This window comes from Gopherus evgoodei, chromosome 2 (assembly GCF_007399415.2).
Source record: "Gopherus evgoodei ecotype Sinaloan lineage chromosome 2, rGopEvg1_v1.p, whole genome shotgun sequence".
NCBI lineage: Eukaryota > Metazoa > Chordata > Testudines > Testudinidae > Gopherus > Gopherus evgoodei.
Genome location: NC_044323.1, coordinates 4570879 through 4692774, shown reverse-complemented (window position 1 = coordinate 4692774; position 121896 = coordinate 4570879). Strand labels below are relative to the sequence as shown.

General features: G+C 47.6%; 1 protein-coding gene across 1 annotated transcript; it reads left to right on the top strand.

The window, feature by feature from the left end:
• The first annotated feature begins 1201 nt into the window (after nucleotides 1–1201).
• On the top strand, nucleotides 1202–74273 carry TMIE (transmembrane inner ear). Its single transcript, XM_030554180.1, has 4 exons — nucleotides 1202–1392; nucleotides 31376–31493; nucleotides 68735–68884; nucleotides 73954–74273. Exons 1-4 carry the CDS (start codon nucleotides 1303–1305, stop codon nucleotides 74271–74273), a joined length of 678 nt encoding a protein of 225 aa, XP_030410040.1. The 5' UTR covers nucleotides 1202–1302.
• Nucleotides 74274–121896: the final 47623 nt, after the last annotated feature.

The following is a 121896-nucleotide window of genomic DNA, read 5'->3' as shown; positions in this document are numbered from 1 at the left end:
CAGGCCAAGGGCTCCTCTCCACTCTCAGCCCCCTGGCCGGACTCCAGTGCACCTCTGGCTCTGGGCAGTCTATTTCCCCACCACCTATGGTGCCCTGCCTGTCAGCTGAGTGGCCCAGACTGGTGCAGAAGCCTGGCCAGTCTCAGCCAGGTGTGTGTGTGGGGGGGAGACAGTGTGGCCGGCTTGGCTGGGCCCCTCCAGGCAAGTGCATCTTGAGGGACCCCAGTCAGGGCAGGTCCTGGCCTAGCTGATTGCCCTACTCCTGAGGGGCCGGAGCAATTCCCGGCCCTGGGACCGGCACTGGTTGCGCTGCCTGCTCAGCCTGGCGGACAGTCACCTCCCAGCAGGGCCAGTCAGTGCAGCCTGGAGGCAGGGCTTCGGGGATTGGGTCTGTGGGGCGTATGGTGTGTGTGGAGGGGGATCTGGGCTGTGAAGGGACAGGGAGGATGTGTGTGTTGGGACATTAGGAACTGGGGGTTCTGTGGGGGGTGCCGGGCACTTGTGGTGGGGCTGTGGGCAGGGGTGGTATTGTGCAAGGTGCTGTGCATTTGTGGGTGGGTCCGGGGGAGTCTCTGGCCATAGGGAGTCAGGGGGCATTGGGTGGTGTGGGGCTGTGTGGTGTGGCATAGGCCCACCCCTGAAGGAAAGGGGCAGGCTGGCAGCACAGGGCCAGGCAGGCCACTATGTGTCTGGCAACGGCCAGTTTGTAAATAGCGCCCTCACATTGGGCGGACGGGGACGCCCCTGCCATGCCCCATTTCCCCTGGCTGGCTCCTCACTCCAGGGACCGACTCCCTCATGCCATGCTCCATTGCCTCCATGGGGGCCCACAAAGATGTTTGGCACTGAGCCCACAAAAGGTTAATCCGGCCCCGCTTGCCGCCCTTCTGGTTAGGGAAGAGATATTGCTATCGACCAGCCAGGAGAAAACAAGGGAGGAGAGCTGGAATCAGTCATCAGCTGCACAGATGCAGGGCTGTAATAAGTAAATAGCTTCCATTTCCGGGGAGTGAGGTCTGGTCTCCAGTCGCCACCTTGCTGGCAATGTTAGAGCTCAGAGCACTGCCACCCCTCGGCCCAGAGCATTCTGTAAGCGACACCGATCTAATTAATTAATGACTCCCCAAGGCTGGCGCTGTGACTGCCAGACTGGAAAGCAAGGAGTGGAAAGGACCGTACGGGGTAGCTTCTGGCAGATGCCGAGCACGCTGCTGGAAGCTAGCTGGCTATCAATCACCCTTCCTGCTTGGGCTCCAGTACAGACAGCAAGCGAGAGAGAGAGACACAGACAGAGGAAATAAGATGGCGCGGGATCAGCATCCTCTCTGCTGGCAAAGGTGCTCTGCCCTCCTGCTGTCTTACTCCAGAGCGGCCATGAGCCAGTTAATAGAGGTAAGAGACCTCCCCTACTTGGACTGGGAGAAGGGGGCTACTGGTGGTGCAGAGGGCAGGTGGCATGTAGCTTGTTTTCTTTGCATGTTACCCAGGGAGGACCAATGTGGAAAGTGGCGAATTTAAGGTAGCTTGGAGGAGTTAGAGGTTTGCTTAGTTGAAGCTTGTTGCTCGCAGCAGGCCTGTGCTCGAGGGATGCACCTGGATACTATTGTACTTTAAGGTGGTTAACAGTCAAGTAAAGGCAGCCAATAGTTAGGAGTCATTTTACAGTGGCTAATGGCTATGACAGACTGTACCTCTGACTTCCCTTATTCCCTCTCATGCATCCAAAGTGGTGCTACCAAGAGCATCTTTCCACACCCCTCCTCCTCACTCCCTCCACTGGCTTCCTCTCCTGCATCACACGCTAGCGCCTTCTCCTTCCCTTCAGCCCCCTGCACAATTTCACCCTGCCTGCATCTCATCAGCCCTAGCCACACCGCCCTCTAACCCATCTCCTTGGCACCATTCCTTCTCCTCTGAGGCGTCACACCTTCCTCCACGTGGCCCTCTTCTCCGAGCCCTTCACAATTCACCCGGCCAGCTCCTTCGCCTCTCAGCACCCGTGGGCAAGTCCCCCACCCTGAACCCTTCCAAGCTCTGTCAGCAGCCCTCTGCTAGGCCCTTGGGCTCCCTGATAGGCCTCCCTTCTGCATTCAGCCATCAGGCTGTTCACAGCACCTTCTACTGGGCAGGTATTCACCTGGGCAAACAGCTCTCTGAGCTCCCTGTGGAAAATGCCATGTCCTCTAGGTCACCCTCAGCCCAGCTGAGGGGGGAGGAGAACACACCGAGGAAACTTCATGGCTCATTACTACAAACTGGCAGGCAGTGGCCATAACTTCTTAGTTCAGAACAGAATCCTGCACTAAAGCAATAGCAAAAAACCAACAACTACTGCCATAATCACTGTATCTAGCCCAGCAGTTCCCAGTTGCCTCTGGCCAGACTAAGGTCTGGGAGGGATCAGTCTATGCTTACTGCCTCCCATTCGCAAAGGATGCTGGGATGCAGAGCACGCCAATTTCCCCAGTGGGTCAGGTGATACGCTACCACCTCCACAGCGACTAACATACCAGGGACCTCTAAAGCTTTAAGGCTTGAGCTACAAGATCTAGGGTCCAGACTGGGGGGGCTGTTACAGAGGGACACCTCGACCAGTGGATGACACCTCACTGAGTGGGAGATTAGCAACACCAGCACAGCAGAGGGAAGAGAAACCCGAGTGCTGTATCAGCATGACATGGGAGCCAGCGATTAACAGTCTGTTTCTATCCTCCAGGTCACCTTGGCTAGGAACTTCACAGCATGTGGGCCGCAGGTTTTAGTAGTTAGCAACTAGGTGACAGCTAGCTTGAGCTTTAGGTCACAATAGGGACTCCCAGACTGTGACCTGAGCTTTGCCACTGACTCACTATGTACCCTTGGTCAAGTCACTTAGACCAGTGTATTCAAATGGGTCCACTAAACTTCACATGTCAAGCTGGACATGCCTAGGGCTATTGCACCTGCAGCCTCCATTGAAACCAATGGGAGCAACAACCCCATCTGAACACCAGGCCACAAGGCTCAGACTCTCCAGAGTGCTTCGCGCTCAAAGCTGACACGTTTCACAGAGATGCAGCAATTTCCAAGGGAAGGTTTTAATGCTTCCATGTCACTTCCCCAGACAGACACCCCAACTGAAAGCCAGACATCTCCAAACCAAAAACCAGCCATATCTGGCCACGCCGATTTCTAAAGGTTTTGTCTCCATGTCAGTGTGGAGCAGAGACATGTTTTGAAATATTGAAATTTGCCCCAAGACCGAACTGTCATCCTCCAGCCAGCCAGTTCTCATGGCAACACGTGCAGCCGGATGTTCAGAGGCCTCAGCAAGCAACAGGCTGAGCCCTCTGGAAAAATCTGACTGCATATGGTGCCTCGAGAAGAGCAGAAGCCTTTTGAAAGCGCAACCTCAGTTGTGGGTGCTGGGTTCTTAAAACTCTGGTACCATCCCCCCAAGTCGGGCACCCAGAAGGCAAAGCACCCAAGTTCCGTGAGCACATTTCAGCTATTGGCCTTAGCATGAGCAGGTGGAGTCTCCCTTTGGGGAGGCTAGCCCCCAGCTCTTTCCCTTCCACCCATGCCCCATGGCCAGCGCCCCAAGAACCCCCTGCCCCTGGGCTGGAGAAGCACTGAGCACCCCTTCCCCACCACCAACGGCCAGACAGGCATCATGCCTCCCTTCCCCTCCCCAGACCCAACACGCCCAGGGGAAAGCGTCTATTAGAAGACGTTTTTGATATGTCCCATGCAGTTTCCAGGGCAGCTGAGGAGGGGATATATACCTCAGCCACCCCAGAACCTGCATGGGGCATAATAAAGCAAAATCTTTGCTGACAAACCCTGCAACCAGGGCTCCCGTGGCCACGGCACAGCCTCCCCTGGCCTATTATACCCACCACCCATGGGCCTTAGTCTCAGTCTCCATTTATAAAGGCTGTGTAATTACAGGCCGTTCCAAACCCCCGCAACCGCTAAGTGGTGTTACCTCAAATGACTCACTGGGCCTCAACGGTGCGATCGAGAGATGGAAAACTGAGAGACCCAGCACCTTCAATTCATGCTAAGCCAAGCTGTTTGAATGAACCCTGCAAGGACGAAAAGGATTAAGCAGCAAAATGTTTCACTGAGCACGAGAGCCCCTTATGCAGGGGCGGCAAGTTGTACGGGCCCATGTAACACCGACAGATCCTGGGACCTCTGGCGCTTCCTGCATGAGCTAAAAGCCACCTGGCTGCTAGCGAAGGCTGCAGAGCAAACTCATTAATCTCTTTTCAGAGCCGTAGCCCTGTTAGTCTGTATCAGCAAAAAGAACAAGGAGTACTTGTAGCACTTTAGAAACTAGCAAATGCACATGTCCCATGAAGTGGGTTTTGGGCATAAGCTTTCCTGGGCTACAGCCCACTTCATTGGCTGCATGCATTTGTTAGTCTCTAAAGCGCCACAAGTACTCCTCATTCTTTTTTCATTTATCTCTCTCAAGACAGAACCCCCATACCCAGAACGCGTGTGGGTTACACCAGGGCTCCAGCAAACTCAAGGCCCGGGGGGGACCCAGCTCACCAATATTTGGGGCCAGGTCTCTCCCCTAGCCCCACCCCCATGCGCCTCTCCTGAGCATCTGCCCCCTGCAGCTCCCCACTGTGCTCCCTCACCGGCCGCTGCTGCAGTCGGCTACAAGGGAGCGATGCCGGGGGCAAGTGGAGGTGGTGCCTGCGGAGGAAGGAGGTGCACGGCACACCCCCACACCCTCCGGCAGACAACTGAGTCATCTCCAGGGGTCTTATCCTGGCTGGACCTCCTGAGCAGCAACTGGTGGGGGGTTGGGTGAGTATCGTGCCAGGGGGGCAGGGAGGCCCCCGTTTGCTACTGCCAGCAGAGAGAGGGCTGGGAGTCATCATCCTCTCTGGCCCCAAGCCCTGGGACAGCCTGCCGGCCACACCCCAAACCCCCTCCTGCACCCCAGCCCTATCCCAGCCCAGAGCCCACACCCAGCACCCAAACTCCCTCCCAGAGCCCAAAGCCCTACCGCACCTAAACTCACTTTCTCTCTCTCAGAACCTGCACCCCAAACCCCCTCCTGCACCCCAACCCTCTGCCCCATCCCAGAGCCTGCACCCAGCACCCGAACTCTGTCTCGGGGTCTCGCATCCCTCCACCTCACACCCCTCTGGCATGCAAACTTCCTCCCAGAGCCTCAGGTAGGTGGGGGGAGGAGGGGAAGAGACTTGGACCCGATCTGGGCACCACCAAAAATTATATGAACCTGCGGCCCCTGCCCTTATGGAAGGGCAGAAGGATGGTCTGGGTGTTAGTGAGGCTTCCCGAGGCTTTGGAGATCTCAGTTCAAGTCCCTACACTTGTTAAATTCCCCATTTGCCTTGGGCAAGTCACTTAGCCGCTATACTCCCACATGCAGGGATAATAGCACTGCCCAGCCTCCCAGGGCTGTTGGGAGGATAAATATATTCCTGGTTGTGAATCACTCTGATGCTATGAGAACGGGGGGGACAGATGGAGACCTCAGCTCGATGGAAAGGCTGTCTTCAGAACACAAGTCAGGGGTCCAGAAAGAAAGTCAAGACCAAGGCCTACGGGGACACTGGCAATTGAACAACAAAATATGTTGTCGCTCAGAGCTACTTATTCCCCCAAAAGACAAAAATTTTGGGTCAGCATGATGCCATCAGGAGTGCTCTTCTGTCAAGAGCACGAACGCTGGTCGTTGGGGGTGGAAGTAGGGTGACCAGATAGCAAATGTGAAAAATTGGGACCGGGGGGGGGGTGGTAATAGGAGCCTATATAAGAAAAAGACCCAAAAATCGGGACATCTGGTCACCCTGGCTGGAAGTATTTTGTCAGCAAAATAGCAACTACACTGCCCGATTATTAGCAACACAGCTGTCTCTCTAAAAGCTGCATAGCGTAGACAAAGCCTGAAGGATTGTCAGGATCATATAGATACTTTCCTACAGCCAGGAGAGGAGCTCAGATAGCTACAGTGAGTCAGCTTCCATGCGAATATCAGGGTTGGAAGGGACCTCAGGAGGTCATCTAGTCCAACCCCCTGCTCAAAGCAGGGCCAACCCTCAGACAGACTTTTCCCTCAGATCCCTATATGGCCCCCTCAAGGATTGAACTCACAACCCTGGGTTTAGCAGGCCAGTGCTCAAACCACTGAGCTATCCATTACACTGCACCCATTTAAAGTCACTTTGTGTCTGCATCATTTCTCCATCCCCCTGGTCCACACTTACAAGGGGCAAGCTGGTAACAGCCTGCCCCATGGTGCGTTGCTTACCAACATGAGAGGCTGAGAGCACTGAAGAGACCCTAGGGCGGGGTGGGGCAGGCATGCCTTACATCACTGCCTAGAACCACCTCAGGGGTCTGAATCACCTCTCAGACATCAGCATTAACATCAAGGGAGTCAGTCCACATTTATACTAGCACAGAGTGTCATCCCCTTTGTGTTTCAGGGCCACCCACGGCTAGACTATGAAAACATAGCTAGTTGTAGAACAAGAGACTCAAAGCTTTGCTTCAGAAAAAGTATAGAGAAGTCTCTGTCCTAGGGTGACCAGATATCCCAATTTTATAGGGACAGTCCTGATATTTGGGTGTTTTTTTTTAAATATGGGCTCCTATTACCCCCCACCCCATCCCCATTTTTCATGCTTGCTATCTAGTCACCCTACTATCCTTACCTGATCCTCTTGCTGCTACAAGCTTAGCCTACTCAAATGCTAGTGGATCAGTCTGTGTGTTTCCCTGATCACTCCCATATTATCCTGCTGTTACATAAAGGATTTGCACATTCACCTTTTTATTCCCCTTCCAGGGCTTTTTCCACCCCCTTATTCTTTTTACCTGGACTTTGTCTTCTGCTAAAACGCTTCCGTCCTGTGCTCTGGGCCTGTGTTCTTACACTTTGAAGAGGCAAAGCAGCTCAGATGAAAACAAGAACTGGCCTGAGAAACAGAGCCCTCAGCTCTTCTCCCTTTTATTGAAGCGCCCTCCCCCACCATTTTAGGGTGGAGTTTATAGCCATCAAATCAATGGTTGAAGAGTTTCAACAGCAGGTTTAACTCCACCCTAATGAGAAGAAGCAGTAAGAAAGACGTCCTTAAAAAGGCCTGGGTTGGGTGGAGGTGTCAGAGGGCTAGAAGGTTCACCAGGTGTTTTGCATTCAGTGGATGGTTCAGTCAGTTCAAACCCTCTTAAAGTGTTGGTCCTATTGGCATCCAGCGGGGGTGGGCGGGCAAAGCCCGCCCACTTCTAAAGGGCCTCCCCCAGCCTAAGGGGAGGACCCACAGGTCTGGGACACCAAATAATTACGGGGGACAACTAATGAAAAAAACAGGACCGGGAGTGAGGTCATAGGGCTAAACGAAGGGAACCTGATGGGGACACCGAGCAGAGAACCCCGGACAACGCCCACTGCTCCTCGAAGGCGTCAAGGGAGCCAGTGGACGCCGCCCAGAGGAACTCAGCCCGGATGCGTGAGCAGACGGAGGAACGGAAATAGGCCCTACAGTCGCAGGAAATCCCGTCGGCCAACCTCCTCTCCCTGGTGTTGTAGATGGCCAGTTTGGCCAGGGCCAAGAGGAGGTTGAGAAGGAGATCCCGCGACTTCGTGGGGCCACGGATGGGGAGCGTGTAGATAAAAAGGTGAGGGGAAAAGTGCAACCAAAAACGCAGGAAAATATTCAGGAGGAGCCGTTCACCCAAGGGGTGGGTGGGGGGTTCTCTATCCAAATCCTGTCCCCTCAGCAGGTTGAGGGGAATTGCACCAGAGTCTCCTACAGTCTAACTAGCTATTCTAACCACAAGGCTAATGGTGAGACACTAGGGCAGGGGTGGTCAATTATGTTTTGTCAAGGTCCAAATTTCTTGGTCCAGGTATAGGCAGGGTGCTGACCCCAGAGACAATTTGAAAAAAAAAAAAACACACCACCACCAGTAATGGTAATGGGTAAATAAAAAGATTCAGGGTCCATTCAAAAGCATCTGGCAGTCCAGATTTGGCCCCCAGTCTGCCTAGTCACTAACCCTGAGCTAGAGCTCTGCTTCTTTCTTTTCCCATCCCCTGCTCCCAGCAGGAGCCTAACTCATTCTCACAAGAAGCAACTTAGGAGCCCAAGTCACCTGCCTCCAGGGGAGGGGTTCCCAGCTAGAGATTACAAGAAGAACAAGGCACCTTGCTGCAGTCCGGGCTTAGACATCAAACCAGGGGAGCTGGAGCCCTCCCAAAAGTGGGGGGAGGGTGGCTCACCCTCTGAGGCCCTGGCCAAGCTAGAAGCCAGAGCAGGGCCGGGAGCCCACCCCATGGTGGGCAAAAGCAGCCCCCTGCTCATGTCTCAGGCCCACCATCCAAGGCAGGAGGAGGGACCTAAGCTTCCCACAGCTGCCAGTGCGGCTCTCCCAGACCCAGTTCCGGCCAGGTGCAGGGATGCCTCAGCGCCACAGTCCAGGCTAGGTGGAGGGTCCGTGACTCCCCAGCTCCTCACAGCTGCCTGTGCAGCTCTTCCATGACCGGGGTGCAGCTCCGAGTCCCACCACCTGCCGGAGCCAGGTCAGGGATCGCTGTGCAGGCAGCTGTGGGGAGCCGGCATGGAGTCATGGACCCTCCACCTGCCCTGGGCCAGGTGGGGACACGGGCCAGGGGCTGCTCTCAGTCCCCCCTGCACTGCGGGCAGGTGGAGGGTCTGCCATGGCTCTCCACAGCAGGGGTCCACTCTGGCCTGGCCGGGGTGTGGGGCCTCGGGGAGAAGAGGAGGGGAAGGGGTCCACCCTGGGGAAAAGTGGACGGGCCAGTCTACTTTCAAAAAGTGCATGGGTCCTGCCCCACCCCAGTTCTGTCACCATATACCCAGGAAAGGGGCAGGATTAGAACACAGCCCTCTCAGCAGCATTTCCCATTGGCTGCCCTAGTCAACCCTCTACCTAGCATGCTGCCTGTTGGGGATCCCATTGTTAGGCACCTCTCTCTCCCCATTCATCGCCCAGATGCCTGACTCGGGTGTTAGAGATCCCAATGTTGCTCCAGTGATTTTTCCAGGCTCCTAAAAATTAGGAATGCTCAGAGTTGCAACACCAAGGTCCCTTCATGGATCCGGGTCTTCCCGTCTGTTGCTTTTTGCTGTTACACTCTGTTTAGACCAGGCATTTGGAGCCGTCCAATGGGCAAAAAAAAAGTCTTCACCAGGAAATGATGCCCCAGACCGTGACCCCTCCTTACAACAAATAAACAAGACTCCCCTCCCCGGAAGCCATAAAGTAATAGACTCCTTGAAAGCTGTTTGTGAGCCCTAGGTCATGAACACTGGTCCTACCCCCAGAAAAGCATCCTGCTTCTGGCCCACCAGCCTGCAGTGTCATTAATGTGTGAGCAGCCTGCACCTGAGAATGAAGGGAGCCCTCTTGTCTGCCAATTCGAAAAGCAGCACAGTTACCCACTCAGTTTAAGGCACACAGCCTATACCCTACCGAGGGTTCCCAGGCCTGGTCAATTTAGGTCCCTGCCTTTTCCAGGGGGCTCAGGGCTCTACGGGACTGCGGAACCTTTTCCCAGTGAAAGAGCCTTACACAGCTGTGCTCTAAACATCTATTTATTAGCAACACACAGAACACAAATACCTAGCAAATCTCTTATCCTCACCACTCCCAATATACAGACAGAATTCACCCGATGGCCAGTCAGGATCCTCTTGTCTGGGGGTTTCCGGCGATGCCTCCGCACGTCATGGTCATGCAGAGGGGTCAGAGTTCTAGCAGCTTGCTGTTAAATTCCAGTCCGGAGATGGTTCCCAAAGAGCATTATTTTTTTGTTACATTATATAGGTAAAACTCGCTACCTCCTTTAACTTCACTAAACCGATCACATTATTCAGTACCCCAGATAACAAAATTTAACCAATCACACACTGGCACCTATGTTTTCTCCTTCCTGCTCAACCCTTTTTACATTTTATCTTTCATGCCCTAATTGTCACTTATTTATGACACTTCTTTCTTTGTGCAATGGTCAGCATAAATCCACTGGTCAGAATTTATCTTATCTATTTTACCAATTCTTGGGGACTTTCTGTTTCCTCCCTAAACTTCCCAGCACCTGGGTGTCTCTACTTTACAACCCTTGGTGTTTTAACTCCTGTTAGGGGCATTCATGAGGTGGGAGCACCTTAGCAGCAGTGGAGCATTTTTTCTTAATTTTGGTGGTGAAATCCTTGGGTTTCACCCAAGGCTGGTTGAGTAAAGGGGGAGTTAAATGTCAGACCTACAGCACCGTCCCAGTGATGTGAAGCAAACCTGATCAGTCTTCAGAGAAAGGGGGCAGAAAGCTGAGGACTCTTTAAAAGGCCTTTCCTGGGTGAGATAAGGAAACAGCTTCAGATGTCACTTACTCTTCCAGAATCTTCCTTGTTCGAATCAAAGCTTGATAGACCTCTGTGATCTCTGCTTGATCTGTATGGGATATGCTTAGCAGGAAGTGCACATTACTCTTGGATGTATGTATTGAGAAGCGTTTGTAACCTTCACGGGCTGCATGTTCCCGTGGATGTCCATTATATGAAGGTGCAGGAGATCTCTTTGCATCCCTTGTAACTTTCATAGATGAAGCCCCTGTGTACTTCAGCAGTTTACCATTCTCGGGTCTTCTTATGCTAACCATAGTCTAGACTGGAGGTCTGTCATGCAGCAAGCAGCAGTTTATGAACAAATTAACAGTGAGAGTAAGGATCCCTGCACAACACTTCACCCCATGTGCAAAGACTCCCCTTTCCAGAGAACAGGGGAGTCTGTGTTGCATAATATTGTGATCCATTTAATTTATTATTACAGTCAGTAAACTGAGAGGCCATCTGATTGGCTAGTTAGTCTTGGCTGCATTACAATAGTCAGGAAGGGTCTTTAATGAGTGCAAGGTCCAATGAGCTAAACTTGACACTTGCAGCTTCTGGTCCTGATCCTTCAGTTCTCATTAAAGATGCTTCACAGCTGAGGCTCTCTTTCAGGTTAACATTGTCTGAAGGCTGTATAACCCTGCAAGATCAGTCTTAAGGTGAGTGTCTCTTGTTGGAGCTCACCTCCATTAAAGCTCGTAAGGTAGAATCATTGGTAAGCTTGGAGAATAGCAGAGAACAGGGAAGAGGTTTCTCCTTAAACATAGGAGCTTATCAAGGTAGAGTTTTCCTTTTGATTTTTTTGAATTAGAGGTTGGGCCAAGGCCTGACAGTCTGGATTTCAGGTGATTCAAATTATTTGGCTCTGGACTGGAAGGGAAGAAGAATTTGTGATTATAAACACCAGAGGAAAATCTAGTTTCAGTCCTAACACTGCTAAAAACTTCCTGTTTGATCTTGGACAAGTCATGTAATGTCTCTGTGCCTCAGTTTCCTTACTGGCAAACTGGGTATAATACTTCTTTTCCTGCGATCTTTGTTTGCCTTCTCTGTTTAGGTTGTGAGGCCTTTAGGGAAGGGCCTGTCTCTCACTATGTGAATGTACAATGGAGCTTTTGGTGCTAGTGTAAGACTCTCACAGTATATTAGCCGGTTATGATGACAGCAAGGGGGAAGCAGCTACATAGAAGCAAGGTAATATTTTTAAATGTTGGCTCCAGAGTGGGGTTTGGATGCCAGATGCCCTCCAGTCACAGATGGTGCTCCAATTTGGGAGCATAGTCTGGACTCAACCCTGGTTTTAAAATACATTTGCACTGAGACCTCGATAGATTTAGTCATGGAACCACTTTGGAGAAATCAGCTCCCCCTGTTCTAAACAACCAATATGCTCATAGTAAGTTTTTGAACAGGATTGTAAGACAGGGATGGCTGGGACCGGATTCAGTGACCCAGGATGTCTCTTTTAACTCATCTTCGAGCCAGTCTAAGCACAATAGCAGGGCCCTCCTGCACAGAAAGCAGGAATTTCCACAGCTCGTGCTACAAAGCTGGGTCTGTGCCAGACTCGTGTGCTCTGTGGATTGAGCACAGAGAGGGACACAACATACAGTGGCTAGTGGGTTACACATGCAGAAGGCGGTGGAGGACAATGTAGGGGCTGTGTGAGAAGAACATTGTTCTCTCCAGTCTTTCATCTCCTTAGCCATTCGGGGGGCTACCCATGAAGTCACTGAAACCCACTGAATGCTTTGGACCTCATCCTGCAATCAGCCCAGGCTGGTGGATCCCCTATACCCATACAAAGCCTCATAGGTCTCTGTAGGAGTCTGCCTTCTTGGAGTTCATTTGATCTGCCTGTTGCCCTCCTGTTACTTATAGGCTGGCAACATGTATGTGTGTGTGTTTAAAGCCCAGTCTCCCAGAACAGCCTGTGACTTATAGAATATCAGGATTGGAAGGGACCTCAGGAGGTCATCTAGTCCAGGGGTTCTCAAACTGGGGATTGGGACCCCTCAAGGGGTCGTAAGGTTATTATATGAGGGGTCATAAGCTGTCAGCCTCCACCCCAAACCCCGCTTTGCCACCAGCATCTATAATGGTGTTAAATATATAAAAAGGTGTTTTTAATTTATGAAGCGGGGTTGCACTCAGAGGCTTGCTGGGTGAAAGGGGTCACCAGTACAATAGTTTGAGAACCACTGATCTAGTCCAACCCGCTGCTCAAAGCAGGGCCGAGATATGCCTAATCCCATGCAATTAGTAATAAATGTTGTTTGTTCTCCAAAGCAGGTGAGTTGTAAGCAGAGCATCCATCTGGGCTAATTACATGAGACATTTTAAAAGGACATAGAGGAGTGATGTCTTCTAAGTTTTCTTTCTGCTCCGTTGTGTAATGCTGCAAATAAAGCTTCTGTCCCTTCTAGCTATCTCCTTTTCTATTTGGACGAATATGATCTCGCCACCCTGCCCTTTGTCCGTTTCTGATAAATCACAAAAGAAACACCCTTGTTAATTTCTGGTTTGTTGTGTGTGGGGTTTTTTTTCGGTTTTTTCTTTTTTTTCTTTTTTTACTTAGAAGGAGCAGCATCAAATAGTTCTGACCTAAAACATGAACTGCTCGCAAATGATGTAATGCTCTAGACTCTGGTCAGCACTTTACAGTCCAGATCGTTATATTCTAATTGAAGTTCCACTTCAAACCCTGAGGGATAGGTTCTGCACCCCAATTCCTGCAGTTTATAGGTGCCATAAAGACCCCACAAGGGGCTGGGGGACTGAAAGGTCACTATGTTTCCCCTTCCCTGTCCCTCCAAGACCCTGCATAGAGGGAGGGAAGGGGGTGGATCAGGACAGGCCCATAACCCATGATGCTATGGGGAGTCTAGCTTATACTTCAGCCCGAGAGAGGCTGTTGAAAATTACAGTAGCCAGACACTGCTGAAACTTACACCCGAGGCCATTCCAGACCCTAGAGCAGCCCAGAATCCAGAAGCAAACTTTGCCCCATGCCCTGTGCACCAGCTTTCCTGCTGCGCTCCCTAGACTGCAGCATAGAATTGGACTCTCAGGTTACAGCTTCACAGCCAACCCCCCCCCCCAAACAACCCTTAAACACCCCATGATATGGAGTCTGAGAGCCCGGGTCAACTAACTTTTTACAACTCTTTTTGCATTTGATCTTTCGTGCCCAAATTGTCACTTATTTATAACCTTCTTTGTTTGTGCAGAAGCTCTGACCAGTGAATTTATGTTGACCATATCTTATCTGTTTTACCAATTCTTGAGGGCTTTCATAGAATATCAGGATTGGAAGGGACCTCAGGAGGTCATCTAGTCCAACCCCCTGCTCAAAGCAGGACCAATCCCCAACTAAATCATCCCAGCCAGGGCTTTGTCAAGCTTGACCTTAAAAACCTCTAAGGAAGGAGATTCCACCACCTCCCTAGATAATCCATTCCCATAACCCCTTACTGTTTCCTCCTTAAACTTCTCAGCACCTGGGTGTCTCTGCTTTACAACCCTTGGTGTTATAACTCTTGTTAGGGGCATTCCCGAGGTGGGGGCACCTTAGCAGCAGTGGAGCATTTCCCCCCCACCTTAATTTTAGTGTTGGAAATCCTTAAGATTCACCCAAGACTGATTTGGTATGGGGTGAGTTAAATCTCAGGCCTACACCTAGGAGTCAGAGGTCGCAAAAAGAAATACTATCCACCCCAAATGGAGGCTAATGGAACCCTGCATGAAAGGAAGCATGCCAGTGTGATGGGAATTGCTCTGAATCAGTCATCTTCATTAGGAAAGGACTGAAATATCTGTCGCCCAAAGAGAGGTGTAATTTGAGAGCGGCTCCGAGCTGAGTTCTCCTCTCTGGTGTTTGTTGCAGCTGTGTTAGAGCTGCAGTTTCATGTGTGGAGAAGGAAGGAGCAGTACTGAGCATCAAACATTGTGCACGTAAGAATTCCCAAGCCCCTTCGGCATGTCTTTAAAGGACGGTGCCAATTCAAACCTGGCCTTAAATTGAAATTTAAGCCAACAAAAATGTTTCTTTAACAACCATTCCAAACTTTCCAGCAAGTTTGAACCTATGACTTACTGCATCACAGAGCAGAGTTAATCAGCCTGAGGGCTGATCTGCACTGAATGCTTATGTCAGCGTAGCTACATCACTCCAGGCTGTGAAAAATCCACACCCCTCAGTGTTGTAGTTATACCGACCAACCCCCCCATGTAAACAGCACTATGTTGGCAGGAGAGTTTCTCCCACTGACATAGCGACTGCTTCTCTGGGCGGTGGATGAACTGCACCGACGGGAGAGAGCGTCTTCATTAAAGCGCTAGAGCAGCTCATCTGCACTACTTAAGTGTAGATGGTCAGGGAGGTGGATTAACTACAGAGACAGGAGACACCCCGGCTCCCGTCACTGCAATGAGTGTCTACGCTGCAGATACGCTGCAGCTGCAGGGTTTTAAGTTCAGGCATAGACTGAGTAAAAGATCAACTCTGTTAGCAGTAGTAGAGGCTTATCTCCTACTAAGCCAGTTTCCAGTAAGTGCTGTGGCAGGTGCTTTGTTGCTGAGGGTACGTCTACACTACCCACTGGATCGGTGGATAGCGATCGATCTGTCGGGGATTGATTTTATTGTGTTTAGTGCAGATGTGATAAAATTGATCCCTGATCACTCTGCTGTTGGCTCTGGAACTCCACTGTGGTGAGAGGTGGAAGTGGAGTGGCAGTGGTTGACTTGCTCTTGTCCTCATGGCCAGGTAAGATATGCTGACTTCAGCTATGCTGTTTGCATAGCTGAAGTTGTGTATCTTAGGTTGACGCCCAAGTGTAGACCTAGCCTGAGTTTAATCATAAATTATCAGAGTTGGAAGGGACCTCAGGAGGTCATCTAGCCCAACCCCCTGCTCAAAGCAGGACTAATTCCCAGACAGATTTTGCTCTAGATCCCTAAATGCCCCCCTCAAGGATTGAACTCACAAGCCTGGGTTTAGTAGGCCAGTGCTCAGGGTACTGAGCTATCTCTCCCTCCTTTATAGTCCCAGAATTTATTTTAAATCAGTTTTCGGTGGATGCCATTGTTTTAAAATGAATATTCCCTTTTGGTGTTTGCAACTCACAAATAGAGACATGGCCCTAGTGCAGGAGGACCGAGACTCTAACAGTTATGTAAGGTACTTATACAGCCTCCACTACCATAGTAACCAAATGCCTCACAGTCTTTGATGTGGGTGGAGCTGGTTGGGAATTTTCGACGAAAGATTTTTTTGTCCAAAAATATTGGTTTGGTGAAATAGAAACTTTTATCTGGAAAAAGTCAGTTTTTAAGCATTTCTCAGCTCAAAAATTTTTTGAGAAAAGTTTCCAAATTGGCAAAATGGAATATTTTTGACATTTTCAGACTGAAAAAAATCTGGTTTTCTGGTACAAAATCACTTTTTGTTTAGAAAGTTGAGCTAATTAGAGTAAAAAAAATGGTCAAAATCAAGCCACGATGCTTGGAAATGATCAAAACCAAGCATTTTGACTGACCCAAATCGTTTCCCCCCTTAGATTTTTGGTTTACACAAATTTTCAAGATTTTTTTACTTTTGGTCCTAATTCAAGATAGGAAAACTTTGCAAAATCCCACAAATTTTCACAGGACGAGAAGACCATTTCCTAGTCATGCCTAGCCTTTCCTCTCTCAGCACACCTGAGAGGTAGGGCAGCGTTATCTTCATTTCACAACTGGGGAACTGAGGCACAGAGACACCAGCTGATATCCCCCAAGCTATATAGGGAATCTGTTGCAGAAATGAGCCTTGAACCTACAGCTCCTGAATTCTGGTGGGTAAGTAACTGATAAGGTGCTGTTTTATGCTGAGAGACACCTAAGGTTTCTGTTGCTACTAATGTCTACTGGCCTTTTTCATAATGTCATGACTCTGAACCCCCCCCACACTAATTTCATAAGGGCTTGTCTACTTAAAACACTATGTCAGTGCCATGCTTCATGAAGACACTACCTGTGCTGATGGGAGTACTGTGTCCAGTTTTAGGCCCCACACTACAAGAAGGATGTGGAAAAATTGGAAAGAGTCCAGTGGAGGGCAACAAAACTGATTAGGGAGTTGGAGCACATGACTTACGAGTAGACGCTGAGAACTGTGATTGTTTATTCTGCAGAAGAGAAGAATGAGGGGAGATTTGATAGCTGCTACCTGAAAGGGGGTTCCAAAGACTGTTCTCAGTAGTACCAGATGACAGAACAAGGAGTAATGGTCTCAAGTTGCAGTGGGGGAGGTCTAGGTTGGATATTAGGAAACACTATTTCACTGGAATTAGTTACCTAGGGAGGTGATAGAATCTCCTTCCTTAAAGGTTTTTAAGGTTAGGCTTGACAAAGCCTTGGCTGGGATGATTTAGTTAGGGATTGGTCCTGCTTTGAGAGACTAGGTGACCCCTGAGGTCCCTTCCAACCCTGATATTCTATGATAGGCAATCCACCTCCCGGAAAGGTGGTAATTAGGTCAATGGAAGAATTCTTCCTTCAGCCTAATGTTGCCTACACTGGGGGTTAGGGGTGTGAATTTTTAATGCCCTTGAGCGACGTAGGTATACCAACCTAATTCCCTAGTGTAGCCCAGCCCTAAGTAAGACAATGTGAGTGAGGTAATATCTTTTATTGGACCAACTTCTGTTGGTGAGAGAGAAAATATCTAGTAAAGTTATGAATTTAAGCTCACAGGTGTTGAGGATGGGGACTGAGAGGCCAGATATAGAGTGATCGCTTTGTGAAAAGCGTTTGCCCACCGATGATATGGTCTTTTTATAATTTTTCTGTCTGAGTTCATTCAAGAGGGCAGGGTTTATCTGTCTGTTGTTATTGGGACAGTTAGTACTTTGGATGGGGTACACCCAGGGGCGGCTCCAGGCCCCAGCATGCTAAGCGTGTGCTTGGGGCGGCAAGTTGCGGGGGGCGCTCTGCCGGCACCGCAAGGGCAGCAGGCAGGCTGCCTTCCTTGCCTGCGGAGGGTGCGCTGGTCCCGCGGCTTCAGAGGATCTCCCGCAGGCAAACCGCGGGAGGCAGCCTGCCTGCCGTGCTTGGGCGGCAAAATCCCTACAGCCGCCCCTGGGTACACCACAGGCCGTGATAGGGATGTGTCGGACTTCTGGATCTTGAAAGGTGGGTTGTGGAGGATGTTGATCCTTGTAGCGGTGGAGATATGTCGACAGGTTTTGCATCCATTGTTCTGGGAGGGTCTGGTGCCACTTTGAATTGGTGTGTCCTGCTCTCTGGGGATCTTGCTTATGATGATAGTTTGGGCAGAGGGGGAGGGTTGTCTGAAGGCCAAAAGAGGGAGTCCAGGAAAGATTTCTTTAAGAATGACAGACCTAATTACAACTCATACTTGATGGGGACCACAATTAATTGCAGTTAACTCATGCAATTAACCCAAAAAAATTAATCGTGATTAAAAAAAATAATTGCACTTATAACAATAGAATACCAATTGAAATTTATTAAATATTTTTGGATGTTTTTTCTACATTTTCAATATTAATTTCAATTCAAACACAGAATACAAAGTGCGCAGTGCTCACTTTGTATTTTTATTTTTGATTGCAAATATTTGCACTGTAAAAATGATAAACAAAAGAAATGGGTATTTTTCAATTCATTTCACACAAGCACTAAAGTGCAATCTCTTTCTTGTGAAAGGGTAACTTACAAATGCAGATTTCTTTTGGTCACATAACTGCACTCAAAACCAAAACAGTGTAAAACTTTAGAGCCTACAAGTCCACTCAGTCCTGTTCTTATTCTGCCAATTGCTAAGACAAAGAAGTTTGTTTACATTGATGGGAGATAATGCTGCCTGCTTCTTATTTACAATGTCACCTGAAAGCGAGAGCAGGCATTTGCATGGCACTTTTGTAGCCAGCGTTGCAAGGTATTTATGTGCCAGCTATGCTAAACATTCATATGCCCCTTCCATGCTTTGACCACTGTTCCGGAGGACATGCTTCCATGCTCATGATGCTCTTTAAAAAAATAATGCATCAATTAAATTTGTGACTGTACTCCTTGAGGGGGGAGAACTGTATATCTCCTGCTCTCTTTTACCCGCATTCTGCATATATTTCATGTTATAGCAGTCTCGTATGATGACCCAACACATGTTCATTTTAAGAACACTTTCACAGCAGACTTGACAAAACACAAAGAAGGTATCGATGTGAGATTTCTAAAAATAGCTACAGCACTTGACCCAAGGTTTGAGAATCTGAAGTGCCTTCCAAAATCTGAGAGGGACGAGGTGTGGAGTATACTTTTAGAAGTCTTAAAAGAGCAACACTCTGATGCGGAAACTACAGAACCCAAACTACCAAAAAGAAAATCAACCTTCTGCTGGTGGCATCTGATTCAGATGATGAAAATGAACATGAGTCACTCTGCACTGCTTTGGATCGTTATCAAGAAGAACCCATCATCAGCATGGAAGCATGTCCTCTGGGATGGTGGTTGAAGCATGAAGGGACATATGAATCTTTAGCGCATCTGGCACATAAATATCTTGCAACGTCAGCTACAACAGTGCCATGTGAACACCTGTTCTCACTTTCAGGTGACATTGTAAGCAAGAAGCAGGCAGCATTATTTCCTGCAAATTGTAACCAACTTTGTTTGTCTGAGTGGATTGGCTGACCAAAAAATAGGACTGAGTGGACTTTTAGGCTCTAAAGTTTTACATTGTTTTATTTTTGAATGCAGGTTTTTTTGTACATAATTCTATATTTGTAAGTTCAACTTCCATGATAAAGAGATTGCACTACAGTACTTGCATGAGGTTAATTGAAATTTTTTTTTGTTTTTTTACAGTGCAAATATTTGTAATAAGAAATAAAGTGAGCACTGTACACTTTGTATTCTGTGTTATAACTGAAATTAATATATTTGAAAATGTAGTAAACATTAAAAATATTTAAAATAAATGGTATTCTATTTTTTAATCGCACAATTAATCACGATTTTTTTTTTTAATTTCTTGACAGCCCTAAGTTGTAATTGCTTGTTTAATGATACCCCGTATGGTTTCCAGTGTGCTAAATGACAGCTAGGGTATGCGGTTGGAGGGGTTTTATTCTGTACTGAAGCAGGTTCTCCTGGAGTATTTGCTTGGCCTGTTCGCGAGGTGAGCTACTTCTCTGGTGGGGAATGTCCTTGTTAGGTGAAGACAGTTTAAATTGTGTTAAGATGTATATCCCAGACTTCCTCCTTGCAGCATATTGTGTGGTATTTGAGAGCCTGGCAGTAGAAAACAGATGTCTTGGTGTGTTTGGGGTCTTTACTGGATCTGTGAAGATAGCTGTGGTGATCCGTGGGTTTCTTGTATATAGTCGTTTGTTGGGTTCCATTGCTGAAGCTGATTGTGCTATCCAGGAAGTTGATGCTAGTGTGGGAGTGTTCTAGACCAGTGGTTCTCAAACTAGGGCCCCGCTTGTTCAGGGAAAGCCCCTGGCGGGCTGGGCCGGTTTGTTTACCTGCTTTGTCCACAGGTTCGGCTGATCACGGCTCCCACTGTCCGCGGTTCGCTGCGATTGGCCAGACCTGCAGACGTGGCAGGTAAACAAACCGGCCTGGCCCACCAAGGGCTTTCCCTGAACAAGCGGCGGCCCTAGTTTGAGAACCACTGGTCTAGAACAAGTTTAATGGATCGTTGTTGAAGTTGGGTGGAAATCTAGGAGGGAGTTTAGGTCGTCTGTCCAGAGCATGAAAATATCATCGCTGTGTCTCAGGTATATCATTGGTTTTGTGGTGCATTTATCCTGAAATTCTTCTTTGGTGTTGTCATACTGGGGAGCCATCCTAGTGCCCACGACTGTTCCCTTGGTTTGGACAAAGTGTTTGTTGTAACATTGTGATGGGTGAGGATGAAAGGGATGAGTGTGGTGATGTGTTTGGCATGGATCTCTGAGTGTTGCCTATTGTATGGTAGGTATTTGATGCAGGTAGCAATGACGTCATAGTACGGGATGTTGGTGTATAGGGAGATGACACCTGTGGTGGTCAGACTGGTGTCTGAAGAGAGGTTGTTAATGCTGTGGAGTATCTGGAGGAAGTCGGTTGTGTCCTGGAGGATACTGATAAGTGGTCTAACGATGGGTTCTTTGACTCCCGATTATCTTTCTAAATGAAGCTTTTGCAGGATTATGAACACATGCAGTCTACACTAAGGGGCACCAGGGTAAAGTAGTCTCCAGCTCCTTGATCTTCTTAAGCACATGCCTAATCTCAAGCACGTGAGCAAACCTGCTGTGTTTACCCTTAAACACAATAGGACCACATGAATAACAGCCGACAGGAGCTTAAGTATCTTGCTGGATCAAGGACTAAGAGACTTGGCTTCTATTTCCTGGTATGATAATGACTCATGGGCCCAGATCCTCAGCTGGTGTAAATCAGCATGGCTCCACTGACATCCACATATCCCAGCTGAGAATCTGTCAACCTGCTGCACATCTGTGGAAGAGGGTAACAATGCCTGCCCCTGTCAGTGCTTCGAGTCATCCAGCTGCAGGGCACTGTGTACAAGGCAGAATTAGGATAGTCTTCCCCCAGTGCCTGTTAAGGAGCCCCCCTGAAGAGAGAATTGGTAGACAGCTTGACTCCCTGGTGAAGTCACTGTCAGATCTTGAAATTTCCTGCTGTAAAGCAAACTCAGTTATCTCAGAGCACAAATTATTGATGAGCTGATGCTTGCTGTGAGGCTGCCTTCTGACCTGACCCTGGCTGTAGCAGTGTGATCTGTAACTGAGCCGCTTGGCAGTCCAGGCATGAACCGCTGTTAGAGGCTGAATTACATCTAGACTAACAGTACCAGGGGGTTGTGACTTACAGGACTAAAACTCCACCCAGAAAGGTCACCAGTAAACCATGCCAGGACAGTTCAAGGCAGAACGGCACCAGATGCAATTGTCGACCCTCCACTTCTGCTGATGTCTCTGGTCTCACTTTCTCACCTCCCCTTCTCGTAACTAATCTTTTCATCTCTGCCCCTGTAACAGGGTGGTCACTGCACCTTGCTGGGTTCAGCCTCCTGGCCCAGCTCCCCAATGAGTCAGGGCCACTACAAGCTGGTGCAACACCCATGCTCTTTATTCCTGTGTCCAGGCCCCACCACCAAGCTCTAACTATGTACAGATTATTTACAGGTTTGGCCTAGCACAGGCCTCAGTGGCAACAGAGGAGCAGGCTCCTGGCTCCTTCTGAGCCTGCTCTCCCACCCTGGTCTCTGCCCCCCAAACCCCACCTTGGAGTTGCTTCCTCCCAAGCTTTTAGCCTGTTAACGAGGCTGGCAGGTGTGGCCAGTTTCCAGGCCAGTCCTAGCTCGTGGCCCAGCTGTGTGGTTTTGGACCGAAACAGCCGATCGAAAAGGAATCCTGACGGCTCCGGCCAGCACAGCTGACAGGGCCTTTGAATGTCTGGTTCGCAGCGCCGCACCGTGGCTCACGCGGCTCCCGGCTTCTAGTCTCAGGGACTGCCATGGGGGATCCGCATGCTGCCCCACCTCCTGCCCTCAGGAGCAGCTCCCATTGGCTGGCTCAGGGCAGGGGAGGAACTAGCACCACGAGTGAGTGCAGAGGAGGCGGCTGTTGAGGGGTCGCGTGGCCCCTTCTCCTCGTGTGGCTGGGCTAGAACTCCGGCACGTGCCCTGCGGCAAACCACCGTCTGTCTGTCGGCCCATCGCCGGCACCAGGAGTTGGAGATGTGTGTATCCCTGTCTGCGAGTGCTGGGAATGGGGCTGCACCCCATCCTGCTCATTCGATCCCTCCTTGTCCCAACCCCCTACACCCCCATCCCCCTCGCTCCATCCCTCCCCATCCCAACCCCCTAACCTCATCTCCCCTCACTGCATCCCTCCACGTCCCAACCCCTACACCCCCATCCCCCTCACTGCATCCATCCCCATTCCAACCCTTCTGCATCCCCATCCCCCTCACTCAATCCCTCCCCTTCCCGACCCCCCCTACAGCCCATCCCACTCACTCAATCCCAACCCCCCAACCCCATCTCCCCTCACTGCATCCCTCCACGTCCCAACCCCTACACCCCCATCCCCCTGACATTGTAAAATTTCCCTGTTTGGGCCTTGGAGTGAAAATGTTCATGTGAGAGAGGGTCGGGGGAGAGCAAGCAATGGAGGGGGTGGGATGGGGATGGAGCAAGCGGAGGGCGGGACCTACATGCAGGGGCGGGGCCTCGGGGAAGGGGCAGGGCAAGGGTGTTCAGTTTTCGGGAATTAGAAAGTTGGCAGCCCTAGGCCCATCCCCAGCCCATTTCCCCTAAGTGGGGCTAGAGTGGCAGGAGCTGATTAGGGCTTCCCCTACAGCATCCTGCCACAGCCCCTCTCACTTGGCTCCGTGCTGCTGTTCCATAAGCTTGGGAAAAAACTCCTACTTCCTGGGTGTCAAACAAACCCCCTTGCTTTAGTGAAATTATTTCTTTTCAGAGATTCAGAGAATTTAAAGCCAGAAGGGACCATTATGATCTTCTAGGCCAGTGGTCCCCAAACTTTTCAGGTTACCCCTCCCTTAGTCCTGTCCATGCCCCCACCCCCAGAGTCAGGGCCGGGTCACAGCTCCCGGTAGGGGACGGGGGTGGGACATGGACAAGGGTCAAGGGGCTGAGGCTAGGGGCGAGGCCAGAGCAGAGCTGGGAATGGAGTGGGGCTGGGTGATGCTCCCCTCCAGACCTTTGGGGGCTAACCTTGGCCCCATTGCACCCCCTGAATATTTCTCCATGCTCCTCTAGGGAGGCACGCCCCACAGTTTGGGGACTTCTACTCAAGTCTGACCTCCTAGCAAAAGAGGCCAGAGAATTTCATCTGGTTATGCCTGTTTTAATCCCAATAACTTGGGTTTGACTAAAGAATATCTTCCAAAGAAAGGAATCCAGTCTTGATCCGAAGTAATCAAGACATGGATAAGCCTTAAAGCAATTTCTTCCATCAGACTTATCATCAGTGATCCACTAGAGAAACAGATTCAAAACACAGAGCCGGCAGCTGCTCCATCATTAGGTTTGCAACATGGGTTTTGTTCACTATACAGCCAGATTTGCCACTTTGCTCTCTCAAGTCTACAAACCAAAGGAGATGGCCTCAAAACTGGAATGTTCGATTAATTCAATTCATGGGCAGAAGGGACCATTATGGTAGTTTTACCTGACCTGAGACGAGTGGGGATGGTTAATGAAAAGGAGTGACCCAGGTGAAGCAGGAACCCATTGCTCCATCCATGACCACATGCTACCTGAGGGCCCCACAGTTATTGCTAGGGCTGGCGCGGTCTTATCAACTTGTCTGTATCTTAAAATTGTGCAGTGTAAACCCATGAAATCCCTAATCTGTATTTATTTAGGAGTAAATGATCCACCTCAGCTGACACTGGACGTGATATAGGAAGAGCGTAGTCTACACCTCATGAGATGTCCTCTGAAATGCACATTCCCTGAGCTCCTTACAATGGCTGTGAGGGGGGCCCTCCTCTCCTGGACAGTTTAAGAAGCCAGTGGGAGGCCAGGCAGTGGACTAAGTGACTGATTATCTATTCTGCAGCTGGCCCAACATCAGTTGCTGTCCAGTCTCCTTGTTGTGAGAGTGAGTGTGGATACAAACCTGCAGTCACATGAGCAGAGGAGAGGGTGCTGGCTCCTTAGAATCATAGAATCTCAGGGTTTGAAGGGACCTCAGGAGATCATCTAGTCCAACCTCCTGCTCAAAGCAGGACCAATTCCCCAGACAGATTTATGCCCCAGATCCCTAAATGGCCCCCCTCAAGGATTGAGCTCCCAACCCTGGGTTTAGCAGGCCATTCCCTCCCCCCGTAGTTCTGCAGGGCTCTGCATACAGGCCTGTGCCTCAGTGCTCTCTATAGGGTCTTGCCTTGTGCTCCCCCTGAGGGGTAGATATCTGTGCGCAGAGGAGCTAGACAGGACTGGTGAAGGGGAGGATGCATCCAATCCCTCCTTCCCACCCACATCCACATGTCTGACCCCATTTGCACATGGGAGTGATAGCTGCACCAGGTCTAGGGGGAGAGGAGGGATGGTTACCTGTTGGAAGCAACATTGGCCAGTGTCAAGGTTCCTTCCCCATTCTGAACTTTAGGGTACAAATGTGGGGACCTGCATGGACACTTCTAAGCTTAATTATTAACTTAGATCTTGTAACTCTGCCACCATACAGAAATTTCAGTGTCTGGAGCACTTCTTGTCCCTCCCAAAACCTTCCGCTCCCTGGGCAGCCTTGAGAGGCTTCACCAATTCCCTGGTGAACACAGATCCAAACCCCTTGGATCTTAAAAGAAGGGGAAATTAACCATCCGCCCTCCTTTCACCCCACCAATCCCTGGTGAGTCCAGATCCAATCCCCATGGATCTTAAAACAAGGAAAAATCAATAGGTTCTTAAAAAAGAAAGCTTTTAATTAAAGAAAGAAAATTAAAAAATCATCTCTGTAAAATCAGGATGGAAAATACTTTACAGGGTAATTAGATTCATATAGCCCAGAGGAACCCCCTCTAGCCTTAGGTTCAAAGTTACAGCAAACAGAGGTAAAATCCTCTCAGCAAAAAAGGACATTTACAAATTGAGAAAACAAAAATAAAACTACTCTGCCTTGCATGGCTGTTACTTACAATTTTGAAACATGAGAGACTGATTCAGAAAGATTTGGATAGCCTGGATTGACGGCTGGTCCCTCTTAGTCCCAAGAGCGAACAACCCCCAAAACAAAGAGCACAAACAAAGACTTCCCTCCACCAAGATTTGAAAGTATCTTGTCTCCTTATTGGTCCTCTGGTCAGGTGTCAGCCAGGTTTACTGAGCTTCTTAACCCTTTACAGGTAAAAGAGACATTAACCTTTAACTATCTGTTTATGACAGCCAGTGTCAAAGACACAGCCCTATGTGTCAGGAGACTTGCTTCCATTCTTGGCTGTGACACTTGCATGCTGGATGACCTTGGGCAAGTCACGTTCCTGCTCCATGACTCAGTTTCCCCACCTGTAACTTGGGGATAATGATCCTGACCTTTCTTTCTACAGGACTTTTGAGAGCTACAAGAGAAAATTGTCCCTGAGGGTGACAGAGGTAGTAGTGGGAACAAGGGCCCCATGGGTTATGGCAGACTGGGGGGCATCAGCTTTTGGTTAGATCCAGAGAAACCAAGGACATCTTAGCTACAGACGCCACCATAATCAGCCGGCAGCCCATGACACAGGGTTTCCGTTCAGTCCCCATCACCAAAAAACTCACCCCAATTGTTAGTCACTGCATGGGCCACGCAGACTGAAATCGTCTCTAGATGTTCTTCCTCCAGTGTGGGCCTGTGCATGTGCACCAGGGAAGAGCAGCTCACAGTGCTGCTGTGCAAATCAGATCTGCACTGTGGAGCAGGGATCTTTCGGTCTCCAGGGCTGGTCACCTGGTGCCTTTCGCCAGCACGGGAAACTCTCGCTCAGCTGTGGTACAATAACGCTGGCAACCGGCCCACTCTAGGGCACCCCAGCTGTTGTCTGAATTAATTAAGGCAGCTGTGATTGCTTGCCACATAGATTTCGACCACAGAGGGTGCTGCACCAGCTGCTCCCAGGAATTCAAGAGCTGTCGGTGAGGTGTAAGGAAGGGTAGGCAATGATGCTGGGTGATTTCTTAGGCTGGGAAATGGGAGGCAGATTCATTTTCTCACAGCTGAGAAGATCCACAGCGCAAGAGTCCCTTTCACAGCTCTGCCAGTGTACTTCAGTCCTGAGCTACAGCATCCTCTGCTGTGAGCGTAGCTGGCCCCTCTGACAGGTTTAGAACCTGATCTGCAGCACCGTGCTCATTAAGTCTTGGACCATCTGGACTCCCGGGGGCTGTGGGGTGGAACCAGGAGTTTTTATTGCCTGTGCTACTTCCTAGGCAATGTAGAGTATTTATATCCCCGCGACCCTGCACACACACACACTCCTGTACACTAACTCCTCGCTTAACGTTGTAGTTCTATTCCTGAAAAATGTGATTTTAAGTGAATCCAATTTCCCCATAAAAATTAATGTAAATGGAGGGGTTAGGTTCCAGGGACATTTTTTTCAACACACGCACACGCACACGCACACGCACACGCACACGCACACACACACACACACACAAGTTTTTAAAACAATTTAATAGTGTGCACAGCAATGATGATTGTGAAGCTGGGTTGAGGTGGTGAAGTCAAAGGGTGGGATATTTCCCAGGGAATGCCTTGCTGCTAACTGATGAACTAGCACTCTGCTGAGCCCTCAAGGGTTAACCCATTGTTGTTGATGTAGCCTCACACTCTACAAGGCAGCACGAATGGAGGGAGGGGAGACAGCATGGCAGAGAGACAGAGAGACACACCCTGTGTGTGGGAGAGATGCGCATTGCCCCTTTAAGTACGCTGACCCCACTCTAAGTACACAGCCTTTTTAAGTAGATCAGCAAGTTGAGACAGCAGCTGCTGCCAAGGAGCTCCCTCCATCCTGAGCCCTGTCCTGTCTGTGTCCCCCCCACCCCCGCTCTGTGGAGATGGAATAAAGGATCAGGGGGAGGGGGACAACCTGACAGTAGCACTGATCTTCTCCCCTCCCCCCTATCCCCATGCAGCAAGCAGGAGGCTCTGGAGAGCAGCTCCAAAGGAGAGGGCAGGAGCAGCACAGGGCAGTGTGGGGTAGGGACAGCTGAACTGTCGGCAACTGGGTAGCCTGCTGGGCGGCTGCTGCACAGGGAATTTACGGGAGGGGGGAGCTGATGGGGGGCTGCCAGTCCACCCTGGTTATAAATCCCACCAGCTAGCTGCAATGGGCTGCTCTTTCTGCAAGCAGTGGACAAAGCAGGCAATTGCCAAACGACCATATAAGGCAGCATTGCACAACTTTAAATGAGCATGTTCCCTAACTGATCAGCAACATAACAATGTTAACCGGGACAACTTTAAGTGAGGAGTTACTGTACTCTCTGAGCACCTCACAACCTTTACCCTATGGACCCTCCTAACCACCCAGTGAGGTAGGTCAGTACTGTTTCCCCCATTGAACAGAGGGGGAACGGAGGCACAAAGACCCTTCAAGACATTTAGGGTCTCAACTCGCATTGATTTCAATGAAAATTAGGAGCCTAAGTACTTTAAAGATCTGGGCCAGAGAGACTGAGCCACTGGCCCACAGTCATAGAGAGTCTGAGACAGAGTAGGGATCTCAACCCTGATCTCCCAGGTTGGTGCCCTAACCAGGGGACCATCTCTCCTCTTGATTGCTTCCTCTGAGTCCCTGTAATTGCACCAGAGTAAGGCTGGGCAAAGCACTCCGGGGAAGTATATGCACAACCCCACGAGGCAGCACCTCAGGGCAGAGCCGTAACAAGGGCAAGGTGAGTAAAGCACTTGCCTTGGGCACTCAAAACAGAGGGGCGCAGCTGTACTGCAATCGGCGGTGCTTCGGCGGCAGCAATTCAGTGGCGGGTTCCTGAGTTCCTCTCGGAGGGAAGGACCTGCCACTGAATTGCCACAACCACTTCATTCATTCTTCGGCGGCAATCCTTCTCTCCAAGAGGGACTCAGGGATCTGCCGCTGAATTGCCACCGAAGAAAGAATGAAGCAGCGAGGGCAATTCGGCAGCAAGTCCTTCCCTCCAACAGGGACTCAGGGACCTGCTGCTAAAGAACCTGGACCCGGCCCTTGCCTCGGGCGCAAAAAATTCCTTGGTATGGCTCTACCTCAGGGAAACCTCACCAAGAAGAGACGATCTGTGCCCACCTGGCAATAACAGAATGGCACCTGTGGAAGGGAGGATGGTCCCTTTAGAGCAGCAACAGCAGAGCAAGGGGCCGGGTGCATTGTACAGCAGAATCATGTTTCACAACAGTGAGGGCTAGAAAGATAATTTATTTAAAAACAAGGGTCGAGAAGCTGATGTCATCGTGTGAGTGCAGGAGACAGAGCCCTGGCTACAGGACGTTAGTGTCTGTGCCTTCATCCAGCTCTGTACATAGCTGTACTTTCCCTATGGGTAGAAATCGGGGATGTTTTGTGACCCATCCTCACTCCCAGGTGAACGTTTTTGGCCCCAACTTTTTTTGCTGGCAAAAAAATCCAGCTTTGGCAACACCAAAAAGTGTCCCAGCTTCATGCCAGTTTTGCCAGATTGTCTCGGTTGAGAAAAAACACCATGAATTCTGAAAAATTTGAAACGTTTCCTTTGGACATTTTGGAAACAAAACACTTGAATTTTTCATGCAACATAACTTTGGAGGGTTTCAGGCTGGCTTTTAACTGTATTAAGCAACAAGCAAAACCACTGAAGAAGAAGCAAAACTGAAACAAAACCCAAGGATGTTGTCAAAACAAAATGTTGCATTTGACCTGAAATGGAAATGTATTTTCCAAAATTTTCAATTCACCGAAAATTTCAATTTTGGTTCAACCAGAAACTCCGCCCCCTCCTGGAATTGACAGCAGACCTAGCAACCCACTATTCACCGAACTCTACTTGTGAGGCCTCATCGAGAACTCAGACTGCTCCTCTCAATGCTGGAGCGGTGGCACGTTGTAGCAGGGACCCCATTTTGAACCTTTTACCTTTGCACTGAGTGGAAGCTGTATGACCTCTGTACGGGGTGGAGAAGAGGGGGGCTATGCTCTAGGGCACTATCCTGGCAATGTACTTGACTTTCAGACACTTACAAGCCAAACAAATAAATAACTAGCGAGCCCAAAACAGTCACAAGGGTTAGCTACAAAGTACGTCTGCTGGAGTGTTACTAGCACCAGGTGCTGCCCGGTGCATGAAATTCATCCTCAGTACATCAAATATTGATTCTCTATTGGTTACTAGAACAGGGCCAGATCTTTAGCTGGTGTAAATCAGGATAGTCCGCTTACACCGGTTGATGATCTGGCGCAGAGCATTTATTCTTTGAACACAGATATTTTAGCCCATATAATAATGCTTTCCATCCATAGATCTCAAAGCAGCTTACAGGGATAGGAAAGTATCGTTATCCCTCCTCTTTTACAAATGGGGGAAACTGAGGCACAGGACTTTGCAATGACTTGTCAAAGATGACACAGACAAAGCTGGATATAGAAACAAGATCTCCTGACAGTAAGTTTCAAGCGGTGCCCACTGGGACACTGCCTGTCTACTTATCTGCCCGTGCCCCATCACCATAACATCTGATTAAACATTAATACAAATACCCCGTGAAGTAGTATTACCCCACTTTAGAGATGGAGAAATAGAGATGAAGTGACTTTCGGCAAAGGCAGGAAGCAAAGCCAGCACTCAGAAGTCCTGGATCAGTGCGTTAGCCACAAGACCTTCCTTTAACCTTAAACTCAGATTTCATGCCCTAGTCCAGGGCTGGCCAACCGGTGGCGCCGGAGCCACATGAGGCTCTTCAGAAGTTAATATGCGGCTCCTTGTATAGGTACCAACTCTGGGACTGGAGCTACAGGCGCCAACTTTCCAGTGTGCTTGGGGGTGCGCACTGCTCAACTCCTGGCTCTGCCACAGGCCTTGCCCCCACTCCACCCCTTCCCCTGAGCCTGCTGTGCCCTCTTTCCCCCCTCCCCTCCCCGAGCCTCCTGCATGCCACAAAACAGCTGATCGGAAGGTGCGGGCAGGGAAGGGGACGCACTGATCGGAGGGGCTTTCGGTGGGGGGGAGGCACTGGAAGCAGGTGGGGGAGTGGATAGGGGGCTGCTGATGTATTACTGTGGCTCTTTGGCAATGTAGATTGGCAAATTCTGGCTCAGCTTGGCCACCCCTGCCCTAGCTGTAGGACAGGCCTGTCTCTCTAGCCAGACTTCACACCAAGACCAGCGATTATTAGAGTACATTAAGAAACGTGAAAGAAAATTAGTGGCCACACTTGATGCCATTGATTAAAATGTTCTACCTAATTTTTTGGTCTGCCTCAATTCTTATTTGGTGCACGGCCATCTAAATCCTATCTGAGTGATCTTGCAGTTCTCGTGCAGAATTTCCATGGGCGTTTGGGCAGGTGTGTGGGATGCCATGTGGCCGTCTCCTCTAGATTCCAGACCAACGCAATGGAATAACCAATGAAGAGACTTCCCTTCGCTGCCAGATAACTCAGACCGTGTTTTACACTGAGCTCAGTTCCCTCTTTGACAGAACTTGGGGAATTCAGCGTGTGCTGAGCCGATCCCATGCAGAACAGTCTGGATAGCTATGTACCTTACACTCATACTAGGGGGCATACAGAGGAACAAAAATTTGGCTGCTTTTGGAGGGGCACTTTTTGTGCCCACCATGGCTGGAGGAGCTTCCTAGCCTCTTCCCCCTGCAGCTGGAGAAGCTGCCTCTCCCTGCTGCATTCCCGAGGTCAAGGTCGGTGGAGCTGTCTCTCCTTCTCTCCCCCTGAAGCCCCAGGGCTGGAGGAGCTGCCATCTCTTACCCCCGGCCCAGGAGCTCACTCTCCCCTCCATGGCCCTGGAGAAGCTCTGTGTCCCCACTGATGGGGGGTGCCTTTGCCCTTGCTTGCTCTCCTCCTTGTGCATGCCATTATCATAATCATGCCTCCAAGCCTCAGTGCTTTGACAGAAGGAGTTCTCATTTTCCCTTTAAAAGTAAAGCTCAGTTTCTTGCATCATCCCATGACTCTGGGAGCTAGGACTTTCAGAAAACTCCCTCCACAAAAGATCACGAGACTTGCTGTAAAATCATGAGAGTTGGCAACACTGCCCGCACACTCAATGAAGCCCACAGTGCTGCGCCTTGCAAGCTAGCCTCCATGCGTTGATTTAAGGAGTTCTCGATCACTGGGCGATGCAGCTCCATGGGTGAGGCCCATGGGTTTCAGTGCTGCGGGTGGGGGACCTGTCTTACTCCGTCACTGAAGGGTTTCTGCTGTGTAACAGTGACATTTGCAAGTCATTAACCGCTCTTCTCCCTCCTCCAGGCCACCACTGAACCCCCCAAAAAGAAACCGGACCCTGTCACTTCTGAGACCGTGGTTTTCTGGGGGCTACGCCTCTGGCAGGTGATTGGAATCTTTGCCATCTTTGTCCTGGGAGTCAGTAAGTCACAATTCTCTGCCCTCCACCCCTGCACTTAGGACCATATCCTGCTCCCTTCAGAGCCAAGGGCAACACTGCAGTGGGTGTTAATAAGTATAGGACTGGGCCCTTCTTCCTGATAATTTGCAGCGTCCGCCTGCAACACGAGCCTGGGCTGTTTTTTCACAGACACCCATTTCACAGGGAATTAGGTGCCCCTGGATATGTCCATGTTATGCTAGCGGTCAGCCTAGCTGGTCATAATTGAGGCTAAGATGTAGTCATAGGTATTTTTAGTTAAAGTCATTGACAGGTCATGGGCAATAAACAAAAATTGATGGCCCCGTGACCTGTCCATGACTTGTACTATATACCCCTGACTAAATCTCTGGTGTTCTGGGGGCTCTGGGGGAGCAGCTGCTGCTCTGAAGGGGGGGTGGCTCTTGGGCACCCACTGGTGCTGGGGTGGGGCAGCTTTTTTATTGAATGCAGTTTTTTTTTGGTACATAATTCTACATTTAAGTTCAACTTTCATGATAAAGAGATTGCACTGCAGTACTTGTCTTAGGTGAATTGAAATATACTATTTCTTTTGTTTTTTACAGTGCAAATATTTGTAATAAAAAATACATATAAAGTGAGCACTGTACCCTTTGTATTCTGTGTTGTAATTGGTATCAGAGGGGTAGCTGTGTTAGTCTGGATCTGTAAAAAGCAACAAAGAGTCCTGAGGCACCGTATAGACTAACAAATGTATTGGAGCATAAGCTTTTGTGGGTGAATATGCATGCGTCTGACAAAGTGGGTATTCACCCACAAAAGCTTATGCTCCAATGCATCTGTTAGTCTATAGGGTGCCACAGGCCTCTTTGTTGTGTTGTAACTGAAATCAATATATTTGAAAATGTAGAAAACATCCAAAAATATGTAAGTACATGGTATTCTTTTATTGTTTAACAGTGTAATTAACTGCGCGATTAATCGTGATTAATTTTTTAATCGCTTGACAACTCTAAGATAAAGGTTAGCCAAAGCTTTTATGAGGTCATCTTTTTACCATTTTTAAAGAACAAGGCTAAAAGTAATTTAACTCCTGATACAAAACTAGATTGACATAAATGCTGTAAATAAAGAAATCTACAGGCATGTTCCCTTTGATTGATGTTTTAAAAGTTTATTTGTTGAAGAATTCCTTGGTTTAACAATGTTTAGATTGAAAAAATATTAGGAAAGAAAAAAAAGTGTCTGTGGTGGGAAAAAAATAGCCCCCTTATCTCTGGTATAAAATGTGAACTTTTTACATAGGCTAGTCTGTGTGTGTTTTGTATAGGTCTAAAGCCTTCTTTACAATAGTTTTCTGTTAGGCAAAATTTAAAGACAATCCATTTGCAAACACCTAGAAGCAGAGGCAACACATTGGTGCGGGGGTGTCACATAGTGCGTGCCAAGAAGGCTAATGGCATATTGGGCTGCGTTAGTAGGAGCACTGCCAACAGATCAAGGGAAGTGATTATTCCCCTCTATTTGGCACTGATGAGGCCACACCTGGAGTATTGTGTCCAGTTTTGGGTCCCCAACTACAGAAAGGATGTGGACAAATTGAGGAGAGTCCAGTGGAGGGCAATGAAAATGATTAGGGGTTGGGGCACATGATTTATGAGGAGAGGCTGAGGGAAGTGGGCTTATTTAGTCTGCAGAAAAGAATGAGGGGGGATTCAGTAGAAGCCTTCAACTATTTGAAAGGGGGATCCAAAGAGGATGGATATAGACTGTTCTCAGTGGTACCAGATGACAGAACAATGAGTAATGGTCTCAAGTTGCAGTGGGGGAGGTTTAGGTTGGATATTAGGAATCACTATTTCACTAGGAGGGTGGTGAAGCACTGGAATGGGTTACTTAGGGAGGTGGTGGAATCTTAGAGATTTTTAAGGCCCAGCTTGACAAGGCGTTTGCTGGGATGATTTAGTTGGTGTTGGTCCTGCCTTGAGCTGGGGGCTGGACTAGATGACCTCCTGATATGTCTTCCAAACCTAATATTCTATGATTCTGTGTGGCCAGATCCCCTCCCTGAGGTTAGCTGAGCGAGAGAGCCAGGCAGGGAGTGGCAGAGGCAGGAGGAACAGCTGGAAGCTGCAGGAAGGGGTCGCTGCTTTCCAGGAGGGGGGACTGCCTGTGGGGGTTGTGACTCCAGCTGTTCTGGGGTTGTGTCCCCTCCTGATCAGCAGACACAGGTCATCTGTGCCTAGAAGATCATAGGTGATAACAACGAGGAGACCTTGTGGGACCTTAGACACTAACAAGTTTATTTGGGCACAAGCTTCTGTGGGCTAAAACCCACTTCATCAGATGCATGGAGTGGAAAATGCAGTAGCAGATATAAATACACAGTACATGAAAAGATGGGAGTTGCCTTACCAAGTGTGGAGTCAATGCTAACGAGACAATTCAATTAACAGTAGAATACCAAGAGAGGAAAAATCACTTTTGTCGTGGTAATGCAGGTGGCCCATTTCAAACAGTTAACAAGAAGGTGTGAGTAATAGTAGGGGGAAATTAGTATGGGGGAAATTAGGTTTAGGTTTTGTAATGACCCATCCACTCCCAGTCTTTATTCAGGCCTAATTTGATGGTGTCCAGTTTGCAAATTAATTCCAGTTCTGCAGTTTCTCGTTGGAGTCTGTTCTTGAAGTGTTTTGTTGAAAAATTGCCACTTTTAGGTCTGTTATTGAGTGATCAGGGAGACTGAAGTGCTCTCTGACTGGTTTTTGAATGTTGTAATTCCTGATGTCAGATTTGTGTCCATTTATTCTTTTACATAGAGACTGTCCAGTTTGTCCAATGCACATGGCAGAGGGGCATTGCTGGCACATGATGGCATATATCACATTGGTGGATGTGCAGGTGGATGAGCCGCTGAAGGTGTGTGGCTGGTGTGGTTAGGCCCTATGATGGTGTCCCTGTCACCACAAACGGTGATAAGTAACAGTCACCCTGGATTTGTCAAGAACGAATCACGTCAAACCAACCTAACTGCTTTCTTTGACAGGGTAACAAGCCTTGTGGATAGGGAGGAAGCAAGGGGCTTCAGACCCTGATCCTAGCTGCCATTGCCCCTCTTAGGTCAGTGGAAGCACCCCTGGTGAGGATGCTCACGCCGATAGAAGAGTGTGGACATGCCCCACTGCACTAAATGCTGCAGCGGCTGTAATGTAGATGGACTTGGGTTTGTAGTGTAGACGTACTCCGTGAGGGCCTGCGTGCTGCAGCTCTGCTCGCTGAAGCTCCAGACACATACCCCCTGTCACTCTCCCTGCTCCCTCTCCCCCAAAACAGCACTTCCTCTTCCCGGAACAATCAGCCCTTCCTGCCCTCAGCACAAAGATTTAAAGGGGCGATGCTCGCTAAACTCCAGCGGGGTTACACATGGTTACCAGTAGACGAACGCATCAGTGTCTAGTGGCAAGGAATGGCTCCATCATCAATGGCCATTGTACAGGGAGCTGCCCCCCCATCCGCTCAATCCCCCACCCCACAGTCCCATTCTCCCTGCACACAGAACCACCCCAATGAGCTCTTGTGCATCCAGATCTCCCCTGCTCCCAGACTCCCCATCAAGCTGCCTGCACCCAGATTGCCCCTCACAGAACCCTCTCACCCCACACCTGGACCCTCCCATGCTAAGCCCCTCCACTCTTGGATCCTGCTGTTCCGAGCCTGCCCGCCCCACACCTGGACTGGGGGACAGGGCTGGGCCTGTGTGCTAGACCCTCACTTGCTATTGCAGCATGCCCGACGGGGAGTAGCAGGACCCCAGGGTGTTTCTGGGGCAGGCCTAACTCTTATGCTGTGGCAGGGTTGGGTGCAGAGTCCGTGTCCCTTGGGGTGGGGTCCTGCAGGGCAATCCCCCACCTCTCTGCAGCCAGTGACCCGCTGTGGTGGACCCTCCACTCCCATTGCCTTTCTAATGTATTGTCGGCAACGATTTCCATTCTAGTCCAGTGACGGCGCGGTGACCTGCTGAGGGCTAATCCGCCATGCCATCCTCTAAGGCCCCAATCTGGCAGAGCATTGGTTTCAATGGGGATACTTGAGGGCTTTACTTTATGCACTGTGACAAAGTTCCTCCTCTATCTTGGTGGGTCCTGCACTTATTGGCGGATATGTTTGCCTCAGAGATTTACCATGTGGGTCAGGAAACAGCCCAGAGACCTTCCCTTCTGATAGAACCCACAGTCCAGGTTAATTCCTCCTGTGTCTGATCAGGAGTTGGGAGGTTTGAGGGGAACCCGGGCCCGCCCTCTACCATGGCCCTATGGATTGCAGCTGTCTAGAGTGCCTCCTGGTACAACTCTCTGGCTACTTCCCTATGGCTTCCTCCCAACACCTTCTTTATCCTCACCACAGGACATTTCTTCTGGTGTCAGATAATGCTTGTACTCCTCAGTCCTCCAGCAATACACCTCCCCACTCTCAGCTCCGAGTGCCTCTTGCCCCCAGCCCCTCGCACTCATGCTGCAAACTGAAGTGAGGTCTTTTTTAAACTCAGGTGCCCTGATTAACCAGCCTGTCTTAACTGATTCTACCAGTTTCTTCTTAATTGGCTCCAGGTGTCCTAATTAGCCTGCTTGAATTGGTTCCAACAAGGTTCCTGCTTGTTCTGGAACTGCCCCTGTTACCTTACTTAGGGAAACGGGATCTACTTAATCTGGGACTAATATCTCTGCCTTCTAACACTTTCCTGTAGCCATCTGGCTAGACCCTGTCACAGCACGTATGTAAGTGCTGGGCCAGATCATGAACCATCTTCACTCCTAAGGATGTGCTGCCTTTTAGGTATATCCACACAGCAAAGAAAAACCCGTGGCTGGCCCGTGCGAGCCAACTCAGGTTCATGGGGCTTGTGCTGCGGGGCTGTTTCATTCCTGTGTGGGCTTCCGGACTGGGGCTGGAGCCCAGACTCTAGGATCCTTCAGGGTGTGAGGGTCCCAGAGCTCCGGCTCTAGTCCAAACCCCGTAAGTCTGCACAGCAATGAAATGACCCTGCAGCATGACCCTCACGAGCCCAAGTCAGCTGCTGCCAGCCGCAGGTTTTTCTTTGGTTTGTAGTGTAGACGTACCCTTAAAATCTTCCGTGCTTGACATACAATGGAAATATTAGTATTGCCACCGTGCTCTGTGGAGCCATAGAGATGTGCTAATATGCCTAATACGGAATCTGCTACAACAATTTTCCATTAGGTAAAACTTGAAAGACAATCAGTTTACAAACACCTAGAAGCAGAGGTGACCGGGGGGTGGGGTGAAGCATGCAGGGTTACATACCCCCCTCCAGGTTGATCATCACATGGTGCGCCCGACCCACTCCCTGTGGGGCAGCTGAATGGAGTTGGACTGGACAGGGAGAGGCAGAGGCAGGATGAACAGCTGGGAGCTGCATGGAGTGGTCACATCTTTCAAGGGGTGTGTGTGTGCTGCTTTCCGGGGGAGGGAGTGCAGGGGGGTGGCTGCCTGTCTGGGGGTAGCGACTCAAAGTGTTCTGGGATTGTGCTCCCTCATTATGAGCATGCACGGGTCATCTCTGCCTAGAAGATAATAAGGTGATAAGCAACAGCATGAATTTGTCAAGAACGAATCACGTCAAACCAACCTAACCGCTTTCTTTGATAGGGTAACAAGCCTTGTGGCTGGGGGGAACTGATATCTGTGGTATATCTTGGCTTTCATAAGGCTTTTCATAATGTCTTGCATGACCTTCTGATAAAATAACTAGGGAAATACAACCCAAATGAAGCTTCTATAAGGTAGTGTGTAACTGGCTGGAAAACCATTCCCACGCAGTACTTATCAGTGGTTAGGGTGACCAGCTAGCAAGTGTGAAAAATCAGGACAGGGATGGGGGGTAATAGGATCCCATATAAAAATAAAGCCCCAAATATCAGGACTGTGCCTATAAAATTGAGACATCTGGTCACCCTATCAGTGGTTCATAGTCAAGCTGGAAGGGCATAATGAGTGGGGGTCCTGCAGGGATCAGTTCTGGGTCCGGTTCTTTTCAATATCTTCATCAATTATTTAGATCATGGCATAGAGAGTACACTTTTATAAAGTTTGCGGACAATACCAAGCTGGGAGGGGTTGCAACTGCTTTGGCAGATAGGATTAAAATTCAAAATGATCTATACAAACTGGAGAAATGGCCGGAAGTAAATAAGATGAAATTCTATGCAAAGAACTCGACTTAGGAAGGAACAATCAGTTGCACACATACAAAATGAGAAGGAGTTTGGCAGAAAGGGATCTGGGGTCACAGTGGTTCACAAGCTAAATATGAGCTAATAGTGTAACAATGTTGCAAAAAAAGCAAACATCATTCTGGGACATACCGTAACTCATCACTTAAAGTCGTCCTGCTTAATGTTGTTTCATTGCTGATCAATTAGGGAACATGCTCATTTAAAGTTGTGCAATGCTCCACTCTTACATTGTTTGGCTGCCTGATTTCTCCACAGCTGGCAGCCTCTCCAAGCCCCCTCCCCCCACACAGTGCCTCCTGCCTGCTGGCAGACTCCACGGATCAGCACCTTCCCCTCCTCCCTCCGCCTCCTGCCTGCAGCAATCGGCTGGCTTGCGGCGTTGAAGAGGCAGGAGGGAGGGGGGAGGAGCGAGGACTCGATGTGCCTCCCCCCTCCCTCCCCTGCCTCCTGAACGAGGCAATCAGCTGGCTGGTTGCATTTAGAAGGGAGGGGAAGGAGAGAGGAGGAGCCAGGATGCAACATGTGAAGTAAAGGGGGAGGAGGTGGGGCGGGAGAAGAGCGGGTCAAGGGTAGGAGTTTGGGGGAAGATGTAGAGTGGGCAGGCTGAGAGTTGAGCCCCCTGCCCCTGGCGCTTGCAGAGTAGGGGAAGCTGCCCTGGGACCTAACCCCCGCCCCCATTTACTTTAATTCTTATGGGGAAATTGGATTTGCTTAACATCGTTTCACTTAAAGTCACATTTTTCAGGAACATAACTACAGATTTAAAGGAGGAGTTACTGTATTAGCAGGAGTGTTGTAAGCAAGACACAAGAAGTAATTCTTCCATTCTACTCCACACTGATTAGGCCTCAAGTCAAGTATTGTGTCCAGTTCTGGGCACCACATTTCAGGAAAGATGTGGACAAAGTGGAGGAAGTTCAGAGAAGAGCAACAAAAATGATTAAAGGTCTAAAAAACATGAGCTATGAGGGAAGATGGAAAATATTAGGTTTGTTTAGTCTGGAGAAGAGAAGACTGAGGTGAGGGACAATTCTTCAAGCAAGTACAGAAAAGGTTGTTACAATGAGGAGGGAGAAAAAAATTTCTCCTTAACCTCTGAGGATGGGACAAGAAGCAATGGGCTTAAATTGCATCAAGGGCCGTTTAGGTTGGACATTCGGAAAATCTTTCTAACTGTCAGGGTGGTTCAGCACTAGAATAAATTGATAAATCTCAATCTTTGGGGATTTTCAAGAGCAGGTTAGACAAACACCTGTCAAGGATGGTCTAGATAATACTTACTCCTGCCTTGAATACAAGAGGCTGTACTAGATGACTTCTCAAGGTCCTTTCCAGACTTTCAGCCCTATGATTCTATCTTTATAGAGGCTACAGGCATGATTCTGATCTGAACACAGGAGTAGCCTTACCAACTTCAATGGAGTCACTCTGGATTTACTTAAGAGTAGAGTTTGGCCCTGCTTGATTCAGTCTTTCCTGTGTTTTAGAACTAGGGTGACCACATGTCCAAATTTTATAGGGACAGTCCCAATTTTTGGGTCTTTTTCTTATATAGGTTCCTATTGCCCCCCACCCTCTGTCCTGATTTTTCACACTTGCTGTCTGGTCACCTTATCTAGAACGGTCACTTTTCCATTATCCCAAGCTTAACAGTGATGAATGCTATCGAGTGGTTATCATTAATCACAGTCAAGTAATGGAACTTCTCACAAGAATTAGCACACAAAGACAACTAAGATATTGAACATGTTGACCTTGTAAGATTCACACAGGTGCTCTCAATTAAAACACACACGCTTATATTCTAACTGAAGTGGACTCTCGTGTCAGTCTAATACAGGACATATATTTACAGGTAAAGGAAGTTATTTAACAGGAATTCACTGGTTTTCAACTAGATAACACCTTGCTCCCATCAGTGGCAAACTGATACGTAATTGGTTTAAGCCAAAGAGGTGTAGGTGGGGATCCAGTTTAGGGGTCCACTTCTCTTATTCTGCAGAAAACCATCTCTTTTGTCTGGGAAAGATTTTTCTTTCAGAAATAAACAGGATGGTTTGAAGGCATTTATAGTTTTTCCACTTAACCTAGGTAATTTAATTGATCTTATGACAGTAAGGGACAATACCAGAAAAGCAGCTGTTAGATTAGATATTAGGAAAAAACTTTCTAACTAAGGATAGTTAAGCACTGGAATAGGCCTCCAAGAAAGGCTGTAAAATCCTAGTCATTGGAGGTTTTTAAGAATAGGTTAGAAAAACACCCATCACAGATGGTCTAGATATAACCTGGTCCTGCCTCAGCATAGGAGGCTGGCCTAAATGACCTCTAGAGATCCCTTCCATCCCCACATTTCTGGGATTCCATGACTCTCCTTAACTAGCACAGTTTAAGATCAGAACCAGAGAGATTTCAGATCTTAGTAAAACTAGCTTATGTCTAAGCAACATAAAATTTGCAAATGATTAGCTATGTAATTATGTAATCTAAATATTAAAAAAGGTTGTAATTAGCAAAAAAAACTATGTAAAATTAACAATGTCTAAGCTCATAACCAGAGAGACCTGTTTAAAGCTTAGTAAAATTAGCTTAAATCTGAGATTTTGTCATCAGTCTATGGCAACTTCGTGTCTTTGTCCAGGGAAGTTTCCCTCTTCTTTGGGTTCTGGGTTCAGAACTGGCCGCTGGTTCCCCAGGTTAGGAGAAGGAGAAGTCACAGCTTTGAGTGGGTCTGTGCCACTCTTTCTTAATTGAGCCCCAAGGCCTGCCCTTTGGGGTCTTGGTTTTGCTCCAGATCACACAGCAGGGCTCGCTGTTTTCAGCCAGGAAGACAATTCAGGGTGTGTTTCCCATTCTTTAGCTGGAATTCAGGGTCACAGGCAGCTTGGGGGTTTACTTAGCTTTAAACTTCTTGGGTCCTAGTATGTTTCCAGAAGCATCAACTCACTGGCCAGAAGAGAATTGTAGCAAAAATCTCTAATCTTACTCAGAGGAAGAGCATCTTTCATAGGGTGGGTTTCTTCAGGGTTTTGGAGGAGTGTCTGGTTAGGGCCTGGCCCAGCTCCTGTGGGTTTGACAGTCAGACCTCATAGACTCATAGACTCTAGGACTTGAAGGGACCTCGAGAAGTCATCGAGTCCAGTCCCCTGCCCTCATGGCAGGACCAAATACTGTCTAGACCATCCCTGATAGACATTTATCTAACCTACTCTTAAATATCTCCAGCGATGGAGATTCCACAACTTCCCTAGGCAATCTATTCCAGTGTTTAACTACCCTGACAGTTAGGAACTTTTTCCTAATGTCCAACCTAAATCTCCCTTGCTGCAGTTTAAGCCCATTGCTTCTTGTTCTATCATTGGAGGCTAAGGTGAACAAGTTTTCTCCCTCCTCCTGATGACACCCTTTTAGATACCTGAAAACTGCTATCATGTCCCCTCTCAGTCTTCTCTTTTTTCCAAACTAAACAAACCCAATTCCTTCAGCCTTCCTTCATAGGTTATGTTCTCAAGACCTTTAATCATTCTTGTTGCTCTTCTCTGGACCCTCTCCAATTTCTCCACATCTTTCTTGAAATGTGGTGCCCAGAACTGGACACAATACTCCAGTTGAGGCCTAACCAGCGCAGAGTAAAGCGGAAGAATGACTTCTCGTGTCTTGTTTACAACACACCTGTTAATGCATCCCAGAATCATGTTTGCTTTTTTTGCAACAGTATCACACTGTTGACTCATATTAAGCTTGTGGTCCACTATGACCCCTAGATCTCTTTCTGCCATACTCCTTCCTAGACAGTCTCTTCCCATTCTGTATGTGTGAAACTGATTGTTCCTTCCTAAGTGGAGCACTTTGCATTTATCTTTATTGAACTTCATCCTGTTTACCTCAGACCATTTCTCCAATTTGTCCAGATCATTTTGAATTTTGACCCTGTCCTCCAGAGCAGTTGCAATCCCTCCCAGTTTGGTATCGTCCGCAAACTTAATAAGCGTACTTTCTATGCCAACATCTAAATCGTTGATGAAGATATTGAACAGAACCGGTCCCAAAACAGACCCCTGCGGAACCCCACTTGTTATACCTTTCCAGCAGGATTGGGAGCCATTAACAACTACTCTCTGAGTACGATTATACAGCCAGTTATGCACCCACCTTATAGTAGCCCCATCTAAATTGTACTTTCCTAGCTTATCTATAAGAATATCATGCGAAACTGTATCAAATGCCTTACTAAAGTCTAGGTATATCACATCCACCGCTTCTCCCTTATCCACAAGGCTCGTTATCCTATCAAAGAATGCTATCAGGTTAGTTTGACATGATTTGTTCTTTACAAATCCATGCTGGCTATTCCCTATCACCTTACCACCTTCCAAGTGTTTGCAGATGATTTCTTTGATTACCTGCTCCATTATCTTCCCTGGCACAGAAGTTAAACTAACTGGTCTGTAGTTTCCTGGGTTGTTTTTATTTCCCTTTTTATAGATGGGCACTATATTTGCCCCCTTCCAGTCTTCTGGAATCTCCCCCGTCTCCCATGATTTCCCAAAGATAATAGCTAGAGGCTCAGATACCTCCTCTATTAACTCCTTGAGTATTCTAGGATGCATTTCATCAGGCCCTGGTGACTTGCAGGCATCTAACTTTTCTAAGTGATTTTTTACTTGCTCTTTCCTTATTTTCTCTTCTAAACCTACCCTCTTCCCGTAAGCATTCACTATACTAGACATTCCTTCAGACTTCTCAGTGAAGACCGAAACAAAGAAGTCATTAAGCATCTCTGCCATTTCCAAGTCTCCCGTTACTGTTACCCCCTCTTCATTGAGCAGTGGGCCTACCCTGTCCTTAGTCTTCCTCTTGCTTCTAATGTATTCATAAAAAGTCTTCTTGTTTCCCTTTATTCCCATAGCTAGTTTGAGTTCATTTTGTGCCTTTGCTTTTTGTTTAGCAGGTGACAGCTTTTAGCGTACTGGTTTCTGACGTGTGTTCCTCACAGTAACCAGGAGGTGGCAGCCTTGTATTACAAATGTGTTTCAGTTCTTGTTTCAGTGGATGACAGCAGGGTGACAGAGTCCAACAATCCAGCCTGGTTAAATTCCAAGGATTAATGAAAAAGAACATTTCACTTCTTTCTGTCTCAGACATACCCTATCCATCAATTGATATGGACATCAAGGCTATCCAGAGATAGGATAATTTGTGATAAAATGTTTTGGAAGGGCTCTTCAGCCTCTTGCTTCAGGGTTTAAGACAAGCTCTAACAACTAATGGACAGCAGGATGAGAACTGATGTGAGATGCAGTGTTGGTATAGCTGTGTTGGTGTCAGGATATTAGACACACAAGTGAGGTCATATCTTATTGGACCAACTTCTGTTGGGGAGAGAGACCAGCTTTCAAAGAAGAGGTCAGTACAAAAATGAGGAAGTTAGTTAAACAGAAATTAAAAGGTACAGTGCCAAAAGTGAAATCTCTGCAAGCTGCATGCAAACTTTTTAAAGACACCATAACAGAGGCTAAGTTTAAATGTATACCCTAAATTAAAAAAGATAGTAAGAGAACCAAAAATTGCATACTGTGGCTGTCATAACCTAGTCCCAGATTTGGACCTTAGCGTCCAAAATATGGGGGTTAGCATGAAAACCTCCAAGCTTAGTTACCAGCTTGGACCTGGTAAAGCTGCCACCACCCAAAAAATTAGAGTGTTTTGGGGCACTCTGGTCCCCTCAAAAACCTTCCCTGGGGACCTCAAGACCCAAATCCCTTGAGTCTCACAACAAAGGGAAATAAACCATTTCCCTTCCCCCCCTCCAGGTATTTTCTCCCTGGGTTCCTGAAGAGATACACAGAAGCAAGCTCCGTGAATCTAAACAGAGGGATTCCACCCTCTCTATTTTCAGTCCTGGAAACAGAAGTACTTCCCTCTTCACCCAGAGGGTATGCAAAGTCAGGCTAGTAAATCTAACACACACAGATTTCCCCCTGACTTCTTCCTCCCACCAATTCCCTGGTGAGCACAGACTCAATTCCCTGGAGTTCCCCACTAAAGAAAAACTCCAAAAGGTCTTAAAAAGAAAGCTTTATGTAAAAAGAAAGAAAAATACATAAAAATGGTCTCTCTGTATTAAGGTGACAAATACAGGGTCAATTGCTTATAAGAAATATGAATAAACAGCCTTATTCAAAAAGAATACAATTCAAAACACTCCAGCAACTACACACATGTAAATAAAAAAAAACAACCTATCTTTTTGTACTTACAACTGGGAAACAGGAGATTAGAAAGGCAGGAAACAGAAATCCTCTCATAGCTGAGAGAGAGACAGGCTCAAGACAAAGAACAAAGGACTCACACACAAACTTCCCTCCACCCAGATTTGAAAAAGTCTTGTTTCCTGATTGGTCCTCTGGTCAGGTGTTTCAGGTTACTTCTTTCCAGGTGAAAGAGACATTAACCCTTAGCTATCTGTTTATGACAGTGGCTAAACAACAAAGTAAAAGAAGCAGAGAGGCAAAAAGGCATCCTTTTAAAAAGTGAAAGTTAAATCCTAGTGAGGAAAATAGAAAGGAGCATAAATTTTGGCAAGTGAAGTGTAAAAATATAATTAGGAAGGCCAAAACAGAATTTGAAGAACAGTTAGCCAAAGACTCAAAAAGTAATAGCAAATTTTTTTAAAGTACATCAGAAGCTGGAAGCCAGCTAAACAACCAGTAGGGACATTGGACAATCAAGATGCTAAAAGAGCACTCAAGAATGATAAGGCCATTGTAAAGAAACTAAATGAATTTTTGCTTTGGTCTTCATGGTTGAGGATTTGAGGGAGATTCCCAAACCTGAGCCATTCTTTTTAGGTGACAAATCTGAGGAACCGTCCCATCTTGACATGTCATTAGAGGAGATTTTGGAACAAATTGATAAATTAAACAGCAATAAGTCATCAGGACTCGATGGTATTCATCCAAGAGCTATAAAGGAACTCAAATGTGAAATTGCAGAACTACTAACTGTGTTTTGTCACCTATCATTTAAACCAGCTTCTGTACCAAATGACTGGAGGATGGCTAATGTGAGGTTAATTTCTAAAAAGGGCTCCAGATGTGATCCTGGCAATTACAAGCCAGCAAGCCTGACTTCAGTACTGGGGAAATTGATTGAAATTATAGTAAAGAACAGAATTGTCAGATACATAGATGAACATAATTTGTTAGGGAAGAATCAACCTGGTTTTTGTAACAGGAAATCATTCCTCACCAATCTACTAGAATTCTTTGAGGGGGTCATCAAGCATATGGAGTAGGGTGGTCCAATCAAGATAGTGTATTTGGACTTTCAGAAAGTTTTGACCAGGTACCCCACCAAAGGCTCTTGAGCAAACTAAGTAGTCATGGAATGAGAGGGAAGGTCCTTCCATGGCCCCCTAACCGGTTAACAGATAGGAAACAGTAGGAATAAATACTCAGTTTTCACAAGTGAAAGAGGTATATAGAAGAGTCCCCTCAAGGATCTGTATTGGTCTATGTATGATCTAGAAAAGAGGGTAAACAGCAAAATGGTAAAATTTGCAGATGATACAAAATTGCTCAAGGTTATTAAGTTATATTCCCACTATATATTCAGAATGATGAGGCCTAAATTAGCTGTTTCTACTCAAGAGAGAGATCCTGAAGTCATTGTGGATAGTTGTCTAAAAACATCCACTCAGTGTGCAGCAGCAGTGAGAATCCTGACAGAACGTTAGGAACTACAAGTAAAGGAGTAGATAAAACAGAAAATATTACAATGCCGCTGTATAAATCCATGGTATGCCCACACCATGAATTTTGCATGCAGTTCTGGTTGTCCCATTTCAAAAAAGATATTTTAGAATTGGAAAAGGCACAGAAAAGGACAATAAAAATGATTAGGATTATGGAACAGCTTCCTCATGACGGAAAATTAAAGAGACTGGAACTGTTCAGATTAGAAGAGAGATGACTAAGGAAGGGATATGATAAAAGTCTATAAAATCATGACTGGTTTGGAGAAAATGAATAGGGGAGTGTTATTTACCCCCTTCACATAACATAAGAACCAGGGGTCACCTAATGGAATGAATAGGCAGCAGGTTTTAAATAGCCATAAGAAACTACTTCACACAACACATAGTCTACCTGTGGAATCGTCACCATGGAGTGTTGTGAAGGCCAAAAGTATACTGGTTTCAAAGAAAAATTAGATAAGTTCATGGAGGCTAAGTCCATCTGTGGCCATTAGCCAAGATGCTAATAGCTCCAGGTGTCCCTAAGCCTCTGACTGCCAGATGCTGAAAGTGGATGACAGGGGAGGGATCACTCAGTAATTTCCCTGTTCTGTTCATTCCCTCTGAAGCATCTGAAAGGGGCCACTGTCAGAAGACAGGATACTGGGCTAGGTGGACCATTAGTCTGACCCAGTATGGCCTTTCTTATCCTTCTGCATCACTTAGTTCACTCTGGAGTGAGAAGAGGGAGTGATCCCGGGGGAAGACGGGGGAGCAACATCTGGGAGAGGGCTTGAGATGAGCTAGCATGAGGAGGAGGGCATAAGAAGAAGCCCATGTTGTGAAGAAGCAGCAGTGCCTCCTCATAACCAATCCTGACCTGTGCTGAGCCGCCATCACAACCCACCATGTAGAAGGAAGATGGGGTTAAGAGAGCTATGCAGCAGGGAGAAGCTCCATCTCCTAACTACCAGGTTTTGAAAGCTTACCCAGGCAAAGTCGAGTATCAGGATTTTGGCTGAATGGGGTGGGGTGGGTCAGGCATTGAAGAGGCAACATGATGACAAACCCTGCCTGTCTCCATGGTGATTTATTGGTCTAAGTACGGGGGGAGCTTTGATTTCTCCGCTTTCCGTATTGGCAAATGCTGAGCTGTTAATGGCAGCCATTGGAACCGGGAGAGCCTAACTCACTATGGAACTAGGCCCGATCCAAACCCTGCTGCTATGGGAACAGGGTTAGTGCCTGCTCTGCTTCAGGGTGAAGCTCACATGGCTGACTGGGAAGTGGATCATGGCAGGATGCTGGGGCTCAACGGAGAAGCTCATCGTAGGAGGATGAGGCCTGATTTTGAGCTTCTTTGGCCTGGTCTCGCCCACCACTTCAGTGGAGCTGTTTCTGATTTACACCAGCATCAGATAAGAATTGAGCCCAGGCCAAAGAAGTTGGCCCATTGGCTTTAGCATCAAAATAGCCAAGAGTGTCTGTGCTACTGAGGCAAAAATGAGCAATGAAACCTTGTGAAAGGGCCGCTCCAGTATGAGAAACAGAGGGTGAAATTTACCCCTGCTCTGGCCCCTCTATGCAGAAGTGAATTTCAGCTCCGCAGTGCCGTACTAGCCACAAAACCTTTTAGTATCAGAATATCAGCACATGTAGCAGTAGTTGGGAACCACAGTAATAAGATACAGTGCTATTTTGATCTATCTTCTGGCCTTTCTACACTGGGAGACATTACATTGAAGTCCCTGCGGTTGCACTGGTGTAAAAGTAGTGAGAGATCAAATTGGGACTCGTTTATTATAACTGAACACATATGTTCACAGGAATCAGCTATTATTTCACAGGCATTAACAAAGCTATTACAGTTAAATTGTATGCACAGTTAATTCAGTTCTAGGATGCTTCATCTGCAGCATTATGGCTTTAATTTACCTCCTTGCTGCTGGCATTGAAGTATAAATGCCAGGCAGGAGATTTCCACCATTAAACGAGCATTGCTTTGTGGAAGGTAAAAATGGCTAGGCCAGATGTTTCTGCCAATATGCAGAATTCCATTGAGCCATGAAGAACGGAGGATGGCTTAAGGATGTTTTACGTGGGGCTTGGGAATGGAGATTTTATATAGTCAAGTGCTGACACAGCAGCAGCAGAAAAAGCCTTGCTAAGTTAAAGTGCACTGTAACCGTGGAAACACTCAGTTGAAAATACTACAGTACAGAGTGTACTGACGGCACTGCTTGTGTGCATTTGCAGTTGTGTGCGCACTCTTGCCTTCTGCCAGCTGGAATGTTAGACATGCTCACATGGGTGGGGGTGGCTATGCATAGGCTGGAGGCCTGCAGTGGGGCTATAACCTCAAATACCACTGATGCTAAGGGGGATGCTCAAGACAGATTTGCAGAAGTGCCTAGGAAATGTTACCTGTGTGCTGGCCCTGCTTTGCTTTCATTCTTCATTTGCTCAAGTCATCGAGGGCTGTGGGTTTTGATTTGATTGGAGCAGGGTTGTATTCTGATTGACCCACGCGGGCAGTACAGCAGAGGGACACAACCTATGGATGAACTGTAATGTGTGCATAGCAGCAGCACAAGGTCTATATACCACTTAAGAGCCATTAACACAGGTGTTGGCATTGTGCTGGCCTCCTGACGGGTGAATTTCACTTTGTGGGCCAGATCCTCAGATGGTGTAAATCAGTTTAGCTACCAGAGCTATTTACACCAGCTGAGGATCTTGACATAGGGGAGTATGGGACCACACTCACTTACAAGACGTCAGTTTGGTTGGGATAGACGTGGGTGCAACTGGGTCTGGTTCCGATCTTCCCCAGGTTGGTGAGCGTTTGGGCTCAGGATTTTTGCCCCCTCTAGAGGTTAGAGTGTCAGTTATTAGTAACTTTTAAAAAGTAATTCAGCTAAGTCTCAAACATGCTGACTGGTTTGCTTGATGAGTTCCTGGTTGCTAGCTCTGTCATGTATGTGCATTTTTCCTGATAGCCAAAGGATCATAGATCCTGCATCATAATGTTACAGTGTTTGTGCCTTGATGCGCTGTCATCACAGCATCACAGCACTCGCCCTCAACAGAGGACTCTGATCCTCTTGGGGATGCAGGGCAAACTGATGAAAATTCAGGAAAAGTAGTAAACTTCCTGGCAAAATAATGCATGTGAGTTAGGAGACGTAAAACAAAATGCCTTGCAAATAAAGTAACTGCTTGTTTGCAGTTTGCTTCAGCTGCCCAGGGCAGCTAAGCCATCCTCAGCATGAAACAATGTCTTGTTTTGCAGTGTTCTGTTTTTCATAAATCCATAGATTCCAAGGCGAGAAGGGACAATTGCGATCATATAGTTTGACCTTCTGTATAACATATGACATAGAAGTTCCCTAAAATAATTCCTATTGCGTATTTAAAGCATATTTCAAGTCTGTCTGCCTACAACTGCTCAGTGAACTGGATTCTAGAGCAAACTTTCTTCTTTAATAAGCTGAGATCAGTTTTTTATTTTGCAACTTTGTTGTGGACTTTGAAACTAGAATTTAACATCATGATGGTTCTTTTCCCAGTTAAAAGCATATGATAAATAACACAGCCAATACATTTGAATGCTGTCACCTATTTATTATTATAGTTGCCCTTGCAAATTGTAACTAGAGATAGTTGACATATTTCCCGTGGAAAGTTTTCCTGACGAGAAAATACAGTTTTGTCCCAAAGCTGAAATCTTCCCAGGAAAATGTCCAGTTTGATAAAAGCAAATATTCTCCAGTGTAAAACGTAGAAGTGAAAATTCTCATTTCATTTCAATGTAAAGTGATTTTTGTTTCTTCTGTGTTGTGAAAAATACCGAAACACCATTCTAAATCAAATCTAAATGAATTCATTTTGTCTCCAAAACACTGATTCCAAACGAAAATTATCCTGTCAAATCAGTTTGAAACTACAACATTTTTCAGCTGAAATTTTGAGCAAAGATTTATCATTACAAATTTCTCGCTGAAAATGTTTTGGTGTTCTGACCTGTTCTGGCCTCATTTGAGATCTGGGTCCTATCATGCTGGTTGCTGAACGGACTGTGAGAGGCAGTCTCGCCTACCTGGAAGAGTTTACAATCTAAACAGATAAGTTGGATAAAGGGCAAAAGAAAGAGTGTTTTTTAAATCTAAACCCAGATACAGAGGGAGAGCAGATTGGGATCAAATACACCTCTATCGCGATATAACGCCGTCCTCGGGCAACAAAAAACTCACCATGTTATAGGTGAGACCGCGTTATATCAAACTTGCTTTGGCCTCCCTGTTCCTTGTTCCCTGACCGCCCCCTCCAGAGACTCCTGTCCCTAATCACCCCCAGGATCCCACCCCGTACCCAGCCTCCCTGTTCCCTGATTGCTCCGACCCCTATCCACACTCCCCTGTCCTCAACAAGCATGCACCGGCAGTGGCAGGAAGTGGAGCAATGCAGCCCCAACCTGCTCCACTCCACCACCTCCCAGCCACTGTGCTCCACTTCCCGCCGCCGGTGAGTGCAGGGAGGTTGAGGAAAGGATGCCACCTGTACTCACCTACAGCGGGAGGCTGAGCACTGTGGCTGGGAGCTGGCGGAGCGGGCTGGGTCTGGGCTGCTTCACTTCCGCCACTGCCAGTGAGTGCGGGGGGGGGGATCCCTTCCCCCAAACTCCCTCCCCCGAGTGACACGGCTGGGGCCAGGCCTGAGGAGTTCGGTGTGCAGGAAGGGGCTCTGGGTTTGGGGGTGGGTCTCAGGGCTGGGGCAGGGGATTGGGGCATGGGGTTGGGGTGCGGGCTTACTTCCGGTGTCTCCTGATCAGTAGGGCAGCGGGGGTGCTAAGACAGGCTTCTTGCCTGTCCTGGCACCACCGGGGCACAGCACAGTGTCCGAACAGGTAGGGACTAGCCTGCCTTAGCTGGCAGCACTGCCAACGGGACTTTTAATGGCCCGGTTGGTGGTGCTGACCAGAGCCGCCACCACCCAGTGCCTGACATTCTGCGACCCAGGGTCGAGATCTGTAGTTTGAAAACCACTGCTCTACACTGCAATCAAGAGACGTGAGTGCAGCAGGTGTGGACATACCTGACTTAGCTTTCAAGCTGGCTCTCTAAAAATAGCAGAGAAGCTGCTGCATCAGAGGTTAGCCACCCAAGATCTTGGGTACGTGCTCAGGCAGCTAGGCCATGCTGCTGTGGCTTCCCTGATCCAATCATTCCAGTTAGCAATAGCCACACTGGTTTGCGAATATCTAGACTTGCTTCAAATGCACCTCTGGACTGCAGCACAGATGTACCCTAAGGGATAACAACTGTAGGGGATGTGTACCCTGCACTCTCAGAGGAATGTCTCTTCTCTGTGTGGGTTTTTGCCTGTCTGGCATATCCTGGCCTTTAAGCGAGAAACAGCTACTATCCGTAGCTACGCTGGGCTGTAGAAAACCTGTGATCAGTTCCCTACTGTGTCATTCTTAGTGTGTGATTTCTAAGAAGGGCCTGATTTTTAAAGGTTTAAAGAAGAGCCACATGGGATTTTCAGAAGACCCATCTGTAAAATGGGGAAACCACTTCTCTCTCTCATTAACTACTGTGAGATGCTCCGATGCAAATTTCAAATGACAAATTACCTTAAAGTGCCTTAAACAGATGTAATTAACCAGGCAGCCCAGGGGTATGTACCCATCTTCGTGTGAATGTAATGAACGAGGAACCTGGGTCTTTCAACAACATCTTTAAATAAGGTTGCTGCCATTAACTTGCTTGAATAAATCTGCATTAATTGCTAATGTTATTAGCAACGGAATGGCTTCTTAATTGATTCAGTGCAGCACAGGCTACTTCGTTAAACATTAATTAAATACTCCATTGATTGTCTACGGCTTGGAGGGGGGAGAAACCCTAAGGTGTCTTTCAGTCACTTAATTCAGTTAATTAGTGGAACTGCTTGGTTTTCATTCATAAGCTAGTTACTAAATTATAACAAATGCTGTCTGGAGTCTTCGTTTACATGCTTCCTTACCCTTAATAAATCTGATTCTCTTGTCACTTACTGGTGAATCAGGAGTAACTCCATTGCAATTGAGGGGATAAACTGGTGTAAGAAGAGAATAGGGCCCAATAAATTTAAAGGGTGACTTTATCACGGTCTGTAAGTACTTATGTGGGGAACAAATGCTTGATAAGGGGTCTTCAGTCTAGCGGACAAAGATCTAACACAATTCAATGGCTGGAATTTGAAGCCAGACAAATTTGGACAGGAAATAAGGCGAAATTTTTAACAATGAAGGTAGTTAACCACTGGAACAATTTACCAAGTGTAATGGAGTCTCCATCATGGGCAATTTTTAAATCAGTTGGATTTTTATAAAAAGATCTGTTCTTATTCAAAAAGGAATTATTGGGGGAGTGGGGGAGGGAACGGTCTATAGCCTGTGTTATACAGGAGTCGATAGCTGAAATTTTTTCTTAAAGTTCCAGCTCCTGGAGTCACATGAATACATGAGAGTCTCAGGTCTCATTTAAAAAGAATCATCGTGGTCCCTTCTGGACTTGGAATCTACAAAAGTAATTGATGTCATAAATGCAGAGGAAAATTTCAGAGGCATTTTTAGCCTCTGCTATTTTAGAACATTAGCTGCTAATCAGATCAGCTCTCTGAAATGTCTGTATCCCTTAGTGTTTGCATATCCCTAGGAATTGTCTATAACACAAATTAAGGGTAAGCCAACAGGTTCAAAACAATTCGATGCCCTCTGCCCCAATGCCAGGAGCTCAGATAGTTTAGCAATGGCAGTTTTGCTAATCTCCAGTGTTAAAAAAATAACCATGAGACTGGCGCCCAGAAAATCATGAAATTTAAAATAAGTTAAATGAATGTTGGGTTCTTTTTGTCTGCCTTGTGCTTATTGAGATTTTCAGACGTTTTCAAGCTTTTGCTCTGCAGCTATGAGGCCTATATACTTCTTTTAAAATGAGACCCGAGAGTCTCGTGTAATCACGTGACTCTAGGACCCAACACTTTAAGAAAAAACAGCAGCTATTGTGAGAGTCACAATACAATTGTAGGACCTGGCAATCCTGGGGTAGGTGAGAACCTGAATAAAACTGAAGCGATAGCTGAATTTGAAGTAGATTTTATGAAAAATATTCTGAAGTGGTGGAACCCTGTGATGTTCCATGCCCCATCTTTGGTGTGAAAGTCTGACTCCACAGAAGTCAAGGGGAGCTTTGCATTGACTTCTTAGGGCCAGGATTTTGACCCCAGTCCCTAGCCAGCTGGCAGCAGAACCCGCCAGAAAGGTTGTTCCTGCCATCCTGCACTTCCCATTCTCAGGATGCTTCTGGGATTGGAAGCAGAAATATCCAGAGAAAGCTTGTACGTCAAAGGGCCGGTCTTCACTACCCGCCAGATCGGTGGGTAGTGATCGATCTATCAGGGGTCGATTTATCGCGTTTAGTGTAGACGTGATAAAATCAATCCCCGATCGTGCTCCCTGTCAACTCCGGAGCTTCAGCTCATGAGAGGCGGAAGCGGAGTCAATGGGGGAGCGGCAGCGGTCGACTCGCCGCCATCCTCACGGCCTGCTAAGTCGACCTCAGATATGCCAACTTCAGATACACTATTTGCATAGCTGAAGTTGTGTATCTTTGGTCGACCCCTCGCCCCCCGCTCATGTAGACCTGGGCAAAGATTCCTGACCCAATTCTACAGGTCCAAAAGGTTCAGATAATGGGAACAATATTTGCTGGCTTCTACCCACTGTCTGTCTTGTTTGTCTAGACTGTTACCTCTCCAGGGTAGGACTGTCTCTTCCTGTGGTTTTGCACCACCTAATACAAACCTGATCTCAGTTATGATGCTACTACAATATGCATAATCAATCATAGAATCATAGAATATCAGGTTTGGAAGAGACCTCAGGAGGTCATCTAGTCCACCCCTTGCTCAAAGCAGGACCAACACCAACAAAATCATCCCAGCCAGGGTTTTGTCAAGCTGGGCCTTAAAAACCTCTAAGGATGGAGATTCCACCATCTCCCTAGGTAACCCATTCCAGTGCTTCACCACCCTCCTAGTGAAATAGTGTTTCCTAATATCTAACTTAGGCCTCCCTCACTGCAACTTGAGACCATTGCTTCTTGTTCTGTCATCTGCCACCACTGAGAACAGCTGAGTTCCATCCTCTTTGGAAAGCCCCTTCAGCAGGACCGGCGCTAGGGTTTTGAGTGCCCTAGGCGGACGGCAATTTCGCCGCCCCACGCGCTGGTCCCGCGGCTCCGGTGGAGCTGCCGCAGTGGTGTCTGCGGGAGGTCCACCAGAGTCGCATGAGCAGCCGACCGTCCACAGGCACGACTGCGGCAGCTCCACGGGAGCTGCCTGCTGCCCCCTCCAGACACCCTGGGCTGCTGGCTGCCACGGCAGCGCCCTGTCCCAGGGGACACCCTGTGCTGCTGGCTGCCGCGGAGTTTCCCTGGGCCGGGGACCCCTGCCCCTGGGCTGCCAGCTGCCGCGGCGGCGCCCTGACCCAGGGGACACCCTGGACTTCCGGCTGCCGCGGAGGCGCCCTGACCCAGGGGGCACCCTGGGCTGCCGGCTGCCACCGGCAGCTCAGACTCCCTCTCTGTCCCAGCAGCAGCGGCTACTCAACCATTTAAAAAAAATTTTGGGGGCGCTTTTTGGTGCCCTCAAATCTCAGCACCCTAGGCAACCGCCTAGTCTGCCTAAATGGTTGCATCGGCCCTGCCCCTCAGGTAGTTGAAGACTGCTATCAAATCCCCCCATTCCCCGCCCCACTCTTCTCTTCTGCAGACTAACTAACCCCAGCTTCTTCAGCCTCTCCTCATAAGTCATAATAACAAACAACTTAGCTTCAGGGTACCAAAACCCCCCTGAGCCCCAAAATGTTTTGAGGCTCTCCCATGACTCAAACATACTCTCAAATGTTCATTTCAAGTGCCTAGCATCTTCTGATCTTTCTTGCCTGGCTAAAAAAGCATGAACAATAGAAAGAACTTAGAATCCCCATAATTGCTTCTGGGCTGTATTGCACCAGGACAGAAGAAATCAGACCAGGATAGAAATGGCGTGGACCAAATTCATCACTGGTTGTAACTCCACTGGCTTCGCTAGAGTTACAACAGGGGTGATTTCAGTATCATTTCTGGGACAGTGAGTGGTGAGCATAGAAGGGTTCTCTCTCCAGCAAGGGGAGCTAGAAACCAGTTCTGAACTGGCAGGCCAGACCTGGATACGAAAGGTTGCTTCCACTTACCTGCAGAGAGCTATGGAAACACTATGGGGATCCAGGGATGACCAGTTTGCTCCTTCCCCCCGCTACTGCCTTCATTCCTCACCTATCCCAGAGTAGCAACTTGGTCATGTCCTCGTCTACCCAACAGCACTTTCATACCCACCGAGCTCCACAACGTGCAGACATGGGGCAAAAGAGAAGGCTGGGAGAAGCCACATCCAACAGCACCTGGCTCCTCACCCCCTAGCTCCCCAGTCCACAGCACCAGGCCCCTCCAGTCCTGCAACCCAGCTGTACTAACCCCTGTACTTCAGCAGCTCTCCACCCCAGGAGCTCTAAACTCCCCATCCTATAAGTCACCCACCCAGTAGAATCTGCCCCCCCACACACCTTTTTTTGACCCAAAACAAGGCTGAAAATAAATTATCCCATGATGAACCAAATCCCATCATCCTTTGTGCTCGCAATGGATTGCGGGATTTGGGTCATTAAATGATGTCATTTCAACCACGTGGTGGGTTGTTGACCCCAAAAGACCAAGAGTAGTGGAGCTAAGAAGAGCTTCATGCCCATGGTAAGAAATCACAGTGGATTCACGGGGAAGCTGCTGTGGGGCAAATTGTCCAGCTAATCAGCCCCCTATACCTTTTTAGCCCTTCCCAGGTAAAGCTCGCTGCTCAGACACATTCTGTCCAAGCATCAGCAGTAACTGCAATACAGCTATTCTCCTGTTAAACCTTAAGTGGCCATTATATTATTTCTCACCATTCTGCATTTGTACCATGAGGTCTCTCCACTGGATGCTGTACAGAGTAAATGACTGAGAAGCGGTTACAGGCTAAGAGACATGATGTAACAGGTGGACGAGATACACAACGGTGCAGGTTGTGTGTGTGGGGGGGAAGAGGATAACAAAAATAGGATGTGTGTGCAATTCTTAGCCAATCAGGGGCAGCCATCGCATCCTGCATTTGCCTCCCCACAATCAGGTTGAAGTTTGCTGGCTGCATTCCAGAGGAGGTGAGTTTGAGGAGGGACATGAAGAAGGACAAGGCGGTGGCTTTGGATTGGGAGTTTTCCCCATGCGGGGGCCAGAGGGAGAGTATTTAGGGCCTGAATTTCATAGATTATAAAGGCAGAAGCATGGGTGGTGGGTGTAAGAGGCCCGGGGAGGCTAATAAGCCTCTCCAAACCCAAGTCACGTTCCCTCCTTCGCTCCTCCTCTCCACCGAAGCCAGCAGGGGCTTAGCTTGGGGCTTGGCCAGCTGGGGGCAAGGGGAGCCAGGGCGGCTGGGGCTGGTGGGAGCCCCAGGGCTCAGAGCAGCTAGGACAGGCAGGCCGGTGCTTGGGATGGCTGGGGCTGATGTCCTGGGACTTGAGGAGGCTGGTACGGCTGGGACAGGCCAACCAGCAGCCTGGGGCATGGGATGGCTGGGGCGGGCGGCCCAGTGCCCGAGGTGGTTCAGCTGGGGCTCCCCTGGCCATGGGGGGTGGGGGGAGACTCAGGTTTCTGGAGAGAGAGGGGGGTGGAAGGGACAGGATAGGGCTGGGCCTCAGGCCAAAGAGTCAGGGCCGGGGGGCTCGCCTCCTTGATGGGAGGGTTCATGTGCCACCCTTGGCTGAAGGGCCACCTCATCTCATCTGACCTCCTGTGTAACATTCCCCTGAATTAATTCCTGTTTGAATTACAGCGTAGCTTTCAGAAAAAAAAATCCAATCTTAATTTAAAAATTAGTTTCCATGGAGTGTCCACCATTGCAGCCGATCATTTTTGGTGGAGTCAAATCTCAGGCCGTCGCACGACTTGTCGCGCTGCCCTATGAGTAATCTTTCCCCTTTGAAGTCTGTGTCTCTTTAGAAATAACGAAAAAAGTTAAGTTCTTCTTTGAGTGATTGCTCATATCCATTCCAGTTAGGTGTGCGCGCCACGTGTGCACGTTCTTCTGAAACTTTTTACCCTAGCAACTCCAGTGGGCCGGCAGGTCGCCCCCTAGAGTGGCGCCGCCATGGCGCTTGATATATACCCCTGCCGGCCCACCCGCTCCTCAGTTCCTTCTTACCGCTGTGTCGGTCGTTGGAACTGTGGAGCGCGGCATTGCTGTCCTCCACGTCCCTAGCTCTCCTTCGTTTTACAGTTCATAGTTGTAGTTAGTAGTAAATAGTTGTTACGTATAGTCAGTTAATTGTTGTATTGTAAATAGTTGTAAATATTTGTTAGCGGGTTTGGGCCGTAGCCCTTCCCGGCACCCGGCACCGGGCCCATGCCTGGTTCGCCGGGCTTCAAACAATGCGCGGCCTGTAAGAAGCCGATGCCGACCAGCAATCCCCACGACGCATGCCTAAAGTGCCTGGGGGAATCGCACATTTTGGACAAGTGCCGCATTTGCACAGCTTTTAAGCCTAGGACAAAAAAGAAGAGGGACCAGAGATTAAGGACTCTCCTTATGGAAGCGGCACTCAACCCGGCAGCTTCGCAGACCATCAACTCTACACCGGCACCGGACTGCACCGGCACCGGAAAGACACCCCAGCACCGTCCTTCCCCGGCACTGGGACCCGAAGCAAGGCCCTCGAAGTCTGCGACTCCATCCAGGAAGACTCGAGTGGAACGCCCGGCACCTACCTTGGCCGCGGCACCACCAGCAGGGATCCCGTCGACTCCGGGCCCGGAGGGTCCGTCGAGTCCGGTCCCTCATAGCTCCCCCATAAGATCTGAGGTTGAGCTATTGGTCCCATCGACGCCGGAGACTTTTGCTTCGGCACGGGACCTGATCACTCTTACAGAGCCAACCCAGCCTCCACCTCCGGTACCCCCGGTGCGGGTTGTGTCCAGAGGCAAACCGACGATGAGAGCGCCATCTCGGGACTCACGTTCGCTGTCGAGGCCCCATCACCGTGGACGCTCCCACTCCCGGCGCCGCTCACAGTCCCGGCACCGCTCCCCTCGGCGGTACCGGTCACACTCGCGGCGCCGGTCATCCTCCAAACAGTCCCAGTCTGGTTCAAGTCACCGCTACCGGGACTCTAGGAGCCGTTCCCACCGGTGATCAACTCCCCGGTCGACCTCCCGGCACTGAACTGGTGGCAGGTCCCAGTCCCGGTCAACCTCCCGGCACCGTGTCGGTGGCAGGTCCCGGTCCCGATCCCGGCACTGAGTCGGAGGCAGGTACCGGTCCCAATCCCGGCACCGAGTCAAAGGCAGGCCCTGGTCCCGATCCTGGCACCGGTATGATTCCCGGTACCGGTCCCCGGCACCGAGAACATCTTCAGCGTCAGGACGAAGGGATCCCTACCAGCCACGTTCGGCCCCTCCATGGCCTTCCAGACAGCCGTCTGTATCGTCACAGGTGGACAGTGTTTATGCGCTGGACACAGACAGGCACGCAGCCCTTTTTCAGGACCCTCCTCCGCAGGACCAAAGGCCGCAGCAGTGGGGGTTCTGGACACCCTGGGCGTACCACCAAGCCCAGGGCCCCCAGCAACTTCCTCCTAGGCCTGCGACGGCTGAGCACAGGGCGCCGGAGGCATTGCTGTCTCGTCCCCCTCCTTCTCCGGACGGGGAGGACAGGTCCAAACAGCAGGACCCTGAGCTCCCTCCGGAGTCAGAGACGCGGGCTCAGACAGACCCCCCCATGGACGCTCTCTTGCCAGGGGTCTCCTCATCGTCCTCTCCCGATGAGGCAGTGGCAAGCACATCTTCCACCAGCCCTCCCCCACTCGACTTCAGGGTGCACCAGGACCTCCTCAGGTGCGTAGCGCAGAACTTAAACCTGCAAGCTGAGGAGGTCTCCAAGATCAAAGATCCCGTGGTGAGCATCCTTTCCTCAGATGCTCCCACCAGGGTTGCCCTGCCCTTTATTCGGACTATCCAGGCCAACGCCAATATGATCTGGCAGTCGCCAGCCTCCATCCTCCCTGCTGCACGAGGCGTGGAGCGTAAGTACATGGCTCCCTCCAGGGGCTATGAGTACCTCCATGTTCACCTGACACCGTGCTCCCTCGTAGTTCAGTCGGTGAACGAGAGGGAGCGTCATGGACAAAAGGCCCCAGCACCCAAGTCCAAGGAGGCCAGGCGTATGGACCTCCTTGGCCGCAAGGTCTATTCGGTGGGGGCCCTTCAGCTCAGGGTTTCCAACCAACAAGCCCTCCTTAGCCGCTACGCCTTTAACTCCTGGGTGGCAGCGGATAAGTCTAAGGAGCTGTTGCCATAGGAGGCGCGTCAAGAATTTGCGGCAATTCTTGACGAGGGCAAGAAGGTCACAAGAACCTCGTTGCAGGCCTCCTTGGACGCAGCAGACTCGGCCGCTCGTACCCTCGCCTCGGGGGTGACGATGCGCCGCATCTCCTGGCTTCAGGTTTCTGGCCTTCCACCAGAGCTCCAATATACCATCCAGGACCTCCCGTTTGAAGGTCAGGGCCTGTTCTCGGAGAAGACAGACCCCAGGCTAAAAAGTCTGAAGGACAATCGGGTCATCATGCGCTCCCTTGGGATGCACAGGCCCGGGACACAATGCAGACCCTTCCGGCCGCAACAACAGCAGCAGCGCAGGCCGTACCCCCAGTTCCGCCAGCGGCAGGACCTCAATAGGCGCCATGGCAGGAATGGCAGGCGCAGACAGTCGGGCAACCAAGGGGGGCAGAACCAGAGCTCCTCCAAAGCCCCACCTGGGCCCAAACCTTCGTTTTGAAGGTGCACCCGAGGGCGCGGTACCAGTTTCCCCCACGGATCCTTCCCCCTCGTTTTCCAACCGCCTTTCATTTTTCCTCCAGGCGTGGACCCAAATAACATCCGACTGCTGGGTCTTACGCACTGTGCAGATGGGATACCATCTGCAGTTTACGTCTTTCCCTCCCTCCCGCCCCCCACCCTCGTCCCTCTTCAGGGACCCCTCTCACGAGCAATTCCTCCGCCAGGAGGTGCAGACGCTCCTCGACAAAGGAGCCATAGAGGCGGTTCCGGAGAACGAGAAGGGCAAGGGGTTTTATTCCCGCTACTTCCTGATCCACAAGTCCAAGGGAGGCCTCAGACCTATCCTCGACCTGCGGGAACTCAACAAACATATGGTGAAGTTGAAGTTCCGCATGGTATCCCTGGGAACCATTATCCCATCTCTGGATCCTGAAGACTGGTATGCTGCCCTCAACATGCAGGACGCTTACTTTCATATCGCCATATTGCCACAACACAGACGTTTCCTTCGGTTCGTGGTCGACCGCCATCATTACCAATTTGCGGTCCTCCACTTTGGCCTCTCCACGGCCCCGAGGGTATTCACCAAATGTATGGCCGTCGTCATCGCATATCTTCGGCGCAGTTGCATTCACATGTTCCCTTACCTCGACGATTGGCTGATTTGGGGCACATCAGAACTGCAGGTCCGCAACCACGTCCGCAGGATCAGCGGCCTCTTTACTACCTTGGGCCTCATTATCAACGTGGACAAGTCCACTCTGCTCCCCACGCAGAGGATAGAGTTCATCGGGGCTGTTCTGGACTCCACCTTGGCCAGGGCCCTTCTGCCGTTGCCCAGGTTCCAGTTGCTGTCGGCCATCATTCAACGCTTGCAGGCGGCCCCCCTGACCTCTATAAGGACATGTCTAACCCTCTTAGGCCACATGGCGGCCTGCACATTTGTGACAGGTTATGCGTGGCTCCGCATGAGGCCCCTCCAATCCTGGCTCATCGCGCAGTACTGGCCGACCAGACATTCACTGGACACAGTTGTCACCATCCCCCAGGGGGTATTGGATTCCCTCCGGTGGTGGCTAGACCAGTCCGTCGTGTGTGCAGGGCTCCCGTTTCATCCGCCCCAACCCTCGGTGTCCCTAACAACGGATGCCTCAGACCTGGGCTGGGGGGCTCACCTAGGAACCCTGAGGACACAGGGCCTGTGGTCCCCTCAGGAAGTGGATTTCCACATCAACATACGGGAGTTGAGAGCGGTCCGTCTTGCTTGTCAAGCGTTCTCCCATCAGCTTCGAGGTCGTTGTGTCGCGGTGTTCACCAACAACACGATGACCATGTACTATATCAACAAGCAGGGCGGCACGAGATCCTCTCCCCTATGTCAGGAGGCGATGCAGCTCTGGGACTTTTGTATAGCCCACTCCATTCACCTCACGGCTTCCTTCCTCCCCGGAGTACGGAACACGCTGGCGGACCGCCTGAGCAGATCCTTCCTCTCACACGAGTGGTCCCTTCGCCCGGACGTCGCCCTCTCACTCTTCCAGAGGAGGGGTTGTCCCTGGGTGGACCTCTTCACGTCCAGGGGGAACAGGAAATGCCAGGCATTCTGCTCCTTTCAGGGCTGGGAACCCGGGTCGGTAGCGGACGCCTTCCTTATCCCGTGGACAACCCACTTGTTCTACGCGTTCCCTCTGTTCCCACTGGTCCACAAGGTCCTTCTGAAGGTGCACAGGGACAGGGCCCGCATGATTATGATAGCTCCAGCGTGGCCCAGGCAACATTGGTACCCCATGTTGCTGGATCTGGCCATAGCCGACCCAGTCCCCCTGCCCCTTCACCCGGACCTGATCACCCAGGACCACGGCAGACTCTGTCACCCGGACCTCCAGTCGCTGCACCTTGCGGCGTGGCTCCTGCGTGGCTGACCAGATCCGAATTACGCTGCTCTACCCCGGTACGTGAAGTACTCCTGGGCAGCAGGAAGCCTTCCACCAGAGCGACGTACTCGGCCAAGTGGAAGCATTTCTCGTGTTGGTGCACAGAGAGGGGTTTCCTCCCTATGGAGGTTTCTGTCGCCAATATTTTGGACTACATCTGGTCCCTCAAGCAATAGGGCCTGGCGATATCGTCCCTTCGGGTTCACCTGGCGGCTATCTCCACCTTTCATCCGGGTGGAGATGGCCGCTCGGTTTTCTCTCACCCGACGGTGACTAGATTCCTGAAGGGACTAGAACGTCTTTACCCCAACGTCCGACCCTCTGCCCCTACCTGGGATCTCAACCTGGTTCTGGCTCGGCTCCTGGGGCCTCCTTTTGAGCCGTTAGCGACTTGTTCCCTGCTCTATCTTTCCTGGAAGACTGCCTTTCTAGTGGCCATCACCTCAGCGAGACGGGTGTCGGAACTCCGGGCCCTCACGGTAGATCCCCCGTATACGGTCTTCCATAAAGATAAGGTACAGCTGAGACCGCACCCTGCCTTTCTCCCCAAGGTGGTCTCAGCCTTTCACATCAACCAGGAGATCTTCCTCCCCGTCTTTTTCCCGAAGCCTCATTCGTCCTGCAGGGAGCAACAACTCCACTCGCTTGATGTCCGTCGGGCTCTCGCGTTTTATGTGGACAGAACCAAGCCGTTCCGCAAATCCCCCCAGCTTTTCGTGGCAGTAGCGGACCGAATTAAGGGGCTTCCCATTTCCTCGCAGAGGTTATCCTCGTGGGTAACGTCCTGTATCAGGACCTGTTATGACTTGGCTCACATCCCTACGGGCCGTGTGACTGCGCACTCTACCAGGGCGCAGGCGTCGTCCCTGGCTTTCCTCGCCCGCGTGCCCATCCAAGAGATCTGTAGGGCAGCGACCTGGTCATCGGTCCACACCTTTGCTTCCCACTACGCCCTGGTCCAGCAGTCCAGAGATGATGCGGCCTTCGGCTCTGCAGTGCTCCATGCCGCGACTTCTCACTTCGACCCCACCGCCTAGGTAAGGCTTGGGATTCACCTAACTGGAATGGATATGAGCAATCACTCGAAGAAGAAAAGACGGTTATTCACCTTTGTAACTGTTGTTTTTCGAGATGTGTTGCTCATATCCATTCCACACCCGCCCTCCTTCCCCACTGTCGGAGTAACCGGCAAGAAGGAACTGAGGAGCGGGCGGGCCAGCAGGGGTATATATCAAGTGCCATGGCGGCGCCACTCCAGGGGGCGCCCAGCCGACCCGCCCGGGTTGCTAGGGTAAAAAGTTTCTCCGACGAACGTGCACGTGGCGCGCGCACACCTAACTGGAATGGATATGAGCAACACATCTCGAAGAACAACAGTTACAAAGGTTAGTAACCGTCTTATTCAGGAAGGAGCAAATGCATTCACGAATCCCATCAATTCCCATGCTCAAATCTTCCAGGATTGCGATAAGGAAAGAAAAGCGTGCCAATCGTTTTAGCTCCTTTGCTGTAATACACGCTTCTTTGGGCCTATGTTTGAATCCGTATTTAATAAAGGAACAAAAAGTAGCTTATTGTCAAAATTACACTTCCCTTTCCCAGCAGTGAAAAGTGATTTAGCACTTTGATGATCTGAGAGCTGAACGTAGAACGAAAACATCAAAAGCGGGATCAGAGCTGATTTTTAATTGAAAAGGGAGATGTTTTTTCAGAGGAGGTGGCTGCATTCAATGGTGTGTGTCAGGGAACTGGAAAAGATGGTTTTCAGAAGCCAAATAGCAAAGAAGCCAGCAGCGTGTTAATGCAAAGATAAGGCAGAGATTTAAATAGCACACAGAAGCGGGAATATTTGTTATTTACAAGAGTGATTCTCAACCAGGGGTCCAGGCCAAGAGCAGATTTCTGGGGGCGGGGGGGGGGGGCGCCAAGCAGGGCCAACATTAGTCTTGCTGGGGCACAGGGCAGAAAGCCAAAATCCCACCACATGGGGCTGAAGCCAGAGCAATGTAGCAGTCCCTTATGGCAAGGGCCCCAGGCAGTTGCCCTGCTTGCTACCCCCTAATGCAGAAAACAAATTATTGTGACACAGGTGGTCTGTGGAGTTTTTATAGCATGTGGGTGGTGGGGCTCAGAAGAAAAAGGCTGAGAACCCCTGATTTGCAAGGTGTCACCAGTTAGTCACTGGCAGGCCAGGATCTGCCCATGGCACAGGAGGCAGGGAAAAGGAGGATGGACCAGTTCTTAAGGCTCCATGGGTATTTATTTCACTAGCACTTGCATTCACTTCCACAGCCCTGTAAGTTTTCAGTGTACTCACAGTATGTTCCCATCAGAGGAGCCCCTTGTCGCTACATAGACAAGCCACAGCCTGTGTGGGCCCATAGTCCAGATCCAGTCCCTTCTTTCCAGGCTCTGCCATGCTTCACTGTGCCACCACAGTCTGACCTGGTGCTGCCTTGAGCTCCGGGAGGCCATTTCTCTCTCCTTTCCCTCACACTGCTTTACTGGCACACATTTCGCCAGTGCCATCAGCCCTCCAAGTCAGAGGAGCCTGTATTTTATAGAGCCACAGGCTCCTCCCCCTTCCAGCATGCTTTGCTGAAAGCATATTAATAGCCAGGGCTCCCTTGCCCAGCTCTATCAGAGGATGAAACCAGCTGGACTGGGCCAGAGCCAGGTAGGTACAAGGCTACTTCCTGCTAAGTTTGGCTTCTCAAAGGGTATTTTTTCCTTCTTCCACTATGACAGTCATTTTGTCACTCCAGGGCTCTGTCCGTCTCCTTCCTTTTCCTGATGCTATAGCAGATCAGTTTCATGAAGCTATAGAAGTCTATATGATGCACTATTACAGAGTTAAATTTTTGGGTGGGGAGGGGAGACAGACATGTTATTTCTGCCTTCACCCACTGCATAAGTGCCACCTACTTGAGACAGAGCCCTCTCAGTTACCTGCAAATGTTCAAACTATGATCACATGGACTGTGCTGGGCTTCACTCCCCTTCAGTGGGATTTTTCTACATCCATGTGGTTCCCTCCAGATGTGGCTTCTCCTTAGTGGTGTTCCGTTGATCCTCTGGGCTCAGCTCCCCTCCCCTCATTGGGGCATGGCTGTTCTGCCAGGCTCCTTGGAATTAGCTTCTTCAGGGCTGGTTTAAAAGAAACCAAATGGTAGCTTTCTTCTAAGTAGCTCCTGCTCAGGATATGAAAATGAGCTGTCACTCACATTACTTGGTGCAGTTCTCCAGAACCTGAGCCTCTCCTTTCTCACCGGCTTTGATCCCCACAGAAAGAGTGAGCAATGCTGATGTTTAAATTGTCACCATTGAACATCCATGTCCACACACCGGGGAAATGAACGAGGGAGCTGACACCTGTCGGAACTCTTGCCTCAGGCACTTTGCAAACTCAGGCAGGCGTTACTGCAAGAGTTCCTATTTTGAAGGTTTCCTGCCCAATCATAAGCGTCAGAGACTTACTTAAAAAAAAAAAAAAAAGCTGAAATTCTGGAGAATAAGATGGGAGCTTGAAAGAGGTAATGGTACATCCTACTGCCCTGTAAGTCAGTGAGGAATTACCAGCCTTGCTTTATTAACCCAAAAGGATCCAGCTAAATGCACAATGACTCAAACTACTCTCAACCACTCAGTCAAGATTTAACTCAGCCATCATCTTCCCCCACAATAAGATGAAGCTATTCATTATACAGTTCAAAAGATGGTCATATGACCTGGGGGTGGGTCGGTGGGAGTTTTTAGGTCCTCCCAAACAACTACATTTTCCAGAATGCCTCCTGTTAAAGGGCCCAAGAGCTACAACAGGTGCACTGGGGTTCATACCTGTGCCCTAAAGCCCTGTCACATGGCCCAGCACTAATCCTGCCCAGATGTGGGAATAGATACAACAAAAGATTAAAAAGCTGACATAAAGGATGAGTATAAAACCTTGCATTGTGAGATCTCTCAGGCCTATGGGGAAATGATACAATCTTCTACACAGACAGAGGACTGTGTATTAACTAATAGTTTACATTTCCAGGTGATCTTCACAATGAAAAAGGTTGGAAACTTTCCATTCCAAGCTGACGTTAACTTAGGCATTTAGAGAATCCCAGAATGCTTTGCTTTGATTTCTTGTGTGATGGTGGAACAGCAAGATATGCGGGAAATGCAATTACATCAGACTGGTTTGAAGGGGGCAAGCCATAAAATACATGTTAGTTATAGCAGAAATTGTCCTGAAATGCACCTATCCCTGCCCTAATAAGCAGCCCAGGCTCTCACTCTTATTAAAAGAGTAAACGGATCACACAGAGTCCAGAGTGAAAGGAGGCGGAGTACAGCATGTGTAATTACTTCCCATGAGCAAAGAAGAAATACAGACTCATCTTGCTGCAGTGCTCTGATGTACCTGATCCCAGATTTTATTCATCTGCCTATTCCTCATTTTGCAGCTAATAATAATGGTAATATTTAATAATCACCCCTAGCATGTGACAACATCACAGGACCCAATCCACAGTTGTGACTGGTGCTCGGCAGAGCTTGGGTTTGGGGGACTTTTTGTTACCCGTCTCTGGCTCTGGGATGGAGTCAGTTCAGTTCAGCTCCCAGCACTGTATACTCATGCCTTGCTGCAGTAGCCTCCAACTGGTTATTCCTCCTGCTCTGGTTAACAAAATGGGTCCCAAAACGTTTTGCAATGTCACATGTGAGCTGAGAGGCAGGATTGGAACTGTGATACAGCATTGTGCATGGAGTGCTGTGTGAAGTTTGCACACACCTTCCCCTGACAGCCATCCGTAGCCAGGCTGCAGTGTGGTCTAGTTGCTAGTGAACTGGAGTAGGGTGCAGAAGACCTGGGTAGTATATCTGACTCTGTGACCTGAGCCAAGTCTCTGTGCCTCAGTTTCCCCACCTGTAAAATGGGGGTAATGATACTGCCCTTCTTGATAAAGTGCTACAAATGAAAAGTGTGAGATAATTACTAGGTGTTCTTATAAACCATCTTCTGGGACCAAATCCTTTATAGCAACCAACCATGAACTAAAGAACTAGGGTCAAGATCCTCAAAGGTGTTGGTAATTCTCACTGATTTCCCTAGTCCCATGGTCCTGGGCCAAACACCACTATGTTAAGGAGAGGCTTTTCACTGATTACAAAGGGCCCTAAGCCCTCTGCCTGGGAGGCAGGGTCAGGCACCAAGAGAACTGCATATCCTACACTGAACAGTGTTACCATCACCCATGTGCTTTGTAGGTGTGGTCAATCACCTACCCACCGGTCAGCAACATTATAAGGACACATTCCAGTCTCTCATCCTAAGATGAGCAAAGCTCAGTCACCTGCGGTCTATGCTGACAGCACAAAAGGATAAAGGATCAAAGCATCTAGATAACGGCCCTGTTTAGAGCATGATGCCAGCAAAATGTTTTACAGTCCTTAATGCTTACCTGCAATTAACCTTTGCTTCAGATTTCTCCTTCCCTTTGACTTGCCAGTGACCCTGGATGCTAGTGAGATTCCATTATGATTTCTCTGCCGTTAATTGTTTAAAGGGATCGATAGTTTCTGCAACACACTCCAGAAGCGGGAGCAGTTGTTCCGGTTTCAGTGACAGCCCAACATGAATGAGGATGAAGGCACTGGAAATAATCACACACCCCTGCTCTGCTCGGTGAAATGAAGTAGTGTCCCTCTGGAACCCTTTACTTTTTGTCAAAGCAACCTCCCTGCTCAGGGGAGGCCAGACTGATGTAGCACAAACTCTTCCCCTGGGGTGAAATTCACCTTTGCAAAAAGCCTGTGAACTACCCGAGTCCTGTTTTGAAGGTTTAAGGGGGACATATGTGGTGCTGAGGTACTTTCCTGGCTCTCTGTGCAGGGATAAATTCCACCCATAGTGAATGAGAAGTGCCAAGCAGCCTATGGAGAGGGGAGTGGAGTCTGACTCCTCGCTCTTCCCCCATCTCCCCAGGTTAGCATGCAGGCCCTGATTGTGAACTCACAGCAGCATAATCCATTGATCCTGATCCTCCAGTGCTGAGGAAGGTAGATCAGACGCTCCTACTGACCCTCATAATATAGGGGGGCATCTGATTAAAACGAAAGGCTGCAAATTTAAAATGGAGCAAAGGGAATCCTTTTATAGGCAGCCCATGGAACTCATTGCCACAAGATGTCATTGAAGCCAAGAGCAAAGCAGGAGTCAAAAAAAGATTGGATGTTTGGGTGCGGCGAATGGTCAGAGTTACATTAGAAAGGATTGGGGAAAAGAACCTCAGAAGTTTCAAAGGGATACAAACCCTTGTGCTTCTGGGGATAAACTAATTGGAGGGTAGGAGGGAACTATCCCTGTGGGCATGGTATTTTATAATTGCCTGCTTTGGTGCTTTTTGCATCTTCCTCTGAAGCAGCTGATGCTGGCCACTGTCAGAGACAAGGCACAGGGCTAGATAGATCATAGGTCTGATCAAGTATGGAATTTCCCTCGTTCTAGGCAATTATACAGTAATGAGAAACTCTGGAGTCCTAGAGATGAGAGGAAAATTCTCATCAGATGTAAAGACCTGAGGCCAAATCATCAGCTGGTGTCAATCAGCATAGCTCACGGTGCGGTCCTCTTCAACCACCCGCCAGTTCGCCTGTCTTCTAGATGCCCTTTATGGTCACTTTTGCCAGTACAGGAGAGGATGATGGAATCTGCTTGGCATAATGAGTGGACAGTGATGACAGTTGTTAATCACTCTCTCATCACCGACCCAACCATCTGCCCACTAGGTTTTGACCTGCCAAGACACAAGTGCCCATTCCTGAACCAGTTTCGAACAGGACAGAACAATTGTATGGCCAATCTCTTCAAAGAGGTTTTTTCTAACGACACATGGTGCAGCTGCTGTCGACTTCAGACTATGTTGCATCTCCTTGACGAGCGCCCACTGACTTACTTCGACGGCGGGCTACTGGCTCTCCACCCGGCTGGGCACACTGCGCATACGCTGAGAGAGAGGGGTTAGAGCAACGGGCTGGGAGTCAGGAGATTTGAGTTTACTTCTAGGCTCCGCTACAAACTCCCTGTGTGGTTTTTGGTCAAGTCACTCAATCTGCCTTGTTCCTCAGCTGTGAAATGGGGACGCTACTAACCTATCTCATGGGGAGCTTGTGAGGGTAAAATCAGTTGAGCGTAGCGAGGAGCTCAGATTCTGTGATGATGAAGGGGAGATAACAACCTAGACAGACGATTCTAGTGAAGTCATTGGGGCTGGATTCCCAACTAGCGTAGCTGCATTGAGATGTGCGTTCTCCCACTAATATCTGCTGGCTGTGATCTGGTGAACCTTTTACTTGTGCTAGCAAAGTTAACTGAGATCAGCTCTCTCCTCTCTCCCAGTTATAACCCTGTGCTGTATCTTCAAGTGCCGGATTCCGCGGACAAAGAAAGAGATCGAGGCCCGGTATGCTCAGCGGCAGGCAGCCAAGACCTATGCAGACAAACTGGAGACCGTACCACCACTCAACGAGCTGACGGAGATCCCTGGAGGTACAGCCACACCCCCATCTCTTCTCCCTGGGTTTCTTCCTGCATGCCCAAAGTGCCAGATTGTCTGCAGGCACAAATCTGTGTTGCTCCAGGCAGTTCAATGGCAATTTGCACCCATGGAAGATCTGGCCCTGTAATTTACTGTGCAAAGCTCCTCTGCTTTGCATGCACGCTTTATATCATTTAACTTTCATGGCAGAAAGCACTATCGTTAAGATCAAAGGGCCAGATCCACAGCTGGTGTCAATCTGCATAGCTCCATTGAAGGCAGTTGGCCCAGATCCTCAGCTGGTGTCAATGATCACAGTTCTACAGAAACCAACAATTTAAACTAACTGAGGATCTGGCCCCACTACTTTTCCATGCTGAAGGCCAGATTCTGAGGTGATGCCCAAGGGGTAGCAAATAAGTTGTTAACTAGAGTTGGGCAAAAATTGTCTTGATGAATATTAACGTCGCTGAAAAAAATGCATTTTTTCAGGTCGCAGAAACAATTTGAGAATTTGGGTTGAATTTGGCAAACAGTCAGCCAAAAAAAAGGTGGAAGAAACATGTTGAAAAAGTCAAAACGGTTCATTTCTGCCACTTTCATTTCAGCTTTTCGTTTTGAAATGGCACTTAGTCTAGAAATTTTGCTTTTTTTTCCCAAAAGGGATGGATAAAATACCCAAGAGACTCAAAACGAAAAGAAACTGGAAAAAAGTTCATTTGGGGTTGAACAAAGCATTTTGTTTGACCCAAAATGATTATTCTTTGGGGCAGGGTTCAGCCACCAAACTGAAAAATCAGTTTTTCACTCCGCTCTATTAACATTTCCGCTGCTCCTTAAGTGGCCTGCCAGTCCGTACTGCCAAGTGCCTCTCTGTCACTGTGATCTTGTTATGGTTTCCTCTCCTGTCATTCACCTCTCGTGATTCTATACTCTAGGCTCTACTGAAAGCCTCCCAACTCTCTCTGGTCATGTCCAGTCCAGACCTCTCAACTCTCTGCCTGTGGTGAAGGAAGAAGATGAAATGGCCCTACAAGGAAATTAGGGGGAATGTCTGTCTGTCTCTTTGGCGTCTCCTTTCCATGGCTTCGCAGAGGAGATGTGGACTTTGGAACTCACTGTTCTCCTTTCCTTTCCTATGTTTCACCTTCACTCTATCTTCTTCTGAAGGGTTTTCTTTTTAACATTGCTCTGTAAGCCCAACCAGTGGTCAGTAGGCTTTAGAGAAGCCTTATTGCCTCAAGCCTAGATCTTCAAAGGTATTTAAATTGCCTAACTTCCATTGACTTCAATGAGAGTTAGATGCCTAAATATGTCTGAGGATCTAGGTCTCATAGTATCACAATCCAGGATATGGAGGGGCGTGACGAGGCAGATAAGGAAACGGAAGGAATTCAGGCCCAGATCCAGAAAAACCACTACGAACATGTCCAACTTTAAGCACAGAAGGTCTGCTCCAAAGCCCACCGATGCCAATGGAATGATTATAGGCTAAATTCCATGAGTCTCCCCATTTCAGTCAATGGGTCAGATCCTCAGCTGCTATAGCCCTGCTATAGCCCTATGCCTGTGGGGTTGCTCACGTGCTCGAGCGCTTTGCTGGGCTGTGGCCTTAATGAGTCAGCACAAATTCAACAGACGCTGGGTCACGCCCCATTCCTCGTTACCTCATGGAAGTCAATGGGCCGAATCCAACCTCAGAGCAAGCCCAGTGAAATCAAGGGATGCATTTGGTCCAGTGGGGTTGGATGGGTCTGAGTGAGAGCAGAACTGGGCTAGTCACGGAAGTAGGAAATCATACTGAAACATGGCTTTGGCTGCATTATTAATTACACCTGAGATCATTACAATGGGAAGATAGGAAATGTCCAGGACACAGTTATCTGCTACTTTGCAGCTGGTGTCAGCATTTATAGCTAGGTGAAGAGAGTGTAAAATCCTACCATGCCGCCTTCACAGTGTTTTACACCTAACCTGCCCATGTAGATATGATTTCTTCATTCATTCAGTATCACTGCTTATTCATTTGCTTTGCTGTAGCACCTGAACATAGATCAGGACCCCATTGTGCTAGGTGGAGTGGAAACAAAAATACAAGTTCCTGTTTTGTACATACAATCGATGTCACAAGCTGCAGGGCAGGGAGGAATCAGGCCCTCCTGTTTGTTTTTCCACTTTTTAGGCTGTGCGTATTCTCTTCTTCTCCTTTGCATTTCACTCAAGTTACCAGAATAAGTGGTCTGATCAGGTGCACTTTCTGAACCACATCCTTGGCTGTGTAAATTGATGTAGCTCCATTGACTTCAAGATTGGGCCCTTTTAATCTACCAAATGGTAAGACGGGAGATTTGCTCTACTCACTGCCATGGAACAATGCTGATTTATACCAGCTGGGGAGCTGGCCCTAAATGGGTGAAATTTACCTCTGTGTGCAAAGGTCCTGATCGAGGTTTATGCACCACTTAAGTTTTGTGGAGTTAATCTGGTTTCACGCTGACTTAACAGAGCAAAATTTAGCCCCAGTATATGTAGGAACAAATCCTCAAGGGTATATATTAGTATAGCCTCACTGAAGTCAAAAGACCCATGTCAGATTGCACCAGATGACCTTCTGCCATGTAGTTTGGTGGTGCATTTATTCTTGTGAACAGACAATAGAAAGAAGTAGTTATTTTAATGAATGGATGGTCATTAAGTGCTGTGAAGTTGGAAATTGCTACTTAAGTACTAAGTGCCAATCTCATTATGATTATTAAATACTATTAACCATTATTACTTGTTGTTGTTTGAACCTTTCCATCCCACCGTTACTGCTATCATGGAATGTTCCAACTGATGGCTGGTTCTCTGAGGACTTCTTTATTGGACACCATGGGGTGACATCTCTTCTGGACAAAAACAAGGGATGACATCAGACTGTCTTCAGACTTGCACAATGATGTAGTTTGGCAAAGTGTTGTATTCTCCCCCCCCCGCCCCTGGCCACCCACAGACATGTGAAATTTGATCTTAAATTGAATGTTATTTCATAATTTGAAATAGAAATTCAAAATGTCAAACTTTGTGCTCAAAAACCCAGGGGAGAAAAACAATCCTATTTTCTTTTAAAGAAAATTGTACATTATTAAACCCTTTGGCAGAATTAGTGAAGGGTGACACATCTCATACTTAAGGGCCAAATTGTGACACTCTTACTCCTGCTGAACAGTAGCCTACTTTATTATAATAACACCGAGATTCTTCAGCCAAGGTCAGGACCTCATTGTGCTAGGTGCTGTACAAACACATAGTAACAGTTCCTGCCTTGGAGCTCTTACCATATAAACAGGCTCAGAGAAATGAAGTGATTTGCCCAAGGCCACACAGTAGGTCAGTACCAGAGTCACAAGTACTAGCCAGGTCTCCTAACTCCCAGTCCAGTGCCCTTTCCAATAAACCACACTGTTTGTGGCATGAGGTGCCACTTGGGATGAGTAAGGGTCTCCGAGTCTGAGCCTAAATAAATAAGAGACATAAGGCAGAGATTTGCAGTTCCTGCTCTTTCCCTGGACTATAGTCGGCAAGGAGGACTCCAGAGAAGCAGTACCCATAAAGTGTTAACCAAAGACCACCCTGGGTTCCCCGAGACCTTCTGCTTTATCTTACTGTTAAGACACTGAACAAAACAGGGCCAAACCTTCAGTTGGTGTCAATTGCGTTAACCCCAATGAAATCAGTGGAGCTATGCTGATTTAAACCAGCTGAGGATTTGACCCAAGGTAACTTTTTATGCAGTGCTTCATTTGTAATGAAAGAGGTGCTGGTTTGTTTACATTCATAACGGATGCAGCAGACCTCGAGGCGTCGGGGTATGAACTGCCAAGCCTAGAGGTGCTGGGGCTCGGCCCGGACAAGCCCTGGCACAAATTAAGTAGCTATAGTTAACTCACCTCTCTGTCTGGATTCCTAGTTAGAACTACTAAGGAAACAGGGAAGAGATATGAATGTTTCATTGTTATGATTAGTTTAAATGGCAGAAGTGATACACGGTAGTCAGCAACGCAGCTGGGCAGGAACCAGATTATCACGACAAGGGAGATTCTGTGATTTAACTATTCCTACTGCTAAATAATAATTCTATTCCAAAAGAGAACAAAAACAAGTGACATTTCCTGCGAAACAACTTTCTGAAATTTTCATTGCATGTCACTCAAAACATTTTCTTTTCAAAAAATGGAAACATTTTGTTCTGGTTTTTAGCTTTTATGTAAATATTTTATATAAAAATAGCAAGTTTGATTTTCAGAACCTGTTTTGAAACAAACAAAGAAAAAATCAAAACATTCTGTTCCAAAAATGTTAGCGTCCTTGGAATCCTTCATTTTGGGGGTTTGGAATGAAATGTCGTCCCAATTGAAATGTTTTTCTAAACAGCAATTTTCACTGAAAAATGGTTTGGATTAAAAAAAATCCACAGTCAACTCTAGCTGGACCAGCTCATGCAATCCATTCCAGGGTTGTTTGCCCCGGGCCAGTAACACCATGCAGGGCAAGTCTTGTTCATCACTCTGCAATGCACCATTGAGGCTGTCTGTCTACCTGCTCAGCATAGTAAAGATTCTTCCTATATTCACAACAGCCAAGGCCAGTCTCTTCTCTTCTCTTCTGCAAGGGACACGCCACCCCTCAAGAAAAAACCCAGTCTGGTTTTCAAACAAACCAAACAATGGGGGTTCTGCTCCTTCCTTTGGGACACTTTCCACATTAGGCCTTGCGGTTAGGGAATGCTCCTTGATTGTCTTCTTGGGTTCAATCCCGGTCCCGTTCAAAACAAGGGGATTTTTTTGCCACTGATTTCAATGAAGCCAGGATTAAGATTAGCTTTATCCCATTCTTCCTAATATACCTGTAGATTAACAAACTGATGTTGAAATGCAGCAAACGGGGAGCCAATAAGAAATATGGAGGGTGTTGGATTGTTAGATTAAGGTGATTTCTGATCTCCCTGATTTGCATGTGGGCTGCAGGAATTGTATCTCTTATGGTGAAAGCTACCCCAAAGTAACTTACTTTGTTTTCTTTCCCCCTTCAATCCCTACAGCTCACGTGGCAGAAGAGAAGAAAGAGGAGGTGCCCACCGTCTCAGGGAAAGTGGACAGGGCCCAAGGCAAGAAAGAAGGTTCCAAGGGATCCAAGAAGAAAGAGGGCAAAAGGGAGCAGAGAGAAGGGTCCAAGAAAGAAGGGAAAGATGAGAGCAGAAAGAAGGAAGGAGGCAAGGGTGCAGGTGAAAAGAAGCAAGGAGGTAGAAGGAAAGGTGAGAAGGAGACGGACAGAGCAAAGGCAGGAGGCAGCACCAAGGCTGGCAGCAAAGCTGCGGGCAACGCCAAGTCCTCAGCAAGGAAACCCCAGCAAAAGAAATGACCAGACCAACAGCGGTGCTGCTGACATCCCCTCCCCCAAGCACGTGCAATGCTGCAGGCCTGCCGTGGGGAGAGCAGTGCCAATGCCTTGGAACTGGCGTGGTGAAAACAGGGAGGAGATGAAGAACCTCCTGAATCTGAGGTTATCTGGAACTACTTGATCGATTTTTTTAAAAGCAAAATCGCCATTTCCGCAGAGGTGATGTTTCCGCCAAAGGAGAAGCTGTCTCATTGGTTAGAAAGTTACCTGTGAACAGAATGCCCTGTAGGGTGCTGATTGTGTTCCAGCGTGCAGGGTGGAGTGAGAAATAGGAGCAGAAATGGACTCATTGCATCACAGAGCTGCCCAGAGCCAGGATATCCGGCGTGTGTCTATATTGCAATCAGAGGTGTGACTGCAGCATGTATAGACACACCCGAGTTAGCTTCGATTTAGCTGGCTCGAGAACCAGTCGCAGCGAAACTGCAGCAGCATGCGGCTGTACAACCCTGCCTGGGAGCCTGGGTATATACTCAAGCGGCAAGCCCAGACTGAGCGCCCCCCGCGGCATGCCGCCCCAAGCATGCAGTTGGCTTGCTGGGGTCTGGAGCCGCCTCTGGGAGGAGGGACCTTAGACAGAAGGGGCTGGGCTTCAGGCTAGCCTCCTCGAGTGGGTGATTCACACGCTGCCCAGGGTAGAGGGCTAACCTCAGGCATCAAATAATTGCTGGAAGGCACAACCCATAGGATGGAGCTCTGTAATCTATGATTATATTAAAGAGATCTTGGGAGAAGGCTTTTCTTCCCCGTGAATCTCTTCTTAACTGTTTGGTGTTTCGCTGTCTCAGAGATGCTGACAGAAGCACTTTCCTGACATGAACTAAACACACTTTCCAAAAGCCTTATCCTCTGTTTTTTACAAAAAGTGTCATATAAATGAAGCTGTATGCCAAATATAGAAAAAAGAACCACACATCCTTTGGATGCAGATGATGCTGTCTTCAGTTCTTCAAGTCGTACTCATCCTGGGTGTGATGCTGGCAGACCAGCCAGCCATTCCAGAGCCCCAGGCCAATTCACTTGTGTATTGGTATAGATCAAAGTGATTGTTCAATGTATAAGAGTATTTGGTGTTTAAGCTTCCTGAAAAGTAGTGGGATCTTATCTGCAATGTTTTCACTTGTCTGGATCCTGTGCTAACATATTAGCAAACATTTACATTGTGTCTGCCCCTGTAACCAAATAACCCACTGAACAAGAAAGAAGCCTAGTGGAATGCAAATGAGGAACTCTGACAGAAAAGTACTCATTTCAAAGCAAGCGGTCATTCTGGGTGATGACTGGAGGTCAAAGACTCCAAATGCATTCCTCACTCTCTGTCATCAGAGTGACATCCTCAGAAGAAGTTATAAATATGGATTCCAGGAAGGCGCATGCATCTCTGGGCTGTTTGGACTCTTACAGGGAAAGCATATCAGATGCAAAACGGAGATCCCCAGAGACAATCTGCTACCCTGAAAAGGCTTTTGGGAAACTGGAAGTTTATTACATCACTGCCACCATTTGGAATTACAAACTGTGACTCACCTGTGAATATATTTTACCTGCTTTAACCTCTCAGTATCTCTCACTTCCTTTTCTTAGCTAACAAATCTTTAGTTACTTAGTTTACTATAGAATTGGCTGCCAGCATTGTCTTTGGCTAGAGTTCACTTCATTTCCCGTCTCCAGTGCCTTAAAAACAACCCAACTCCCATAGAAAGTAGCTGGAGACCCAGAGATTAATGTCTTAAGGATTTTCAGCAAGGATTACACAGAGTCAGCCTCCCCACATTCAAGTCCAAGAAGGAACTAATGAATGAATTTAATTAAATAACTTTATAAAATCTTATGATAAAGGAACAAATAATAAGCTAATTTTTACAGCATGACGTGGCTATTTTATAATCCACAGACATTACCGTCACAGTTATACCTACACGTAAAGAAAGAAAACAAATTAAAATCTGAACAGTTCAGTCCCCACAGAAATTCAGTGAGAACAAATTGAAAGTTCACCAAAGCTTAGGTTTTGTTCACCTAAGTCTCAGAGACTTTGATCACCAAATCTAAAACAACATCTTCCCTCCACTTACTTGCAGGAATCTTCAGTTGGAATCCATGCAGACTCTTCCTCTGTGGAATTCACTGCTAGCCAGTCAGCGGACTGATTAACCAACCACTCAGTTACGTGCAGGGGTTAATGTACCGGTAAGTCCTTTAAGTTACACCGGAGTCCTGAGAAGGGTGACCAGATGTCCCGATTTTATAGGAACAGTCCCGCTCTTTGGGTCCTTTGCTTAGATAGATTCCTATTACCCCCCCACCCCCTATCCTGATTTTTCATACTTGCTGTCTGGTCACCCTAGTCCTGAGCAGGGGCTTGGCCTCAACCGGAAGAGGCTTGGCCTCAACTGGAAGAGGGGGGCCTTTAAATCACCCCCACAGCTATCAGCTGCAGAGGCAGCTGGGAGCTCCGGAGCTCCGGGGTGACTTAAAGGATCTGGGGCTGCAGCCGCCGCTACCACAGCAGAGCTCTGGGCCCTTTAAATCACGAACAGAGCCCTGCCGCTGCTCCAGTAGCCATACTAGGGTGTCACTTTAAAGGGCCCGGGCTTCTTGCAGCGGCCAGAGCCCTGCAGTCGCTACCCCGGGGCTCTGGCAGCCAGGGTCAGGAGGCAAATTAAAGGGCCTGGAGCTCTGACCACTGCAGGGAGCCCAGGCCCTTTAAATCCCCAGCCTGGGGAATTTGGTCCGGTCGGGCATGGCATACCGGCTCTTGCCAATATGCTGTACTGTACTGTACCAGCTTACTTTCACCTCTGGTTACGTGTCTAGATTTAAAGAAAACCCTGCTGCAAAAATGCTTCCACGTTAGGGACGCCAGCCTGCTTCCTGCTCCTGGGCTCAGCTTCTCCCAACTCACACAGGGCACATGGCCTGACTGCTCGCCCCCATGGAGTCTGACCCCAGCAACAGGGAACCTGTTGGAGCAGCCCCAAAACTACCACCCCCAATTTGAAAAGATGTGGAGTGCTAAATCCGTCTAGCAACAGTAGCCCAGACACAACTCACTCCTGCCTCCTCCCCATGGGTCTCTTAAAGGGATACCTCCCTATTAGGTCCATGGGTTAAATAAGATCTGTAGTACCACTTGATCTGGGGGCAAGGGTCTGGTCTCTTGGGACTGGAAGCAACCTAAATGTGATGCGATTTTTGGTATAGGTGCTCTTTTATCCCAAAGCCCAGATTGTCTGGGTGACAAGACTGGGGAGTCTAAGGGGACTGGCTGTGACTTCACAGTAAGACAGGTGTAGTGATGCAGGCGTTCACTTTTGTCACAGGCTTCTTGAAACTGAATGATAAAACACACCTCCAGTTTGGGGTCTCTGCCTGTATTCTGACAGTCTGCCCTGAGGCCAGCGCTCACAGTCATGAGACAAGCGGGCCCAGTCCTGTGAGCCTGCAGGTGACAAGTGCCACTAATTCCCACTGAAGTCAAAGGTGGTTGTGGTCGGTCAGCCTTTCAGGGCAGCGGGCTATGTGTGGACAAAGCGTACGCTTGCTCGCTCGCGCTCTCTGTGGCTAGGCTAGTCTTTTTGTGCCAGTTTTAACTTGTTGGCTGATTACCAATTTCTGCCTGTTAGCAGACACATTTGTAAACACCAGGCTAGACGCTCCACAAACGTTTGTGTCCCAAAACAGGTGTTTGCAGAGCATCTGGACTGGCATTTACAAACACATGAGTTAATTGGAGTCAGGTGGCACGTAGTTAACATGAGATAAAAAGAGCCTAAAGCTAACACCCTCTCTAGTACACACACACACACACTGTATCAGAGAGAAATCATGCTGGAAATCCAACCACCGCTTCAAAATATGCACCCAGCGTATTTCCCAGTTGTCATTGCTTGACTGCCCTCTGATTAAGCTTGTGTAGGGGCTGAAAGTAGCATCTTTAGGGAGATGTCCCAGGAACTCACAAGTAGGTACCATTCCCATTCAGCCTTCTCGTCAATCTGCATCTTGTACAAGATATCGGCTGGAGAAAAGATTTGGCTTTCGCTCTGCAATTCGAGCTTCAGCACTGGGCTTCCTGCTGGCTTGTATAAAACATCCCACGTCTCTCGCTGGTTACCAAGATCCCCCCCTCTCCCTCACGACCACAACTGAGTGCCTCACAAACATCAGTGTATAAAGTCTCACCACCACTCTTTGTCAGGATCACAACAAGGGCAGTCAGAGCCAAGGGTCAAAGCAGGGGAAAACCTGAGGCTAGGAGTAGCCAAGGAGTTCATAGGCAGTTCCAGGCCAGGGTCAATCCCAAGAGTGAGAGTCCAAGTGAGGTTTCAGGATCTTAGTCAAGAGGCAAAGTCCAAAACAAGCCGAGGTCAAGCCAGGAGTTCAGGAGCACAGAACAGGGTCAGTCATGACAGTTACAGAAGATTAAAAAGTTTATTAGAAAATGTTTAAAAATAGATGATACAGAGAGTTTGAAACGTCAGTTATTGGTCATTGGGGGTAACATACAGAGTATAGGAGGATGCTAGTATTTTGGTATTGGACTGCACATAACATGTACAGTCGGCAATGTCCCCAATGGACGTGTATACTGTGAGTGAGATCAAAATACAGTCAGCGAGCAGTGAGGGCACATCACTCATACAAAAAGTTACAGACAGTCATGGGTATAAATAAGCGGGCTGGGGAATGGGGATAGGATGACCCTCACATGGTGGAGTTCAGTTCGGTTCGGCGGGTTCAGGGCTCAGGGGATAAAGTCCAGCAGGGGAGGTTTACAGGTCTCTTCCCCTTTGTGGGTGCACAAAGTCACGCCGGCTCACTCTTGGTATTAGTGGCAGCCGGTGATGTGCTCTGTGTAAATGTGTCTAGACCATCGAATAGTGTCCAAGACCATTAGGCGTCTCATGAGCCGCGCCTAGCGACGGCCCACCCCACAGGTCCTCAGTACGTGTTCTTTACAGGGGTCCCAGGCACTCAGGGGCCCAACAATCAGAGCGTCGGTGTAAACCTCATAGCCCTTTGTCCGCAGGGTGTCAGCCAAGGGGGCATACTTTTCAAGTTTGCGGGATCGGGCTTCTCGGAAGGCCAGGGTCCTATTCTCGAACGAGATTGTCATGTCAACAAGGATGATCTTTTTCCAATCCTCATCTGTGACAACGATGTCCGGGCGCAGTGGGCTGTCGGTGTCGGGGATGGCATGAGTGATGGAGAGCTCTCCCAGTTGCGAGGCAATGGCCTTCACTAGGCGGTCCTGGACGGCATTGTGGCGCAGCTGCCAGGCTACACTATTGACTAGACACTTCATGGAACACCTGTTGGATTTATATAGGACAGGGAGCCAATCAGAAGCCACGGGGCTGCTGCTTGTCCAACTCTTGAGGTGGAACTTCCCAGGATCTGTGTCCACGGGAGCTCATGGGAAATGGAGAGGAGGGAGACTATAGGTGCTGCACAGTGGTTGATGGGAGCTGTTCACTAGCTCTGTATGCCTGGATTCTAGACCCGTGGGGCCTTACACCTTGTGAGGCAGTAAGTACTGATGGGCAAGATCCTCATTGTACTGTAAATCGCTGTGAGTCATTTGAGCTATGCTGAGAGACACCAGTTGTCAGCAGGCAGGATTGAATCTGGGGTCTCTGGAACAAATGCAGGAGCTAAAAGCCACATGGCTCTTGGTCAAGGCTGTAGCAGACTCATTAATCTCTAGATGGTCTAGAGACTACTAGAGGGGGATAAATGCCACACCAAGCAGGTCTGGGTTATGCTGACCCACACCAGCTGGGGTTCTGGCCTATTATCTCTGTTTTACAGCTGACCAACTGAGGCACAGAGAGATTAAGTGGCTTGTTTACATCACATAGGAAGTCTGAGAGCAAAGCTTGGAACTGAATGTAGATCTCTACCTTCATATCACCAGACATACTACTATTCCAGTGCCCCTGAGAACAGGATCACACTCAGAGGAAATAACATAAAGCACTCAATGCTAATCTCATGTTCCATCGGCAGGGACAGCAGCTCGGTTTAGGAAGAAACCTATATTTGGAAAGATGACATTTTTAATCAGTAAATGTCGGTAAACATCGATTTCACTGTATGAACATGGAAAAAATATTTTCCTCGATAATAAAAGAATTTTACAGACGGGCAAAGTCAGAAACACACTGCTTGAGAACTTACTGGTATTCGATTCAACGATCTTTGCTTTGTATATTTTGACACATGATGTTGACAATTTGTGTTTTAACGATGATAAAGCTTTAACTTTTTGAATCTCAACATCTACTGTTGTTCAATAATTGTTTACCCGACCCCCCCTTTTAATTTCCCCCAACAGTGAAAATGTTGATCTATGAAAATAATTTTAAAAGCAGCTTAAATGCCATGCTTTTGCACTACTGCAAACAATTAAATAGATACATCCAGAAAAAAAGGCTTAAAAATAAACATTATCTGTTGAAATTATAAAAAAATTAACATCGAATTCCGCCAAGTTTACCCAAATTCCTAGCTCCTGTAGGCAGTCAGCGGTGATCGATGGTACTTCCCAGGGATGCCCTGATTGTGAATATGAAGCAGCAGTAGTTATAGTATACCCCAAAGACTTTCATTTAACCAACGTCATTTTCAGGGAGCAGGAAAAATACAATTAAAAAGGTCTGATTCTGCAGACCTTACTCACAAGGAGCCAGATCCTCAGCTAGTGTGAATAGGTGTAGCTCCATTGGCTCTACACCAATTTACACCAATTAGTATCCAGCCTATGGTGCCTTTTGAGGGCTTACGTGATGTGCAGAGGTGTTGTGAATTTCACCTCATGGGCATAAGGGCTGCAGAATGTGGCTGCTCATTCTAGTCTTCAGCTGTGCTCCCAGGTAGCTAAAGATTCAGGGGAACCTGGTGAAACCCGGCAAAATACCACTGATGAAGCTTTGTTCAATGTACACCTACTGAAGATCTGGCCCTGAGCTAAGTGCTAAGTATGTGTGTCACAAAGCATCCCTCAGAATATATTCTCTTCCCTTCAAAAAAACCAAAACAAAATCTGGGACTACTGAGGCTTTTGCATACGCCTGTGATTTTGAAATAAATATTCATTAATTTAGGCCAAGTTTAGCAGGAACACACATTTAGAACACAACTTGTTAGGGCATATTAATTTTGTTTCCTGTCTGGTGCAACACAAACAAGCTGTGGTGTTAATTTCAAAGTGATGTCTCTCCTTTGAGAAGAGCCAAACCTGGACCACCTGGGGATAAATCCCAGAATGCTTCATTCTATCAATCAGTTTGTGTCTTGTTAGTGGGAGCGAGAGCATGTGGGCAGGTTGATGTATATGTAGTAGCACGGTTCTCAAATCAGAATGAACATTGCTCTTAATGAAACTTTTCATTAACTTTAAAAACTCTCTTCTTAAAAGATTGGAAAGGGACATGAAATCAAAGAAGCGGCCCATCTAGCTGTCTTCCTGGCATCACAGGCGTTTAGTTATACTCTATGGCACTCCTCATTTACAAAAGCTTAGGATCTGCCCCTGAGCATCAACATGAGATTGTGAAAAAATGCACAAACAAAGCTTTGTAAAATTGATCATTAATTTAAAAAAAATCACAGATCAGTTTAATTCAATGAAAATTAAAGCATTAATTGTCCCAATAAATTGAGGTCAAGAGTTTAGTGGGCTTTAATCCAAAAAGGATCAGACACCTGTGTGGCTAGTGGAAAAATCTGTAGCTACATTAGACAGGGTTGAAAAACAACAACAACCCTGGAAGGAATATAAACTCCAATGCTTCAGAGCACTAGCCTCCCTTAATTGATGGTAATCTGGAAGAACCTTCTCCCATCAGCATGTTATTCCATAATTGCCCACTAGAGGGTTTCTTGTTCTTTCTCAGTTCTATCTGCTCCGAGCAAGGTTTAGCCCTGGTTTCTGCTGAACAGTTTGCCTTACAGGTGAAGTGAAACAATGCCCAGTGCCGGCTTAGCTGCACCTGATGTGGAGGCTCTAGAGGCCTGGGGCCTGCCTGAGAGACTGTTTCTTTCTCCCAGTGCAATGCCGCCAGCTGGGATCAGTGCAGATCCATGAGCGGGAACCTGGGGGCTGCTGGCAGGACAATTTTCACAAGAGGGATCGTCAGCTTTAGCATTCAAAGGAATGCTAGAGGGACAGACCCAAGGCTCCCATTGACTTTAATGGGTGTTGAATCAGGCTAGTGGGGTGACCTGTAGGGCTTGCTGACAGCTGGTGGGCTGGAGTAGTGGGGCTTGGTTTCTGTTCTCGCTTGGTTATTTTCTGGTTTGAGAAGGAGGGCTCCATATAGTGACTCAAAAGCGTAGCCAGTTGTTTGACTACACTTGTGGCTCGTGATTAAGAATGTTCAAGAGACCAGCTAACCATGCTTAGCCAAATGTACGGCCTAAAGGCATAACAGTACATGCGGAGTGATTCTTACCCCCTTTAAAACTGATTTACAAACCATTTCACCTGCCTCGCTGGGGTTACTGTAGCTAACCAGACAAATCCCACTTGTAGTACTAAATGCGCATTGATTTCCCACCATACCGGAATAAATTACTTAACGCTTTTAGCAGCTCTGTAGAGACAGCTTTGATGCTTTTGGCGGCTTGGTGCAATGAATTATTCTGACTGTGGTGCTGTATTTTTTCCCCCACAAAATTGTAATAAATTCAAAGCAGCATCCAGCCCCTCCTTCCAAGAAACCATTCTGATCTTGCAGCATGTTCACTTTGCCCAAAAGGTCTGCTTCAAAGGTTAACCCTCAAACACGCTTCTAGTTACACTTTAGTTTTTTTACATGCTAAAAGCATCCTGTTTGTCACTTAAAGTTTAAGTTTAACCTGCCAGTTTGTGCCTGGGTACCTCCCTGTACCTTCCCATATCTAGTTTGGAATCCTACATTCCTGGCATTGATGAGCCATGGAAGTACGTCCCAGCTGTACTTGGTGCAAAGTATTCCTGCATCTTCGCTCTGCCCGCACTTGCGCGACCCCCTGAGTGGGGTTAGCAAACCACAACCTGCAGCCTTGTCTTGCTGGAACTTTGCCCCGCTCCTTCAGTTCTGCAACGGATGTGGGTTGTCCCGGCTGCCGAGTTGGGGGAAAGGTCATGGCTTCCCTCTGGTTTCGGTAGGAATGCTTGCAGGGGAAGGCAGTGCTCCGCATTGCATTGCTCTCAGCAGCAACTGTGGCCTGCTGTAATCCCCCAGCCACTCCTGCCACATGCTTTGAATGCTCAGCTCCAGGGTTTGCCAAGCGTACAGATGCAGGATCCATCTGGGCCATGCCCTCAGGAGGCTTGGGATTTCATCATGGCACACCTGCAGTGAAGGGTGAGCTCCGAAGAAAAGCAAACGGGCACTGGGTCTACTAGGGAGCAGAGGTTGCATGATTTTGTCCACTAAGCCCACCGGCCTCACACAGGCCATAGCAGAGTGTTTGGAGAGGGAGCACATATATAACCAGAGCCCCCCTCAGGCTGTGTCACTGATCCCTGTATGTGTGAGAATGCTGGCCAGGGATATGTGCCTTTTCCCCCTGATGGAGGCTGAGGACTCCAGACACCTCCTGGCAGCGGCTGCGCCCAGGTGGCAGGTTCCCAGCCATTCCTTGCAAAACAACAACAACAACAAAAAGTTGTGCCAGATCAGTGTGCTGCTATGAGAATCGCACCACAGCATTCCCTGGCTGACCGCAAAGGTGAGGGGTTCTCTGGATGCCGTCACGTGGACCAGTGATCAGATAACAGACTTCACGTATGGCACAGCTCTGTGGGGGACCAGCAGCAGCACCGGCCCCATGCTCACCCTCAAGCAACAGCTCACCACGCTGGCCGTGTGTGGTTTGTAGAATAGAGCCATGAGGCCGGCGGACAAAGTGCCCCAACTGGACACTGACAAACACAGAGCATTGTTAAAATCAATATTTGGATTAGTGGGAAGAGTTTAGACTTCCTGGAATGCTTGTGCACTGCTGCCTACGTTAATCTCGCTTATATTGCCAGGTCATATTAGAGGCTTTCCATTGTAAGCTTCTGTCAATGGTGTAAATCACCAGCCAGGAAAGAGACGTTGACTAGTGAGAAATGCTGGCCTCCAGCAGAAGGTGTTACCTCCTGCCTGACAAGAAAGGCCCATCAGCTGGACTAGAGTGGAATATTCACCAGGAGAAAAGACTTTGGTGTTTACTCTCCCTCACCATAAAGATGTCATGCAAGTGAATTCCTCCCATCAGCCGATTTTGTAGCTCAAAGCAGAAGGGGGGGAAGGCTATAAAAACCCTTAACAAGGAGGAACTGTAGCTTTATGGGTGACAAGGATTACTAGGCATAAGCAAAAGATCCCCGCACATGTAGAGCTTGCTTATTATAGATGCTTATATTACTTTTTGAAATGTAAGACTGGAACTTATTTATATATGTTTACCTGCTTTAACCTTGTAAATAACTCTCTTGTTTGCTTTGTCTATATAATAAATGTTTAGATAGTTTATTATAGGATTAGCTACAAGTGTTGTCTCTGGTGTGGAATCTAGACTACAACTGACCTGGGGTAAATTCCTGGTCCTGTGGGACTTTGAGTAACCCGCCTTTTGCTGTGATACTTAGTGTAAGGGACCATCTGTCACAAAGTGAAGCTCACCTGGGTGGCAAGAGAGATCGGAGTACCCAAGGGGACTGCCTGTGACTCCATAGCAAGGCTGTTACAGTGTTCGAGGAGTTTGGTGATGGGTTGGTGAAACTGAAGTATAGAACTCACAGCCAATTTGGGGGATGTGCCCTGGGTCTTAACAATCTGACCTGAGGTTGAGACTCATGCTCCTAAGCCAATGCAGGGCAGCTTGTCAAGCACCAGGCCAGAAACGTTTTGCCCCAGAGTGTGCTGCCATGGAGAAGCAGTGAAAGCCTTTTGCTCTTTTTGGTGGCAGCGGACGCTGGATTGAACACCACAAAGGCAGCACACCGGGGTGGATTCCCGTGTGTCCCTTGCCTTGCTTGCTGCCTTGGTCTGGTTGTGAGAGAATTTCTGGAGATGGGATGCTCAGGTGCGAGACTCTGTTCTCAGCAGCCAGGAGGCTCCATGGCCAGTTCAGCCAGTCCTGTCCAGCGCACCATACGCTCAAGAGCTGCAGGCTGTGTCCCCTCAGCCAGGACAGCAGAGGTGACCAGGTGGAGTTCCACCTTTGACACACCACAATGTGAGTGCAAGCAGAAAGCAGCAGTGCAGGCATTCTGCAACCATAGGTCCCCTGAACACAGACGGACATCAGCCTCCGCTTGTCACCCTCCCGCCAGCTGTTCCTGGAGAAGCCAATCAATATCTGACGGCACTTCGATGAGGCCACAGAGCTGACCAGCAGGGACGATGCAGCAATCAGCTTTCTGAACTCTCTGGGGAGAGAGCTGATACGTGTGCACAACCTTCTTCCACCAGCTGAATGAAGGCCCTGAGGAATCATTGCTGGGAGTCATGCTGTCTGCTCTCCTGGGAAATGTCCATTTCCCCAGCCATCAGGCAGAACGAGTTGTTGAGGGAGCTGTTTTCTGCTGTTGAGTTGCGGGCTACCGTTACCCGAGAGAGGATCCACAGTCATCCCAGCATACCCAACCAATCCAAGCCTACTCTCCACCCACCTCTGCTGTGGCTTCTACACTGAAACCGGAGCCAGACCAGATGTGAGGAAGTCTGCAAAAAATCTCTGAGTTGAGTTTTTTCTGTGGCAGGCCTACACCGAACAGCACAGAAACCTGAGCTGGTGGGCACACACCCAAATGCTGGGTTCACATTATTTAAAAAACAAAAGGCCAAAGCCAAAGGGCAGGGGAGTGTGTTGGCTCACACAACTCCTCCCAGCCCCCAAGAGGACCTAATGCATGAAAATCCCCTCAATGGTCTCCTTAGCCTCCTCTCCAGCCCTGGCCTCAAGGTCTTCCACCAGGCTGTTTATGGTGTCCTCTGTCAGGGTGCGCTCTTGGGAAAACAGCTCCCTAAACACGGCACAAAAGCAATGTTGCGTGCCTGGATGTTTTGCAAGGACGAGGCCCACACACACAGGTGAATTAATTGGCTTTAATGAAGGTTAAGTGACACACCTGCAACGGGAACTTTACACGTTGCTGCCACTGGCTTGGGGAGTTCAACGTCCGAACAGCTCGGTTAGGTGCGAAGTTTAACACGCAAGCTTTAACCCTTAGCAATTGTAGCATTATGCTAATAACATGCAAAACATCCTTTACATATGCAATAAGGGACTTTTTATTAGCAATGGCTGCCTTCGGTGGCCTCAGGCCAGGGACTTTTTGCAGTTTTTTAAAACACCGGGGCTTTTTACACAGGGCAGTTTTAACCGGTTAGAAGCGGCAGCTGCTAGCAACTTTTGTTTGCTAATAACCTTTTTTTGAGAAAGCGCAGGCCCTAGCTACACCGTAACAATGTCTTCTGGGGTCCCCTACAAGCGTATTTACCATGAGATAATTGACACCAGAAAGATTTCTTTAAATTGCATTTAGTGTTTAAGTAATAACTGAGAAACAAAATTAACATGGCTATGAACTATTAACAAGAAATAACATTTAACAACTAACTTTTTGTTTTAAATAAGATAATGTTAAGGAGGGGACCATCCCCATTGGATCTATTAAACCTCTTCCCTTCCTCCTCCAAAGAAGGGCTAGATCCATCTCCCCCCATACCTTGGGCAGAGGACAGACTGGCTTAGGAGACTGCCTAAGCTGAGCAGCTTGTCTGGAGGCCTCACCTACAAAATCCAGGGACACCTCTTGCTCCTGTGGGTATTTCTCCAGAGTGCATTTGTGGGCTTCCACCCTCTGCTCCTGTTCTAGCAGCGCTCTGCCCTGAGCCTGCAGCTCCTCCCTCTCCTGCTCCATGGGGGAGACCAGCTCTTTACCCTTCTCCCCCGCAGCTTTCAGGAACGGTTGTGCCTAGCCTCACACCGCGAGGATGAGACCCTGTGAGTTCTTAAGGCCTGCACTGGGGGACCTGGGGGAACAGGGGCTGGGGAGCCAACCCAATGTTGTGGTGGGCAGCGGTGGCTGATGGCTCTGGGGATCAGGTGCTTTGGCAACCCCCCTGTGTCCGTGGGTGCCGACTGCAGAGGGTACTGGTCTCAGACTCTCTCCCTGTGACCACAAGGGAGCTCCCTTCTAGGCAGCGGTAGAAGGCTTTTCCCCTTTTCCCGCTTGTCTCAGTCACTGGTGAACATCTCTCTCAAAGCACTTGCTCGGTCCAGTAGGCAGATGTTCCTGATAGAATACCATGCTCCACGCGCGGCCTGGTTCCTCCCTCCATCAACAGCCCTGGAGATGGAGGTGGGTCAGCCAGGAGATGCTCCTGGAGGGCTGCTGTCCCTCAGGGTCTGTTTCCTGTGAGCTGACAAGACAGGTTCCCCCAGGAGACATCTCCCAGTGATGACACAACAGAGAGGCTGTGTGGCGTCTGGCTCGCCTCATTCCAAAAGGCCCATTGGAGTCGTAAGGGGGCTCAGCGAGCCCGGGCTTTCCCGCAGCCGGCTAAGAGTGAAAACCAAAAGGCAAAATGTGTCTTCAGCCCACTCATTAATAACCAGCAATCCACAACACAAGCAGCCCTCAGTGTGCCCCCCGTGCAGCGTGTCGGCCGCCCCCATGGGCGCACCCGTTACTGCACATTCCAGCTGGGACGGGGCTTGGGCCCTACACAGAGGTTTTGTCCTTTCCCAGCTCTCTGACTCATCAGACAGAAAGCCATAGAAATGAAATGATTTGGCTCTGTTTATGTACACACGGGCCGTTTATCCCAGGGCCTGTTTTATGGGCTGGGGGATGTGAATGTGTTTCCTATGTAAAGTCAAGCACTGTGTGTGAAATGCTAAGATCCTGTTTCACTCCCCCCGTATTAGACTCCCTGTCTTCTTACAGGAAGTGCTAATAAAGTCTCCAGGGATGTTTAAAATGATTTAAAAAAATATCCCCAAATGGAAACACTAATGTTGCTAAGACACCCCACTGTGCGATAACAGCAAGCCAGGGAATATTTGCAGGGCAGTAAAATAAACTCATTAAATCGATATTCTGAATGCACTGTCTATGACACAAGCACAGGGCAAGTAACTGGTATCTCTGGATTGAAGGGAAACGGCTGATTGGGTGAGGAGGCCGTCACTGACAAAGATCAGGCCTCATTAGCCAAACAAACTGAATAGCTAGAAACATGCTCTCTCTGCAAAGTGTGTCACTGGATTTAAACTATGCCGAAGTTCAGGGGCTTGGCTTCGAGACCCCATCCCTCTAAAATCACCCATTGTGATCAAAAACAATAGGCCCGTTCAGTCCGTCAGAGAGATGATTCTCAGGGGCAGGAGACTTTCAGCATTGCTGAAACTGACTATGAGTCCAGAGCATTTGAAGAGTGTTGTCAAGTGACATGGAAATTTACAAACTTATTGGCGTGATCGTTAACTGATGTAAACTGGAGTAGCTCTATGGATTTTAACTTACATTAGCTGAGGATCTGGCCCCTGGATGGCGACATGTCTCCTGACCCAGGGAGCTTGCAGTAGGAGACAAGGTTGTGCATTTCAACTGCACAGCTAAGGTTAAGTTGTAGGCAGTAGGTAACGGGCACTGGGGCTTGGGGAAGGGTAAATACACCAGCAAAGTGGGAAGGGTGCATAGAGCCGGGCTACCAAAGAGGCTGATAATGCCCTGCTAAACACTAGGCTAGGGAACCTTCTGGTGTGGGGCTCCCTCAACCTCTCCTACTGGGTTGTTCCACTTTCATTAAATAACGTCAATATTACTTTACAAAAGAGTTAGAAGGACTCTACAGCCTAGTGGTTAAGGCTCTCGCTGATCGGTGGCAGATTCGTTCTCCTCATTGGGTACATAACAAGACTCAAACCAGGGATCTCCCACATCCTGGACTAGGCACTAACCACTAGGCTAAAGGTCATGAAAGAGCTGCCTACCAGTATTCCTGCTAATATTTCCCACCCACGTGCGGAATGAATTTTGTTAGGTGGTGTGTGATGGGATGGGCTGGGTTGGGCCGGGGTGCCCGTCCCTCAGCCGTGGCAGGTCCACCAGGGCTGTGTTCCCTGAGCACCTGCATGGCACTTAACAGCAGCTTACAGGGAACTTAGCTGCCTACCACTCCCTGGCTGTTTTATGTGGAGTTAGGCACTGACTGGATGGGGCCTTACATGCTATTTAGGCAACCGAAAGCCTATTTTTCCCCACTCGTGAATCACAAGCAGAGAGAGCTGCTGAACACCGGGGTGGGGCTTAGCATACACCCGTCTGGTTGGCATCTCCCATTGGATAGCTTAGGCAGCTCCCCGCCCAGTGTGCTGCCTTGTGAATCACATTCAGAGGTGCCTATCTCTCCCCATTCATGGCACAGGGGACCTAGGCACCTAGCTCAGGCTCTGTAGATCGCAAGGCTGGGCCTGAGATTTTTCTAGGTGGTGTGATTCTGAGCATCAGAGACAGAACACCTTAAGTGTCTTAGGTGATGGGTTTGAAGAGTTAAGGAAGAATGAACAATTGACAACCATCCTGTACCTAATCATTGCAGACCAAAGGGAGCGGAGAAGCTCGTAAATGTATATATTAAATGAAAACTTCTTTTTTATGTATAGAACACCCCAAAACCTCAGCCCTAACAGAAACACCATATCATGTCTGATCCACTAATATATCTTTATTCTTTCAACAATTTCTGCAAAGCAGATTGCCCTGCTATCCTTGAAAAGGCTGCTATAACTTTTCAGAGAAATCCTCCAAACTGCATTGTTTATTCTCTCATGTACTGACCTCCCCATTCCAACCCACAAAAATCCTAGTGACAGTTCTTTTTAATCTGCTAAAAGGGCATACATGCAGTGGCTTAATCTTTGCGTGCTTTCAGAAAAGCATGTTGGAGGCATAGGAAGGACAAACCACAATTAATCTCTCTAAGGGATTAAAGGGAATTTGAAAACAAAATAAATTCCATTTTATTTGGTCATTTGGCCTCAGCAGCATTCTAAGTTTCACACTTGCCACTAATTTTCTCTTGGGTTTTAAAGATCATGTGTTAGTTTGACTGAAAAGGAGCCTCTGGAAACGGCTTGAATGCTGTAGTGCAAATCCAAAGGAGATATGAATGCTGATGAGAAAGGGTTTGATTGATGCATACGTGTGAGGAAGAATAATTCACCTTCAGCATCTGGAAAACCCGGTAAGTCAGATGCTCAATTCAGAGCATATGATCTAGGTGAGCAAACATATGTAAACCTTCTGCCAGGTGAAGTCATCAGCAACAAGGGCAGGGTTCAGTATCTAGGGATTCTTTTTCAATGACACAACACAAAACTCCCTGGGACAATTACACACCACTCCCTGGGTGCCTCTAAGAGGCAATACTTCCCCATTAGCAAGCACAGAGTCTGAATGTAGCAAAAACTTTTAATAAAAGGAGGGAAGTAACTCTGCATTAATTTGGGAAAACACCACAATTAGGGTTCATAAACATAAACCACAAGTAAAAGACCCCCGCCAAGTAAGTTGGGGAGTGTCCTTTTCCCCTTCGGTTCTTAAGTCCAGCAACACAAAAGTCCCTTTAACGTGCCTGACCCTTCTCTGTACCACATTCACAGTTACTGTCCGTGGCCAGTGCAACCCCAGAGTTCAGAGGTTCATCCACAGAGTTCACCTCCCACCCTGTGTGGAATGGGGTGGGTAAGAAGGCACCTTACTCGCGCCCCTGCTCGGGCACTTGCTCATTGCCCCAACAGCCAATTGCTGCACCTCTCTGGGGGGCTTTGCTCTGACACTCTCCATCAGCTACCCTGCTGGCCGCACCTCTCCACCAGTCCTCCTACTGGCCGCTTCTCTCTACCAGCCAGCCAGCTGGCCACTCACCAAGATGTCTTCAGGGCCCTCCACTTAACACAGCTCTTAGTGATTCAACTGTTAGTGGGGGACCCTCACTGTTGGTGCATACTGGGAAGGTCTCTTGCAATAAAGACACTGTCTCACAGTAGATTTAATACTTAGATCTAAATATCACTGATCACAGCTCTGCAGCACATAACAAGACTCTCAATCAACTCTAAATTAGCTCCTTTCCTATACCATGGAGAGAAGGGGGGAAGGATCAAATTGTATCTTACACCACACAGTATAAATACCCATCCCTGCCCACTCATTGGGCTTTGGAACCCATGTCTCCAGCCCAGCAAGTGCTGTTCAGTTGAGGGTGAGTCCCTCCATCAGGGCATGCCAGGTTCTGCTGTCCTAGGTTCACACAACAAGGATAACAATGCTTTATCAATCCTGCCCCAATAACAAGGAGACTGGAGATCCAACACCAGACACAAGTGATCATTTGGGCAAGCAATCCCATCATGCTGATCACCCAGACAGGGTGGGTGTGTCTATGCAAACAAGATCAGCTCCTGAAGTCCTTTTCCACAGCTCGCCATTAGATGTCAGGGGAGAGCTCATTCAGACTCTGCTAACACTTAGGTGCAGCAGAGGAATGTGTTACCAGACATACATGCAGTCTCCAGTCCTGGCAATCCCATGTGTTCAAAAATCATCAGGCAGATGCTCCAAAATTATGCAACTGCTTAAAAAATTATGAGATTTTTAAGAACAATAAAGCTGGGGTTCTTTTTATTTGACTTTGTGGTTTCTGAGCCTTCAGAAGGCAGTCGCTTTGTGTTTTCAGGCGTTTCCCCACAGCCATGAGGGCTATAAGCGTCTATTTTTTTTAAATGAAAGGTGAGATTCTCCGTTCCCAGAGCTGGGGCTTTAAGATAAACAGAAGCTACCTTCAGATTCAAAATAAAATCATGAGACGGAAACTGTGTTGGCTAAGACATACATAATCTGAGCAGTCACTGCCTTTGTGCGTGCAATGGAAAGTGCCCAAACTTTCAGTCAATTCCAATCCTCCCAAATGAACTTTCTCTTATCTCCCAATGTTCACAGAGCTCGAGGTTATGAACTTGCCCCAGCTGAATTAAACGGGAGCAAAAGGCTGCATAGACACTCTTATTTGGGCGTACTTTATGTCGATTAGGACCAGCTTGAAGCTAAAATGAAATGAAAGTCCAGTACAACTCTTTGCACCTGTTAAAATCACACCAGAAGTTAAACCAGTGCCATTTTGGATACAGACAAGTTCTAAAAACTTGTCCATGCTGGGAAAAATTTCCCCAGAAGTTCAAAATAGTAGCAGGACTATACTACAAGGATGATGGTCCAGTAGCTAAGGTTCTAGCTTAGGCTTTCAAAGGTGTGGATTCAAGTCCCTGCTCTGCTATAGAAGTCTTATGTACCCTTGGGTAAGTCACTTAACCGCTGTACCTCAGTTCCCCATCTATAATACAGGGAAATAGCACTGCCCTGCCATGCAGGAGGGCTGTGAAAATAAAAATACATTAAACCCTGTGCAGCCCCCAGATGCCACAGTAGTGGGCCCAGCGAAGGTTCACAGGTAACCAGGGCAAACAAGATGCAGCTGGCAACGGGTTTAGTTGACCCTTGTGAAAGGAGATTGAAACAGGTGCTAAGGCCGGTTCTGGTGGCTGGAGACTTGTCTAGATAGTAACTCTAACTGGGGGAGGGGGAGGGGGAAGCTTTCATAGTAGAGAAGATCACGTTGTGCCTCCCCCGCAAATGCCTACAAATAAATTACCTTCTCCCCTTCCCCAGAAGTCAGTTTCCCTTTGCAGACACACATGTAATGGCTGGATGAACTACTTCCCCCTTGCCCAGTACCTGTAAGGGGCTGGTTCTGCTTCCCAGTACTGCCAACGCTCAGCATTCAAAAATCATGAATCAGACCCCTCCCTCCCCTCCCCACTGCACCCTCAGGCCCCCTCTGGCCCCTCGCACTCCCTCCACCAGGTCCCTCCACGTTCCCCCAACAACAGACTTCCTTAGCAGGGTCTCAAAGTTCCCCATTGCCCCCTTGGTAGTGAGCGTGTGCCCCCAGATCCCCCAGCAGGCTCCTGCCCCACTGCACCAGAATGCCTCTCTCCTGCCACACACATCTGGCAACTGCAGCCCTTCTCCCCCCAGGTTCCAATGGGAGCTGCAGAGCTGGTGTTTAGGGCAGGGAGAGCACGCAGATACCCCATGGCTGCCTCTCTGCCTAAGAGCCAAAGGGACATGCTCGCTGCTTCCCGGGAGCCTGCCAGCCCCACCAATGGGACTTATAGCAGCCCGGTCAGTGGTGCTGACTGGAGCCACCAGGGTCTCTTTTCAACCAACTGTTCCAGTAAAAAACCGGACACCTGGCAACCCTACCCACAGCCAGACCAGCAGGTCTGGGATGGGAGGCACAGGTGCTGGGAGGACAGGCTGCTGCATCCCCTGGCTTGTCATTGTTTCCATCATACACAGGTGTCATGGTATAAATCCCCACTCTGAACCTTAGCGTTCAAAAGATGGGGTACCAGCATGAATCCCCCTAAGCTTAATTACCAGCTTAGATCTTGTAGTGCTGCCACCAACCAGGACTTGCAGTGCCTGATAAACTCTGGTCCCCCCAAAACCTTCTCAGAGGACCCCAAGACCCAGACCCCCTGGATCTTACACAAGGAAAGTAAACCCTTTCCCCCACCGTTGCCTCTCCCAAGCTTTCCCTCCCTGGGTTACCCTGGAAGATCACTGTGATTCAAACTCCTTGAATCTAAAAACAGAGAGGAGTGCACCTTGCCTCCTCCTCTTTCCCCCTCCCCAAGAGGTAATACAGATTCAAGCTCCATGAATCTAAAACAAAGGGATTCCACCTTCCCCACTCCCTTCTCTCTCCCTGTCTCCCACCAATTCCCTGGTGAATACAGACTCAATTCCCTTTAGCCTCAACAAGGGGGAAAAATCTATCAGGTCTTAGAAAGAAAACTTTTAATAAAAAGAAAGGAAAAAAAGTAAAAGTTGTCACTGTAATTTAGATGGTAAATGTTACAGGGTCTTTCAGCTTATAGACACTAGAGAGGAGCCTTCCCCCAGCACAAATACACATTAAAATCATTCCAGCAAAATACACATTTGCAAATAAAGAAAACAATTAAAAAGACTAAACCGCCTTTGTACTTATACTCACTATTTGAATAGAAAATTAGAGAGCCTATAGGTACGTCTGGTTACTCTCAGAATCCAGAGAGAACAACAGACAAAGAAAACACACAAACAAAGACTTCCCTCCACCGAGATTTGAAAGTATCTTGTCTTCTAATTGGTCCTCTGGTCAGGTGGTCCAGGTTCACTGCTTGTAACCCTTTACAGGTAAAAGAGACATTAACCCTTAACTATCTGTTTATGACAACAGGGTTTACATTTTAGGTAAATGGCTCTCAGCACCATCACTATACAATTTGTTCCAGCAGATTCCCCCTGCAAGACTGGCTAGGAGAGGGCTATCCAGCTGCTCCCTGCTCTGTCTGGGGCAGGGGGAAGCAGATGGGGGAGCAGAGGTTGGCACCAGCATGGGCAGGGCAGAGAAATTATAAATGGTTCTGACGGGGAGCTGGAGGAATCACGGAGCAGGCTGGAAAGCGGCGCCCAGATCTGCAAACGCTTGTCAAAATTTGGGTCATCTCTCCCCTTGATTCCTGCAACCCTCATCTCTCTGCCTCTCCCACCTCCACGCCCTGATTCTCACACTGCACCTTTGGTGTTCAGAGCTAGCTCCCGGCAGGGGCAGACTTTTGCTTCTTTCAGTGTCAAAATTCTAACAGACCTGCAGTGTCTGACAGCCTGAGTCCCTCCATATTACAAGAAGTGGTTACCACTGGCTCTTGCCAGAGCCTCCAAAAGGCACAGTTCCCCACATCTCCCTTCCCCCACCAAACAAAACAATACAATTAACCATATACAGGTTTCAGAGTAGCAGCCGTGTTAGTCTGTACCCGCAAAAAGAACAGGAGTACTTGTGGCACCTTAGAGACTAACATATTTATTTGAGCATAAGCTTTCGTGGGCTAAACCCACTTCATTGGATGCATGCAGTGCAAAATACAGTAGGAAGATATATACATATACACAGAGAACATGAAACAATGGGAGTTACCATACACACTCAAAGAGAGTGATCAGTTAAGGTGAGCTATTACCAGCAGGAGAGAAGAAAACGCTTTTTGTAGTGGTAATCAAAATGGTCCATTTGCAGCCGTTGACAAGAAGGTGTGAGGAACAGTGTGTGTGTGTGGAAATAAACATGGGGAAATAGTTTTACTTTGTGTAATGACCCATCCACTCCCAGTCTTTATTCAAGCCTAATTTAATGGTGTCCATTTTGCAAATTAATTCCAGTTCTGCAGACTCTCGTTGGAGTCTGTTTTTGAAGTTTTTTTGTTGTAATATTGCAACTTTTAGGTCTGTAATCAAGTGGCCAGGGAGGCTGAAGTGTTCTCTGACTTGTTTTTGAATGTTATAATTCTTGACGTCTGATTTGTGTCCATTTATTCTTTTGCAAAGAGACTGTCTGGTTTGCCCAAGGTACATGGCAGAGAGGCATTGCTGGCACATGATGGCATATATCACATTGGTAGATGTGCAGGTGAACAAGCCTCTGATAGTGTGGCTGATATGGTTAGGTCCTATGATGGTGTCCCCTGAATAGATATGTGGACGGAGTTGGCAATGGGCTTTGTTGCAAGGATAGGTTCCTGGGTTAGTGTTTTTGTTATGTGGTCTGGTTGCTGGTGAGTATTTGCTTCAGGTTGGGGGGGTTATCTGTATGCAAGGGCTGGCCTGTCTCCCAAAATCTGTGAGAGTGATGTATCATCCTTCAGGATAGGTTGTAGATCCTTGATGATGCACTGGAGAGGTTTTAGTTGGGGGCTGAAGGTGATGGCCAGTGGCGTTCTGTTACTTTCTCTGTTGGACCTGTCCTGTAGTAGGTGATTCCTGGGTATTCTTCTGGTTCGGTCAATCTGTTTCTTCACTTTAGCAGGTGGATATTGTAGTTGTAAGAATGCTTGATAGAGATTTTGTAGGTGTTTGTCTCTGTCTGAGGGGTTGGAGCAAATGCGACTGTATTGTAGAGCTTGGCTGTAGACAATGGATCATGTGGTATGGTCTGGATGAAAGCTGGAGGCATGTAGGTAAGTATAGCAGTCAGTAAGTTTCTGGTATAGGGTGGTGTTTGTGTGTCCTTCACTTATTAGCACCATAGTGTCCAGGAAGTGGATCTCTTGTGTGGACTGGTCCAGGCTGAGGTTGATGGTGGGGTGGAAACTGTTGAAATCATGGTGGAATTCTTCAAGGGCTTCTTTTCCATGGGTCCAGTTGATGAAGATGTCATCAATGTAGCGCAAGTAGAGCAGGGGCATTAGGGGACAAGAGCTGAGGAAGCGTTGTTCTAAGTCAGACATAAAAATGTTGGCATCCTGTGGGGCCATGCGGGCACCCATAGCAGTGCTGCTGATTTGAAGGTATACGTTGTCCCCAAATGTGAAATAGTTATGGGTGAGGACAAAGTCACAAAGTTCAGCCACCAGGTTTGCCGTGACATTATTGGGGATATTGTTCCTGACAGCTTGTAGTCCATCTTTGTGTGGAATGTTGGTGTAGAGGGCTTCTACATCCTTTGTGGCTAGGATGGTGTTTTCAGGAAGATCACCAATGGATTGTAGTTTCCTCAGGAAGTCAGTGGTGTCTCAAAGATAGCTGGGAGTGCTGGTAGCGTAGGGCCTGAGGAGAGAGTCTACATAGCCAGACAATCCTGCTGTCAAGGTGCCAATGCCTGAGATGATGGAGCGTCCAGGGTTTCCAGGTTTATGGATCTTGGGTAGCAGATAGAATACCTCTGCTCGGGGTTCTAGGGGTGTGTCTGTGCGGATTTGCTTTTGTGCTTTTTCAGGAAGTTTCTTGAGCAGATGGTGTAGTTTCTTTTGGTAATCATCAGTGGGTAATGGCTTGTAGAATGTGGTGTTGGAGAGCTGCCGAGCAGCCTCTTGTTCATATTCCGACCTATTCATGACGATGACAGCACCTCCTTTGTCAGCCTTTTTTATTATAATGTCAGAGTTGTTTCTGAGGCTGTGGATGGCGTTGTGTTCTACATGGCTGAGGTTATGGAGCAAGTAATGCTGCTTTTCCATAATTTCAGCCCATGCACGTTGGCGGAAGCACTCTATGTAGAAGTCCAGTCTGTTGTTTCAACTTTTGGTAGGAGCCCACCCAGAATTCTTCTTTTTGTAGTGTTGGTAGGAAGGTCTCTGTGTATTAGTATGTTGTTCAGAGGTGTGTTGGAAATATTCCTTGAGTCGGAGATGTCGAAAATAGGATTCTCTTTCACTGCAGAACTGTATCATGTTCGTGGGGGTGGAGGGGCAGAAAGAGAGACCCTGAGATAGGACAGACTCTTCTGCTGGGCTAGAAGAACAGCTGGAAAGATTAACAATATTGCTGAGTGGGTTAAGGGAACCACTGTTGTGGCCCCTTGTGGCATTTAGTAGTTTAGATAGTTTAGTGTCCTTTTTCCTTTGTAGAGAAGGAAAGTGTGTGTTGTAAATGGCTTGTCTAGTTTTTGTAAAGTCCAGCTACGAGGAAAGTTGTGTGGAAGATTGGTCTTTTATGAGAGTATCCAGTTTTGAGAGTTCATTCTTAATCTTCCCCTGTTTGCTGTACAGGATGTGGATCAGGTGGTTCCGCAGTTTCTTTGAGAGTGTGTGACTCTCTCAAAGAAACTGAGGAATCATCTAATCAAAATGTTCATTGGTGGTGAATTAAATTTTTTGCTTTGTTTGGGGACTTTCAAAACTGGTAACAGACAGAAAATGTCAATCACAAACTAAGTGAACAATTTTGTTTCCTTCTGAATTACTTGAATTGGAAAAAAGATTCATTTGAGAGGGTGGTGAGGACCTTGAGAGAGATCTAAATGAGCTTGGTGAATGCACAACACATTGACAAATGACATTCCAAGCTGATAAATGCAGAGTAATGCAGATTGGAGGAAAACACTTGAAGTATTCAGATACTTTACAACAGTGGTTCCCAACCTGTTTACCATTGTAGGCCGCATGCGAGGCCCACAATGTATTATGTAGTCCGCATCCAATACTACCTGAGGATGTCACATGGGCCGCAGCTCTCTGCTGATTGGGCAGCAAGTGGCCCACGGGCTGCAGGTTGAGAACCACTGCTTTACAGGGTGCTCAATTAACTATATCAACTCAATTTAAAGACCTGGGTGTCTTAAACACAGCTCAATAAAGACCTCTTCACATTTTATATGTTGGGCTTGCTACATCAGTCCTTATATAAAGAATCTGTTGAACTCAACTGGAGTCTTTTTTGCACCAGGACTGGGGCATGATACCCCGTGTATGTCGAAAATCTTCAGTGGCAGCAACCTAGATGCAGGTATTCATTTTGGAGCAGCTGGATTTTAAAGCTGAAGCTGAAAAGCTTCTGATGATCCTTCCTGTGGAAGCAAACTGAGATCTGCTTCCACTGTCAACATTCCTAGTACTCATTATTCACAATGAGGCTTAGTTAGGAAATTACTCTGCTTTTATTGTACTAGTTTTGGTGCCAGTCTACTCTTATTTGCACAACAGCCGTCTGAGAGTCATGAAGCAGGAAGTCGGTTTTAATTATTTTAATGGCTCTCTCTTAAATGTGAACATTGGCATTTTATTAATAGCGCCAGATTCTGACTTAATTTAGGCTCAATGCAGGCCAGGTGACATCACTGAAGTTGGCCTTTCTAGCACCTTTCATCTGTTTATCTCAAACAACTTTACAGAGGTGGGCAAATCTTCTCCTTGGTTTAAAAAGGAAACTGAGATACAGAGGTTGAGTGATTTGCACAAGGCTATACAGCAATGGAGCTGGGAGTAGAACCTAGTTTTTCTAACTCTCTGTCACAATCACTAGCTTGTAGCCCTTCTAGTGGCTCTCTGATCATAGCAAATAAACCTTCAGTTTCACCATCTGAGGTTTGAAAAGGAAAAGCACCTACCTGGAACTGGTTGCAGACAGATGGTGGAACTAGTGACTGGTGAATTTCTAGAGGTTTGGCTCTGATAAGTAACAACTGAGTGAAGTGTTCGGGATGAAACCCAAAAGTATGTGCCTGCTCTAAAGTTGCATAACAAAATTGTTTTGGGGAAGTTCTCTGTCATACCATAGGTCAAAGAAGATGGTCACAATGGTCCGTCTGGCCTTGGAGTCTATGAATCTATGGCAAATGCCCAATCATACTTATCTGTAGAACCCTATTTTGCAGAAAAATAGGTCACATACCAGCACATACATGCAGTGTCAGAGGACACTCGAGCCACCCCGATGGGTAGCACTGAGGGAAAAAAATCTCTGACATGGGGCACACACACGCCTGCAGTGGAATTGACTTGCAATCATTCAAAGAAGACTCTTGCTATCTCAAGACCTACTCTTCCAGATCAAGCTAGAAGTACTCTTAGAAGAGACTTCTTCAGTATTTTTTGACTTCTTTCATTCATCTTAATGAGAGCTGATTGTCCTCGGGACCTCAGAAAATCAAGACATTTATTTAGGTGCCTAAATATGTATGTGTAGCGTGATCCACAGCCCAGTGGAGTCAAGGGTAGGACTCCCACTGATTGCAACCAGCCTTTGGATCAGGCCTTTAAGCACCTACATTTCAAAATGTTGGCGGCAGTCAGCTGGTTTCACTTCTTGTGAACTTGGCGATAATACTTGCCTTCTCCGTTGAAATGCAGTGAGCTTTAATTAACAAAGTGCTTCAGGATCCTTAGATGAGAAGTGTAGATGTGCAAAGCAATATTATTAATGTCTATTTTCTCTCACATCTGATACTGTGCTGTAGCTTCCCAGTTCAGTAACCAGGACCATGGACGTTAATGGCTTTGAAAAAGGCAGCGTGTTTGACTTAAATTTAATTCCTTTGAAGCTAATAAATGTGTTGCATTGCAGCCAGTAAAAACCGAGAGACCGCTCCATCATGAAAGCTGCAGTCCAAGAGGGACTTCTTACAAATGAGGTAGGTATTTTTCAAAGCTTCTCATTAAAATCGCTGACTTGCTATCTGAAGCCACTGCTTATTTCAGCCCCCAGAAAAATCCTTCACTGAAAAGGATTAGTGCAGTAGCTAGATAAGGATAAAAACGGCTGCCACAGAAGGGAAAGATGGAGGAAAACTCCTGCAGGGGACAGGCCAACCCAGAGCTGGACCAGAACTCCATTTGGCAGACCGGTGGTGAAGGAGGTGACAGCTAAAGTGACTCTAGGTTCTAATGATTCAGTTCAAAATAAACCACATCTTCTAGATGCTAAGGTCAGGGGCTTCTTTATGTGTGTAAAGTCTGGCATACTGGGGTGCTATCAGCAAGAAACACTAATACAGACACCAGAAAAAGGCCTCTCTAAAATATTCCCTAGCCAAGACTGAACAAAGCAGATGGTAAATCCAGGTGTCCCATCTCTGTGGCAGTGGTGCGTGGCCTGCAGAACACCAGAATTGGCATTGCTCACTGGTGGGCTGGAGGCCTGGTCTACGCAGAGAGTTACTGGTTTAATTGAAGGTGTGTTTTTAAAAGCATTTAGTTCAATTGGTGCAAACGCTTGCACATACTTCAATCATTTTCAACCTGGCCTACTGGCTTTGGCTACTATCAAGTTATCTTCTTTTGGATGGAACGCAAGTGCCCATGCAAGGGGGTCACCCTAGTCTAACTTAATCCATTTAGAAACCAATGTCATTACCTTGCTAGAGCCTATATCTAGGTAAGGCTTTAGTCTTGGACAGAAGAAAAAAAATCTAAGAAACTAGGTCCCCATCCTGCAAGTGTAACCCATTGGTGAGCACGTGTCACAGCAACCGCCCTGTGCCTAATTCTCAGAGGATATGAATCTGGTACAGCACCAATGAGAGGGGTTGAGCTCAAGCTGTAGCCGATTGTGCTTTTCGCTTGGGAGGTTCCCCACGTCAAACCTCAGCATCACGGCTGTTCCACAAACACATGCGGATGTGCATAAAGTTAAGCACACAAGCAATGTCAATAAAGTCAGGGCTCAACCTTAATTTGCAGGAGGCTGTGCAAATTGCTTGCAAATCACTTACAAGCATAGCCTTCCCAGTGAATTCATGTGGAAGGTTTCAATTAACTAATGGCACTTTGAATTCACCACATTACACATCTTAAGCAGTGCCTGGCTGAGGTTCGTTAGCTTTCAGCAATTATGTAAAGTAGTTCTATTAAAAAAACACAGATTATTAAGGCTTGTGAACTATGAGAGTAATCCATGACGAGTGTGATAAAGGAAAATAGTATTTGTATATTTGCATTTTGATTAGTATAATGAGAAAACAACAATTTGGATAAAAAATAAACTAGAAAAACTAATGGGATATATGAATGTAACAGCACGAAAAATTGAATCCTTACCAACTTTGGAGCTCATGAAAGAAAGGGATGAACAGTGCTTGCTAAGTCAAATCAGGCATAGTATAGAAAGTCACTGTGCAAGCTTTTGGATGGTCTTAGAGTTAAGGGCACTGGACAGGGCCTCAGGAGATCTGGGTTTAGTTTTCATCTCTGCAACAGAGTTTTTGTGTGATCTTGGGCAAATCACTTAAATCTGGCCCTCAGTTCCCCGTCTCTAGAGGGGAGACAATAATACTGCCTTTGTCATCTTGTCTGTACACAGTAAGCAAGATCAGGACCTCTTCTGCTAGTCACATTACCTATCGCAAGAAATGGTCATTTCCCTGCAGCTCTTGCAAGTTAAATCAGCAAAGGGCTGATTATAAACCTCCATTTCATAGCAGGGGGATTGAGACACAGAGAGTACGGGACAGTTTTTAAAAGGTGTTTAGGTGCCTAAAGATGCAGAGGGGCTCTTCTGAAAATCTGCTTGGTGCCTAATTCCCATTGGCCAGATCCACAAAGGGGACTGAGGCTCAGTTTTGCAGTGCCTAGTGTGTAGGTACCCACAGCCCCAAGTTAGGCATCCAAGCTTCCTATGCAGTGCACCTAAGAGTTGGATCCACAAAAGCCAGCAAACTGAGCAGGGAGTTACCTAGGCTAGCCGATGGGATATGAGAGGAGAGCTGTGGGTCCTAAGCTATGCCCCACAAAGGGACTTAGCTGCCTCCCTTCCGGAATAGAGACTCAGGCTTAACTTTAAGCACATGCTTACTTTAAGGCTGTTGATTAATCGCAGTTAACTCATGTGATTAACTAAAAAAAATTAATCGTGATTTTAAAAGTTAATCACGATTAATCGCACTTTTAAACAATAGAATGCCAATTGAAATTTCTTAAATATTTTGGATTTTTTCTACATTTTCAAATGTATTTATTTCAATTACAACACAGAATACAAAGTGCACAGTGCTCACTTTACATTATTATTGTTACAAATATTTGCACTGTAAAAGTGATAAACAAAAGAAATTCACCTCATACAAGTACCGTAGTGCAATCTCTTTATTGTGAAAGCACGGTTTACAAATGTAGATTTTTTGGTAATACAACTGCGCTAAAATACAAAACAGTGTAAAACTTTAGAACCTACAAGTCCACTCAGTCCTGCTTCTTGTTCAGCCAATCGCTAAGACAAATAAGTTTGTTTACATTAAGGAGATAATGCTGCCCACTTCTTATTTACTGTGTCATCTGAAAGTAAGAACAGATGCCCACATGGTACTTTTGTAGCTGGTATTGCAAGGTATTAATGTGCCAGATATGCTAAACATGTGTGTGCCCTTCATGCTTTGGCCACCATTCCAGAACACATGCTTCCAATGCTGATGACACTTGTTAAAGAAATAACGTGTTAATTAAATTTGTGACCGAATTCCTTGGGGAAGAATTGTATGTCTCCTGCTCTGTGTTTTACCCGCATTCTGCCAAATATTTCATGTTATAGCCGTCTCGGATGATGACCCAGCACATGTTCATTTTAAGAACACTTTCAATACAGATATCACAAAATGCAAAGAAGGTACCAATGTGAGATTTCTAAAGATAGTTACAGCACTCGACCCAAGATTTAAGAATCTGAAGTGCCTTCTAATATCTGAGAGGGATGAGATGTGACGCATGCTTTCAGAAGTCTTAAAAGAGCAATACTCCATTGTGGAAACTACAAAACCTGAACCATCAAAAAGGAAAATCAACCTGCTGGTGGCATCTCACTCAGATGCTGAAAATCAGCTTGCGTTGATCAGCACTGCTTTGGATGGTTATCAAGCAGAACCTGTTATCAGCATGGACACATGTCCTCTGGAAGGGTGGTGGAAGCATGAAGAGATATATGAAACTTTAGCACATCTGGCATGTAAATATCTTGCAACGCTGGCTACAACGGTGTCATGTGAATGCCAGTTCTCACTTTCAGGTGACATCGTAAACCAGAAGTAGGGCAGCATTATCGCCTGCAAATGTAAACAAACTTGTTTTCTGAGTGATTGGCTGCCCAAGAAGTAGGACTGAGTGGATTGTAGGTTCAGATTCAACATTATGAATTGCAGTGGGGAAATTGGCCTTTTTTGGTTTTCCAGAACCAGGGTGCTGTATCAAAGTATTCTCTTTAATCTTATCTCTTAGGAATTTATATCACATCCACTACCATGATATATGAACACAGTTAAATCCACCCGAACTTCAAAGAGATTTGGAATTGACATTCCTGTTTTGACTCACTTCTGCTTCTAAGACAAGCTACATCAAAAGTCACATGACTGTTTAAAATGTCTCTTCTTCCTGGTATTGCATCTACAAACAACTGAACATTTCTTACTTGGCTTTGTTATACCTGAGCGTGAAATGTTTTTGGTGAGTCGTTCCTTCCTCTGGCTTCAAAGTGGTTAAACAGCAATCTATAATCACACCGATGAAAGCAATGTTATTAAAAGTTTTAAAAACTGAACACACAGAGACATGGGTAATGCGAATGCTATAATCAGGTATCAGAGTTTATTTAGATCCATAGTTATAATGGAAACACTTGGAGTAGCGAACAGAACAATTAAATGTGTCTCTGTCAAATTATTGAGTATATGATATGAATATTTATACAGGCTGCTCCAAAGCCCATTGAAGTCAATGGAATGGTTTCCACTGACTTTAATGGGTTTTGGATCAGGCCCAGAACCCTTGGTAATTATCTACACTTATAAAAAAATCCATTTTAAAAAAAGACAACCCTCTGGGGGTTGCAGACAAATACGATAATGATCTTGCATTTATATAGCCCCTTTCACACAAATTGCTCCCGAAGTCTTGGCAAACTTTCCTAACTGATCATACAGATTGTATATACTGCATTGAGGAGTCCCGTTGCCTATAACTGAAAGGCAGCCACTTCTGGGGAGAAACGTAGCAGCTGTTAAACTTACCTGCCTCCGTCCTGTGTCTACACAGGTGGTAATTGCCCACTTCATTTCAACTGGTCTCCTGCAACCTCTGCTTAACGGTGTGTTCCATCCTGTATAGCAGAACTCCATTTATCTGAGCATCCATTATCTGGCTTCTCCGTATTAACCGAACAACTAGCACACCCAGGAATATGGGAAATTGACGTCACCGCCATGGCAACTCTGCTGTAACTGTTGAGTGTTTTCAACCTCACAACGACTTAGCAAGAAAGTGTAGTTGTATCATTGGAGGCTAAAATAGGGATTATTAATACAATCAAAAAAGGAGAGTCACTGGCAAAAACAGCCCAAGATTATAACATTGAGAAAAGCACTGTATTACAAACAGCCAGATTTTTTCCAGCCAATATAAATGTCAATGCTGCTGTGTTGTATGCAGTACTGTTGTATGCAGTACTGTATTTTAATTTGATACTTTATGCATATTACGTATTGTTATTGTTAGTTGTTACCATCAGTATCACTGTTGTTGCATCTTAAAATGATCATTTCTGCATTTTTAAAAATGGGTACTCTACTAGAAGTAACAGTTTGTGTGTACTGTAAACAAAGAAGGGGGCTTTTCTGGGAGGGGTCAGCTAGTTTAAAAGCAATGCTACATCTTAAAATAATGGCTAGAAAGCTCTTTGCTCAGTCTCTTGGTTATCCAGTCTGGCCCCAGTCCCAATAAGATAGGATAAATGGGATTCTCCTGTATTTCGCTGTGATACCATGAGTACATTCCCCAGATCTGAAGAAGAGCTCTTTGTCATAGAATCATAGAATATCAGGGTTGGAAGGGACCTCAGGAGGTCATCTAGTCCAACTGCCTGCTCAAAGCAGGACCAATCCCCAACTAAATCATCCCAGCCAGGGCTTTGTCAAGCCTGACCTTAAAAACCTCTAAGGATGGAGATTCCACCACCTCCCTAGCTAGTACAACTCTAGCTTCAGCCAAGTCAACACCCATGGGAGCCCTGAATGAAGGATCGCTCAGCTCCACTGATAGGTCCAACCACACTATTTAAGTCAAAAGGAGGCATAGAATGTTTGTCTGAGCAACAAGATGATTTCCTGCTGTTGCTAAATTGGATCCTGCTTGTGCCTGCCTCCTGCGCCCAACACTGCTCCTAATTCCCGTTCTGCTCCTCACTCCTGTTCCCACAGTGCTCCTGCTCCATGCTAGATCCTTGCCTCTCCTCCGGTTCCTGCCCTAATGCCTTGCTTTTGACCATGAATTACCAGTCCTGGCTCCAACCCTGGCCTCTGATTCTGACTCTTGTTTTGACCCCTGGCTCTGGTCATTGGCAGTTGACTCTGGTGCTTTGTCTTTCAGCATGCATACTTGCTCTGCCCACTAGACCAGATACCCTGTTCTGACTACTATGCCAGTCAACGGAACATCCTGGTCCGTTACACCACCTGACGAAACTGCTTCTGCCTTTGTCTTTTATTTTCGGTCTGCATTGTTTGAAAGCTTTTGTTCTGGGGTGTTTCAAAGAGATGACTCCGCGGAGAGAACCTCTGTGCTTTCTAAACAGCACAGGAACTTGGCACAACTGTAATGGTGACTAACACTTTCTAAAAGAATAAAATTAGATTTCCCCCTAGCATCCTAATAACCCAATCAACACTTTTGGATTAGGTTCTTACTTAGGAAGGAACAATGAGATTTGGCAGTGTGTTTGTAGGATAATACCTGGGGATTTTCTTCCTTTGTCACAAGTACCTTTCCCTAATTGAGCTATCTCTGTCTAGCCCTAAGAATTCAACAGCTCAGTTGCTAGGGGATCTCTACAAAGGCAAAAGCTCTGCTCAAGGAAATCAAATCTTTCCTTTTTCTTTCTTGGCTTGTCTCTGTGGCCGACCTATTTCTAACTATATGGGCCAGATCCTCAGCTGGTGTGAATTGGTTTAGTTCCATTGATGTCACTGGATCTTGTCCTATATCTCTAACATAGGCTGAAGTTCTTGCTGAAGAATCTGAAGCTGAGCAGGTACCGTTGTCTAGATGCCATGGGGATGGGTTCATTAGGCATGCCATAGATTAGATGGAGTAGGTAGCAGAAGGGAAAGCAAAGGATCTGATCACGCAGGAGGTGGATTTCAGGGCCTCAGCATGCCAGTCTTAGCAGCCAGCCAGGAGCTCTCTCTAGCTCCCCTGGTCCCTGCTAGTAGCACTCTCAGTCCAGGGTGCTGGTGCTCCTTCTTTTTGCTAGAAGCCTGATCTTCCCTCATTGAGCTTCAAGGAGCTACTAACCCTGCTCTGCCCTGCTGCTCTTCTTACATGGGCCTGCCAGGTCATGACTGGCTGCTCCTCACAGCCATCCTCGTATTGGCTGCTTTTTGCGCAGCCTCTCTAGACTCTATTAAACTACTGCATACCAGTGTGGGGTGGATGCCCTGTCCCAGGCTGTCAGAGTCACGCTGGTACCAAGGGTTATGTAGAACCCTTTGCTCAGGGGTGGGCCTATAGTGAAACACTGAGTTAGTACTGGAGGCAGTGTAGCCTGGACAATAGAGCTCAGGAGAGCTGGCATATCCATTGCTCTGCCACTGACCTGCTGGGTGACCTTGGGCCAGTCACTTCATCATCCCATGACTCAGTTTCCCCATCTGTAAAATGGGGATAATGACACTGACCTCATTTGTAAAGTGCTTTGAGCTCTACGGATGAAAAGTGCTGTGTGATTGTTAGGTATTACTACTGAACCAGTGCTTTTGCAAAGTATCACAGGGTGCTACATGAGTGAAAAGGGCTGGTCAAATAATATCAATGAAGAGCTTATTTATGTAATTTTTTTCCTGCCAGCTGATGTGAACTAATCATCCTTTCCAGCTCTCAAAAAACTACTGTTGTCAGTAGCTACCAGTGTGGCGCTCGGCTCTTGTTCGATGATGATAACAGCCGGCTGCATGCGTGTTCCCTCTGTGTGCTCCCCCGGCTCTGCGCAGATCGCTGACACAGCAAACCCCGAGAGAACCCCAAAGACCACACACTCTAGTAAGGTACGAAGGAACCCGGCCAGGTTTATTGTCAAATGAAGCACAGTAATAGTTTCCTATAGACTCTACAGGACATACTACAAATATGTGACCCCTGGCAATGGACACAACTCAGTCAGTGGTGGGACACTCCACTGCCCCCTAGGCTGGACGATGATGTGCACTCCGGGACCTACTTTTATACAGTTACAGGACAGATTACTCATCCCTCCTGATATACTGAGGTACAGCCCCTTGGCTCATTAGGGTGCTGTCTCCCCTTTGATCATGTCAGTTCAAATGAATCTATCCATCATGTTGTCCTTTTGACCCTGTCTTTAAGATGCACCTGCCTGTTCCTTGTTATCTCTGTGGAGTTTTCTGATGCCATCTTGGCACAAGTCCCTCTTATTAGTATTTATGTGGGGATGCACCTGCTTCTAGCAGCCCTCTTCTTGCCAACTTCTGTGAGTAGCAAGGCTGCCTGGGGGGGACAGGGGGCAAGTGGGGCAATTTGCCCCAGGCCCAGGTCCTGCAGGGAGTCCCACGAGAATATAGTATTCTATAGTATTTCAACTTTTTTTTATGGAAGGGGCCCCCAAAATCGCTTTGCCCCAGGCCCCCTGAATCCTCTGGTGTCCCTGGTGAGTGGGGCCTGCCTCTGGCTCACAGCCCAACTTTTGCTTAGCAATGCCTAGAAGTTCTTTGGTTCAGGCTTCAGGCCTCAGACTGGGCATCCGACACAAGCGTTTATGTTTCAAGGCCTCATCTTACTACAACTACCAGTCCAAATAAATGATTAATGCCTTTTCTCTCTCAATGGCGGAGTGTACATTTGCCAATATGGTTGTTGATTATTCAAAAAGTGCTGCTGCTACTGATGGTGCCCTCTTTAGGATGAGATGTACATCCAAGGCAGAGTTATTAATGTTCTTCATACGGCTTCACAAACAGAAACAGATATGCTTCAGATATGTGGATATGCTTCTGAAAAGTTTAGGCCAAAAATGGACCTGCCTCAATCTATGCTCATGTAACAATGGCCCTTGACAGGCTGTTTAGAGGGACCAAATCTGGAGGCTGCTGGATTGGAAAGCACTTAAGTTGTAGGACCTGATCTATTAGTCTGAAGGCAGTAGGAGACTCCTAAAGCTTTATATGAGGTCTAGCCACTAGAGGAAGACAAACCGCCACAATGCGGTGCAGGGAAACTTGTACTGAACTTCAGAAGTCCCCTGCAGTTTGGTTAGGCACTGTTCAAACGATCCAAAGGAAACCCAGGTGGGGGATCATCTTGAAAGATCAAACCTTTCCAAAGGTAATACTCAGCACAGGGCCGGCTCCAGGCACCAGCCGAGCAAGCTTGTGCTTGGGGTGGCAGATTCTACGGGGCGGCTTCCATCCAATTCTAGGTGGCACAGCTGCCTTTTTTTTTTTTTTGGTCGCCGCTCTGGCTGCCTTGTAGGGGGCGGCGGTGCTGAGGAAAGGAGTGCCCTGCTGGGAGTGAGCTGCACGCTCTGTATGCCCCAGCCAGTGCCAGGTCTGCAGCAAGCCCGGCAGCCCACGTCCTTCCCTCCCCGCCAACCGGAGCGGCACGGAGCCCTCCCAGCAGGTGGCGTGGCGGAAACCCTGGCTGCCCCCCTTTTCTCTCTCCCCCCCGATCCCTCCCCTCCGCTAGCTGGAGCGTGTCTGTAGTGCAGGGAGTCCCCCTGCACCCTGGATTTATTTTTTTCCCTGCTTTGCTGCTCCAGCCGTGCTGCAGGGTTTTTTTGTTTTGTTTTGTTTTCCCTGCTTTGCCGCTCTGGCCGTGCCGCAGGTTGTTGGTTTTGGTTTTTTTGCTTTGCTGTTTTGTTTTGATTTTGACCATTTTTACAGATTCTTGAATTATTTAAAAAATGAAATAGAAGGACATTTGGAAACAAAAAGGTTTTTCAGTTCCCCCTAAAAGTGAAATATTTGGTTTGGAATGTGGCAAAATGAAACATTGAGACTTCTTAAATTTTATTTTCAGAATGAACAACCTATCTCATAGCACATTTTGATGTCACCAAATCTGCATTCTTTTGCTGAAAAAAAAAATGTTGGCTGAAAAATCCCGCCCCCCCTTTAGTTACATGTGCTCAAGACCAGTTGTAATTTGTCCCATTATGCTCAGTGGTGTATATAGGGCAAATCTGTAAAGGCAATGAAAGAGACATAAGCAAAACCCACAAGACACACACATACACCAAAGTTGTTTCCAGTTAGTGCTAACATGTCTGCAATCGATTGGAGAAATGGGCACTTACAAGGCAATTCAATCCCGGTCTGGTTTGCTAGAGCTATAATTTAAGATCATCTGCTACTTTCCTTGCATGTGCTTTTAGGTTTGTTATAGCACTTTCACCTGAAATGCCCGGTGGGAATTATTCCCACAGCAGAATGTGCTAGAGGTGGGCAAAGCACGGAGACTTTTTACGTCACTGATAAAACTGTGGGTGCTCTGTCTCCATAGCGTTGTGGTGAGATAGGTGCAACTAATTGGCTAAGGGTGCAGCAGCATGTCTCCCTCTAGTGTCTGGCATGCATAAAAGAGTCTCCAACAAATTATTATTTATATTCCAGTACTGCCTAGATACCCCAACTGAGACTGGGGACTTCATTGTGCCAGACATGATTCAAACTGGCCAGTATCTGGAAGAGAATACAGACAGGAAGTATTATTATCCCCTTTGTGGTCAGGTGACGTGAGGCCCTACTTTCAAATCAAAGGCATTTCTCTGTCTGTCTTGCAGTCTGCCTCTGGGTATTGCGAAAACGTTGGCAAACCCCATCTGGTCAATTCTGAATGTTCTAGGCCTCAGTGGGCAGAACCGTGTTGATTTTGGTGAAAACCGAGAAAGCAAAACAGCCTGATTTCTACTAAAATCAGCCCCCGAGTGTCCATTGGGTGCTGCGGGCAGAGGAAGGTGTCTGGTGATCTCTGCTGCTTCCTAGAGATGTCACAGGCAATGCTTTCTCGAGGACAGCTTTGGTGCTTATGTTGGCCGAGCTCTCGGTATCATCCACCCGAGCATGTGCAAATGGTTTTTCAAGTGTTCCAAATGAAGACATCTATAGTGGGATTCTATAGATAGACTATAGCCCTTAGCAATTTTAGAGGATACAGCCACTAAACTTAAATTTGGGGGTTAAGTCTTCCAAGCTGCTCCTCTTCTTCTCTCGGTTGTTTTATCAGTTTCATATATTTTATATTTTGTGTCCATTGGTCACTGAAGCCAGGGTCAAACACCAAAGGCCCCGTGATAGGGTGGTCTGTCCCAATTAACAAGTGGTGGGGACTGGGCCAGCTAAACCCTGGTCCAGGAGTTTGGAACAGATGCTGGAAGCAGGGCCGCCCAGAGGATTTAGGGGGCCTGGGGTCTTCGGCGGTGGGGGCCCGTGCTTCGGCGGTAATTCGGCGGTGTGGGGGTCCTTCCGCTCTGGGATCTGCTGCCGAAGTGCCCCAAAGACCCGTGCTGGGGCCCCTCTGCCCCCGAATTGCCGCCAAAGACCCAGCACTTCGTCTGCGGGTCCCGCTTCGGAGGTAATTTGGCGGCAGGAAGTCCGTCCGCCCCAGAGGAGAAGGACCTCCCGCCGCCAAATTGCTGCTGGAGACCCGGAGCTGAAGAAGCTACTGGGCCCCCAGAGAGAGTGAAGGACCCCACTCCAGGGGCCCCGAAAAACTCTCGTGGGGGCCCCTGCAGGGCCCGGGGCCTGGGGCAAATTGCCCCACTTGCCCCTCCCCCCGGGTGGCCCTGGCTGGAAGAGCAGATGCGGTCCCAGGGTAATAATCAGAGACTCTGGGACAACCTAAGTTATGGTCTCTTTAAGTGTTTATGGACTGGGAGCCTTATGATGTAGGGTGAGGCATGGCTCCCCTCTCTCTCAGCCAACAAGGACAAGGTCTTTCCTCATCTTGGTTGGTGAGGTGCATAAAAAGGAGATATATTTTAAGGGGAAAGCACAGAAGAGTCTGACCTGGGTTATGAATATGGTTGAGAATCTTAAGCAGAACATTGAGAGTTTCTTTAGATACAAATTATCTCCCATTAACCCTAGACAGTGACAAGAGAATGATAAAAGCCTAGGAAAGGGGCTAGTGTTGTCCATATGAAAAATTCTGGGTTGGATTCTGTTCTCACTCACACCAATATGAATCTGGAATGACTCCCCAAAGGACCAGATTCATGTGATGCCTTATACACACGAAAGATAGCTCCTCTGACAGCTATTAGCCATGTTGGTCAGGGACCCAACCTCATGTTCTGGGTGTCCCTAAAGCTCTGATTGCCAGATGTCTGGACTGGACAGCAGGGGATGAATCGCTTCTAAATTGCCCAGTTTTGTCCATTCCTCTGAAGTATCTGGCACTGGCCCCTGTTGGAATACAGGCTACTGGGCTAGATTGACATTTGGTCTGACCCAGCATGGCTGCTATGTTCTTATTCTAAGTATAGAAGAAAAATAAAATAATTGGAGCAAAATTACATATAATCCATCTCTATAATGTGCTGTCCTTAGATCCAGACACAGCTGATGGATTATTGTCAATGCGATAGTGACAGAGTTAAAAAAATTGAAGCCCACACAAATCCTGTATTATTCTCTAGGACTCAGAGCAGGGTAAAATTAAAGAAGCATTCACAATCATGGTTCTCAGGATAAAATAACACATAATTCTTCAGTACCAGTTTTATCCACAGATTTCAAAGCACTTCACAAAGGAAGGGAAATCTCATGATTAGGGCCCTACCAAATTCATGGTCATATGGTTTTAAAAATCGTCAATTTCATGGATTCAGATATTTGCATCTGACATTTCAGGGTGTTATAACCATGGGGGTCCTGACATAAAAGAGATTTTTACGGGTGGATGGGTCACAAGGCTGTTGTCAGGGGACTGCGGCGCTACCACCCATACTTCTGTGCTGCTGCTGACGGAGGTGCGGGACAGTCCGAGAGTAGTGGGTATCACAGATGTGAGAGCAGCATGGTATGCGGATGGGGCCAGGGCTGGCTTTATGGGTGGGCAACTGCTCCTACTCGCTCTGCTTCCCCAACACAGAGCTTCAGCTGCTCAGAGGTGCGGCTGTGCCAGTTCCAGATTTTAAGTGTAGACATGCCCTTGGACTAGCGTTGGGCATCACTGTTTTCTTCCACGGGTTCTGTTCACACGCTTCTGCCTTGGAGAGAAAGACAGAGACTGAATCAGTTCCTATGTCCAAAGGAATCTTGGTTCTTTTCCCTTGGATCTTTTAAACTGTGCTGTATGTAGTTATGTAATTGTAAAGCGAGATGACTCTGTTTGCTGGGTACTGCCTCTATAAATTAGGGGCATAACCCTCCCCTTGCTTACACTAGTGAAAATCAAAAGTGGCTCCACTGAAGTCTAGGGTCTGATTTAAGGTTTCCCCTTTTCTAATTGCTGGTAACCGGACCCCCGAGGAACCCACCCGTCCTGCCTCTTCCCATCAAGGCCCCGTCTCTGCTCTACCTCTTCCCCCAAGGCCCCCCTCCTGCTCCACTTCTTCACCCAAGGCCCCATCCCCATCACTTGCTCCTCTCCCCCTCTACTCCTGTAGCTTGCTGGATCGTCTCAAGGAGCCTGCCTGCAGGTAGGTCCTGGCTGAGCTGGAGCTGGGGCAGATTAATGACCCCCACCCCACAGTAACTGGACTCTTGGTTTGGGTGCAATTTAGGGTTGCCAGGTCCCCTTTTCAACTAGAAGCCAAAAACCGGACTGCCTAAGTAAAACCCGGATGAATGGCAATCACAGCAGAAGTCCCATTTGCACTAACGCCACTTTACACTGCCCTTAAAGTGGGCCTAATTTACACTGACATTCAGTTTAAGGCCCCTTTGTGCTGCCAGAAGGGTTTAGCGCGGCATTAATGAAAATGAGAATGAGGCCAGCGGATTCACACTGGGGTAAGTGAGAGCAGGGTCTGGCACAGAGATCCAAGTTCACCATCACCTCGCATGTTATGGAGTCACATACACATGTGCAAAATGAGTGCAGAGTGGGTGTAAAATAACTACCATTCTAATTTAGTCACATTTCACACCCCTCCTGCACTGGTGCAGATGGAGGTGCATGGTGCAGGACAAAGGGAAATCATATCCATTTGTTCTTTTCTTTGCTGTTTCTCTTGATTCTAAGATAAATTAGCCCAGAACAAAGGATGCCTGTTGGCTCTGTGTAGGGAAAACATAACTTCAACATAAGCATATTTAAAGCCTATGCCATTATCACACATCTTGCAACAAATCAGTTACACCATATGTGGCCGATTGCTATCTGTGATCACTAGGAGCGGTTAAATGTATGGGCAAACGGTCCATCTCAGCCATCTTCTCAGTTTAACATTCTCAAATGGGCTGTTTTTATTGGTGTGGATGCCCAGTTTCCCCTATATTCCTCACTAAAAAAAGAAGCCCCCGATGGCTTGCTTTTCACAAAGCACCATTTTAAAATCGCATAAGAACATAACAATAGCCCTACTGGGTCAGACCAAAGATCCATCCAGCCCAGTGTCCTGTGTTCCGACAGGGACCAATGCCAGGTGCCCCAGAGGGAATAAACAGAACAGATAATCATCAAGTGATCCATCCTCTGTCGCTCATTCCCCGCTTCTGGCAAACAGAGGCTAGGGACACCCTCCCTGCCCTTCCTGGCTAACAGCCATTGATGGACCTATCCTCCATGAATTTAGCTAATTATTTTTTGAACCCTGTTATGATCTTGGCCTTCACAACATCCTTTGGCAAAGAGTTTCACAGGCTGACTGTGCGTTGTGTGAAGAAATACTTCCTTTTATTTGTTTTAAATCTGCTGCCTATTAATTTCATTTGGTGACCCCTAATTCTTGTGTTATGAGAAGTAGTAAACAACACTTCATCTTCTACTTTCTCTACACCAGTCATGATTTTATAGACCTCAATCATATCTCCCCTTAGCCATCTCTTTTCCAAGCTGAAAAGTCCCAGTCTTATTAATGTCTCCTCATATGGAAGCCGTTCCATACCCTTAATAATTTTTGATGTCCTTTTCTGAACCATTTCCAATTCCAATATATCTTTTTCGAGATGGGGTGACCACATCTGCACACAGTATTCAAGACGTGGGCATACCATGGATTTATATACATGCAACATGATATTTTCTGTCTTATTATCTATCCCTTTCTTAATTATTCCCAGCATTCTGTTTGCTTTTTTGACTGCTGTTGCACATTGAGAACTATCCACAATGACTCCAAGATCTTTCTTGAGTGGTAACAGCTAATTTAGACCCCAACATTTTATATGTATAGTTGGGATTATGATTTTCAATATGCATTACTTTGCAGTTATCAGCATTAAAATTCATCTGCCATTTTATTGCCCAGTCACCCAGTTTTGAGAGATCCTTTTGTAGCTCTTCACAGAGTGCCTGGGTCTTAATTATCTTTAGTAATTTCGTATCCTGTGCAAATTTTGCCACCTCACTGTTTACCCTTTTTTCCAGAACATTTATGAATATGTTGACTAGGACTGGACCCAGTACTGACACCTGGGGGACACCACTACTTACCTCTCTCCATTCTGAAAACTGACCATTTATCCCTACCCTTTGTTTCCTATCTTATAACCAGTTACCAATCCATGAGAACACCTTTCTTTTTATCCCATGGCAGCTTTCTTTATGTAGGAGCCCTTAGTGAGAGACCTTGTCACAGGCTTTCTAAAAATCTAAGTACACTATATCCACTGGATCCCCCTCGTCCACATGCTTGTTGACCCCCTCAAAAAATTTTAGTAGATTGATGAGGCACGATTTCCCTTTACTAAAACCATGTTGAGTTTTCCTCAACAAATTATGTTCGTCTACGTGTCTGACAATATTGCTCTTTATTATAGTTTCAACTAGTTTGCCTGGTACTGAAGTCAGGCTTACAGGCCTGTAATTGCCAGGATCACCTCTGGAGCCCTTTTTAAAAATTGGCATCACATTAGCGATCCTCCAGTCATCTGGTACAGAAGCAGATTTAAATGATAGTTACAGTTAGTAGTTCTGCAATTTCACATTTGAGTTCTTTCAGAACTCTTGGGTGAATGCCATCTGGCCCTGGTGACTTATTGCTGATTAATTTATCAATTTGTTCCCAAACCTCCTCTAATGAAACCTCATTCTGGGACAGTTCCTCAGATCTGTCACCTAAAAAGAATGGCTCAGGTTTGGGAATCAACCTCATATCCTCAGCCATGAAGACCAAAGCAAAGAATTCATTTAATTTCTCCACAATGGCCTTATCGTCCTTGAGTGCTCCTTTAGCACCTCGATTGTCCAGTGTCCCCATTGGTTGCTTAGCAGGCTTCCTGCTTCTGATGTACTTGAAAATTTTTTTGCTATTACTTTTTGAGTCTTTGACTAGCTGGTCTTCAAATTCTTTATTGGCCTTCCTAATTGTATTTTTACACTTCATTTGCTAGTGTTTATGCTCCTTTCTATTTTTCTCTTTAGGATTTAACTTTTACTTTTTAAAGGATGCCTTTTTGCCTCTCACATCTTCTTTTCCTTTGTTTAACCAGAGTGGCTCTTTTTTGGTTCTCTTACTATATTTTTTAATTTGGGAGATACATTTAAGTTGAGTGTCTTTAAAAAGTTTCCACACAGCTTGCAGAGATTTCACTTTTGGCGCTGTACCCTTTAATTTCTGTTTAACTAACCTCCTCATTTTTGTGCGGTTCCCTTTTCTGAAATTAAATGCTACAGTATTGGGCTGTTGTGGTGTTTTTCCTGCTACAAGGATATTAAATTTAATTATATTATGGTCACTATTACCAAGCAGTCCAACTGTATTCATCTCTTGGACCAGATCCTGTGCTCCACTTAGAACTAATCAAGAATTGCCTCTCCTCATGTGGGTTCCAGGACCAGCTGCTCCATGAAGCAGTCATTAAAGTGTCAAGAAACTTTCTCTGCATCCCGTCCTGAGGTGACGTGTACCCAGTCAATATGGGGATAACTGAAATCCCCCCTTATTATTATTATTGAGTTTTTTATTTTTATAGCCTCTCCAACCTCCCTGATCATTTCACAGTCACTATCACCATCCTGGTCAGGTGGTCGGTAATATAGCCTTACTGCTATATTCTTATTATTAGAGCATGGAATTACTCTCCATAGAGATTCTATGGTACAGTTTGATTCATTTACGATTTTTACTTCATTTGATTCTACACTTTCTTTCACATATAGTGCCACTCCCCCACTAGCACAACCTCTCCTGTCCTTCCGATATATTTCGTACCCTGATATCACTGTGTCCCATTGATTATGCTCATTCCACCAAATTTCTGTGATGCCTGTTATATCCTCTTTTAATGCAAGGCTCTCTAGTTCACCCATTTTATTATTTAGCCTTCTAGCATTGGTATAGAAGCACTTTCAAAACTTGTCTCCTTTTAGCTGTCTGCCATTGCACAATGTAATTGAATGGGACTTTTTTTTATTTGACTGTTTCTGATAAGACCCTGCCCGTATTTTATCATTTTCCATCCTCTCATCTTCACTAGGACATGGAGATTCTCTATTAATAGATCCTCCCCTAAGGGATGTCCGAACCACCTGCTCCTTTGCCTCTGTCGGCTTTCCCCCAGTCCTTAGCTTAAAAACTGCTCTATGGCCTTTTTAATGTTAAGTGCCAGCAATCTGGTTCCATTTTGGGTTAGATGGAGCCCACCCTTCCTGTATAAGCTCCCCTTTTCCCCCAGAATTTCCCCAGTTCCTAATAAATCTAAACTTCTCCTCCCTACACCGTCGTCTCATCCATGCATTGAGACCCTGCAGTTTTGCCTGTCTAACTGGCCCTGCGTGTGGAACTGGAAGCATCTCAGAGAATGCTACCACGGAGGTCCTGGACTTCAGTCTCTTACCTAGCAGCCTAAATTTGGCCTCCAGGACCTCTCTCCTATCCTTCCCTATGTCACTGGTACCTACATGTACCACGACCACCAGCTCCTCCCCAGCACTACACATTAGTCTAGAGGTTTCGAGAGATCCGCAACCTTCACACCAGGCAGGCAAGTCACCATGTGGTTCTCCCGGTCATCGCAAACCCAGCTATCCATGTTTCTAATGCTAGAATTGCCCACTACTAATACCTGTCTCCTTCTGGGCACCGCATTTCAAGAAAGATGTGGAGAAATTGGAGAGGGTCCAGAGAAGAGCAACAAGAATGATTAAAGGTCTTGAGAACATGACCTATGAAGGAAGGCTGAAGGAATTGGGTTTGTTTAGTTTGGAAAAGAGAAGACTGAGAGCGGACATGATAGCAGTTTTCAGGTATCTAAAAGGGTGTCATCAGGAGGAGGGAGAAAACTTGTTCACCTTAGCCTCCAATGATAGAACAAGAAGCAATGGGCTTAAACTGCAGCAAGGGAGATTTAGGTTGGACATTAGGAAAAAGTTCCTAACTGTCAGGGTAGTTAAACACTGGAATAGATTGCCTAGGGAAGTTGTGGAATCTCCATCTCTGGAGATATTTAAGAGTAGGTTAGATAAATGTCTATCAGGGATGGTCTAGACAGTATTTGGTCCTGCCATGAGGGCAGGGGACTGGACTCGATGACCTCTCGAGGTCCCTTCCAGTCCTAGAGTCTATGAGTCTATGAGTCTAATAACTGGAGTTACTTCCCCCGTAGAGGTATGCACAGTGCGAGAGGATACCACAACATCATCTGGAAGGCGAGTCCCACCTATGGGATTGTTTCCCTCTGCTCCAGTTAGATGTTCTCCTTCACTGGGACTTTCATCCTCCTCAACAGCACAGAGGCTGTCAGACCCGGGGTGGGACCATTCTACTGTGTCCCGGGAAGTCTCATCTATGTACCTTTCTGTCTCCCTCAGCTCCTCCAGTTCAGCCACCCTGGTCTCCAAAGCCTGCACATGGTCTCTGAGGGCCAGGAGTTCCTTGCACCGAATGCACACATATGCCACCTGCCCATAGGGCAGGTAATCAGATGTGCAACAAACTGGGTAGCCCCCTCTCTGCTGCTGTACTTCTGCCTGCATTGTCTTCTCACTCCTGCAGCTGGCTTCTCTGTTGTTGTTTTGTTTATACCAAGGGGGTGTTTTGGGCTTTTAAGGTTAAAGAATATTGAGTTCTAGCCCCGGCTCACACTCACCCTGTAAACTCCCTCGCCAAACTCCCCGTTAGCCGCTCCTGTTCGCCATCATGGTAAATAAGAGGGAAATCAGAAGAGCAAATAACAGCAGAAGCCCAGAAAAATCAGCTCAGTGTGAAGAAAGAAACAAATATCTCACACGCTTTTGCATCTTGCCTATTTACCAGCTTAAGCGGGAGGGAATCAATGCTTCAGAAAGGGACCATACTGCATAAGCAACAGGAGCTGGGCCTGGGTTTTAAAAACTTAGATCTACATCACCCTAATGGGTGGGGGCGGGGGTGGATGAATTTCAGTTTTGGCTGCAGCCTGTTTCCATAAGCAGTTCTTTTTATAGGCAATATAAGCACTTAGGGCCTAATTCTCAGTTAAAGGCCCCTTCGTGCCATCCTGAAATGCAAAAGGGCCTTAAAGAAGAGGTGCGGAACCACTCCCTGGGAATATGCCCTGTAGAGAAGGTATCCCCACAAAAGGGACTTTTGCCAACCCTATTCCCAACCCACATCAGAGGGTGTGTGTTGGGGGCAGACCTGGTGTAGGGAGAGGGAAGAGGAACACAGGGAGGGGGTGTGGCTGGATAGCATAGCCCTATAGTTGTTCTCTGTGTCCCGTAGTGGGTTGTGAGAATTGGGCCCTCATACATCAATACATAAGCCAACCTTTGGGGTTAGGCAGAAATTTCCTCTAGTAGTTTATTCCATAATTGCCCAGGAGGGCGGTTTCTTATGCCTTCCTCCAAAGAATCTGGTTCTGGCCACTGTGAGAGACAGGCTGTGAGGCTCTGCAGGGGCAGAACCCAGCTCTGTGGGACGGCTGACACCTCCACACTGCTGGTTGGTCACTATCACATGACACCACAGGAAGTACCACCTCCGAGGCTGGATTGGCAGCTTCCCTCCTGGCTTCTGATTGGTCCAGGCACCCTATTTAAGCCCAGAAGGAATTCCCAGAAGTCTCTGGGTGAAGAGGTGGACTCCCCCACTGGCCACAGAAACTGGCCTTGCCTCTTTGCTTGCTTCTGGACTCCCAGCCCTGGCTTGGACCCTCGGCGTCCCATCTTGAACTCCAACCCCAATCCTGACCCCTGGATTTGATACTTGGACCCTGACTCTGGCTTTGCTCCTTGGCTTTGGTATTGGGACTCTAGCTTTTGACCCTGGATTTTGATACCGGGACCCTGAATTCAGCTTGATCCGTGGCTTCTGTGCATGAACTCTGACTTTGGCTATAGGCCCTGACTTTGCCCCTTGAACTCTGTCACAGTATCTAGGTGCTAGGACCCTGAACCCAGTCTCGATCTCAGGCTACCACTCGTAGACTCTGATCCCTGACCTAGGCTGCTGGACTCTTTTACCAGCCCTGACTGCTCAGCCTGACCACTGAAGCCCTGACTGTGACACAAGATATTGGTTTCGGTGAACTATTGGCCTGATCCTATTCCTCTGCTCCTGGCTGAACCTGCCTTTCGACAAGTGTCCAGGAAGTTATGAAGTTTTGTTCTCTGCATTACGTAACCTCTGACTATTTACCACAGTTGAAGGCAATGTTTGTTTGTGGAAGTCAGACAGTTTTTTGTTTTATTTTCTTGTTCTGTTCCTAGCCCATTATCAAGACCACAATGAAGACCAAAGCAAGAATGAGCTCATCCAAGCCCTGCAATTGCTCCAGCAGCTCTTTCCAGATGGACGAAGACACACGTTATCTCAGTCTCCTCCAACCCAGCAAACAAGTGATCCCAGCTGATCCCTTCTCTCAACCGCCTTCTACACCGGAAGACTAGAAACCAAACCAGAACTGTACACAGCTTAGTGGTTGCAAGTTCACAACAGTCTGTGTCAACCATTGCTTTGGCTGTGATTCATGTAAGTTCAGCCCCTGAGTTTTGTCTGCTTTGGAAAATGGCAAATTATATGTGGTGTCAAAATTAAACCACGCTTTGGGTCAGTGTGGTTCACAGCACAGCTTGAGTTCATGAACAGGTTCATGAGTTCTTTGGCAAACTGAGATCTCATCCACGTTATAGAAACTACCATGTTTGGGAGGCATGTAGTCTCCTAGCACATGGTAGGGTCTCATCTATGCTATGAAATAGGTGTCGGGAAGACGTGATCTTAACATGTCCCCTGGCACAGGATATGTCCACATTGGAGCTGGAGGTGTAATTTCCAACTTAGGGTATATCTTCACTACCGGCCGGATCGGTGGGCAGTGATCGATCCAGCAGGGATCGATTTATTGCGTCTAGTCTAATTTATAATACATCACATATTCTGATCTTCCTAAAGTCCTGACTGAGTCTCCTTATGCAGAACCTACAAACACTGTATAGCACCAGGATTGGATGGATAAGAGTGACTGGAAAAGAGAGTACAGGAGAAAACGGATAAAGAAAATGGACCTGCTGAGAGCTCTAATGGAGTTGACGTTATCTGGCAATGCAGCAGATAACTGGAAGAGGTTCAACAGGGATTCAACCTATACATGCAAGCGAGTGTCTTTGTTGAAAAAGAAAATAAGCAGCAGGTAGCTATTTGTTTTAAATATTACGTAGCCGGCCTCACTAGATGTTTATAATAGTATGACCTTAAATCAAGCAGAGCAAGCATGCGATAGAACTACTGCACACCCCAGAAAAATGGAACTTTTTGAAAAATATAAATGTCACATGAGAACTCAGAGAGAGGGGGAGTCATTTGAAGAATTTATGTTGGATCTCAAGCAGTTGAGCCAAACATGTAACCCTGGACAACTCCCAGACACAATAATTAGAGATCAAATAGTGATGGGATTTCAAGATTCAAAGATTAGAAAAAGACTGTTGACAGATCCAGATTTGAACCTGGACAAGACAGTCAGAATATGCCCGTTACACTGAGCCAGAAAGGGTTAAACAACAAGCAGACTAAGTGACCCAAAATCAGCCTTTAAGGACATACTAGGGAAGTACTGAAGTGGTAAACAGGGCCATTCCTTGTAGATAGTTATCAAAGCCATGTTAAATGGAGGAGGGTTCTGTA

Excerpts from the sequence above, each read along its gene's own strand:
- TMIE (XM_030554180.1), top strand. The coding sequence starts at position 1,303 with ATGGCGCGGGATCAGCATCCTCTCTGCTGGCAAAGGTGCTCTGCCCTC. Across the intron at positions 31,494-68,734 it reads CATCTTTGTCCTGGGAGTCA|TTATAACCCTGTGCTGTATC; the intron begins GTAAGTCACAAT and ends CCTCTCTCCCAG. Across the intron at positions 68,885-73,953 it reads GCTGACGGAGATCCCTGGAG|CTCACGTGGCAGAAGAGAAG; the intron begins GTACAGCCACAC and ends CAATCCCTACAG.